The 135971-nt window shown below is 38.3% G+C and overlaps 2 protein-coding genes across 2 annotated transcripts; one reads left to right on the forward strand and one right to left on the reverse strand.

Annotated features, from left to right (window-relative positions):
- Positions 1 to 60088: 60088 nt before the first annotated feature.
- Positions 60089 to 77100, forward strand: grin3a (glutamate receptor, ionotropic, N-methyl-D-aspartate 3A). The gene is made up of 9 exons (XM_036595105.1): positions 60089 to 60841; positions 67878 to 68482; positions 69881 to 70931; positions 71045 to 71190; positions 73618 to 73733; positions 75119 to 75270; positions 75399 to 75563; positions 75740 to 75810; positions 76764 to 77100. The coding sequence occupies exons 1-9, from the start codon at positions 60089 to 60091 to the stop codon at positions 77098 to 77100; spliced, it is 3396 nt and encodes a 1131-aa protein (XP_036450998.1).
- Positions 77101 to 81076: 3976 nt separating this feature from the next.
- Positions 81077 to 121555, reverse strand: plppr1 (phospholipid phosphatase related 1). The gene is made up of 8 exons (XM_036595187.1): positions 121336 to 121555; positions 107217 to 107311; positions 91962 to 92150; positions 88699 to 88831; positions 87185 to 87435; positions 85078 to 85254; positions 83787 to 83918; positions 81077 to 81779 (listed from the first exon to the last, which is right to left on the reverse strand). The coding sequence occupies exons 2-8, from the start codon at positions 107274 to 107276 to the stop codon at positions 81747 to 81749; spliced, it is 975 nt and encodes a 324-aa protein (XP_036451080.1). The 5' UTR covers positions 107277 to 107311; positions 121336 to 121555; the 3' UTR covers positions 81077 to 81746.
- Between the last annotated feature and the right edge of the window lie 14416 nt (positions 121556 to 135971).

Genomic DNA, 135971 nt, shown 5'->3' on the forward strand with positions numbered 1-135971 from the left:
AGTGTCTAGTGTGTTATTATTCCTGGTGGGACAATTAATATGCTGCCTATATTTTGGTAGTCTAGTGTCTAGTGTGTTATTATTCCTGGTGGGACAATTAATATGCTGCCTATATTTTGGTAGTTCGTAACCTAATTCTGCTCTGTTAAAATCCCCAAGAATTTTAAAAAGTGAGTCTGTAAATTTTTGTTCCAGGTCAGTTTTCTGGTCAGACAGGGTTTGCAGTGCATTACTTGTTACACAATCCACTCGGTGTACATGGAAGCCCAGCAGATGTACAGTGCCATGAAAAAGTATTTGCCCCTCACCAAATTTCTTCTATTCTTGCTACTTTGTCACATTTAAATGTTTTGGATCATCCAACTCATTTTAATGTACGATAAAGACAACACAAGTAAACACAAAATGTAGCTTTTAAATGATCAATCCATTTATTGAAGATAGAGATTTATTCAAAACCCAATCTTACCCATGTGAAAAAATAATTGCCCCATTAAACCTAATAACTGGTTGTGCCACACTGGTTGCAGTCAAACATTTGTGATAACTTGTGATGAATCTTTTACTGTGAAGGAATTTTGGTCCACTTTTCTTTGCAGAATTGTTTTAATTAGGCCACACTGGAACACTTGACTATGTGCACTTGAGCTTTAGGTCACAAAATGACAGATGGACATTCTCCTTCAGGATTTTCCGATAGAAAGCAGAATTCATGGCTCCATCAATTATGAAAAGACGTCCAGGTCCTGCAGAAGCAAAGCAGCCCCAGACCATCAAACTACCACCACCATGTTTGACTGTTGGTATGATGTTCTTTTGGTGGAATGCAGTGTTAGCTTTACGCCAGATGTAACAGGACCCATGTCTTACAAAAAGTTCAACCTTTAACTCATCAGTCCACAGAATATCATCCCAAAAATCTTGGGGGTCATCTGGATGTTTTTTGCAAGATGAGCCTCTATATTCTTTTTGGTCAGCAGTGGTTTGCCCCTTGCAACTCTCTCTTGGATGCCATATTTGCACAGTGATTTTTTCTATTGTGGAATGAGTACATTGACCTTAACTGAGGCAAGTGAGGCCTGCAGTTCTTCAGATATTATCTGGGATCTTGTGTGCCCACCTGGATGAGTCATCAACGCGCTCTTGGTGACATTTTGGTCGGCCAGCCACTCCTGAGAATGTTTATCACTGTTCATAGTTTTTTCCATTTCTGGATAATGGCTCTCAATGTGGTTCCCAGAGCCTTAGCAATGGCTTTGTAACCCTTTCCAGACTGGTAGATTCCAATGACTTTGTTTCACATCTGTATTTGAATCTCTTTAAAAAGTGGCATCATGTGCTGTTTTTTTTTAAAAAATTCTAGTCTTCTTCAAATTGCAAGAGAGATTCTATTTAAGTGATATTTAGATTCGACAGGTCTGACAGTAATCATGCCTGGGTGTAGCTGGTGAAATTGAGCCCAGTGGTCAATTGAATTTGGGTAATTGGTTGATTCAGTAGCTAAGGGGCCAACTACTTTTTTTACATATGGCATTTTTCCTTTAATAAATAAAATCATCATTTAAAAACAGCGTTTTGCATTTACTTGGGTTATCTTTGTCTAACATTAAAAGTGGTTTGATGATCTGAAAACACTCAAAAAACAAGAAATTGGGAGGGGGCAAATACTTTTTTGCAGCACTGTAATCTGCGTCAGGAATGGATTCGCTAAGCCAGGTGGAAATCCCACTGTTGGAGCTTCACATCAATGTTTCCATTTGTGAAAACTGGCAAAAAAACTATCTAGAGTGAACTGCCTTATGTTAAGCAGTTCATCCCTGGTGTAACTAATCAGGTTTGAGTAACCAAACACACAGAAAAAAAATGTTGGAGTGGCTGTAATAGCAGATAACTTCTTTTTTTTCACAGTGTGGAGTTCACTTTCCAGTGTGCCAACTGCACATCTTAAAAACCTAATGCAGACTTTCAAAAAAATAAATAAATAAATACATTCTGTGCCACACCACTGACTCCTTTATGACAGGCAATCGACAGCTGTTGCTGTTGGTGCTGCTTCTTTCTGACAATATTAATAACCTAAAGAAAAGCCCAGCCCTTTCTCCTCATACCCTGCTGAGCAGAACAGTGTTCTAGCTCCCCTCCAAAGCCTTGTGATGAACACAGTACACACACAGACCAGCGCTTTTAACAAAGCAACAGCTCCAAATGGCCGTTACCCAACAGGTAGCACAGCAGGAGGCCTCCAGAGTGCCCACCAGTCTCCCACACAGCCACTATGTGTTCACACAGTCAGTATGACCCTGCATCAAAAAAGACCTTTGTAAATCACAAAGAAATACTGCCAAAATTGTGCTATGACCAGCTTCCTCGGTAAACCTATTGAAAGCTATTTGTGATATAGAATGGCAGAAGCGGCCAATAAAGGCATCTAGCTGTAGAAAAGATCTGGCATGTGTGCAGTAGGTTATTCTTTAGTGCATATTTTTTGAAAAAGAACTTGTTAGTGCACTTTCAAGGCTGTATTTTTAATGGCTAACAAATGTCTCATTCATATGTATGGATTCATTCAGCACGTATAGATGGTAATGTCAGGATTTCACTTAAGGAAAACACAAGTCCAATTTAGCTTCAAAGCACACGTCCATATGCCACGTCTGGCATGAGCCTAAATTATTGCACAGCGCGTTGATTAATTCAATTCTGAAGTTGCGGTTGAGTAACTTTGGCCATATGTTTTGGTTACAGCAAGACAACCAGATGTAAGTAAAGCTATTTTACAGACAGGAGTGAGATTGAAATGGACCGCTTATAATTATAGCGCTATGGACAGTGAAAAAACACAAACTGTGCAGATACTATTTGTTGTTGAAACATATGACAGCCTTGCTTCATGTCTAAGCTTGCATCGAACATGCCTTACTGAGGTAGCCCAGTAAAAAAGCTCACTTATGATATTTGTTTGAGTTTATTTTATATTTATTTTCCAACTTCTCCTGATCCCTTGGGCTTAAACAGGTTGTTTTTATTTCTGTGCCTTTAAGACTAATATGTGTATATGACCTCTGTTTTGATTGGCTCAACTGTATTATGCCTCATTCTAAAATTTCCTTATGACTTCACTATGAAGGGGCAGTTCTACACTGCTGTAAGCTGAAAAGGTGCATATACAATGGGTACAAAGTATTCAGACGCCTTGACTTTTGCACACTTTTTGTGATGCACTGCAAAAAATGGTATTTTGTCAAGTAAAATTATCTTAAATGTAGTCAATAAATCTAATATTTCTCCTGTTGAGATTGTTGTAAGCTTAATTTTAGATTATTTACCTTATTACTACACATTTTTACTTGTTTTAAGTGATTTTGTTATGTGCAATTATCTCACTATACTGGCAGGTAATTTTGCTTGTTTTAAGAAATGTGTTTGAAACCAGCAAAATTATCTGCCAGTATAGTGAGAAAATTTTACTTAATAAAATAACCAAAAACAAGTAAAAATGTCTAGAAATAAGTGAGATAATCTCATAAGTGAACAACCATCTCAAAATGGGAAATATTAGATATATTAACTAGATTTAAGATCATTTCACTTGACAAGATACCATTTTTTTTGCAGTGCTGCTATTTTTACCCAACAAACTTCACCAAATCACCCATAACGATGAAGCGTAAGCATATTTTAGAGTTTTTAAAAATGAATTATGCAATTGGGCATCTGGGCAAGAAGGGCCTTAGTCAAGGAGGTAGGAAAGAACACAACGGTCTCTCTAAAAAGCTCTAAAGGTCCTGTGCAGAGATGGGCTGAACTGTTGGATGGATAACTATCTCTGCAGCACTCCATTAATCAGGCCTTAATCATGGCAGAGTGGGAAGACCGAAGCCACTGTTGCATAAAAGGCACTGTTGAATGACAGCCTGTTTGATGAACAGCAGGTGAAGGGCTCTGGTAACATGTGAAAAAAGATCCTCTGTTCAAATGAGATGAAAATTAAACTCTTTGGACAGAACAGTAAGCACTGTGTCTGGCAAAAAACAGGCGCCGCACGTCACTTGGCTAATACCATCCCTATGGTGAAACATGGTGGTGGCAGCATCATGCTATAGGAGTGCTTCTCAGCAGCCAGACCAGGGAGACTCATAAAATGAGTGACAATTGAATGCAGCTAAATGCACAAAAATCTTTGAAGAAAACCTCTTCCAGATCACATGTAAACTCAGACTGCTGACCTGAAGCATACATCCAAAAGAACACTGGAGTGGCTTCAGGGCATGTCTCTGAATGTACTTGAGTGGCTCAGCCAAGGTCCAGACTTAAACCCCATCGAACGTCTGTGGAGAGACTTGAAGATGGCAGTTCACAGATGCTCACTATCCAATCTGACAGAGCTTGAGAGGATCTGCGTGTTCAATGCTTGTAGAGATGTATCCAAGAGGACTTGCAGCTGTACTTGCTGCCAAAAGGGCCTCTACAAAGTATTGAATAAAGGATCTGAATGCTTTTATGAACAAGATTTCAGTTGTTGATTTTTTATTCATTTTTCAACTCCAAAAACACGATTTCACTTCATTGTTATGTGTGATTAAGTGGAGAGTGATGGGTAAAAATGGCAACTATATCCATTTAAAATCAAATCCACAGTAAGTGTGTCTAGTGAGTCAAGGGGTCTGAAAACTTACTGAACCCACTGTATGTAAGTAGGTTATTTTTTTTGTGATATCACAAAATATTGAATGAACAACAGGTTGTGTTGGACAGCCATAGTATCCATATATGGACTGGGAAGTAAATGGCAAGTTTTGAAATCTTAACAATGTTCATGTATTTTCATTAAACTCTTGTGTATATATATTTTTTTTTTATGGAACATGTATATATATATATATATATATATATATATATATATACATGTTCCATAAAATGAGCTCTTGAACAACTGGCTAGCAGTGAAGAAGTATAACTGTTAGAGTTTTGTGAGGCAGCATAAAGTCCATTGTTAAATGGCGGAGAGAAGGTTCAAAGTGAGGGTTGCTGATGTAACACTGACCACTGTGCAAAGTCAAATTTGGCACAGCAAGCCCAGCTTGGTTCAAAGAGATCAACAGTTACGGTTATGTGACTTAAAAGAGAACAGCACCAAATGCTGGAGAGGCCAAAACAGCACCAGAACACAAAGCCCTTTCACACCCACAGCCCACACATCACATAAAATGAGAAAAAAGATGGGTTAAAATGTTAGTATAACGTGCTGAATGAATATTTTGGCGGATCACAGAAGGGGCTCTGGAAGTGTGGTACACCACATGCTCCGCCTCCCCCTCTTTAAGGGACATTTGTTGTTGTTTAATGTTGTTTATGTTGTTGTTCATTAGTTAAAGGTTTGTGCATGTGTTTATTGTGTTATTTTGTATTAAGCCGTGGGTTAGTTAGCATTGTGTTTGCCATAGAGTGAAGAGCTATGGCTAATAGTGACCTTGTTTGCTATGTCTGTCTGTGTATATGTGCCTTTACTGCTGGTGTTAATAAAGAGCACTTCTGTGAGCAGAAATCATGGCCTCTCCTGTTGCCTTCTGTGCGAAGATGCTACAATATATTGACTTATTCATGTATTCCCGCTTTAGTTCCTGTCCTCTCTTTTGAGTGAGTGGCACTATTGAGTGAGCAGTAAGCAGGGGTGCCAGTGGGAATTTTTTGGCCCCCTGAAAATTTCATGCATGGTCCCCTTGCCTCACTTCATTTCCCTTCGCAGAACCTGTCACAACACTGAGATGTGCCAAAATGTTTATAATTTTACTTATTTATTCTGTTAAAATTAATTATTCTCACTTTTTTTCAAAATATGAATTTGATGCAGTATAAACACTGTTTCAAATTGTGCTGTTCACTCCCCGTCCAGACAGTCAATACATTTAAACTAAGCTGCCTGTTTTGAATGCAATGCTACGTGATGTCACAAAAAACTACCCATTTACACATATCCACCTATTCAGCCTACAGCAGGTTAGCTCTGCCCATCCACACTGAAGTTTTAAGGATTGTTTCAACCTGATTGGTGTGCAACACAACGCAGCCAATCAAAACAAAGGACATTAGCATAATTAAACAGCACGTTTAATTCAAAGGGATAAGGAAAGGTTAGAAAATGGTCAGATATATAAAAATTAAGACTGTTTTTGATGCGTAAAGCAATGTAAACATTATAAGTGGACCTGGATACTTATTTTTAGGTTAATAATAATAATAATAATAATAATAATAATAATAATAATAATCTGTGCATTTATGGCCACAAACTAGTAGTGTACTTCATTTAAAGAAGAATTTTCATGCTGGTGGCAGCTCAGAGTGCTTTACAGACAGATGAAAAACTTAACAGTAATTGAAGAAACTGATCAAATTAAAAAGATACACACCAAAAGCTGTAGAATTTTAATTAAATGCTGGGTTATAGAGAGACGTTTTAAATGCTTTTTAAAAGTGTGCATTGCACTTGACTGTCTAAGGAAACAAAGGTTAAAAACGATACGTTTTTTTCACAGTGTCAAGTTTGCTTCCCGGTGTGCCAACTGCACAATTTAAAAACCTATTAAAGACTGTTCAAGAAATAAATAGATCAATTTTGCGCCATAACGCTGACCCTTTCATTAGAAGGCAATCGACTGATGCTGCCATAAGTGCTGCGAGTTAAAGTGCCATAATTCCAAATCTTACTCAAAATGCAATAAGAGTTAAATACATTAATATAAGCAACTTGACTGCATTTCAAGACTCTGTAGACGACATTTACATTTATGGCATTTGGCGGACACTCTTATCCAGAGAGACTTACAATTTGATCATTTTTACACAGGCAGGCGAAGGTAGTGTTAGGAGTCTTGCCCAAGAACTCTTATTGGTATATTGTAGGGTGCATACCCAGGCAGGGATTGAATCCCAGTCTACAGCGTAGAAGGCAGAGGTGTTACCCATTACACTACACCAACCACTACATTTGTATAGTTTTATAGCTCACAGTAAGTCATACTGTGCTCTAAACCACATCGGCAAATTTGGCAACTGGCCTAAATTGTAATGTTTGTTGTTTCTGAGGTGTTTTGCATCTTGGCTGTAGTGGCAAAACTCTAATGAACTGTTTTAATTAGCATAGATACACACAAATCTCTGCTATAGATGATGAGTATTAGATGTAGAATTATGAAGATATTCTGGTTTTGATTCATACTTTCCCCAGGCTGATGGATAGAAGGGGAGGCTAGAGAGTGTCCTTAGCATACATAACAAATACTGCACCACTTTGTGCTTGACCTTCACGTTAAACTTTTACATTTCAGTGGTCAAGTGAAACATGACATCTTAACAAAAACAGAGGGTAAGTTTGCACTATTGATTTATGAGGGAAAACTCAAAAATGCTATGAATTTGCATTTGTTTAGACAGCTCTGTCACACTGTTTCTATCTGATGACTGAAGTTACTCTAACATAAGCTTTCGTTCTATTCACAGCTCCAGGATACCTACCTACCCAACTGATAACCCATCTTTACCTCTGAAAAACTGGGTGGACCCTCTGTCTTCATCATTTTATTGCTTACAAAAAATATAATTATATTCAGGGACCCTTGTAATGATCCAGTAAAATAAAATAGCAGTAAAATAACACAGTTTTTGTATATTTTCCAATGTTACTGGCAGATTTCTTATCAAATCGCATCAGGGTTTCCAGAACCACAGGGGTGAGTGGGCACCTGACCCACCACTTTTTAAAGATGGCCTACTGGGGCGACAACCCACCTTTTTTTATTGAGTTCAGGACGTTTACAAGTAAAAAGAAAATCTCAGCTCTCCCCAAACCGCTAACCTATAGATACAGAGAGACAAACTCACTGGCAAAACCAATCAGAATCTTTATTTAAGCTGGGAGGGATAAAACCTTCATGAGTTTGTGCTTAATGGGAGGAACTGCAGCTCACTAATCTGGTAAAAACGGTAAAGGTTTTTTACTTTACGGTAGATTTGAGTGAAGCCTAAAGTGCCTTTCAAATTCATTTTAATAGCAGTACATGCAGAGTGTTGTAAGGAAAAATAGTACCTAAAGAAAATATTTTTGTCATTGTTATGTTTTTTTTTTTCTTTTTGATTTTCTTATATCGGTGGAATTCTCCTTCAACAGTGCAAATGTCAATGCTTTTACTGCTGCACTGATTTACTTGTGCAAATAAGACATTTTGACGTGCTCAGCTTGTAAACATAACATTAACTTTGGCACCATTTCAACCTGTTTACTTGGTTATGTTGGAGATCTTAACTGCACCCAGTTGTATGCTGAAAATAACAGGCCTTTTCCAGAGAACTGATTTGAATAGGAGTGTCCATTCTGCTCATTCTGCTACTTTGGGCCCATTCAGGTAAGGACAAGACAATTGCTAAGAGAAGTGGCAGGAGACATAAGGTCAGACAAGGTTGTCTCGGCTGCTCCATTACTGACTCTGTAATGGGGAAAGAGCACTGCAAATTAAGTGAGAGAAACTGATACGGAGAAGCTTTGTCTTGCTGTTTAGAATAAGGGTTACATGTCTTGCTCTTCAAAGTTGGACATCATTAATAACCATTTTAGTGGGGACATTACCATTTTTGTCACTGTACATGTACTATAACAATGGGCCTCATTCACCAATATCTTTCTAAGTCGTTTCTTGAAATTGTTCTTGAGAAAGGTCCTACAGAAACATCACATTCATGACGTGTTCTTAAACTGCAAAATTGTTTGTGCTTTTGTGCTCCTCAGTGTGTGTAGATTCTGTTCTTACCTTAAAACAAACCCCAAACAAGAAAACATTGGTGAATATCAGAATCTTTGTGAAAACTTCGTAAGTGAGTTTTAAGAAGATATTTCTTCTTCAGAACATTTAGTAAATGAGGTAAACGAGGCCCATTCAGTCACTTTTGATCTATCAAGACTCTAAAGGTTATAGATGATGTATTTTTTAAACATATGACTAAAAAGTGAGTTTGTTAAGTAGCGTCACTGAGCCAGAAGAAAAAAATCACAGAAAAAAAAGTGTCTGTTTTTTGAACCATGCTATACATCTTTACATATAACCATCATAGCACTGGCCTGGCTCAAGGTTTAGGTTCAAAAAGCAAAATTAACTTTATACTGATGAAGACATGATGATTATAGTACATAATTCACTTATATCCGCAGAAAATAATCCTTTGCCAAGTAGCCTGTGCGGGACTGTTTTTTTAGCCCTCCTCCCACAAGATTTCATCCCACTCCTTCCCGCTCCCATAGAGAATTGGAATTATTTGTCCCGCTCCCACCCGCAGCTGAAATGTTTTGGCCCGCTCCCGCCCATGCTTGACATAATTTGAAATGATTGTGGTGGGTCTTGCGGGTCTAGTGAAAATCCCTGGATGTTCCTATTACAGCTAAAGCATGATGGCATCATCTGTTGATATTGAACATGTCTCGATGTTCCAAGTGATAAATTGTTCCCGTTCCAACTTTTCCCATCAGTATGAGCATAGAAGAAGAATATAAGACAATATCTAAGGAAACTTATGGATAACATGCTGTATTTCATCATTATATCAATGAAGTGCCAAATACTTACTATTTCCCAGTGTAGTGTTCTGTAGGCACAATCCTACAATTACTGTAATTGGTTTTATATGAACAAGTAATTGAATAATGAGCCATTGTCGCCTCCCTAGCTTGTTTTAGTGAGGCGATTTGGCAATTCCCATTAAGACGCAATGGCTCCATTTGTCTGAGGCTAGTGCAAGGGTAGGCACTTCTTGACAATGAACACTGTATTTTCTGTACAGCATTAAACTAAGGCAATACCTTTTCCTATTGACAAAGTAATTGAGGATTTAAAAGCTTTAGTCTAACATTAAAGTAAATAACCACTAAATTGTGCTCATTTGGTAAACACCAGAATTGATGCAAATGTCCCTCTTAAATTCAAAGCTGAGAATATGTTCTAAACCAGCTGTTAAATATCTCCTCATTATTTTCATTGCAGCAGACCGAGACAATATTACACTCTGGTTAAATAGATCTTTAAATATAAGCACATTTTAAATGAAAAAAAGCACTTAAACCATCAGTCAGTGTAAGACGCTGGTGGACGATGTCCAAGATAACATCAAGTAGGTACAGTCTGTGAAGAGGAGACATTAATACAGTGTTGTCTAACAGACAGAACCATGGCACAGGAAGAAAATCAGATGTTTGAAAGGAAATAGAGATGATTTTTTTACTCTGTTAAATCATAATGTAATGCAATAAAGTCCTTTTTTTGCTACTTAATTAAGATAAGTCTTTGGTCATTTTCTTCAGTTTTACGGGGAATAGAACTCCCTCCCGTCTGTGGGATGTGGGCCAGATTCTAATCAGTTTAAAACTCCCACTCATGCAGAAATTGTGGACCCAGTTAAAGTTTATTGTGCATTGTATTTCAAATAATGAAATCAATAGCACCACGCCAGGAACTGGACGGCTGTAAAAACCCGCGAGTCGAGAGAGTTTCAAAATCAATACAACAGTGAGCTTTATAGCAACTGTAAAAATCAGCTTTTCAAATGCTGAATAAATCTCTTTTGTCTAAACAGACATCAGGGAATCTATAAAAAAGAAGAGAAAAGTGAAAAAAACACTGAGTAAGACATTTTGTAAGCATTCCAAATGGACAGTGGAAACTCCCTTGTACGTGTACCTCCTGGCAGTGTGGCTGTGTGTATGTCATCGTCTGAACATAAGTAACTTTAAAAGCCTTTCTTCCTAAACCGGGTTGCAGTCGTCCACAGAGAGACAGATAAGGAAAGCTGAAAGGCACTTCCCCCCCCCCTGGTTAACAATGGGGGCAGTTGGGAGAAAGCTTCTGCAGACTTTTCTTTCAATTGAAGCAGCCTTCACAATACTAACTGGATCTCTTGATACCTGCAGTGACCCTGGCGACCATTGGATTTTTTTGTCCCCAAAGACATCTGATCCAATTCCAGAGCATCAGCCTGGCAGCTCAGATTAATAAACCCCAACAGTTCTACCTGTCAACAAGACGTCTGCACTGCCAAGGTGGTCCGCAAGTACGTGCCTATGCTAGCCATGCTTAATTTATTAACCCCTAAATGCTGAGGATCATCCAGTGTAGTCAGGCTTCCATCATCGCTCTTATTCCTATAACTTTTGTATTTTCATTGTAATTACTAAATAATAAGCATGTAACAAGCCTGTGAATTTAGATTAGATTAGATTACATTACATTCAACTTTGTCAGTGTGCAGGGTAAAGGGACAGAGCCAATGAAATGCAGTTAGCATCTAACCAGAAGTGCAAAATACAGTATTATTTACATCTAAAGTGCAAGAAGTAACTGACAATTGACAATTACAATATGAACAAATAAGGATGGTAGAGTGGTAGACAAATATAGATGTTGCAAGTATAAATATAATGTACATATATACAGAGTGAGTGGAGAGAATGCAGATCGCTGTTGTCAGAACAAAAACTCGCATCTCCATTTTTGTTGTTTTTCAGTTTTTGACATAATTTCATGATGAATGGACCAAAAGAAATGGTCCAAAATTGCTTGGAAAAAATCAGGTTCCATTGACTTACATTTAAAGTAAAGTATGTTTTTTCCTTTGCCTGTAAAGTTACCATTTTGGGGATACAAGATTTTGTTCTGGCAACAGCGAAATGTACGTAGTACGTACACTGGAAAGACACTAAGCCTCGTGATGCGATCTTGGTCACTATTTATTTCTATGAAATTAAGAGGGTCATCTTCAAATTTATTTATTATGTTTTATCAAATTATTATTTTACTAAAACTACACAAGTATTGTAGATGACTATAAGACAACACTACATGGATAATATATGTAGGTGAAAATGTTGTATATTACAAATTATTATTATTATTATTATGTACCATAAAGTCAGTTCCAATCCCTGTCGACCATATGGATGGTGTTTCCCCAGAATGTCTTGTCTTTTCTTGGGTCTTCATAGCTTCTTAATGCCTTGTTCATGTTTCATCTGATTGTGTCCATCTATCTTGTTGCTGGCTGTCCTCTTCTTCTTTCTCTTCTTTTACCTTTAACTGTTCCAAGCATAATTGTCTTTTCCACTTAATTGGTTCTTCTCATAATAAGTCTGACATAAGAGCTTCAGTTTGGTTATCAGAGCTTTGAGTGAGAGGTGAGGGCTGATTTGGTCAAAGAACCATTTGTTTTCTTTGCAGTTCAAGGTCTTTGGCAAAAGCAAAGGCATCTATATTTTTCCTGTCACGCTTTTTCATTGTCCAGCTTTCACATCCATAAAGACCAGCTGAAAAGACTACAGCCTGCACAATTCTGATCTTTGTACACCCAAATCAGTGCATTACAGGCTTCTTCATTCTTGTTCTGTCGAATACTAATCTGTGTCATATTTCTCGACTGCTGGATCCATTGTTGTTAGTAAATGAACTAAGTAGGCAAAAACTACATCTGCACCATCAATGGTGAAGTTAGTGGTATGAATAAGATAAGGACAACATAGCAAAATGCATGTGTGTGTGTGTGTGTGTGTGTGTGTTTGTGTGTGTGTGTGTCTGTGTGTGTGTGTGTGTGTGTTTGTGTGTGTGTGTGTGTGTCTGTGTGTGTGTGTGTGTGTCTGTGTGTGTGTGTGTTTGTGTGTGTGTGTCTGTGTGTGTGTGTGTCTGTGTGTGTGTCTGTGTGTGTGTGTGTGTGTGTGTGTGTGTGTGTGTGTCTGTGTGTGTGTGTATGCTGTATAAAATGTGGCATGTTCCTGTGCTTTCAAAGTGAAACTGTTTTTCACATTTCACACCAGAGAAAAGCTGACTGTTTTATACCAAATAGAGGACTGTAGAATGGAAACAAATGCACTGTTGTGTTAAATTAAATATGTTTGTATTCTGTAGGCTGTAGTGTGAGATGTACAGTGTAGGGATGTAACCAAACATGAACAGGTTACATTCAGAATACATTATACAGAAACAATCTAATGCATTCTAAATACATACAGGCATTAATAGAGGGTACACCTTCTTTTAATGTTGTTCATTTGTTTTAACTTCACATCCACATTTTTTATATCTACGCCAATGACTTGCTTTTTATATTGAAATAATGTTAAAGTTACTAAGTTACTAAAAACACAAAAAGACATCATATTTTCACAGACTGCTTCCTGTTCAAGGATGTTGTTTATTTGATGTAGCTACCAGGTGCTACTGGTTATAAGGGGGCTGGTAGCCTAGTGGTAGGAGGGGTAAACCAACAACAGGAAGATAGTGGGTTAAAATCAGGACTCACTGTGTATTCCAGGTCAGACAGCAACATGGCAAATTTCACTCGTAAGATTAAAAATGCACCTAAGGCCTGGGTGTAAGGAAGAAAAAAATGCTATGGTCAGTCTGAAAATGGCTAATACTCATGGCAGCCCACTGCAAACATGCAAGATGCAATGTTAGATAAGCGTAATAGATTTTTAGCATTTTCAAGACAGCATCAATTAACAATTAATGAAAAAGACATTGCCCGTCAACTGAGGAAGAAGTTGAAGTTGTACCTGTGAAATACACTGTGGAGCACACACACACACACACATTTTCTAAGCCGCTTATCCTACCAGGTCGCTAGAGCCAGAGCCTATCCCAGCGGTCATTGGGCGGAAGGCAGGAAGTAAGTTTATACCTATGTGCATATCCACATCCATAAAAAGAGTTCATCAGTAATGTTTTGTGGAGGTTTCCTTTCTTGTCCATATTATTTAAAGGCATCCATTTCAATAATGACAAGCAAAAACAATGCAAAGTTATGCAAGCCTTGTGGGAGAAGAGGCCTGGAATTTCAGAAATCTCTAAAATTAGGCACCTTTGCATGATCCACTCAGATGTCAGTGGGCAGATCATCCAATTTTAGTAGGTTGCGGTTGCCCGGGGGGGGTGGCTATTTAGTCATTGCTGTAAATCTCATCTTGGTTTTCACTCTGATATTAGCAGTTAATCCTTAACTAGATTGTGCAAATGACTTAAAAATAGTACAGCAACGGGAATATTCATGACACTGATGGATATGGTGACTAAAGCTCAGTGTTAAAGGTGTTTTACTGCAATGTGACTCATCAGCGAGGCAGAGAAAGAAATCTTTCAAAAGGAGAGGGGTGACCGAGAGAGAATTTTAAAAAGAATGTGATCTGCGGGACAAGTGAGCGAGCGAGAGCGTGTGTGTGTGTGTGTGTGATGTACATGTGTGAGGGGAATGCAGCTGGCAGGGACAGGGCCGAGGGGAGAATCCATCAGTTTCAGTGGCGTGAAATGTGAAGAAGGGTAAGTGACCTCTATGATAACCCCATCATCAGGCTTCTGGCCCTGCCCGCTAACTATCACAGCGCTAAAGCCCAGCAGCCGTCTGCTTGCTACAGCTTCACGTATCTTTATGGGCCAGATGATATATAAGTCAGCTATAATACAGGTTCACCTTTTACTGCCTCAGAAACAATGGTTTAGCATTTATTGTACTCTGTATTTCTCTGTGTTTTCATCTTGTCTTGTGGTTGGGGTTCAGGTAGCTGGATATTTAGCCAGCCTTATGCTGTAAAATGTGGAAAAGCAAGGCAAAGGTTGAGTTGAAGTATTTTTGTGTCATTTTAATCAAGCAATCTGATTGAGACTGTGACAGTTTCCTCCCCTCTCCTTCTCTGCCCCAGCCCTCTCTCCTGTTGCCCATAGCTGCACCCTCTGGTTATCCTGTTCTCCTCTGTGTTGTGTGTAATCCTGTCTAGTAATTGTTCTCAGGTGTTTTTCTTGTTCATTCCTCCCAGTATTTATACTCTTTGTCTTTGGCCATATTTGAAATAGCCTACTACATACTGTACAAACTGATTGTGCCCAAATGATAGTAAGTAGTTTGCAGTATGTGATCTTATGAATTCCCCCACTATATCAAAGATACCTAGACATTGTACTACTCTGGCAAAATGTTCCAGTACATGCACAGAGCTTCATGATATGCTGCATCTCAAAATGCAACACAGTTATTTCAGGAGGATGTAACCACTGAAGTAATTGCCTGAATGTTTTTAATAGCCCTGGATTCAGCCTTTGGATACGTGAATGTCAGATTTTTCCAAATGCTGGTGCAACGCTGAAGCCACACTAGATTTCCCGGACTTTCTCTATTTAAAGCAGCACTTTGTAAAATACTTTGATTAAAACTAAAAGAAGTAGGATTAATAAGTCAGGAGAAATTAAGCTAAAATATAGTGTGGGTGCTGCTCAGATTTACCCTGAAAGCCTGAAGTAATCATTTAAAAAACAGAAACATAGTTTTTAAGGCTCTAAGTGACCTAGCTTACATCACAGAATGTCCATCTGTTTGTGTTCCAGTGTGTGATCTTTCATCTGCAGATCCTGGCCTTCTGTTAATGCCTTCCATTATATACAGAAAACATGCAGAGACCTCTTTCAGCTATTGTATTTCTAACCTGTAGAATTCAATTCCACCTTTTATTAGACAGTCAAGCTCAGTGCTCACTTTGAAGAACCAATAAAAAACATATTACTTTAACTTAGAGTTAAATAAAAAATCTGCATCTCTTAATATTTATCCTTTAAATTTGATCTGTTTTTTTTATGATTTTAAATGAGTTCTTATAATGTCTTATATTACTGTTAAGCATTTTCACCTGTCTGTAAAGCACTTTGTACTGTCCCCGGCATAAAGAGTGCTATATAAATAAAGATTATTATTATTATTATTATTATTATTATTATTATTATCAATGAGGACATCTGGTTGGATTTTGCGGGACGTCTTTATATAATAACATCGCACACAATGTTTAGGTCTCAAATGCAAAATCAACGTTATACTGATGAAGATATGATGACAATAATAAGTAAATACTTCACTCACATCCATGGAAGACAATCCCTTATCAAGTTTTGACTGAGTTCTCTTTCAATTCTTTCAAAACTTCACTTTCAACACAAATTTCAGATTCATCCTCTCGTTGGAGTCCAAAACACAACTGATGTTACAAAATGTTCTTCCACATGTTGCATGCAATTACATATTTCCACCACAGAGGTCTCCAAATCTCCAAATCTTACATACTGCAGCTTTAATGAAGATTACTCACTACATAGATAACATAACAGTAATTTACATAAGTTAGTCTCAACCAAACAAACCTACAGCATCAACTTTTTCACACTCACATGTGGAGTCACACTGTGTGTTATTCAGTCAAACCAACTAACTGTGAAAGCAGTGAAAATGAAATGACCCACCTTTGAAGGAACTTAAAGATAGGCATCTATGGAATTCACGTAGGTTGTCCACAGAGATGAATCCAAAGCTGGCAGTTTTTAAAGCTTATTTCTTTACTTTTGAGATAGAAAAGAACACTCTGAACTCTGCTATGGGGTGTCCTTTTAAAAGCCACACAGGCACATTTTTTGACCAAAGTACATCCGCTCACACTGCTAAAGAGCTGAAAATGGCAATGGTTGCTAAGTGGTGATTGAAGGGCTAAAGAAAATGAGAAGGGTCTTGAGATCTGTCTGATTGGCTCAGTCACTCCTTGTACAGTAGTCACACCCCTGCCTTGTAATATAGCCCACAGCTTTTGTCGTGTACCGGGTACTATACTGTGTACTACTTTGAAGAGTAGCATAAAGTACACAGTATATACTGGTTCAGTATGCAGAAAACTGTACACAGTATACTATTTTGAACACAGCCCTTGCAGTGTTTGCTCTGCATTGCTTGTTCCATAGCCCTGGTTTTATGTTGCCTTTTTCTATTTTGCTCTGGTCTGTTTAGCCTGGTTAAGTTCTAATTATATTTATATTACTTATATATTACTTATATACTTATATATTACTTGGTCAAGTCAAGCCAAGTGGTCTTTGTTGACATTACTCAATATAACTTGCATATATTGGAACACTGAAATGTGGTTCTACAGGCGCCATGGTGCAATACACAACATCAATACACAGAACTACGTAGAGTACAGATACACAACAATATTAAATATACAATAAATACACAAGACAATAAATATATAGAGCAATAAATACACACGACAACAAATACTATACAGGACAACAAAACAATATACATATGAATGGGCATCATATATATGTACCTATCAAGGCAGCATGTGAGTGATAAGGGAACTACTGTAGACACTGTCAACTGTAAACTGTACAGAAAAATTGAGGTCCCATAGCAGCATTCAAATAAATAAAGAAAAGAGGTGAGTAATCAGTCTATCGTGGATGTTGGAAAGGGTCTAGATTAGTCCAGGTGGATGTGGGAGGACATCAGTGTGTTCAATAGTCTGACCGCCTTGGGGAAGAAGCTGTTGCGGAGTCTGGAGGTGGTGAAACGGATGCTCTGGTACCTTCTGCCAGATGGCAGAAGGGTGAAGAGTGCACAAGATGGATGGGAGGGGTCATCCACAATGCTGGCAGCCTTGCAGATGCAGCCCTTGCGGTAGGAGGTGTCGATGGTGGGTAAAGATAGCCCGATGATCTTCTGAGCTATGCTCACAACCCGTAGGGTCCTGCGGACCGAGACAGTGTAGTTTCCATATGAGACAGTAAGACAGCTGGTCGGGATGCTCTCTAATGTCCCCCCCTGCAGAATGTAGCGAGGATTGAAGAGGGATGATTTTCTCTCTTCATCCTTCGCGGGAAGTAAAGTTTGCTTTGAAGTGGGCTTTCTTGGCCAGGCATGTGGTGTTGAGGGCCCAGGTGAGGTCATCAGTGATGTGCACACCAAGGAAACTGGAGCTTTTGACTCTCCACAGTTGAACCGCTGATGTGAAGAGGTGAGTGTTCTCTTGAATTTCACTGTTTGCAATATGGATCACAGTAAAACTAATAAAACTTGTGCTTGCATCTATAACTGGCATGGTGTCTTCATCCTTGTCATGTAGACTGATATATGTAAGACTCTATTTATAACTGGTCATGTCATGCATCTTGAGACTCTGTAATATATCCAGATAGAGATTATCCTCATAAAAAAAAGGTGTAAATGCACCAAAGAATTAACTTTAGTTTAAATCCAGTCACTCAAACCACCCCACTATTGTAAAAGAGCCACATTCTGCATATAGGTAAAGGGAACATATGAGTTTCTATTCTGAGTATAGTTTGGTAGCCTACTTCACTGGCCTGTTCATTTAGCTAGTGTCACGCTTCTGGGTTCTCCTCCCTTGCCTAACATGCTCCGGGACTCCATTTCCCAGAATCCCAATCCTCATGATGTCACCCCTTCCACCAATCACAAGCCTCTAACTCGTTCTGAGTCACCTGACTATTAATTCAACACACCTGTACCCGTTTGCCTTAGACTTTAAAGCGATCCTGGTTTGTTCTCCTCTTTGCGAGGTCTTGCCACACTACTGGTTTACTGAGCGTTTCTCTTCTGATTTCATGACCTGTGTACTTAACCCATTGCCTGTTTTTCGACTGTTACTCTTTTTTTACTTGGATTTGTCCTTTTGCTCTGGTTGCCTGTGTTTTTGTATCTTCTGGTTTTTTGACTTTTGCCTGTTTTTGGATACTGTTTTTTGATTTGCCCTGACTCTGTTCTCTCATTAAACCAACTTTCGTTTTTAAGATCCGCGAGCGTCTTTCTGTGCTCGTTCAGTATTACAGCTAGTTAGTAAAAAAAAAGGCCAGTTTAGTTCCTTTTTTCTGAAACAAATTGTTACGGAGGCTAATTACTTCTAAACAGCAGTCGTCTTGTATTGTTTGCCAGTATAAATAAATAAACAATACCATGCAAAATTGTGTTTTTCAAGGTGGTGACCATCTTTTGAATATACCAGGAAAAATGAGGAATAACACAGGCAATGTATTGCTGTATATCAGCTAATTTGCATTTTACATGCCATAAAGCAGTGAGATTTGAAGCTGAATAACCAGACGCACATTTGACTACATAGTGTGAATGTATATGGTCTAATCAGGTTACAATCCATATACAATGAAATGAGTCACTTAAACAGGGTCTAAATGATCTCTGTCCTGATTGGCTGCCTTGTATTGTAAAAGGGCGGGGCTAAAGTGCTGTAGGCAGACTAGGTGGATATATGTAAAAGGGTTGGGGTTTGTAACATCACAAAAAATGATTAATTCAAAACAGGCTGTTTTTGTAGGCTTGTTTTCATATAGAAACAGTGTGGACTGGGGAGTCATTGGTGCATTTGGGAACTTTAACAATGTTTACCTACTATGTCAAACTTTTATTTCAAAAAGGTGAGGAAATTGTGGTTTTCCAAAATGTCCACCCTAATCTGCTTATCATTTGAAGTGCACTCCGTTGAATCGGAAAATATTTATACAGTGTTGCTCTGCTTCTCTCTATATTCGGTTAGAAAGACTACAAAGACTGCCATTCACACAGCTAATGCGTTTACAGCCTGGCACGCTCCTGCAGACATTATTACCGAGCTCCTCGTTTGAAAGATGGACTCCAGTAAATCACACATCTGTTGACTAAACGGAGCTGCATGTGGACTACAAAGCCACTCATGCTGTTCAGATCTGTTGGCTAATTAACGTAGATGGAATTTGCCTTGTGAAATCACTGTTTATCGCTGTGCTGTTTATCGAGCCAGATTTACATGAAAAGGGAGATATTATATAGAACTAAACGTGTGCCATTGAGCCGTGTAAATACTATTAATGAAGAACGTGAACAAAACTGTGTACTATGCTATAATAATAATTGCAATTCAGCCAAAAATGGCTTTTTCGTAATCTAACACACTACACAGGTCCTTTAGGTTATCTATGTGGTTAGCCTAATAAATTAAACATAAGCCAATTTCCCTACTAATGTTCCTCAAATGCTAATTACTGTTTGTTCAGCACTCGAGTGAATGAAGGAGTGTTATATGTAGTTACAGCTGCCAGTGTGGGAGGTGTATTGGGATCGTGGCCTTCCATCTATTTAGCGAGTTCACTGTACGCTCTGTCACTCATGTTGAAACGCTTTTCAGGCGAATGCTTCCACAGAGAGCCTCCTGACCTTGGGTTAACACCACTAAGGCATCGCCTGATCCGATGGTGCCACGGATAATTGCACTCCTCTCTAAACCTGCTGCAGGTATTAGTCCAGCCCTCCAGATAATGAGGATTAATCACCTTTCTTTAAATCCCTTCCTGGGCCTGAGATGAAGCACTTTTGTGCCAAAGCAAGACCTTTGTGCAGAAAAAGAGGAACATCTGTAACTGCAACCCTGTGATCTAACACTGATAAATCTGGGCTGAATAGGAGGTGCATAGTTTAGAAGATTCTAGGCCTTTTTCTTTTATTTAAATCTGTAAAACTAAGCCTTAGAAGTGGACAGCCAACACTTTCACTTTGCTATAGCATTTGAATGTAATTACATGCTTATAGAAGTAATACGTATTGAATTACGCAATGAATTACATTTACATTTGATTAGCATTCGGTATGGACAGGTTGGAGTCTGCACTTCCATCATTTTCCATTTGATTCAATGTCAGGAAATAACAAAAATGTTGGAAAACGTTAAAGTTGTAATAACTTTTCATCAAATTCAGACCATTACAAAATGATCAGAGAGAAAAATGTTGTATGGACTGAAAGTATAACATCTGCACTTTCAACAGAATATCTTTACTGGTTTCAACGAGCTCTGAGCCAGAAATAATTACCATAAAATTATGCTGTGTGTTTGTTATTGCCAGCAATAACTGCAACATCTAAGGCCTAACCATTTAGTAATATAAATGTGGTTAATATAACTACACTTTCATGTGACTGATAAGCCAGCTACAAATCATTCCATGTTCTTGCTTATAATTATACCCAACAGGCTTTTAATGTGACATATTTTTCATGCTATTGTTTCTAAAAGCAGGTTTATGGAGAACGTCCATGCATACCAATTAATCTTGAAAAGCTGAGCCTTACCGATGTGATTTAGAACGAATCCTGTCATGGCTTAAATGTATTGACCCCTTCGCTCCTCATTTATGAAACGTGGGAAAGATCAAAGAACCTTAAGCACTTTATAAAGGCTTTGACACTTTTACAAATGAAGATGAATTGAGATTCTGTGGCAGTTAGAGCAAAGGCAAAAGTTAAGTTATGGAGTCTAGAAGTGAGTCAAAGGAAGTACTTCCCCCCTCAGTGGACACTGCGTGACATTTGTCAAGCGGTTTGAGACCAGTGTGTTGGCCATTGCCTTCTCACCTTCTAGACCCATCTATTAATCATGTAGGGGAAGAGCTTTAAGCTGTCAACTTGTCCCAAACATTCAAATCAGTCTGAAAACTGTGGGCAGGAGATTGATGTATTGTTTAATCAGAAGCAACGTGGCCTCTCTGAGCCTATGACGTCCTCTTTTATTTCAGACAGTGGCGTCACTAGCCCCAGTCGCTGTGCCCAGCTATAATCACAAGAAAGAAGTTAATATGTCAGCTAGAAAGTTTCCTGTTTCAGCCCTGATTGTTCAGCTAAAGTATACAACACAAACATCATGGGAGCGCAAATCTGCTGCAGATACATTTCCCACAATGCCCCAGCATCTTACTTTTGAATGCTTTCAGTTTGTATAGTCTGTAGAGAGGCTGTATGGCTACTGTCCTCAGTATGAAGCTAGTGGTAGATGGTCACGAACATACACAAGTATTTAACACCATATAAATGCATTTGTCTATGTATGTTTGACAGCAAGTTAACCAAAAACACACATTAGGTATTTTCTGAATGCAAACCCAACTCCAAAAAAGTTGTAAATGAAAAATGTAAATGAAAACAGACAGCAAAGATTTGCAAATCCTTTTTTGATCAAAATTGAGTTGAAAACAGTACAAACACTAGATAGTTTATGTCTGAATTAATGAACTATATATATATATTTACATACAGACTGTAGTCCATCTGTTTCTCTGCATACTTTGTTAGCCCCCTTTTACCCTGTTCTTCAGTGATCAGGACCCCCATCGACCCTCACAGAGCAGGTATTATTTGGGTGGTGGATCATTCTCAGCACTGCAGTAACACTGATGTGGTGGTGGTGTGTTAGTGTGTGTTGTGCTGGTCTGAGTGGATCAGACACAGCAGTGCTGTAGTGCAGTTAAAGTTGGTATAGGGACATGCTTACCAATGTGCTACATCACTTTTCCTTTTAATAGTGTTCAGTAATGAGTTTGGGAACTGAAGAGACCAATTGTTGTAGTTGTGAAAGTATCATTTTTTACCCATTATTGCTTGATATAATACTTCAGCTGCTCAACCATCTGCTGTCTCCATTATCAAATATTGAGCTTCATAATGCCCCACATGTTTGTAATTTGAGACAGGTCTGGACTAAAGGCAGGCCAGTCTAGCACCCACACTCTCTCACTATAAAGCCATACTGTTGGAACACATGTAGAATGTAGCTTGGCATTGTTTTGATTAAAAAAAGCAGGGACATCTCTGAAAAAGACATTGATGGCAGCTTATGTTGCTCCAAAATGTGTGTGTACTTCTCAGCATTAATAGTGGCTTCACAGATGTACAAGTTACTCATGCTGTTGACATTAACACATCCCCATACACTTGACAGATGCTGGCTTTTGAACTTTGCACTGGTAACAATTAGGATGGTCTTTTTCCTCTTTGGCCTGGAGGAAACGATGTCCATTATTTCCAAAAACAATTTTAAAAGACCAACTTATCGGACCACAGAACATGTTTCCACTTTTAATCAGTCCATTTCAGATGAGCTTTAGCCCAGAGAAGTCAGAGGTGTTTCTGGATGTTGTTGATATATAGATTCTGATTGCATAGTAGAGTTTTAACTTGCATTTGTACATGCAGCAACAAACCGTGTGTACTGACGAGGGCTTTCTGAAGTATCCCTGAGCCCATGTGTTTGTAGTCTTTACAGAAGCATGTCGGTTTTTAATGCAATGCTGTCTGGGGGATTAGAAGGTCATGGGCATTCACCTTTGGTGTTCAGCCTTGTCCTTCACACACAGTGATTTCTCCAGATTCTGTGAATGTTTCAATGATGTTATGGCCTGTAGATTCCTAAATTCACTGAAATCATGCATTCCTCTTAAACCGTTGGGACTATTTGCTCACATCGTCTTTCACAAAGTGGTGACTGAGCCATTCATGAATCTTCTTTTTATGCACAACCATGACAGCTTCACCTGTTATCTGTTCACCTGCTTACCTGTGGAGAGTTCCAAAACAGGTGTTTTTGATCATTTCACACACTTTCCTGTCTTTCATTTCCACCGTCCCAACTTTTTGGAACATGTTGCAAGCATCAAATTTGGAATTAGCATATTAATAAAGTTGATCATGTAAAATGTCATATATTTTTCTTTGTGCTATTTTCATTGTACACATGTAAAAGAGAGTTCACAAATCAATTCTTTCATTTTTTATTTGCATTGTACCTACTGTCCAGTGATTTTGGAATTGGGTTTGTAAGTACATTTAGAATGCATTAGTAATTTCAAATATTTTTAGATATGTAAAAAATTACACCTTTAATTTAAAATTAAAAAGTAAAATTACACAAAAAAATCACCTCTTTAACATCCCAGGCCTGTTACATCCTAAGACCTATTATTCAGTAGTTACATGGACTAAAATGCAAACTGGCTGAGTTATTATTTCTTATAGAAGGGTGTTGAAGTGTGCTAAAATTTTAAGCAGCCTATACATGACATGCATTCTAAATATATACGTGACATCATTCTAAATGCTATGGCCAATAATTTTTTCATTACACTAAAAGAAGTTTGGATGAAATTCTTTACTATTTGCTTATAAAAGGAAAAGAATATGTCTTGAGGAAACCACAACTATTGGATAGGCATTGATCACACTAAGGTATGATTGGAAATTACGTTTAAAAATGTAAATAATTTTCAAGGTAGAGGAATAGAAACAATATAGACAATATGAATATGAAAAATGAGCACATACTTTATTGAATAGTATGTAATGAGGAGAAGGAAAACCACACGTGCTAACAGCCAACTCTGTCAATTACAGTGATTAATGTGATTATGCTAATGCAGATTCTAAAAAATGAAAAAAACCAATACCAAAATACAAACTCCCCCTACAACAAGCATGCATGTGTCTTTACTATGCTCAAATACTGTATTTCTGTGAGTACTTTTTAATTTAAGGTTCTGTTTTTATTATTTGAATTCTTCACTATTATGAATAAGCATTTTCAGAGCATGTAAACAGTCTCTAAAGTAGGGGCTGCAGCACCCTCAGCACCTCCACTTCCAGCATATCTGGACACATTTTAATTCTTTTTTATCGCTTATTTTAATGTGGAAATGTATTACATGATTTTAAATGTAAAACTTATTGCCTCACGGTTATTAGCTGTCTGGACTGACATTTTAGCATAAAGCGGAACTCCTCTAGGCCAGGATTTGCTTAACCACCATGCTTTTCATCAAAGACCAGAGGGCCTGTTTCACAAAGCATTACATAACCGCAGTCATGCTCTGAGCTATCACACTTCCTTCACCGGCCTTTATCATATCACTGAAGGACAAAACTGACCCAGGAACAGCAAGTTAGTGGTAAATCTCTAACCTCAAGAGTTGATTCGATTTGGATTACTTAGGGAGCCATTCAGAGCATCCAGATTTCACCACAGCTGCAGTATTTTGGTACAACTGACAATTACTTTTAAAACTGTGAATTATGTGCATAATAAAGTAACATAGACAATATGCACAATATGAACTTTTGAAAGTCAAAGATGAGCACATACTTTATTAAGTATTATTTCAATTAATTATAAACAATTACACTGATCCAAAATCAATGCAGTTATATTGACACCTTCTCATTTCTCAATATTTATTTTAGTTCATTATCTTTTAATTGTATCACTGGTTTGTAAAGCATTTTGTGAAGTTACTTGTAAGAAACGCGCTCTACAAATAGAAATGATGATGATGATGATGATGATGATAATGATGAATTATTACTTATTATAGTACTAGATTTATTCATTTATTTTGTTTGTTTGTTTGTTTGTTTGTTTGTACACACCTGCTGCAAGTCTTTGTCGATGTAGACTAGATGATGATGAATGTTTATTTATTTATTTATTTTTGTGTGTTTGTTTGTTTATTTGTTTTTACACCCCTGCTGCAAGTATTTGTGGATGTAGACCAGATGATGATAAATGTTTGTTTATTTATTTATTTATTTATGTATGTATTTATTTGTGTGTGTTTGTTTGTTTATTTGTTTTTACACCTCTGCTGCACGTCTTTGTGGATGTAGACCAGATGATGATGAATTACTATTAGTAGTTTTATTTATTTATTAATTAATCAATTAATTAATTTATTTATTTATTTATTTATTTATTTATTTATTTATTTATTTATTTATACACCACTGCTGCAAGTCTTTGTGGATATAGACCCAGGTATTCTGAGAAAAGGATTATATGAAAGCACCAGAGATTCACTAAGGAATCCATGAATAAAGATTTTGAATACTAAAGATGTTAATACTAGCATTTTACATGCTAATACTGCTAATCTTCCATGAGAGCAGATTCTTTCCCAATAGCTACTAAAACCTGGGCAGTAAACCCAACTGTTTTATTCCTGAACTACAAAAATAGTTATACTGGAAAACAGCATGTTGCCAGATCTTAACTCAAATTTCCTCTGCATCTCCTTGACCCACTTCTTCACTCCTTATGATGTCTGAAATGTAGTTGTCAGTCATTTGACTGCTTTCCTCACACTATCTGCTGTAAACCTGCGCTGACTCTATTGAACAGCTCTATTTTTCATTCAGCGCACTCGCCTCTTTTCTGTAACTTCAACACTTAATACGCTGCATTATGCAAAGACAGCGTCGGCAGCCTGAGGCGAAGTGGAAGCACGTTATCTAAAATAGGTCCCAACATGTGCACTTAAACCTGCACTAAAAACAAAGAGCAATGATTAAAGAATCTTTTAAAAGATTTTTTTTCTTTTGATATGTTTATTTAAGCATCCCATATATATATACAGTGCAACTTGAAAGTTTGTGAACCCTTTATCATTTTGTGAATTTCTACATAAATGTGTCCTAAAATATGGTCAGATTTTCATTTAAGTCATAACAATGGGCATAGGGCATCCAATAAAACAAATAACACAAAACATTCTATAGATTTGAATCCATTTATTGAACAAAGTCATCCAACATTTAATATCTTTGTTGGCAAAAGTATGTGAACCTCTGGAATTATCAGTTTAGTATAGGCGGTAATCAGGGTCAGGAGGTTTATTTAATAGGATGACATTCAGTTGTGAGTGTGGCTGACCTGATTTAAAAACATCAATCTGAAATTTCACCATCAAAGTCTAGTCTTTACCACACACATTTGTTAGGGCATGGGATTTCTGAGGACCTCAGAAAAATATTTGCCAAAGCTCATTAGGCTGGAAGAGGTTCCAAAACTATTTCTAATGAGTTTGGTCTTCACTGATTCACTGTCAGTCAGGCAAATAGTGCAGAAATGGAGGGAATTCAACACCATTGCTACCCTTCTCAGGAGTGGTCATCCAACAAAAATAACTCCAAGACTAAGGTATAGAATATCTCCATCTGGATCTGCAGGCCTTTCTTTCATGGGCTAATGTGTTCATGAATCTATCATCAGGCAAACACTCAATATGGAATAGTGTGTATGAAATGATACAATGGAGAAATCAACTACTGTCCAGGAAGAACATTTCTGCCTGTTTGAAGTTTCCTAAAGACCACCTGGATGAGCCAGAAGACTACTGAAACATCGGTACGTGGGCAGATAAGGCAAAAATGGATCACTGTGGCTTAAATGAGAGATGTTATGTTTGGTAAACCTAAACATTGCATTCCAGCATAAGAACCTCATCCCAACTTTGAAACATGGTGGTGGCAGTATCACATTTTAGGGCAGTTTTACTGCTATTTGACTAGGACATCTAGCCATCATTTGATGGAGCTGTGAATTCTGGATTGCATCAAGAAATTCTACAGAATAATGTTGGGGCATCCACCATGACCTAAAGCTCAGCAGAAGGCGGGTCCTGCATTAGGACAATGATCTTAAAAACTTCAGTTAGTATACAAAAATGGTTAAAACAGAAGAAATATTTGTAATGGCTTAGTCAAAGTCCAGACCTTAATCTAATTCACATGTTGAAGCAGAACCAAAGCTATGACTTTCATGAAAGGAAGCCCACCAACATAACAAAGTTGAAGCAGTTCTATAAGGAGGAATGGGCAAAGATTCCTTCAAGTGAATGTGCAGCGCTGATCAGCAGTTATAGGAACTGTTGTCATTGCCACTCAATGAGGCCACACTGGTTTCAGCACAGGTTCACATACTTTTGCCATCAAAGACATTTAATGTTACATCACTTAGTTTGATAAATGAATGAAAAACTACATACTTTTATATGTTTTTATACCATTTATCTGTGTTTAATTGGGTTCTCTGCATCTATGGTTATGAGTTGAATGATGATCAGAGCATATTTCAGGTTGCTTTTATGTAGAAATTTTCAAAATGAAAAATGGAGTGGAGTGATGAATCACCTTCTACTATTTGGCAGTCTGATGGGCGAATCTGTGTTTGGTAGATGCCAGGAGAACACTACCTACTGCCTACCGGAACACTCTGTGCCAACATGAAAGTTTGGTGCGGGAGGGACAATGATCTGGGTTTTTTGGGGTTTTTTTGGGCACCTTAGGTCCAGTACAGGGTAATGTTACAACACACAAGAACATTTTAGACAATTATGTGCTTTCAACTTTATTAAGGCTCTTTACTGTTCCAGCGTGACTGTCATCCTGTGTACAAAGTAAGGTTCATAAAGACATGGTGTGACTAGTTTGAAGGGGGATGAACTGCATAACCACTGGCTTGCATAGATCCCTGACCACAACACCACTAAACATCTTTGGGATGAATGTGAATGTTTATTGCGAGGCAGGCCTTCTTATCCAACATCAATATCTGACCTCACAAATGCTCTTTTGATCGAATGGACAAAAAATCCCACAGACAGATTTCAAAATGCGGTGGAAAGCTTTCCAGAAGAGTGGGGGCTGTTATAGCCAAAAAAACCAACTCCATATTAATGCCCATGGTTATGGAATAGGATGTCCAACAGGTTCATATGGGTGTCACATATTCTTGTCCACATACTTTAGGCCATGTGTTTTTATGTAGTACCATGTGTTTATATGTAGTACTGTGCAAAAGTCAGATGAAAGAGGCAGAAAACACATATTTAACAGAAAATTACACAAAAGCATCAACAGCTAATTGTAATGTACATTTCATCTCCACCCTCTGCCTTTATTACAGCTTCCATTCTTTTCATGGGGTTTGTTTTCAGTTTTTCAATGGAGTCCGCAGGGACATTTTCCACACCTCCAAAGTTCAGTCTTAGAATTTGGTTGCATTTTCTGGATGGTCAGTCGAGTGTTCTGAGAGCAGCTTCTTTGTTTCATTTGCAGATTTTCTTCTTTTCTTCTCTCATTAATCCACCAAACCTTACTCCACATCTCAGATGTCTAGTTTCAGTGTTCTAGTGCAAATTTTCTTTTTTCTTGTTTCCTTGTTATTTCATTTTATCAGTAAGACCATCTTGACAGCTACACATTCTTTCAGACCCAGAGTGTTGAGGTGTCTTCTCACAGTGGAAAGGATGGACAGAAACAGGTCTGAAACAAGAACAGAGAGTGATTTTCTGAAGCTGAGGATGAAAGTGCAGTTTATTTGATGGTAAGCTTATTGTCCTTTGACTTTCCCCTTTCTTATATAAAGGGATCATCTTATATCAAGTCTTCCCAGAATTATCCAGAGTGGACACATTAAATCCTGACATATTTTAATGTATATTTAGTGTTGGAGGCTTTAGACATTAAATAATGATGTCCTCCACACTTTGTCTTATCCATTGTTACTTAAATAGACTCTTGTCACAATCAGAAATCTGTCTCATTAAGTTATTTTATTGCATACCTTAAAGCATGTATTGCTCTTTCCACTGTGCTCCCAAACTGATGTAACTCTGGGAGAAGACTGGCTTTAAATACCAGAGAGACTTAATTAAAAACAGAGATAATTTTACTGGCCCAATAAACACAAGCAAGGCAATTGCCTTCATCAGTTGGGAATTAGATTATTGTCAGCTCTGTATACTAATAACAACACACTCAGTTGTTATTAGTGTTCGACAGTGACAATTACTGGCCTAATTGTAAGAATATAACCTTATAAATGAAATATTTTGACTTGACTGTCAATGAGCTTGCTTAGCTCTTGAGCCTTTAACCCCTTAAAATCCCTGGCTTATTATCAAATTACTACAGGGACTTCAACACAAACTGGTTGAGTTATTCTTAGGCTATAGAGGTGTGTAATAAAACTTTGGCCCTGCCAGGGGGACCTGGCCATGTAGGGGGTTAACTGATTTTGTTTGCAAGGTTAGCAATAGCTCCAATGGGACTTGGATGCTACACTCAAATTAATACTTCACTCATATTTTATCAAATACATCATGAAAGCTCTGACGATCATAACTATTACTTTCCTAATAATAACATTACATTTATTCACCTTTGGCTACTTTTACTGTAACTAGCATGTTCTGTCATGCTTTAACAGTATTAGCATATACAGTGTACAAGCTGCAGTCAGCTACTATGAAGACGTCGCTACATTTGTTGTTGTGTCTCAATTAAGACCTGGCGCTTGTGGTGGGAGTTGGGAGTTCTACTCAGCAATGCACTGTCAGCTTGTTTACCAGCGCAGCACTGGAACCATGATTAACAGTCTCCAGCACGTCACTGGAACGCAAAGCTGACATTCTGTTCCACAAAGATGCTCACATACACTTTAACAGAAGTTGCCAATTTGGGAAAGTCAACAAGCAGCACAGTTAGCGTACCACAATTTTGCATTCAGGGCATTTGTGTCCACGTTTGCAGCCCGCTGATTAGAGGCTGATTCTAAGGTTAATAATGAAAGAGGCAGGGTTGGTCTTGGGTGGCCACTAAAACGAAGGAAAATCAGCTGTGCCATTTAAGTTCATCAGTGCTAGTGCGCCTTCCTGCATATTTTGGCAAGCAGGGGGAAAAATGAAAGATATTAAATGCAGCGAAGGTAGCAGCTGCACGGCAGAAAGCACTCCCCGAACAGTTATGAGCTCAGTATGAGTTCAGAGGAGGAAAAAAGAGTAAAACCCTAAATAATCTTCCTCTGACACACTTCTTATTTTTCACAGGCTTCCAATACAGATGCAAAAGACTTTCTTTCTGCCAGCGGTGTCACGACTCAAGGAGAGAACACACCCATCAGAAAGTGTGACATTGAACACTGTTGGCCCAAAGTCAGCAGTGGCCAGTGTTGGCTCAAAGTCAGCAGTGTCCAGTATATTTGTCATTTGTTTTGCTGTCTGTATATCATTTACATTCACTTTGTCTAGATTTTCTGATCATAATTTGCTTTTATGAGCCTGCACAGAAATAAAAATGCTAATCCTTGTTTTTTAGTATGTCTGTAGAGGTAAGGTTATCAGTGACCTCCAGCTGGAAGGTGTTCTAGGGGCACTAATCATTTGTACTCAATGGCTCAGTCCACTGCCAAATATGAAAATCTGCATAACCCTTGAACCTTTTTCACAGTAGCCATAAAATGCAACTTTGGTGGAATTTATTTTAAATGAAATATATATATGATTTAAAACTGGAACTAGTCAGCATTTTAAATGGTATATTATGTTTTTAAATGCTATTTTTGTGTAAGTGCTTTTTTTTGTACTAGATTGTTTTATATTAAGAAAGCTGCAGTTTTGCTGTCTGTTTTTCCCTGGCACTGTCGTCTTTACGTGTGAATGGAGTGATATGACATGTCTTCACAGCAGGGGGTTCTTACCGCCATCCCCCCTTTTGCCCCTCATTGCTCACTAGCAGTTCATTTCATACACAAAGAGCCAACAGTACCCAAAATAATCTGATAACAGAGCAAGACTGCTTTCTACAGAGTGTATTCTGCAAAAGATTTGTTTCTGAACTGCATGGAATCCACCTCTGACAAGTTTTGCAAGGTGGAAGAGGTGTGGAACTTTATAGGCAGTGTTTTAGGTGGGAAGTTCAACACTACATCACAATGAGTGAATAGAGTCAAGAAGGTCAAACTTATTGTGCTTCTTTTTAGTGGATATAGATGAGAGGAAAATGTCCACCAGGTTTAATTCTTCCTAAGCAGCCCATGTGAACATTAGTAACATTAGCAAAGGCCTTGAGCACCAACAAGCAAAGACCCACAACATTGTATGTCTAAGGTAAATTAATCTCACAGCTACTGTTTTAACTGTGGTGATAATGAATTAATATTTATCTTCCAGCTGAATGTGAGCTAAACTGCCCGACCATACAGCCTGTGTTCACTGTCCAGTTAAATTTTAACCACTCTCTTTTATGATTCATTAGAGTGAAGTTTTTTTTTTTTTTTAGATATTTAGTTGAAAGTGTACAGCATACTCATAAAATAAAGTGTTACTATCAACTGTCAGTGTGGACAAAAAATATAAAAGATATCAGATTAACAGTATACAAAGCCAAGATAGTCCAGGCATCTTCAGGATTTATGGTAACTTTGACGTTAGTTTTAAAATCATAGTTTTACTGTCTACATGACCGCTTAAATAATCGAGTAACTGCCAAAATTAGATAATGACTGTAGTATTAGCATGTAAACACACACTGACTAAGGCTGTGTTCAGACTGCAGGCAAATCAGATTTGTTTCTCAAATCAGACTTTTTGAGATGACTGTCCGCTCTGTTATTTGCAAGTGTTCAGACCAGATTTGTGTGTCCAGACATCACCAACCTATCTGTGTGGGCTGCTTTGTTAATGACGAGGCATTAGTAACTACATAGCTACACTGATGATGCAGATTTCAAATGCAAATGCAAGAGAGATGGACATCTCACTCTCCAAACTCTTCAAAACTCTCTGGCATAAGCTCCTTTTGAATCCCAGCACTTCCTCTGAATTTGACATTGTCATTGTTTGTCATGTTGCGAGTGACACAAAAGACCCTTTGAAATCTGATTTGAGTGTCCAGAGTGTCCAGACTGAGACGCGTCTGTAAAAATCTGATTCAAATCACATTTCAAACCACCTCCAAATAGGGTTTGAATCCGATTTGCAAAAATCAGATTTTATGTTTTTTTGCTGTCCAGACTGTCAAAATTCAATGTGGATACAATCTGGACATGCCAAAAATCTAATCTGGGCTGGTAGTCTGAACAGTGCCTAAAAAGTCCTCAGATTAATAATGTATGAAAAGCCTGCATGTCAATAAAGCGTCATTGTGACGTATACACTTAAGATGCTTCTTCAAGGGTTCCTTTGCAAAAGAAATGGTGCTATATAGAACCATAAACACTCAAAGAATCCTTTCTGTGTTTAAAGGGTTCTTTGCATGGTGAAATGGTTCTTCAGATTGATGGAGAATGTACTGTAGATGGTTCTATATAGGACTATACTGGCCCCCTGAAGGCAAAGCTGGCAGCCCACTAGCATTTTTCTCAGCTTTTTCCAGTCGCTCCACCGGTGGCAAAGCAGCATATTAGACAATTAGAAATTCAACTCATTGTCGCTTATTTTCCACTCACAGTCCAATTTACTTATTTGTCCTTCCTTCCTTTAATCTGGGACTTAAATTATTTGAATCTAGCACAGTGTCAGCATCAACATTTTCTAGAAAATCATTTTCTATTAGGCCTTGTAATGATTTTTTCTCTCAGTTGTTTGCAATATTTGTCTTGGTTTATTTTCTAAAATAAAAGGCTGTGTGCATTTAAAATTTGTTTGAGGAGACTAAGACCTAGTTAGAGCTTGTATGCAGGACAATAATCTGGGTGGTCTGGGGTGGACCAGCAGTGGCAAACAGTCAGCTGGGTGCTGACCTCATCAAGCCAGCGGACTGATACATGCTTGCTATCTGGGCAGATTTGTGTTGGTTAATGTCACGTTCTGCTCAGTTGAGTAGTTTTGATCATCTTTGTATAATATTTTGCTATTCATTATGTGTGGGGATTTTGGGGAACTTACCAGTGAATTAGCCAGTGTTTTGGTTCTATTAGTTTCATTTGTGTTTACCGCTATTTAAAAGTACCTGTATGCTTACAAACATTCTGAATACCCTTCTATTTAGTTTGATTTCTGCATATAGAGAAGCCTATAGTTCGAGATTCTGTTTGTGGGCCATGTTTGTATATTTTTTCTCTCTTTTTGTGTCTGTGTTGTTCATTTATGTGTTCTCCAATTTCAACAAGACAAATTCCTCATACATGCATATATATTTGTAATGCCAATTAAGTGATTCTATCTATGAATTTTTTTGAATGGTGCAAGTGAAACTACTTGACTTGCCAATTCAAAGCCTGCCTGCCTGGTGTTTATAGCTTGTCTTTATTTTGATGTATATTTGTGCATGTGTGTGTGTGTGTGTGTGTGTGTGTGTGTGTGTGTGTGTTCTTTGTAAATTACCCACCGCTCTGAGGATGTGAGCAGTGCATGGCTTAGTGGACTGTGCTTTCATGGATTTGCTTATATAAACACAGAAGCTGTCAGTATCTGCTCCTAAACACGGCACTGATACTCAAATGCTCTGAGTGTTTCATCCTCCGTTTATAACAAAGCTTGTCTGCGACCTGAAAATAAGGAGGCATCATAAAGGAAGGGAAGACAGCTTCCCTTCGAAGGACTGTTCACAGTGTTGAGAAGCTGAATCTACAAAATACATTGTCAGGCAATGTCAGGAACAGGAACATGGTTTTTATAACCTGATCATAAATGATAGATATCTCATACATGTCCCTGAAAAGGTGTAATTTTATTGTGTCATGGGAACTAAACCGTGCCACAAGCTCCATTCCCTTCAGCAGGATCTTGCACAATAACAGAAGCCACACTTTTTACAGTTAGCATACACACTGACCAGAAAGGCACTCATACAGTCAAGACCCCTCAGATGTCTATCTTTGTGCCTGTACATAGGCCTACCCTACTACATACATCTTCAGGTTGTAGTATAGAGACATCAGCCGTGCATGACAAACAGGAGTATTTTATGTTTCCAGTGTCATGTAGCTCATGGCAAGCAGCAAAAAATGGACTTAAAACTATGAGTGTGGCAACCTTGTATTACTTCTATCATCATTGCCATAACACTAGTACTAGTAAGTACACGTTACCAGTATAAGGCCACAGTGATAAAAAAGTAGTGTTTTTGAAGCAGCAGCGGTGCTTTGTCCCCTTTGTATTTATTCAGGAGAATAGAATTGTCTTTGTTGGATCTGACTGTTTATATTACTCACAAATAGAGCGACTTGACAGAGAGCATAGAGCCCTGACACTACAGGCACTGGATACCCTAGACATTCCTATTTAAGCAGGCTTTCAGCACTGAATGACTGCAGTGTATGGACCAGGGGTCAGCAACATGCGGCTCTTGTTGTGGGTCCACAGCAGAATTACGTCATTTTTAGGTACAAAAAAAATGAAATAAAGCTTTGCTGATCGTTCTAACTGGAGTTAAGGTACAATTGCTAATTCACCCTTTAACCCTGAAGACTGGTGCACAGGCTGCTGTCACATAGCAACACAGACTACAATATCGCCAAGCTAGTAGCTAATAAAAAGGCAAAGAAAAAGATTTAAGACAAACATCAATCATTTAGAGAGGTACAGACATTTTTGCATTTGTAATCACTCCAGCTGGTTTCCTAATATGTTTAATCTGCAGCAAGAAACTGTCAAACACTAAAAAGTTGCAAAGCCGAAGTCAGATTCTTGCTCCAATTTTCCCATTCCACCTAAAATGGTGCAGCTGTTACGTTCTGGCACCTCAGGCACCGTTTAAGGTGGAATGGGAACATTCGAACAAGAAGCTGGCGAAACAGAAGCTGACTTTGGTCTTGTAAAAAGTCAAACGTTGAGAGACATTACACAAGAAACTATTCTACTTTTGCGGTAAAGTTTCCTGCTGGAGATGTGAGAAAAGCGGCTAAAGCTTATAGAAGAGCAGAGTAAGTCTGTGTTTTCATTTACATTATGTTTTTTAGCCTATACTAGTACATTAGCACATACTGAGATGTATTTACTGCCAAGATGGTAAAACGTTATTTCAATAAATGGACAAAAAATGTGGATCCCAAGGTGGTTTGATTTTTCATGAAAAGACAAAATGGCTCTTCATAATATTTGGGTTACCGACCCCTGGTATGGATGGTGCTATATGCATAAACTTGCCTTGACTTGCCCTGCTAACTTTGATTACTGTTAATGTCCAAATCAAGAGAACACTATGCACACCCACCTCCCTCCTGTAAGCTACACCACTCAAACTGTTGTAGCCCAAAGTGCAGGTGTGTCAGAATCAGAAAAAAAGCTTTTGCTCTAAAAGGGACCCACTGTCAAGATAATTTGATGGCAGGCCAAACCTGGTAAGGCTGCCTCAGAAAAGAGGGATAGCAATGACATATCACTGACAGGTAGATGGACAGGTGCTAAAAACCACCAAACTTGCTTCTGAAAGGAACAAATGACCTTAAATGTATACCTTTTGGGAGCACTTGCTATCAAAACTGTTATTTTCACACAGCTGACAGAACAGCGTTGCCATTTGGAAACAACTTGTATCCAAGTCAATGCACCTGAAATAATGAGATTATGTAGGAGTGAGAGGAAGCAAAATGGTCTGATGAGTCATTTCTAAGTGCCATTATCTGGCATTTCTATTTTTTGTTCAACCCTGGCAGATAGTATGTTGACTCACTAGCTGTCTGTACAATCTGACACAGGTTCAGTGCTATGATGAACTCTGAATGACAGTAAACGTTGAATTGCAAAATATACAATTGGTGCATTTTCAATGTGTCATCCATATTCAGTGAAGTTAATAACACTGATATCTGGATGATGTGCTAATTTTTGTGATTTATATTATGATTTCAAAGTCATATCAAGAACACACAAGACCACACTTTGTACAAGTGCTGCTTCAAGTTGGCATTTCATCATTCACAACTGCAATGTGTGACCGACATCTACTGAAGACAAATCATAAGGAACGGTTAAGGTCAGCTTCCATTGCCAGAATAATGGATTGTCTTAAAGAGCTGATGTACTTCAGTGAGAAAGCACTGAAGTTTTACGGACCCCAACCCGAGAGGAGCCAAAAATTCAGCAGTGAGGGTATTACTGTAGAATGGCTGTCAGGTTTCTTGGACTGCAACGGAATGGAAAGGAGGTCAAAAAAGGGTCAACACTGCCTGGTAAATGCCCGTTTCATTTTATATCCACACTGACTTGCTCAAAATTTTATAAGACATCATCAGCTTATTTCAGAGGGAGAGAATTATTCATGAAGCAACTCAGTCAGAGACTGTAAAAAAGGGGCGATTGTGTAATATGACGATGCATTGTTGACACAAAAGCCAAGCTAAACACATCCCCCCAGGGAGGGGAGAAAAACTGAAAATGAAATTCTAATCGGTGTATACAGTATATATCCTCACTATTATTTATTAGAAACTGATATCTTGTACTTCCACTCACTGACCATTTTATTAGAAACAAATACTTTATACTTCCACTGGCTGACCATTTAAATAGAAACATCTACCTTACATTTCCATTGGCTGGCCACTTTACTAGAAACCCCTACCTTGTACTTTCACTCACTGGCCACTTTACTAGAAATACCTACCTTACAGTTCCACTTACTGGCCACTTTAATAGAAACATCTACCTTATATTTCCATTGGCTGGCCACTTCATTAGAAACCCTTACCATGTACTTCAATTCACTGGCCACTTTATTGGAAATACCTACCTTATAGTTCCACTTACTGGCCACTTCATTAGAAACACCTACCTTGTACTTCCACTCACTGGCCACTTTATTAGAAACACTTACCTTGTACTTCCATTAGCTGGCCACTTTATTAGAAACCCCTACCCTTTACTTAAACTCACTGGCCACTTCATTAGAAACACCTACCTTATATTTACATTGGCTGGCCACTTTATTAGAAACCCCTACCTTGTGTTTCCATTGGCTGGCCACTTCATTAGAAACCCTTACCTTGTACTTCAACTTACTGGCCACTTTATTAGAAAAAGCTACCTTGTATTTCCACTCACTGACAATTTTATTAGAAACCCCTACCTTATCCTTCCACTAAGTGGCCATTTTATTAGAAGTAACTACCTTGTATTCCATTTGCTGGCCACTTTATTAGAAACCCCTACCTTATACATCCACTAACTGGCCACTTTATTACAAACACCTACTTTAAAGGTCCACTATATTAGTGTACATTTACAGATCTTGCTAAAACTTGCCTTTATTTTGACCTTTGCAAGACTGTCTGCAAGACTTGTTTATATTTTTGCATGTTAACATCCAATAAATATGGCTCATGGCTCTAGTGGCTCACTGTAATATACACTCCATACCATGCCAGTGTGACTGCTAAACTGAAAATGGTCCAGCACTCAAGGAATATCCGGTCAGTGGTGGTCCTGTGATTGTCCCTTTTTAATGATGGACAGGGTAGAGGAGAGCTGATAAATTGTGCATCAGTAGATTGGCGGCAGTCAGTCATCGTAAACCTGCAAAGTGCACCTTCTGATAAAATGGCCAATGTAGGAGTGTAGGTAAAAGGTAGGTGTACCTAATAAAACTGGCATCGCAGTGTAGCTACAGTAATGACAAGTGCTGCCTTGTTTCATTAATCATTCAAAAACAAACCTCAACACATAATGCAAGTGACATATAGATTGATAACTAAACTATGAGGAGTCAGGCATGATTTCTCCATGCTTGGATCATACCTCTGCGGGGCAGGAGATGGATTTCATGTTTAATTCTCCACAGTGCTGTTACTGACAGGGATATCAGTGAAATGGTGAGAAGTCTATGTCAGATTATTGGTGACGTGCATGTCTCTCTGCTCTAAGGCACGCTCTGCTTTAACAAGCTGAACTGAGACTGAATACAGCACAGCGGCTGCAAATGTGAAAATAATCTGTACTTTAGATAATTAGGTGGGAAATATTAGAATATTTACATTTGGAGAAGGAAAGAATCTGAAATGCAAACACACTGATGCAGTGTCCTTTTAAGGTGCTGACAAAAGATGAAATCTAACATATCTGTCCTTCAAAAACTGCAAGACTGTCTGCAAGATAGAAGAGAATAAACATATTCTCATATTCAGTCTGTTTGATTTATGATTTGGCACTGATAACACTAAGTTGAGTAAAATACACCTTAAAGCATAGCTTTCTCACAGTCACTACCTGCACTTAATTTTTATAGAAGTGCTTTTGTAGCATTTAATAGGATAAAACTTGCATGCAACTAATTATTGGTTGCAAATTGCATGAAATATAATTTCCATGCAAACTGACAGTTTTACAAAATATTATCACATTATTTGCAGTTTGTGGCTGTATGTCGAAGTTTCAAGTGAGCTATAGTACACTCTTAAATTAAGATGGTTCTTCAAGGGTTCTTTAGTAAAGAAAATGGTTCTATATAGAACCATGAACACTCAAAGAACCCTTCGCATGATTAAAGGGTTCTTTGCATCGTGAAAGTGTTCTTCAGAAGGTGCTGTAGATGGTTCTATATAGACCCTTTTTGAAAAAGGTTGTATATAGCACTAAAAAGGTTCTTCTATTGTTACAATGTAAATATTGTAACAATAGCAGAGCCCTTTTGGGTGCTATACCAGCACAGGCACCTGAAAGTACTAGAATGATATCATTGCTGTCCAAAGAAAAACAATTATTTCCAACATAGTAATTTTACAGGAGAGAGCAAAAGCCTTCTTTACTTTCAGTGTAAATTAAAAGAGATTTTATTCTAAGCAATTTTAGAGCATTTCTATTTGTCCAATCATCACAAAATTTTCACACAAAGAAAAGGACACCTGCTGAGTTTTTGATGTATGGTATACGATGATATGTTGATGTATTGATTGCTATTTTTAGACTCACTACTTTGTAAAATGTTTGCTAAGGTAACATAAGCAAGTTCGGATGATAATGCTAATGCCATTAGCATATATGCTAGCTTATGCTGGCCTCTACAGAATGAGTACTTTTGCTTATCACCATCATCACGAAGAAATATGAGCTTTGCATGACTATATGTGATTCTAGGTCTTGCTGACTTGTGTGTTAATGTATGAGCAGAGAACACTGTAGTATATCATTTCATATCAGCCTGTATGTTCAGCTAACTAGCAGGTAGGGTAGCCAATGAACCAAATTAGACACTAAATGACCAAAAGAACTATTAAACAAATGATTCTGGTTATTATAATGGTTCTAGTTATCGCAAGCAGGTGGAAATTGGACTAGAACTAGAACTGTAAGCTCCACTGGTTCCTGTTTAGGTCTGTTCTTGTTTTTAAATATGCAGTTATAAAACAGCCATAGATACTTTATGACTTGACTATGTGTTGTTTTATAAGCACCTGGTAGTTCAATCAGCAAAGGTTGCACCATTTAAAGGCAGCTTTATGATAATTACCAAGAAACACACAGATTATGGAATTATGGGAAGCAAAGGAGGAATCTGAATTTTGACTTCTTGTACTTGTACTGTAGCTACACTATATGTCCAAAAGTTTGTAGACACTTGCGTATCCAAAGTTTCATCAGGAATCAAGAATATTTATAAAGAGTTTGTCCCCCCTTTGCTGAAGCATCAGCCTCTATTCTTCTAGGAAGGCTTTACACTAGATGTTAGAATATTGCTGTGAGGATTTGATGGCATTCAGCCACAAGAGCATTAGTGAGGTCAGATACTGATGTTGGATGATCAGTTCTAGATCACTCAAACTCATCCTAAAGGTATTGAATGGATCACTCTAGAGAATGCAGTTCCACTGCTCTACAGCCCAGTGCTGGGGGCTTCATAGCCCTCTAGCTGACCCTTGAGACTGGGCATAGTGACCTTAGGCTCATGTGTGGCTGCTCCAGAGTGTCCCATTCTATAAGCAGTGCTTTTTGATGGAGATTACACAAGCTGTCTATGTGCAATTTATTGCCTGTGTCAACAATGGGAGCACATTAAAGTATCTCATTTCACTAATTAGTGGGGGTGTCTGGATACTTTTGGACAAATAGTGTATGTGCACATTAAACTGATGATATGACCACAAAGTTATCATTGTTTCATTATTTTCTTGCCTTAGAGAAAGAGAGAGAGAGAGAGAGAGAGAGAGAGAGAGAGAGAGAGAGAGAGAGAGAGAGAGAGAGAAATGAACCTGGACCCATAACCTAAATTCTGCTCCCGCAGGTTATTCCTCATATTTTACAATGCGAAGTGTCCTGAGAGAGAGTGGATATATATTTATTGAGCTGAAATAGATTTGTTGGCTAAAGACTTGGTCTCTATGACACAGGGGGAGCTGCTCAAATTGTATTTTTGCACTATATAAGATCTCCTAGCATACAATACAATCACCCCAGGTGGAGCTGTATATTGGCATTTGAGGTACAGCTGGCAAACGGTAAAAGATTATGTCAAGGTGTTAAAATCAATTTCGGAGTGACATTTAAAATACAAGGTTTTGTTATTGTTGCAAGAGGAAAAACGAAAATGATATCAGCTAATTCAGAGAACGTGCTCAGCTTCCCCCGTGCAGAGAGCAGAGTCAGATGTTCAGTGAAAATGTAGAGTGATTTCTTGTTATTTCAACTGATGCCATGAATCCTAAAACTTTAAGCAGTAATGAGGTTTCAGATGGAGTTTCCATTTAGCCTCACCACTGCAGTGCCAAATGGAAAAAAAACGTGCTAAAATTAGACAGCTTTCTCCCTCCTATCAGCTAACCCATTCATGAACATGTCCTGAAGTGAAACACTATCTAAAATGCCACACCATGACTTTCCATTATCATTGTCATCTGCAGAAAGACCAGAAAAGAGCAGTATCATAGCTTGAGAACACCGTGAGGCAGACAGTTTTAAAAGAGAAAAGCCAGTGTGATTAGTGTGATTGCTTTGCTGGAAAAAGTGCCTTAATTAACCATTAACCCATGAAATTATGTACCTTGGATGAACATCTAATAGTGGCCATTGATTTTTTTGAACACAAGCTATTTTCATATTTTTATTCAGTCACTTTTTGATTTTCCACTGTTTTGTTGAAAATTAGTCGTCCCGAGTGACCAAAAGCGTACATTTTTGCCATAACGTGGACATTACGCATAATTCAGTTGGTGAGATGTAAACAGTCATTCAAAGTAGTTTGATGTGGAGAGGTTAATTGTAGTGAAACTAACTGACATTGTTTTCTTTACAGTGGTTGTGATAGATGCCAGGGGTCATGATGCCTACAACACAAGCCATTTTATTTACTATCCAAAAGCACCACAAGTCTTATGAGTTTTTATATGTCTCCTGGCAGAAAGTGTGACTATGGTGGACTGTGATGGAACATATAAACCAATCAGTCATAACTGATCCACTCAGACCAGCACAACACACACTAACACACCACTACCACATCAGTGTTACTGCAGTGCTAAATGATCCACCACCCAAATAGTACCTGCTCTGTGAGGGTTCATGGGGGTCCTGACCACTGAAGAACAGTGTAAAAGGGGGCTAACAAAGTATGCAGAGAAACAGATGAACTACAGTCTGTAACTGTAGAACTACAAAGTGCACCTATATAGTAAGTGGAGCTGATAAAATGGACAATGAGCGTAAAAACAAGGAGGTGGTCAGAATGTTATGCCTGATCGGTGTATATTGATGTACATTATTTTTCACTATATATTTTTGTAGAATTTTAGTTTTTCCACAAGTATTTCTAGACAGGAGTCTTTTAACGTCACATCTGTATCAATATAAGTGATTTGTACATATAAGGCTGCTGCACAAAAGACATGCCGTGTCACACAGATTGCAGCTTTAGTACCATTTTAAAAAATGGCTACCTTTATAAAGCGTTCATGAATGGTTTAAAATGAGTTTATTAACGGTTTTTAATTAGGTCATAAAGCCCTTAAAATCATTAATAAACATTTACAACACATAAGTAAAAAGGGCCACCGTGGTTTGTTGTTTGCCTAATAGTGAATGCTCAATCATTTATACTGTCAAACCTCATGTTTTGGACCTTTACTGATCTGACTTTGTCTTCATCATTCAGGATTAAATCTGTCAGCTTAATCACATTCATATTCATCAGACATAACAGCTCATTTTTGCCCTTTTTATTAATGTGTTATAAGGTGCTTATTACTGATTTTTAAAGTGTTTATGATCTAACTCATAACCGTAAAACGAACTAATGGTAAACCATTCATAAACCATTTATAAATGTAGTCTAATTTTAAAGTGGTACCGCAGTTTTCAATACAAGGGCGCCTACCAGTCCTGGTATTCAGTGTCGATGAGTGCCGGCTCTCTGTGACTCTCAGCACCGTTTAGTTTCTCCGTGTGCCACAGCACAATACTCATTAATGCATTACATTAAACCATAATGAGACTGCGGAAAACCACTTGTGGCTTGAAATGTACAATGAGAAAAAGTCTTTTAGATAAACAGACGAATACTAATGGTCTCTCTGTTACCTCATCCAACATTACAGCCTAGTCTGTTCCACCGAGTATCATTCAACTCAAAAACAGAAAGACTTAGTTAGCTGATACAAAATGTGATACATTCATACAGTATGTTAATAGTTTTATTCCATCAAATTTATACAAAACCAGTGTACGGGTGAACTTCAACTTACTGTTTATTGGTGCTGTCACTGAAATGCTTTCTATGTGGTATAGAAATACTTCCCCAATGTTGGTGAGTCTGTACTGACTCAATTCACAGTCTCAACTCTTCACATCATCTCCAGCTCATTTACCTTCGCAAAGGAGTTAAAAGCACCGTCCTCACTTGTGGAACCAGCCGGATGCAGTGAGGAGGGGGAGAGAGAGGGATTAAAAACATTTAGTGTTGCTGTTGATTTGCGGCTTTTTGATTGGCATTACACATTTGTCATCCCCAGAGTTTGAACTCAGCACTATGATTGGTCGAACTCTTCTTCTTCTTTTGTTTTTCAGAAGGCTACACTCTCAGTAAAAAGGTAGTAAACTGTCACTGGGGCAGTAACCCTCTTGTCACTGGGGTGGTACCCTCAAGGGTACATCTCAGTACCTTTAGTCAGGGAACATAATGGTACCATAATCCATTGAAATTATGTTTTCTAAGTTGTATTGACTCCACACACCCCGTCTCATCTCCAGGCAAGACAAGATGTACTCAATGTATCCTCAAAGGTACAAATACATACTTTTCACCTGGGAAAAAATGTATTTAAGGTACACAATTGAACCTTAAAACCATTGTTGTACCTTTGAGGGTACATTTACATTGTTTGTACCTTGATGAATGAAAAATTTACCTGCACAGTATCTTTATTTCTAATAGTATAGACACTGCTGCCTCTTGCTGTTCGATTTGAGTGCTGAATGCACAATTGAACTTATAGACGTCACCTGCATTTTCGGTAGTTTAGAGTGACAAAATACGTATCTGTTACGCAAAATGCGAGAAAGTTGGCAGTTGGCAGCTAATCTGTTGATATTTTATGTTCTATGGCACACGCCACATATTGCAAATGTAGGCACCCAAATATTGCTGCTATGTTGAGCTGAGCTTCATGCTTTCTGGTAACAAGTAAGTTGACACTGAGGTGAAAAAGGCTGAGAATCTGTACACTAGATTGTAGATTACGAAATTAGGCTGGGTGAGTTTACAGTGTATTCAGGGGGAGTACTTGAATGTTGAACACAAAAAAAACATAAAAAAGAAGATGGGATAAGACAAGATAAGGAAATAAGGGATCCTCCCAAGTTCATTTCTGTCTTTCTTATAGGGGCCCTTTTACTCTTATAGATGCTCCAGAACCCCTCAGCCCCCTAAATTTGAAAACTGATCTTCTTTTCTATTCACAAGCGTAAATGTGGCATTGATTGAAAGTGTAGAATCCACACTATGATCTCCAAGTGAGAAATAATATGAAATTACTACATGCTTTTGTAATGGATTACTACATCTTAAAAAAGAAATGATGTAAACTGCCTCAGTATCTTAAGCTTTTACCTCCTCTTCCTTTGGGGAATAAACTACATTTGTATTGATTGCGAGCAAAATCTTAAATTTCTTGGCAGTATAAGCTTACTGTAACGTTTTAGGCAAAGAAGCTTGGCCCTGAATGACAAGCAAACAACAACCGCCAATGCCAAGAATCGCATTTACAGTCTGGAATAAGCTCAGAAGGGCACAAGAGATCAAAAAAAAAAGTGTGAGTGCATATGAATCTAATGTATTTGCCCGATGTGTTTATCCAGAACACTGGAAGAAAATATATTGTTAGCATTCACAGCAACTGCTAGCAATGTCTCAGGTACAGTTTTTGCTCTGTATGTTTTTCACACCTTTTTTAAAGCCTCGGTCAGGAGGCACTGCAGTGGCTAGGCTGGTTTTTGGCACTGCAGTAACAGACGCTTTCAAGCTTTGGTGTCCAAATCCTGCAGGGTCGCAGGTCAATTTCCCTGAGGTCCAGCACACCTGATTCAGCTCATCAGCTAATTATCAAGCTCTTCATGAGCTGAATCAGGTGCGATTCAGGCAAGAGAAACATACTGCTGTGATACCAGGACTAGATGCATTGTTTGACTACAAAAGCACACGTTGTGCAGAATCTGTCTTTGATTAAGCAAATTGTGGCCTTGTGTAAGGTTTAAATACCTGAATTCGCAGTTATCAAAACAAAACTGGTGAAATAAAAGCATGATATAGTTTCTCTGCTTGCTCTAATAAGCTGTGAGTGAGAAATAATTATTACAAAATGATTCTCTAATAATAATTATTATTTTTTTCTTTGTAGCTTATTAAAACAGTAGGAGAAATCAGGTTAAAGTTAGGGTTAGGATTAGGGCCAGGGTTAGGATTAGGTTTTGGATAAGGTTGGGTAAGATTAGGTTTTGCGTAATGGAAGTAACATATTAACAATACATCTACTTAAGGTAAGAAATGTATCAACAGAACATCTACAAGATATTTACTTCAAAGTATTCAGATGCTTCACTACTGCTACTTCACTGATATGTTGTTGATGTGTTACTGATAATCTGTTAAGACTTTATTAATCATCTACAAAGGACCACTACATATAAAGTGTTTCCAAACATTTCTTACATTTTTGCCACGTTTTTGTCATTTTTAAAAGTCAAAAAAGCATGACGTATGCAAGAATAGTGATAATGAAGCTATTATTAAGGATGACCATTTAGGTTTAAAGAACCCTCCCATAATTAAAAGATTCTCTACCAGTTTAAGGATTCCTTCTATAATCTAAACTTTAAAAAGGTTCTTCAGACTCACAAATCTTAAGGTTCTGCAGACTGAAAAATCTCATTTATAAAAGTGGTTCTTCTCTGCCATTGTGCAAAGAACCCTTTGTGGAAAGGGGTAGCTCCACACTTTCAAAAGTGGTGGGGCAACAAACAAACAAACAAAAAACTGCAACAGCAACTAAAACTACCTGTCATGTCATGCTAATAGCATATATATAAACCTATTCATAAGAGTTTTTTATTGATCAGAACGTTTGTAGGGACACAATCACTCTCACACTTAGTTACTCTCCTGTTTACCACCATGAAAACATAAAAATATAAATAGGAAATCTAAAACACAAAACCACAAAACAAAGCGAATAGACTTTACTTGATATTTTTGTGATTGGTTTACCTATTTCAATTTAACCAATCAGGTTGCTAATGCTTGGCCAATAATGTGTCTTGAGATCCAAAAAAAGTGCATTGTTGATTTTATTTTATCACTTATCAGCCGTTATTTACAGCAGTTCATAATGCAGGAACTATGTGACAGTATGTGTAGAGTAACATGTAGAGTGTTAAAACAGGCAGAATATGCTGATGTGCTCTGAGAAAAGCAGCCTCAGGTGTTCAATTCTTTCATTTGATGTGCACCATCATAAAAATGTGTCTCCACCAGCATCAGACTGAAGCAGGGGTCGTCAGCCACCTGAATACCGATAGAATGTACACACATTAAAATTGACCGAACTTAAGAAAAAGTTTGATAGGTCGCACAGAACATGGAAAGTGTAAAAACAACCTTTGTATAGCGGAGTAGCAGCAAAAAATTAAAACAGATATATTATAATATAACATAATAAATTCACAGTGTAGTAACATAAACTGCGACTGAATGCATTAGCTGGTGTATCGTAGTAAAAGCAGTTTTACCAGATTAGTGAGCTGCAGCTCCTCTCACTGAGCACAAACTCACAAAGCCTTATTGTTTGTGAAATGTCCCACCTCCCAGCTGAAATGGAGATTTTGGTTGGATCTGCCAATGAATTTGACTCTCTTTCTGTTTGTGTTGGTCAACACTCCATGTGGTTTAGTTTCTATTTGTATATAACCATGAACTCAATCAGAAAGTGGAGGGTTGTCGCCCCAGTACTCTAAAAAGTGGGTCAAATGCCTGTTCACCCCTGTGGTCATGGTGGTACCTTTTTTTTAAGAATGTATATACTTAATTATACTAATTTAAGGGTTCTTCTTAGAACATTTAGATTAACTGGAGGTTCTTTAAATAAAATAATGTTCTTCAGATTCACACATCTCATTTACATAAAAGGATCTCTAAAGAACCATCCATTAAAAGATTCTTTGAGGAACCAATAGTGGTTTACCTATGAATACAATGAGCATTATACAACATTTAATATACTGCACTGTAGAAATGCTTGTTGTGACAAAAATGTAATATGGTGACTGTGGATTATATTTCCATGATATGCAATGCAAATCATTGTCATTTTCTGAAGTTTGATAAGTTGGTACAGAAAAAAATCCCTACTGTCACATTTAAATAATACTGTCAAAAAAGTATTTGTAGTTTTGTTTTACAGTGTTCTACAGTAAATCCACTTATGCTCTACTTAATGATAACCTATAAATACTTTAAATACTTACAGTATCTGTAATACCCTCAGAAAAGCATATTGTTATGTAATATATTGTGATAACTGTATAATATTATTGTATTGCCTACTCCTAAACAGTAACACCTCTAATCTTACAAGGCTTACATTCTGGAGAGTGATATTTCTTCTTTCAGTTCTCGTATGGTGAACTGATGCATGGCTATGATTTCAAACATTGGAAGCCCTCAAGCATGCGATTCTTTCAGGGACAGGCCAGATCCATTACATAAAAATCAACTGCCCTTGCTTTCACACAGAGGAAGGCCTTTTCATTTCTTATGTATATGAAACTATACAGCATGTGCAAGCAACATACAACATCCTATCATACTGCTTATACTACATACGTAAATGCACATCATTGTTCAATATACAATATATGGACAAAAGTATTGAGATACCTCTCCTATTTATTGAGTTCCAATGTTTCAGCCACACTTATTGCTAACAGTTGGATAAAATTAAGCATATAGCCTTGCAGTCTCAATAGACAAACACTGGCAGTAGAATGGGTCATATTGATAAGCTCAGTGACTTTAAACATGTCACTGTCATAGGATGCCACCTCTGCCACAAGTCAGTTTGTGAAACTTCTGTCCTAATAGATCTGCCCCTGTCAAGTGTAAGTGCCATCATTGTGAAATGGAAACACCTAGAAGCAACAACAGCTCAGCCACGAAGCGGTAGACTACACAAACTCACAGAGTGGGTCTGCCGAGTGCTGAAGCACACAGTGTCTATCCTCTGTTGAATCACTCACTGAAGAGTTTCAAATTGCCTCTGGATGCAACATCAGCAAAAGAACTGCACATTAGGAGCTTCACGATATGGTTTTCCGTAGCCGAGCAGCTACAAACACACATGCACAATGCCATGCATCAGGGGGGTGGGGGGGGGGTGGTGTAAAGTACTCTGGAGCAGTGAAAATGTATTCTGTGGTGTGACGAATCACGCTTCTCTATCTGGTAGTCTGATGGGCGAGTTTGGGTTTGGTGAATGCCAGGAGAACATTACCTGCCAACTGTGAAGTTTAGTGGAGGAGGGATAATGCTATAGGGTTTTTTTTTTTCAGGCGTTCTCCTAGGCTCCTTAGTTCCAAGGAAGGGAAATATTAATACTTCAGCATTCCAAGACATTTTGGACAGTTGTATGCTTCTAACTTTGTGGGAACAGTTTGGGGAAGGCCCTTTTCTGTTCCAGCATGTCTGTGCCCCAATGCACAAAGCAAGGTCCATGAAGGCATGGCTGGCTGAGTTTGACTGGCCCACACAGCGCCCTGACCTCAACCCTGTCGAACACCTTTGGGATGAACTAGAACAGAGATTGCGAGCCAGGCCCTCTCATCCAACATCAGTGTCATAAATGCTCTTCTGGATGAACGGGCAAAAAATTCCACAGACACCCTCCAAAATCTTGTAGAAAGTTTCCCAGAAGAGTAGAAGCTGTTAGAGCTGCAAAGGCAGACCAATTTCATATTAATGCCTATGGATTTAGAATGCGATGTCATAAAAGCTCCTGCAGGTGTAATGTGTAGGTGTCCCAATACTTTTGTCCATATAGTGTAGGTGTTGAGTTTGCATATGTCAGCTGGTAAAAGCCTACAGAACTCAGGCTTGTTTTCTCTATTAATCCCCTTTATAATCTATTATATCCTGCTTCACTTCACTTATCTGCTGTGGTTCAGAATGCCAGCAGAGCCAGGACAGATGCGCCAGGAGGGAAGATCGCACTTGATTAGCAATTCCATTCTGAGCTATGATTTGGAATGTCATCTGCATTTGAGAGTGGCATAAATCTATTGACGTGTGCCTGGCTGCCAAAAAATTCAATTTGGAAATATAGTGTAGCTGCGAGAAGCAATTTAGGGGGCCAAGCACCATGTGAAAATCCTTGCTATACTAAGAATGGTCTATGTGATGAATTAGGATGGCTGTACTATTGAAAACATAACATTTGCCAGCAAATGTGAACAAACTTTCCATTATTTTAAGTTCGTATTTGCTTGAAGCAGCACTTCGGTACTTAACCTTTATTCGAACAGCACTAATAGGTTCAGAAGTATGTAAGGCAATGATAGCACTCGTTCTTCTGAGCAAGAGGACAGGTAGTTAGCAATCTTTAAAGAGCCAAGCCCCGTGGGTGAAAATTTTAATGGCGTTTGGCTGATCTCCAGAAGTTCTAAAGGAAAACTGCTGAATATTTCAGGTGTGGTGTCAGCAAAAGTCGTGCTCAAGGGAAAGCAGAAAACTTTGAGTGTCTTTTTGGGACAGTGACTTAAAAAATGCTCTAACTGGCATGTTTTCATTCAGCAAAGCTTCCGTAATCAAAGATATCTTATAGCAGTGATTTCATATTTAAGAATGCATTTTTAAATCCCAATGGATAGTGTTTTATCCCCATTCATGTCTGACTTAGTGTCTCACAGAAATGCTTGAGTGCTTAGCAATAGAAAGCTGTTAACAACAAAAACACTGTATTTTTAATGCACAGCTTGCCTATTGAAAATTCCACAATGTAATACTCACAGTGAAATGCTATCAAGGTGTGAACGATGTTTTCCTCTGCTCTCCAAAGTCCTTGAATTGTGCATTCTGATCATGCAAGGCCACAGAGTTTCGCTTCTACTCGATTCTGTTCTCTCTAAAGACAAAAATGACGATATTACGCTGCTTGAATATGTTACAGTTCAAAGAGCACACTGAGATCACACTTCTGAGAAATTGGTATGTGCAAATTGGCAGATGTGTGTGTTGTGTGTGAGTCTGGCAAGAGTGCCTGGTGTGACGTATGTGACACATCTGTGTTGTTTGGAGGATATGCTTCCTCCGCTGTGGTTCTGCTGTTTGGTTATGCAGAGAATGCATCCGTTCCCCCCCAGACTCTGAGTTCTTGTTACCCTTCCTAAAATGACAGAAACGCTGTCAAAGGACATGAGAGCCTTGTTGTCCACCTTTGGGATTCATCTTGAAAGGGGGAAAAAAAGACACGTTGACAAGTCTAAGGGAAATAAAGAAGAAGATCTGATATGCATCAACGAGTACTGTTGCTTTAATTCCACAATTTCATCAGACACATTTTTAAGACAAGGCTCAAAAAATAAAACATAAAAAGACAATCTTCCATTCATGGACATACTACAGGTTACATTTTTGGAACAATACTAGAGGTGAATTTGGATGTGGCAGTTCAAAGGGTGGCTAGGCTTTAGGTTTGGCATTGTGACATATCATTTCTCAGCAGAATGAATCTCTTTGGACAAACCATTTTCAAACACAAGCCCAGTTGTGTTTGAAAATGTAATTTAGAATTAGAATTTTAGGAGATATACACATTTTTAAATTCTCTGCAGCAGTGGGGAACCCTCAGGGCCTTCTACGCCTTCAGAGAAGGGATAATGATTTCTGTAATCTAAAAATAAAATTGTAATTTTCAGTGCATTTTTATTTAATAGAATCATAATTCGTGTTGCATTTAAACAGTAAAAGTATTGCAGTAATGTTCCTATAGCATAAGAAATCCCATAATGGTGTTAGCAGTTTTTTCATTCTTTCAAACTGAAGGCCTAGCAGTAATATAAATGGTTCACCACTGCTTTATAGGCCTTCACATTAGTTTTGCTGAGGTTTTGATCAAATCTTGTTCCTGCTGTAAGGAATTCAAGGTAAGCATCACACCAATTACAAATGGACAAAAAATCTACAAGCTTTTTGTTAAGTGTTATTTGAGTTCTTCCTGCTCCTTTTGCAAATTGACATTAGAATATAAGCAGTTCAGAGGATTATAGGCAGATGCAAAAAAAGGAAGTTAAGTTTTCATGTCAAAGATCAGATGCTATGGCTCGAAAAAGACAGAATTAATAAATAAAATAATTTCAATCAGAAAACAGTCTTACAAGGAGAATTATTCAAATCTGCTCTCTAAAAAGGCAGATAACCCAGATGCCCTTGAAGCAGACTTAATAAATGATGAAAATCAGTTGATGTATGCAGTTCCCATCTTCATGTGTGTTAATCAAGCCTCATTCTTACCATTACAGTATAGACTCACACTTCCACCTTCATAAGTAGTGACAGTCTTTGATATGCAAATAAAAGCTTTTGCTAAAACCACACACACAACACCTTATAACCTTATGGCTTGCAGAGATCAGGAACTTTCCCTAAAAAGTTAACTTGCATGGCGAAATCTTTGTGTAGATTACAGAAAGTAAACTGAAAGTGATTACGTACTGCATGGTCTTCCTTTAGCAAGCTTGGCATATTAAAAATACCTGCATCAGTTTGCTACTGCCACTCATAACATCAAAATGCTGTCCAACTGCCACAGAGATTTGTTGAGTCACACTCAGTAGAGTTTACAGGTTACAGTAGATCCCCGTAAAATATTACGCTCAATATAGAATTGGCTGAGGCTCAGCTGTAGCTGCTGTATGCACAGATTAATGCACTGTTGACACTGTTGTATCATTATCTCCAGCGATGCTTCATAGACAGATAGATAGAGAGATAGAGAGATATCATTTCATGCTTAAAGGGTTCTTTCCATGGTGAAATTGTTCTTCAGATTGATGGAGAATGTGCTGTATTTGGTTCTATATAAAACCTTTTTAAAAATGGTTCTATACAGCACCAAAAATCATTTGTCTATTGTTACAATACACTGAAAAAGATGGTTCTTCCAGAGATTGTAGTAAAGAAAATTGTTCTACATAGAGCCATGAACACTCAAAGAACCCTTTGCAGTGGGTTCTTTGCATCATGAAAAAGTTCTTCAGACTGATGGATAATGTGTTGTAGATGGTTCTATATAGCACCTTTTTGAAAAGGGTTCTATTTAACACTAACAATGGTTCTTCTATTGTTACAAGCTTCATTGTAACAACAGCAGAACACTTTTTGGTGCTATATAGAACACTTTCCAAAAAGGTTCACTATTAGACCATATACAACACATTCTCCATCAATCTGAAGAACCATTTCACCATGCAAAGAACCCATTAAGCATGAAATAGTTCTATATACTCATGATTCTAATTAGAACCTTTGCCTTTTCTAAAGAACCCTTGAAGAACCATTTTTTTTCAGTGTGTTGTAACAATAGAAGAACAATTTTGGGAGCTATTTAGAACCATTTTTAAAAAGGTGCCAAAATAGAACCATCTAGAGCACATTCTCCATAAATCTGAAGAACACTTTTATGATGCAAAGAACCCTTTAAGCATGAAATGTTTCTATATACTCATGGATCTTATTAGAACCTTTGCCTTAACTAAAGGACTCTTGAAGAACCATTTTTAAGTGTGTTGTACAGAACCCTTTATAATGCTATACAGAATGCTTTTCAAAAAGGTGCTTTTCTTTTGCCTTTACTAAAGAACCATGAAGAACCATCTTTTTAACAGCATAGTTGGATAAAATGTTTGCCTGAATGTCTCAGTTGAACATTTAAGGGGTGTTTTGGCCTAAAACCAGAGTTTAATATATTATTTGTTTTGTAGTCGTCTGTAGCACAGATTTATATCCCTCAGCCTCATCAGTTGGACATGATTCACAATTTTGTAGGATTTACATGTTTTTGCTTGTCAGTGTTCTCTCACTACAAAACCCAGCATGCATTTCACAAATACATCATACAACCACTGGGAATCCCTATGGTGTCACCCAATCCTGACAGCTAACCAAGCCACCGATCTACAGGCTAATAAATACAAGCAAGAGTAACTTTTACCTCAGTTTTCAAATATACTTGTAATCTTTATTCAGCGCAAAATAGACTGTATAGATAGGTTATCCAAACCTTCAGTCAGAGAAAAGAAGCCAAACTTAGTTCTATGTAGACGGCCAAGTAGCTACCTTGATAACTTTAGCTTTTAGCTGGTCGTCCTCCTCATCTGATGAGTCATTTTTGTCCTTTGAGTTATCTGTTCTCTCCATTGTAATGATAACTTGAAGGCAGTTAGGCCTTCTACAGTTACACAGCTTCCTAGCAGTAGCATTAGTTACTTTTCTTACATTTACGGCATTTGGTAGACGCTCTTATCCAAAGCGACTTTCAATTGGATCATTTTACACAGGTAGGCAAAGGTAGTGCTAGGACTCTTGACCAAGGACTCTTATTGGTATAGTGGACTCTTTGTTATAGGACTGTTATTGGACTCTTATTGGTATTGCTTACCCAGGCAGGGGATTGAACCCCAGTGTTACCTATTACACTATAGCAACCACGTCTGCTTGTGCTAGTGAGAAAAAAAAACTTTCAAAAGCCTGTCCCCTACAGCCACCCCAAAGCAACTGCAGTTTTTGAGAAGCTCCCACCAGCTTCATGATACATCAGGAGTGGGTTTTCCATGTATTTAAACTGGGAAATCTCACTCCAGAAACTGTGGCACTGTTGTACAATGTCAGTAAGCATGTTTACGACAGATATAGAGATGGTTCCATTTTTCACTAGTGAAGAGCTCACTGAGCTTTTAGGGCCTCTTACTGTGTTTTAGGGCCGCTGTCTAAAGCAGAGCTTAGGTAAGCATTTTGTAATGCTATATTTTCACATAAACACATCACTGTTAAGGTCTCTCATTACGTGGACATAAAGCAATTTGGAACATTGCGTTATTAATGCTGTTGAATCTGAGTAATGATTTCAGCTATAATTCACGTCCATCGAGCTAAATGACTTTGCACTGTGAAAAGTCAATAACAGAAGCAAGAACAGGAAAAAGACGTCAAATATGAGCAGAGATTTCAAACCAAAATAGCCCTAATCCTCTCTGTCAATACATAATGCTATCACGTCTGCTAAATTAATGAGCAAATGACATTAGCCAAATAAACTGTAATATGGAGAAATATAATTTCCTCAAAAAGTAGGCACACAGGGTTGATTATCTAATGCTGATTAACAGTGTGTAATTAACTGCCTTATCGCCAGTCCTTGGGACTCACACTACGAAAAGATATTAATATATCAAAAATATGCTTAGCCATAATAAAGTTGTGTAGAAATTTATTTTAACTTGATGTGTTGAGCTCAAGCATTAGCATTCTTTTCAGCATCATTTGATTTGCAGTGTAGTTAAGCTGCTTCTGTGTGGGCAAACTATAAATCACAGTGGGATGTCTGTTTTTTAAACAACTTGAAAGCAGAAAACTATAAAGCCAAAGGGGCCCACACTGTACCACATAATATATACTCAAGTGACCCAAGCTGAGCAGATTTTTAGTCTGTATTTGAATGGGTACAGTACCCTGTGCACTGCTGTTCCATGCTGCGTTTAAGCTACCCGGTCATAGAAAGCCCTTCCGTCCTGTTTCTCCTTCTATCTCTCGGCTTTTCTGTTCCTTTGTTACATTAATACGGCTCCACGGTTTCCTTCCAAAGTCAAGGTTCTTTGAGCTAGCTGATTCCAGCAAACAGTTCAAGACTAGTTTGAGGAAAAGTAAGAAGAGTGAATCATTGTCAACTAAAGCCACAGAGCTTTCAAAGGTGCTGTGCATAACCGCTGAATAGGCCTGTTCTTCATGAAAGCAATGCCTTGACACACTTTTCACAAAACCTCCACAGATGAGGAAGACACTGGATCGCCAGGAAAACAACACATTCCTTCTTTTTTGATAACATAAAAATGCAAGTCTCACAAACTGTATGTGTATTTTGAATGTGTCCATTACTGTCACTATACACTATAGAATATGAGCGTCATACTGAGATCGGTGACCTGAATAAGTGATGGACACATTTTTATTGATCTGAACAAACCCATGACACTGCAGATCAACCTGAGCAGTTCTGAATGATAGCTTTTAAAGGAATACTGTCTCATTTTCCTAAACTCTATCTGCTGCTAGTCCTGGGTGATATCTCAAATTATACAACAGTTAGTTCCGGCCACGCAAGCAATCTTATTAAGAAGCGCTCTAACCGTGCTGTTATTTCACCATAACATCACGGTTTTTTGACAAACACTATATCACACCGCTGAGACGCCGTTGCTAAGCAACGACTTTGACAGCTCTAGGAGATGCTCAAGCCATTTGAACGTTTTTACTTCTTACTTTGTGCACAAACAGAAAATGGATACCTTTAACATCACATTTGACCTACAGCCGATTTGGTCAGACTCTAAAGATGAGACTACACTAGATTCCCAAACTATCAGTTGGTCTGTGTGGAGCTGAAGAACAAACTGCCGGCTGTGCAGCGAGTGAGTGGAGTTTGTTACTGTGACGTAGCAAAAAGCTGTTTGTTAAGGAACTATAATTTGGCGGATGTAACTGCTAATATTAAAACATATTAAATGCCACGTTCACAGCCCAATTTATTAATTTCTCACTTTATTTATTTAACTGTTGTATAAAAGCAACAGAACACTCGAGGTTGTGTGTTAAAAGCAAATAACATCACAGCTGTGATGAGCTACGGTGACCAAATCACAGCCGTGATGTTATTTCGCGATAACACACTCCCTCTTGTGTTCCATTGCTTAAATAATTGACATTACATTATCTTGCTACAAAAATGGAATTGTCAATTATATACTTTCTATATTATCTTTAGCTCATATGTTTTTTTACTATTAATTGTTGTAATAAAAATCTTTAATGAAAACCACATATTGAATCACGTGTCAGGCTCCAGTCTTCGCAGGCCAAAACATTGCAGACTTCAGCATGCTGCCTCATTAAACACACCTGATTCAGCTCATCAGCTAATTACCAAGGCCTTCATGAACTGAATTCAGAGCATTAGACTAGGGTAATCGCTAATATCTGCAACACTTTGGCCTGGAAGGTCCCCAGTTTGACACACCTGTATTAAATAATATGATACTGTGCACCTCAACACCTTTTGCTGACAAAATATTTGAAGTCTTGTTTTGAAAGTGACATGTACTGCAGACATGTGCCTTTGTGAGCTCCTGCTGGTGTGGGTTCATGGTTGTTTCTTCTCTTTGAATGACAAACACAAAATCAACTTGCATGCTAATAGCTTCAGACTGCTAAACAAGAGTGAGGTCCAAATACATGTCTACATGGCTTACAAATAAAAAAAGAGATGTCTTCTTTTGTTTTTGGAACCTGTGATCATCCGTGATAACAGACCATATGCAACAGAAAGGCAGACAGAGAGTAGGACAAATTTTAATGTTTGGATCATGAATTGCACTGTGCAACAGCCAGAGAGCACCCTTTATTTATTTTTTTTACATAAATGCCTTTATTACAGCTTTGAGGTGAGTTGCTTTTAGTTTTTTTAAGAAGTCTGCAGGGATATTTTCCCACACCTCCAAAGTTCAGTCTTAGAAGTTGGTTGCACTTTCTGCTTCTCAGAATCAAAGTAAAACCAAACTTGTTCAATGATGCTGAGGTCTGGACTCTGGAGTGGTCAGTGCATTGTTCTGAGAACAGTAGCAAGCTTCTTTGTTTTTGCTTTTTTGTTTTATTTGTCTTCTTTTCTCAGTAAGAGCTTCTTGACAGCTACACATCCTTTCAGTCTCATAACATTGAGCTGTCCTCTCACAGTAGACGGATGGACAGAAAGCTATGGACTTTTTCAGATCTGAGGCAAGAATGAATTTTGATTTTCTCTTCTTTCTCAAAGATAAGAGCTTTAAGCACTGTTTATCTGATAGGGACAGGTTTAGTGGTCTGCTAGGCCATGCCCTGTTGTTAGGAGTCCTATTCTATTTCTTTTGATCATTTTTTAACTATTGTTAAAAAACTCTTGTTTTTTCATGTATTTTCCTTTGACTTTTCCCGTCCATACACAAGTAGATTATTCATATCTATGTCTTCAGAAATATCTCCTAAAAATGAATAACTTGTATTTAATGGGCCTTTTGACTGGAAATTAAATGAATGAAAAGTGGTCTCTGACTTTTGCACAGTACAGTATGTGGCCCAAAATGTATCTGGCCCGCATTATTCATGCTACCCCAATATGTTACACATTTCATTATCAGCGTCATCATCTTCTTCGTCTGACTGGAACCATAAAACTTTCCATAAACAGCATCAATGTTCAGCACGACGTGTGCAGCTGAGCACATGGACATCATTCAATGCCATTTCTCTATTTCTTCCTATCACTCGGGCAAAGCTTGTTCCTTCAACAGCAAACATCACCAGAACATGCGCACAATATCAGCTGTGATAGCTGTAATAGGTGACTGCTGTTTGATGAGAACACAAGATTAATTGCAAGGGGCTGTCAATGGAGGCCAGGAGGTCAGTAATGGAGATTCCAGCACAGCACGGGTGAGGAACGGCATGATGGTAGACCAACACAGACTCTGCAGTGGCGGTGCATTCATTCTCTGCTGCTGTAATTATGGAGATAGTGCTTTATGTCATTTCATTCATATCTCAGATGAGAATGATCAATCTCAGTGAGTGAACGCAACGAACAAAGATTCCCATTTTGCCCAGCCCTATTAATGTTGCATGCACCAGTTTCACAGTATACACATTCTGTAAAGCAGAAATGGAAATCTTTATTAACCTTTACATTTAGCTTTAACATGAAGATACAGTAAACCACAGGCTTTGCATAAATGGCACATCAAGTAATGCACACTGTGCAACTAATCTGTTGAAAATGCAAATTTCCACTTTCAAGAATGTGTGGAGTTCTACTCCAATGAATATGTATATTTCTATGAATTTGTGAATGTAGTTTCATGAATATGTGGATTTCTACTGTTACGAATATGTGCAATTCATTACTATAGATTTCTGCTGTTATGAGCATAAAGATTTCTACTGAATATGAATTCTTTGAATGCGTGCATTCTTTGGTTATGAATGTGTAGCTTCTATTGTTATGAATATGTGAAATTTTATGAATGTTATGAATATGTATATTTCTACTGTTACGAGTATGCAGATTTCTACTATGATGAATATGTGTAATAATGTCTAAAGGTTTGAATACATAGGATTCTGTGTCTTCTATTGTTATAGAAATGTGTATGTCTACTGTTATGAATATGTGGAATTAAATGCATATGTAGACTGTACTGTTATGGTTTTGCATGTTTCTGTTCTTATAAGTATGTAGATTTCCACAGTTTTGAATATGTGGAATTCTGCTGTTATGAATAAGCCAATTTCTCTACTCTACTAGATGTGTATGTGGATCCCACTGTAGAAGGACTGTAGTTGCTGTAAATTGATCTGTTGGATTAAAGGGAAATGTGGAATTCTACCATTAGGAATATGAGGAATTCTAGTAATAAGTAGATTGTCACTGTTTTGAATATGCATATTTCTACTGTTATGAGTGTGGATTTCTACTGTTATGAATATGTGGAAATCTGCTGTTCTGAATATGTGGGATTCTATGTTATGAGTACACAGTCCTGCAGTCATGAATCTGAGGAATTCTATAAATGTGTGGATTCTACTGTTTTGAATAAATCAGCTTCTACTTTTATGTATACGTTGATCCTTCTGTATAAGGACTGAGGTTGGTGTAAATGGATCTGTTGGATTACATGGAAATGTGGAATTCTACCATTTGGGATATGTGGAATTCTTTATCTATGTCGATGCTCACTGTTATGAATAATTATATGAATGTGTGAATTCTAGTGTTGTAAACATGGATATTTCTACTGGTGGAATTCTACCATTAGGAAAATGTGGAATACTTTAACTGTGCGGATTTCTACTGTTATGAATCTGTGGAATTTTATGAATGTGTGTATTCTACTGTTAAGAATAAATAAATTTCCACTCTTATGTATACACTGATCCTCCTGTATAAGGACTGTAGTTGGTGTAAATGGATCTGTCAGATTAAACAGAAATGTGGAACTCTACCATTTGGGATATGTGGAATTCTATAACAATGTATATTCTCACTGTTATGAGGAAATATGAATGTGTGGATTCTAGTCTTATGAACATGTATATTTCTACTGGTGGAATTCTATCATTAGAAAAATGTGGAATACTTTACATATGTGGATTTCTGCTGTTATGAATCTGTGGGATTCTTTGAATGTGCAGACTCTCCTGTTATGAACATGTGAACTTCAGTTCTCCTGTGTTTGTGGATCCCACTGCAGAAGGACTGTAGTTGCTGTAAATAGATGTGATGGATTAAAGGGCAAAGCCTGGTCAGTCACGCCCTAACTCCACTGCATACTGATCTGTCCATGGGTGCTGAGCCCTCCCTCTCCATCTGAGGCTCAACTTCACTCATCATCTCCTGTAGCAAGGACAGGGTTAAGCGCGCTTCGCTTGCGCTGCCAAACGTCTGCACAGTGCAGGTGCCACCGCGGGAGTTTAGGACCGGAATGCCACTGCGGTCTTCCCTCAAGGAATTCCACAAGTCTCTGGATTACTCTTTGTCAGCTTCTCAATCTTCTTTTTTTTTCATCTCGTGCGTAAATGTGCTGCGTCGTGGTGGATGATGGAACGTGACGCGCAGCGACGGAGCTGAACCCGGAGCTCGGACACAGCTGCAGAGTTTGGCGTTGTTGTCTTTTTTCCTTTTCGTCGCTTTTGGGGTTGATTTCGGGGATGCAGGCGTCTCCTTTTGTGCGTTGCAGCGTCGTGCACGCGGCTGCTTCCCGCGCCTTTCGCACACGAGCGAAAATAATATTGAGCAAATGTTTAAAGCCTTTTTAAAATACAGGTAACCTGTTTTTTTTTTCTTCCTGCAAAGAGATGCAAAACGACGTTGTTTTTGCAACACGTGCACACGCGCGCGGAAACACTGTCTGTAACTTTGGAGTTTTTTGGGTTTTTTTCGCACAGAGCCACAAGGCGAAGGGAAGGTTGTTGGCGGTTGCGCTGCTCGCGCGGACACCCACCGTCGTCGTGGTGGTGTTTTTTCTTGTTTTTTCACCCCCCTCTTCTCCACGCTCGAGCTCTCCACACCTCGGGCTCGCGCTGAGCAATGACGGCTCGAGGGCTCGCGCTGCTGCCCCTGCCCCTGCTGCTGCTGCTCTTCTTACCCTTCCTCGTGCTCCTTCTCGCCCCCGCCGCGTGCCTCGCGCACCCGCAGCCGTGCCAGGTGCTGAAGCGCGTGGGCCACACGGTGCGAGTGGGAGCCCTGCACCTGCAGCCCCGCGCGGTCCGGCAGCAGCACGGCCTCAGGAGGAAAACTTTCGACCGCGAGTGGGAGTGGGAGTGGGAGCGGGAGCGGGAGCGAGACATGGGCCACACGGAGCTGGAAGTAACGGCCAAAAGCGGGAACGAGCTGGGCGCGAGGGCCGTCAGGACCAGAGGCTCGAGCGGCGGCAGCCAAAAAGGCGCGAAAAGTAAGAACGCGCTCAAACAAGTGGAGACGGAGAGCGCGTTTGTGCCCAGAGACTCCATCCTGCTGGCGACCGAGACGCTCAACCGCCTGCCGGGTCTGTTACCCTACAACCTGTCGCTGGAGATAGTAATGGCGGTCGAAGCTGGACTAGGGGAGCTACCGGCCTTCTCCTTCTCTTCCTCCTCCTCCTCTTCCTCCTCGACGCCGGTGTGCGCCGACCCGGTGTCTTTTCTTCACAGCGTTTGCCACACGGTCATCGTCCAAGGAGTCGCTGCCATCATGGCGTTCCCTCAAAACAGGGACGAGTTAGTCAAGTTGGAGTTTATTTCCTCGTCGCTTCAGATTCCGGTCGTGAGCGTCGTTCAGAAAGAGTTCAAACGACAGAGTCAGGTAGGGGCACCTGTTTTTGTCTCATGTTCCGGACCATGCTAGCACAAATTGTGTAAAACTGAGGTGTTTTCATGTGTGTTGCTATCAGTAAAGGGACTGTGTGTTGAGGCCTCGAGGGGCCATGACTGTAAGTCCGAGTGTACACAGCTTAAGGCTCGATACGATTTTCGATTCATTTTCGATATTTTATGTTTTGTGTCAGTGTCTCGGTTCTACAGAGCTGCGATTTTCGATTTGATTTATATACTACACAATTTTTCTCAGCTCAGAAAAATACACATTTTATTTAAGAATAAAAGATCTTTGTGCGTAATAGTGAACAGTGCAGGCGGGCTATAAACAATACAAAAACAGACAGGATGGACCCAGATGGTTGATTTTATTGTCAGTTGTTTCCACTAGAGAGGCACCGAATCAGGAATTGTGGGCTGATGCCAGTGTCCAGTATTGTTTGTGTAGCCAGCTGTTGATCTTAGGCCTGTTACAATTATTGCATAATTTCCTACTCGCAGTTTTTTTAATGATCACAATTATTTAAGCTGACTGAAGTAAAAGTCGTTAGATTGACTTAAGTAGATAGTCGTGAGCAAATAAATGTAAATAAAAAGTTGGTGCTCTAGCGTGTTGAGAGCAGCGTGAGTGATATTTATTTGTTAGCTATGTAGCAATACTATCATTTTTTCATGTATGAGAAAAGCTTTTTTTTTTGCTAATATTTTCACTCAAAAATGAGTTTTGCTTGACTCCACACAATTCTGTGTAAACGAACACACTTAAAAAAGATGCATCTTCAGGGTTTTTTAGTAAAGGGAATTGTTCTGTTTAGAATCATAAGTCCTGTATAGAACCTTTTGCATGCTTAATGGTTCTTTGCATAGTGAAATGGTTCTTCAGACTGATTGAGAATGTGTTGCATATGGTTCTATATAGAACCTTTTTGAAGATGGTTCTATACATCACCAAAATGGGTTCTTCTGTTCTTACAACACACTTTAAAAAGATGTCGCTTTCAAGAGTTCTTTAGTAAAGAACATGGTTCTATTTAGAAATCTTTTGCATGATTAAAGAGTTCTTAGCATGGTGAAATGTTCTTCAGATTGATATACAATGTGCTATAGATGGTTCTGTGTAGAACCGTTTTTGAAAAGGGTTCCATATAGCACCAAAAAGGGTTCTGCTGTTGTTAGGATGTTAAGCCCATAGCCATAGAAGAACCCTTTTGGTGATACATAGAACCATCTATAGCACATTCTCTGTCATTCTGAAGAACCATCTTTTTTTAAGTGTGTTGGCAAAAATATATTTTTCAGACAGTGCAACCAGTACTAGATACTAAATAAACACTGCTAGGAAGCAAGATGGCTAATCAGCCTGTTGGGCCACTTTAGGCTCGTACTTTAAGACAAGACAGTTAAATTGTTGATCGCAATTATTTGTCATAAATTATCGCCAGCTAAAAATTAATGACTGTGACAGCCCTAGATGATCCTGATACATTAATGACATAGAAATTTAGATCCACCTGGAATAAGATTAAGATCTGTTTGTATAGGATTATAAGTGTGGTAAAATCAATAAAATGCAGAGATTTTAGCGTGTTAAAAGTCCTTGCCTAAAAGTGTTCTTTCAGAGTACGATTAATGCTTCATCAAATATGTAGTGCTACAGATTTTTTTTGAGCAATGAACTACCAGTCTAATATATTTTTGACATCATCATGCTTTCCTGGGTTTAAAAAAAGACGGCTTTATTGGCAACACAGTTTTACATTTACAGTACACCTTGTACATTGTTTTATTTCTATTTTTTCCTTTTGTATTGAAATTAGGGATGTACAAAGATGTCAGAATCATATTTCCATCAGCAAATGTTTGATTAAAATATATATATATTCGTTAGGATCGATGTTTAACGATTTCACAAAGCTTCACAAATGTAATATCTTCTGATACTGGTGGTCGTCCAGATCCCTTTGCCCAGCACAGACAGCCTTCCTCTTTGAATGTTTTGTGCTATGTCCAAATCTGCTTTCCAGTTGGTGCATTTTTATTGAATTTTCTCGAAAATGCACGCTGCACACTCTTGTTTGACTGTGTTCGAGCATATTCTAACACACAAAATGCCTTTTCATTTCTAGTGAATGCCATTCTTTAACCTGAAAAAAAACATTAAAAATTAAACTTGGTTAGTTTTTACAAATTTTGTTAAAATTTGCGATCATTTGAGGGAGAATTGGCTATGTTATTAGACTACGAAATTATGTCAATTTCTTTGGGACACCCTGTATATCACCATTGACAGATATGTACATGGAACACTATCGGACATTGGACATTCCTGTAGCCATGCAGCTCTAATTGAAATCTTTACATGCTAAATTTGTATTATTTAGGTAATTTTTATAGTTAATTTTTCTGATTTTAATGAAACAGATGGCAACAGAAGAACTGTATTTATCATCAGCACAACGAATACAACGCAGGAGACTGCACCTCAAATGTAGTGGAGGTGTAGTTGGACTTACATCTGAGAAGTGATGCCTTGTGACCGGCATTTAAGTTCTCAAGTGGTTTTTCTGTTAGTTATTCTTGGATGCATGAATTGTGTATATGTATGAATCACAGAGGAGTATGATGGAGTGACCACTGATGTAGTGGTTAAGTTCTCATGTGGCTTTTCTGTCAGTTATTTTTGGGTGTGCATGAATTGTGTATATGAATGAATCAGAGAGGCACACGATGCATATGCATGAACAAGGGCCTCAACATCTGCTGCAGCATTCGCAGTAATACAACAGGTTGGGAGCCCCAGAGGCTGATTAAGAACGCATGCCACTTGGATTCACTAGTACATATTAGGCCACTCTATCAGTCTGAGCTCTGTATATACCTTTGTACACCTGCCCATAACTGAAAACCAGCTGAAATTAGCCCCATGTGAGCCTACGATCACTATGCCCAGTGCTAACTGTCAGCTAGGGAGGTAGAAGGCCCCCCAGCATTGCACTGCAGAGCAGTGGAACAATGTTCTCTGGAGTAATGGAGCTCAATCCAATATCTTTGTTTATTTATATAGCGCTTCTTACAGCAAGTGTTGTCACAAAGCAGCTTTACAGAAAAATCTGAATCTGCAAGCCCCCATGACCAAGAACCGATCCCCCTCTGGTCGACACCACATAGCAAAACAATAACACATGAAAAGGCACAATAATACAAACAACTTGTTTAATTCTACAAAATAAAAGGAAATGTCAGAGTAAAACATAATTCTGTTTTTTGAACATTAAACCACACAAATGTTATAAGTGGGTTTCAGTAGGATAAAAGAACTAAGAGAGCGTGTAGAAAATGGGCCCTTTAACCACCACATTTGCCTTGCTCAAGATTTCAATATTCAGTATGTCAAAGTTACGTTTCCTACCAGAGAATCGTTTAGAATGTATAAAGTTAAGTCATATTTTCCTAAAAGCACAAAATCTGTGCTCTTTTCTATGCCCTTTTAAACCTGACCTGTTATTTTTTGCACAATTCCCACAGGCCATGTTTCAGGCAGTCAGATTACTTGAAGTTAGCACCATCTTCTGGTCAGACAGGTCTTTGTTTACATGTGTCCAGGTGAAAGCTGGACCAACTTGAATTCCATAAAATATCTACGGGTTCGTCCATCAACACCAAATATGAATTGATGTCTGCGATTGTTGGACGAAAATTTTTCTTGACCTTTGACAGTCCCTGTTAAGATCCTTGTTTGCAGTGGTGACTTGTATTGACTGAAGACAGATAAAGCAGAGCACTAGGTGTCTGTACACCACTTTAATTTATTAACATATTTTTGCTGACTGTATCTGTTTGTTCTGTCTGTTTGTTCCCTTCAGACCCTTTTTCTCTTATCTTCACTCATTGATATAGCTCTCAGACAAGAGCTGTGTGGCTAATGTAGCTTAATTAGCGATGAAATCTGAGTAATCTGATGAAATCTGGGCACCCTTAGCACTATCAAAGCCAGTGAAAGCCATTAGCTCAAAAAGTTAACAGCATCCGCAACTGGTCTAGTATAGTGTGAATTGGCATGGTTTGGTCAGTAAGCTGGAGATACAGAATAGATTCCTATAACATGCTCATGTGTCATAGCATGGCATGTTACACAAATATAACATGACAGTTAAAAGCAATTTACCATTTATAAAAGCAACTTGGGGAGAATATAGCTGGAGAGGCAAGAGTCACTGTGTTGTAGTATATTAAAAATAACAAGGAGGATATTAGAGACATACAGTAATGCTAAAAACTGGTAATTAAGTCTTTTAATATTGAGCATCAGCCCATTTTGAGTCTGATTCAATATGTTTCATTAGGACTGGGGAATATAATAATATGTATGCTTATTGTGATAAATAATACCACAATGCAATATGCTTATCTGAACATATTGTGTATATTGTCATTACTTCAGTATGTATATTGTGTATATCGTGTATATTGTTCGTACATAAAAACAATGCTAATTTAGTCCCATTTTACTGGATTTAGTGCAACACAGTGTGGGAAATATTGAATAAAAATCATTGTGTTCAGTTTTTGATAGTATTTTTTTAATGTAGCACTACTGGCTCTTTTTTCTCTGTTTAAACTGATCAGATGTTTGAAAAAAATAAATGTCATCTATCAAGATATAATATTTTTGCCACCCACCTCTATTTTTTACAGCTAATATAGCTACAAAGTGCACTTTTTACACACAATAAACATAGTAAAATCCATCCAGTTTTTGTAAAAGATGTTGCTAATTATTTTTAAATGTCACAGAAAATCACTTCATTTTTAGTACATGATTAACCACAGTGGAAACCTCATTTTCATTTTAAATTGCTTCCATGTTGCAGACATTTAAACTGCTTGTTAACTTCTGAAAACATGCCTTGCTGTTGCAAGAAGTGGATAATATTTGTTTGTCACCCCTACAACAGTGGCATAAATAGAGCACAATGGAATAAAATAAGGATCAGAAGTGAATCAGGCTTAATATAGCCAGTATCCATTTATTAAACTATGCCTGGATCAGCTCTAATTCTAATTCTTAAAACTTTTGTTGCCGTTACCTCTGATTTTACATTAAGATGGCCATGAATACCTGTAGTCTTAATGCTGTACAGCCTTATTCTTTGGCTTAACGTGTTCAGGCACAGTGTTTATGATTTGGTCTGATTAAGCCTGTAACAAGTATGACATAATATCCTAAACACGTTTTTTTGAGATGAACGCAGTTATTTGGACTGATCACAGATTTTCCACAATCGTGTGTATGTGACAACAAACAGAATGAGAATTGTGTATATTTTTATTTGTTGAGGCAAGTGCATGTAAATAAAAGTAATGCATTTATTGAGACACTTCATGGGTCTTATGAAAGCAAAAGGTTAACCTTTTGACTATTTCTATAATGCGGTTGGTGGGCAATGGTGCATAATGTTTGTTTATTTGAGCTCAAGCTGTGTCTGTTGATGGCTAGGAAGCAAATTTGACCACTTTATAGTTGTACTTTGATAATTAACAATAAACAAAAAAAGACAAATTGTTAATTGTAATTATTTATAGTAAAATATAAATTTATATATTAAATAATCTTCAGCTAAAATTTTGTGACAGGCCTAGTCTTATTTGAGATGTTTTGTCTAGTATGTTGCATAGTAGAGCCAGAACACTGCATCTACTTATTCTTATTCTATATCCTTTGATTTATATTTGAGAAGCAGTTATGTGAGACCTGGTTTTTGAAGACCTTTTTGTAAAGAGTGTTATTTTAAATAATACAAACACCTCAGTGATGAAATATCAGGGAATTGTTATGACAGTTTCAGTGAGCAAGCAAGCTTAACTGGCTTGACGAATTAGCATATGTCAAACAGATGAAACCATCTTGGACCAAATTCATCATCATCAGAACTATAGCACATGTCAAACATGGCTTTTGTCCTTTGTGTGATGTAGATTGAATATTATTTATTCATTGCAAACATTTAGTAAGACAGGGACATCCACAGGTAAAATCTTATTCAGCATCAGATGGCTATTCAAAAAGACTGTCTATAAAGTGTTGCTGGTAATTGCACTTATCTGGCAGGCTAGGTCAATGGGGTAGTCTTCATAATAACTTGTAAAGTGAAAACAAATCTTCCTTTGTTTAGACTTCTTGAAATAAATCCATGGAAAACATTTCTTTAATCAGTTACCATTAGCCTGTTTTCAGCTGTCACTTAAACACAGCTCCCGAGGGAAATTAAACAGATCAGCTAAGCGTTTCATCCAGTCTCTGTGAAGGACTTGCTCTTCTAAGAAGGGCGATATGAGGTTATTGATTGAGTATTATTCTACTGATCTACTAGACCAATGTTGGGATCTCAAAACTGACTTTTGCTGTGGAAAAATGCAAAACTCTACCAAAACAATCTGAATCTGATGTCTGCAACAGTTGGAAATGAGCAGAAACTCCCTAGCAGGGTTTTGGAAGGTCAATTAAGATTATAACGCTTTGCTTTATTGGAGAGACCTTAACATCTTTCACCCCACCTGCAGAGTGTCGTCAGAATACCCAAAACACAACAAACAAATCATTTAGACCACTGAGTTGTATTAATTACTGATCCAAAATATGGCAAGCTATTACAGGTAATTGCTCACATTGTCTTTGAATACAGAAAGCAGCCTAATGCAATCAAATACAATTATACTGTCTCAAAGTTAATGAAAACACAGAGTAAAAGGATGAATACAAAACTGGTTGCTGTCTTCATCGGGCTAGTAAGTGTGTTTATGTTTATAGGGCTGCTCACTGATCTGTACAATACACCAGATGCCATTGCTAATCAAATACTGTATTATAATGCAAAAACTTTATGTCTACTGGAAAGAAAAAGTATATACTAGTTGTGAAAATATAAATATATCTGAACATGCAAGCAAATAGTCCACTGTTACCTAGAGGGTAAGCCACCTTCATTTTTTCGGTAATGATTTTCTCTCTCATTTCCACCCAACAGAACTTCCTTCATTTCCAGATGGCCATGCAGAATCCCCCAACTCCTCAGGCAGATCTAATCTTCTCTCTCCTGTCCATTAATAATTGGTATGATGTCAGCCTGTTGATGTGTCAGGAACTAAATGTTTCCAGATTTGTATTCCTGCTCCGCAACAACTCCAGATTTCACCTAGGATCTGTTGTAAACATTTCCATTACCAACAGCAGTAACAAAGGTGACTTTCAGACATTGCTGCAGGGTCATCTGGACTCCATCAAGGACTCTACGTCCACCATAGTGACCTTTGGATGTGATATCCGGGACATAAAAAGGATTTTTACAACTGTAGCAAAGTTTGGGTTAATGCTGCCTGACTACCACTGGATTTTAGGCGATTCCCAAAATGTGGAGGAGTTAAGGACAGAGGGGCTGCCGATGGGCCTTCTGGCACATGGGCGAATGGGGCAGCCCTCTCTGGACCACTACGTCCAGGATGCGTTGGAGCTTGTCACGAGGGCTGTTGGTTCGGCTGCAATGGTTTCTCCAGAGCTCGCGCTCATTCCTGGCATCACAAACTGCATGGCAATTGAGGAGAAAAATCTCACCTCAGGAAAATTTCTGTCCAGGTATTTTTTGTGCATGTCCTAACCTCTGGCTTACTTTCACTGTCTTAAATGTGAAGCTTCACTTGATGCATTTTGTAGTGAGAAATTATGGCAAAGTATTTTAAGCTTCGCACTATGCCATTTAACCACATAAACTGCTAATCTTTAAATTCTCAATATGTTGTAGTTGTTATTTTCATTTTCACCCAATTCAAATTTGTTAACTGCAGTTTGTAACTTGGAATTTAGTATGTTCCTCATGGTAAGTGTCTTCATAACAGTAGCATAGTAGATAGAATCTGTTGGAGATAAACCCACATACCTATTGATTGTGACCAAATTACATCACCAGTCCATACATTCATAAATATTCATTTTTATGTAATTTTATGTTTTAAATGTACTAAAAACTGATCAACCCTCAAACATTCCAGATTTATAAACACAGTCTTGTGTCAGCATTACTGCAAAATCTAAAGACATACAACAATTTCCTGAGCTCATAATTTGATAAAGCAACATCACACTATTGTGAAATGCCTAGGGCGATGCCTGGGGCCTGCCAGCATTTTTCCATACAGATCACAAACAACTTGGCAGAATATAAAATGGCTGACCATGTCCTGTCATGACTAAAGGTAAGATAAGTGCCACTCTGACACAAGGTTATCTCTGAAAGAGCACGCAGAATAACATTTTGGCCATGACCTTACTTCAGAAGTAGATTTTCAAATGCACACATCATAGTAGGGAAAAAAGGTGAATTTTGTTCTTTTTTATACAATGACAGCAAAACGTATTGATATGCTGGCAAAACACTGCATATGTTCCAACGAAATGTTAGATGTTTATGCCTTTTGGTTTGGTGGAAAAGCGAGTTACATCTGTAATACCATAAAGGTGTGTGACATTAGAGATGTAACGTTTCCCTACAATCTCTGAATGACAGGATGCTGCTGACTGTATGCCTATATATCTGCTAAAGATCATCCTTTACATCTAAAGGTAAAAAGTTGTGTGATGTGATGGAGGGCAAAATTTGCTCCTTCCGGATAAGCCCAGAGAAGAAGAAAAAGCACAACCTGGTAGATGGGAAGTATTATCATAGTGAGTAGACAGAAAGCTGACAGGGAAAAACACAAGGAGTTGTAGTGCATGACTTTATGCAGGTAGCTGACACAGTCAAAGAAGCAGCATATCATCTGCAGCCTCTCAAGATGCACAGTGTCAAGCAAGCCTCTGGCTCGTCCTGTCCAACTGCCACAGGGGCTTCATTATAGATACTCAACTCTGTTCTCATTGCAGATTTAACAAGTGTTACCTCTGCCTCCACTGCTGTGAAACGTAAAAACTGAAATACTGTGGAAAGAAAGAAGAGACAGGGGCATTGAAATTGTTTTGTGTTTTCTTTTGCTCCAGGTTCATGGCCAACATGTCGTTTGATGGGCTAAGTGGGTACGTTCATGTTCGAGAGGAATCTACCGTCATCTCAGAAAGCCATCACTTTATTTGGAACTTGCAGCACGACCCTATAGGAAATCCCATGTGGACTCGGCTTGGTAGCTGGAAGCAGGGGAAAGTAGTAATGGACTATGGAGCTTGGTCCAGCAAGAGGCAGTCTTACCCTGGGGGCGACTGGAGGCATTCCTCAAGGCTGCACTTGCGGGTAGTCACCCTGGTAGAACATCCTTTTGTGTTCACCCGTGAGGTGGATGAGGACGGCCAGTGCCCCGCAGGGCAGCTTTGCCTGGACCCACTAACGAACAGTACAGCTCTGCTGGAGAGCCTTTTTCAGGGCCTTCAGGGGGGCAATGACACTGTGCCCATGGAACTGAAAAAATGCTGTTACGGCTACTGCATTGACTTGCTGGAAAAGTTAGCTGAGGATATGGGCTTTGACTTTGACCTCTACATTGTGGGGGATGGAAAATATGGCGCCTACAAGAACGGCCGCTGGACAGGTCTAGTGGGGGACCTCATGAGTGGGGCGGCACACCTGGCAGTCACCTCCTTTAGCATCAACTCAGCTCGCAGTCAGGTGATCGACTTCACCAGCCCATTCTTCTCCACCAGCCTAGGTATCCTGGTCAGGACTAGAGATACAGCTGCACCAATCGGAGCCTTCATGTGGCCTCTGCATTGGAGTATGTGGCTTGGAATATTCGTGTCCCTACACGTGACGGCGGTGTTTCTTACTCTGTATGAGTGGAAGAGTCCTTTTGGGATGACCCCAAAGGGAAGGAACAGGGACAGAGTTTTTTCCTTTTCCTCAGCACTTAATGTTTGCTACGCCATCTTGTTCGGAAGGACAGCTGCCATTAAGCCGCCAAAGTGCTGGACGGGCCGATTTCTCATGAACCTTTGGGCCATTTTTTGTCTGTTTTGTCTGTCTACATACACAGCCAATCTAGCCGCCGTAATGGTTGGAGAAAAAACCTACGAGCAGCTCTCAGGTATACACGATCCGAAGGTAAGAGTTTTATTTTTCTTTTTTAAATGTCTCGAGGGTGGATACACTTTATTTTCTGAGGGTGAAGTGGTCATATGTTGTTGGTGCTAATGGTAATGGTTCTCTTTTTTAAGCTCCATCATCCATCACAGGGTTTCCGGTTTGGGACAGTGCGGGAGAGCAGTGCTGAGGATTATGTGAAGAAAAGCTTTCCGGAGATGCACGAATACATGAGGCGATATAATGTTCCTACAACCCCCGATGGAATAGACCACCTTAAGTGAGTCATAATCTTGAAAGCAAAGGAGAATAGATCACAGCTTCGGACATGCAATGTACTGAACGTTCTAAAGTTGTCCTCTACCATGTCCATTTAGTGTTATATATGACATATATGACATAGCTCTCGGATAGCTAAGGGTTACACCAGTACTTAAGAGAAGAAATTAATCATTGCACATTGCATTATAGTTAAGGCTTTGAGATAGTCAGCAACTTTATTAAACAATACCTGTCACAGAACAAGTGTCACAATATGATATGATACAATTACAAAACACTCCTGACTTACCTTAAACATTAGTCTTAAAAACTACAGAAATGTTGGGGAGCATGATAATGTTTACCATTTTGTTTAAGTTTAAAAAATACAGGAATAATAAATAAATAATGTGGAGGGGGTGTTGATCAGAGCACAAGGATGCAGAAGAGTGAACTTTCTGCACTTTTAATTACAAAAAACAGCAGCACAGGAAGCAGTAGTCAGTATTTGGGCAAATATGCGTGTGTTAGACAACAAAATGTTTTCTAAGATCAAATATATTTTCAGATCACTTCATGTCTCGAAAGTGGTTACTTTTCAAACACTGCAAAATGGTATCTTGTCAAGTGAAGTTTTTTTTCAAGCAATTTTAAAGCTTTTTTTTGTTCTGACAGCAATTGTGTATCACAGTAACATCATCTGTTTAGTTTTTAAGAGTGTTACAACACAAAGCAACTCTACAAACACATAACCTAAATGCTGACAGCTAAGCTCTAATTACAGGATTTACAAACTGTTACCTCACTACAACTGTAAACTAAAACAATGATGATTACATTAGATTACATTCAACTTTGTCAGTGTGCAGAGTATAGGTACAGAGCCAGTGAACAGGTACAGAAGTGCAAATACAGTATTATTTACATATAAAGTGCAAAGAGCCTAAACGACAATTGACAGCTACAGTATGTACAAATAAGGATGGTAGAGTGGTAAAAAAAAATATAAATGGTGCAAATATAAATATAATATACACATATATAGAGTGAGTGTAGAGAATGCAAATGTAGGTAGTATGTACTGTTAGAGCAGCATATCACTGCTGTCAAAACAAAACCTTGTATTTTCATTTTTGCAGTTTTTGACATAATTTGAAAAAACCTGTTGTCCTTTACATTGCGTGAAGATTTGAATGGACCAATAAAATGGACCAATAAAAGTCAAAATGTCTTGGAAAAAAGTCTGGTTCCATCCACTTACATTAAAAATACAGTATATTTTTTCCTTCTGCTGTAAAGTTACAATTTTGGAGATACAAGGTTTTGTTTCGACAGCAGCGATATGTAAAGCGATAAGTATGCAGAGTGCAGTAACTGTCTTTGCAAATATGAATGGTGCAGTCATAGACTGTGCAAATATTAATAGTGCAATAATACGAGGATGCTCTGTTGTTATACATTAGAACATAATACCTAATTAACAAAGATAATATAAGCCTTAACAGCCGTTTAATATACTGCATTCTTGCAAACACATGATGCACAGAAGGAACCAGAGTGAAACTGTGCAATGCAGTTGTTTATACAAATAATAATAATAAACAAAGGACTAAATCCTAACTATCAGAGCGTGCTTGCTATGAGCTGTGTGTTGTAAACGTCGCTCTCTGAATGCAGTATTAGTTTCACTCGGGCATTAAGCTTTGAGCTGTGCAAAAGTAAATTCATAAATATCAACAGAGCCACTGACTTATCCATGATATATTGCCATATTCATATTTTGAACATAGCCCTAATTATAATACACAGGGTGCCCAGACTGTACTTTGGAGCGCAGCATCCACAAGCAAAATGGATTTTTCCTGATTGCATCACCTGAATGCATGCCTTGCCACTCTTTAGTGTGCCCTTTTGATCTTTCACAACCTCTGCAGATGGATTTAGGCACTGTCCTCAAATCACACCTTGTGCTTCCAAAATATTGCTAGTGTGTATTTTATAAATCCCCCAAACAGCATAGCCATCATGGAGTTCTGTACAGTTCTTTGTTGTACATAAAATGCAGTGCAGGTCCTTCCTAAAATCCAACTGCAAACTGTGTTTCCAAGATAACATGCTTTTGGAATTGCACAGGATAAATTTGTGCATATCTGCTCCCTAGAAACTTGGTTTGTGACATGCTAATCCTTTTTACCATCTAGCCTTATAGGCATTTCATTGAATGGAAGTTTTGTCCTGTGGAACACATTAAAGTCAACACTATGTAATCTTGTCAAAGAGCAGTATGACGTTGCTTGTAATCAGAGATGGACATGTAAAAACAGCAGAATGTGCTTCTGCGATAGTGCACTCCTTTTGAGAGAACTGTCAATACGTAAATCAGCTGCATGAATCGAAAGCAGTAAATGGCTGCATGTAATAGGTATGTTCCATATGCTATTTACAGAGATGATCCTCAGAAACTTGATGCTTTTATCATGGACAAAGCCCTCTTAGACTATGAAGTGTCTATTGATGCTGACTGCAAAACACTCACAGTGGGGAAGCCATTTGCGATTGAAGGCAAGTAGATCAATGGTTTCTTTCTTAAGTTGTACCAAATCCTTACTTTCAGCTATAGATGAGCTACATAATTATGCCTCAAGCCCTTACAACAATGTAAATAACAAGTACAAGAGGCATATAATGTTTAGTGTTAACTAATCAGTTTTCCATTAGTTATTTGGTGAATATTTCTTATACTTGTAGTGCAGAGTTAACAAACAGAAAATGTATAGTATCCAATGTGCTACAAGTATAATGAGTAGTATTCAACAAATTATTGAGGTTTTCATTAAAATACGTCTGAGAATATAAAGCCTGCATGACATAGTGTTACCTTTCTAGTCTGAGTAACACAAAGATCACAGGAAAGATATGGATATAAGCTAGAGATTGCACAATACCAAAATGACACTGAAGTCGTGTGTATCGGCAGATACTGATACAGAAACAGTATTTGTTATTTTTTAATATTTCTAAGCTTTAAACTTAGCTATATTTAATATTTAATAGAATCTTTAACTGAAGTACATCGCCTGAGGGGAATTCCATTGTTTTTTAAAAATCATTAAGATGTAAACAAAGTCATTTGACATGAATGCTCAGTTCTAGAGAAACTTACAGATCAGAATTGTTCACAGTGGTGGTGATAGGAACCAAATGTCTGAAGAGTTTAATGCCGTTAAAGCTTACTACACAAAATGGTTATGAATACACTGTCTGATGTCTGAGTGGTACATGCAGGGTGTTCTAAAACGAAATAATATCCAAAGAAAACCAATTTACCACTGTTTTACCATGATCAGCATTACATATGAAACTCAAAAGACATCATTGCGGTCCCTGGTTCCTATCACCATTGTAAAAATATCTGAGAAGGTCAGTTTCTCTGCAATTAGCCATTTCACACCAACACAGTCTGAATGACTTTGTTTACATTTCAACTGTTAAATTCCACAGAAATTTAGAAAAATCTGTGGACTCCCAAGCAGCTTAATTAAACTGTACTACCCAAGAGGAAACAAATAGCCCGCAACACAGCTTATATTAAAACTGCAGATGTTTATTATTCAGTCAAACTCATCTCTTCAAGAAACACCCATAAATATGTTACATTAATTATAATGTTATACTTAGCTAACTACTTATGCTTATGTTACTGGTAAGCTATATTTGGCTACTGTTGCTATCACATGACCATGTTACTTTGCCTTACGTTGCACTGCACTACAGGTAAATGTGTGATATTTCAGTTTGAAACAGATTTGTTCTTTTTCCCTCTTATATCTGATCCAACATGTAACTGGTATACATGTCTACATACTCTAGCTAAAAGTTACATCTACTTCAGATTCTTTGTGCATTATTTATATAACCCAAGACCTTTCCTATAATTTAATTCACAGGCTATGGCATTGGTCTCAAACAGAATTCTCCTCTGACTTCAAACATCTCTGAGTTGGTCAGTCAGTACAAGTCAGATGGATTTATGGACATGCTTCATGATAAGTGGTACAAAGTGGTCCCCTGTGGAAAAAGAAGTTTTGCTGTCACAGAGGTAAGAGAAATCAGTAGTGCTTTTAATTGTACATTCTATCATATCAACTGAAGTGATGCTGGGTTTGGAGCTCTAAGGGGCTGTGTTTATCTTTGAACATATTCTAATGTGTATTTTGTGATATCCAGACTTTACAGATGGGGATCAAACACTTCTCAGGGTTATTTGTAATGCTCTGCGTGGGTGTTGCCTTGTCTCTCCTCACCACTATTGCTGAACACATTGTCCATCGCTGGGTGATACCCAGAATGCAGAACAAGCCACAGTACCAGTACTGGCTTCACACAAGTCAAGTGAGTCCATTTGTCTTCTTTCACATTGACTACATTAACTATAATCGAATAACATAACAGTGATGTATTAGAGCTATAAAGGAGTACTGTGTAGATAAAAGGTAACAGTATTTGCATATTCTCAATTGGCGTTTCCTCATTTTCTTTTATTACATTTAATATGATTGTCTTGTCAGAGATTACATCGAGCACTTAACCCGACCTTCAATGAAGACAAATTAGCAACTGTTGCAAAACCAGAAAAAAGGTAAGGAGTTAATTATTGCACAGCATGTACTGAGATCTGTTTCTCTGCCCACTAATTAACACAGAAACAAACACAGCAAGTGGTTTAGACTTTATGCTGGAAGTATATGTCGCTGACTTTTTTCTTTATACAAGCAGAGGAAAACAAATGTTATGCTTGCTCGTTAACAATAGGAATGTCAGCAGCAAACAGATTGTACAATTCTATGTGGCAATTTGAACTAATAGATGTTGAGTTTGAGCCAAAATAAACTTTAAAATTCTGCCTCTTTGGGCTCAGTGTGCTGCTGAACCAGAAGGTTATGAAGAGATATATACATGACACTGTGAACCCTTAGAATCTGCAGAGAATTTGCCATGCTTATGTATTTTCCTCCCATTAAAAAAAAATCTGAAAAAAGTTTAAATTGATTCAGACCTGTTGATACAGCATGTAAACCAAATGAGCCTTTTGTTCATTAAGGAATTCATTCTGTACACAAAATTAAATGCATAATTATGATTACATTAGTATAGCAAAACAAAAACAATAACTTGACAAAAACAATAGGGATTAAAGGGGAATTCCACTTATTTGTCTTTTTTTCATAAACAAAGTAATTCAGAGTGGTTTATATATATATATGTGTGTGTGTGTGTGTGTGTGTGTGTGTGTGTGTGCGTGTGTTTGTATCGCTGCTGTCGGAAGAAAACCCTTTAGTTGTTTTTCAGTTTTTGACATAATTTTAAAATCGCTGTTGCTCTTTACATTGTGTGTAAATTTCATTAAGAATGGACCAAATAAAACGGCCCAGAATGACTTGGAAAAAGTCTGGTTCCATTGACTTACATTAAAAGTATGTTTTTTGCTTCTCCTGTAAAGTTATCATTTTGGAGATCTGTGGAATTCCTCTTCAAATATGCAGACATGGGGACAGACTATTAAAACCTTTTATTTCTTGACTCTACAAATAGGTGTAACATTGGAAATAACCAACAACCTCTGTGGAATACCTCTGAGAATTCCATATGCACTCGGCAGCACCTGTCCAATCAGGAGGGGCAGCAGAACGACTTGGAGTGTTTACAGTGCAAAGAGCTCCCTCCCCCGCAAGTGAAAAGACAGCTTCCCCTACAGGCCACCTCCAACGGGAAAACAGACTTGCTGGGCCTGGCACGCAACCCCATCGTGCAGGAGCTGACGGACTTGGAGTCACAGATCCAGATCATCAAACAGCAGCTGCAGCTAGCCATGAAGAAAAAAAAGGAACTGGAGCAGTATCAGCAAACAAAAATGGCAAGTGAGCCCTAGAGCTTTTGGAGCTCTTTTTGTGGCTCGACTCTTGTGCACTTGCAGCATTCAAACACTCGGACCTAATGGTGGATTAATTCAATTCTGCTTCCTAAGGGGCAAGGCTGTCTCAGTGTTCCTCTGCACATGTGTTTTTAAAAAAAAAGCAGTGTTATTTTTCTCTATTTATTTACTTTGACTATCACACTGGACCAACTGCTCCAATGTGAAAAAGGATGCTGATGAGAGACAAAAGGATCAAGAAATTTGGATACAGCAAGCATTTTCCTAGAGCTTTGCTTTCACTGGTACTGTAGCGTATGTTTGTGTGGGACTGCTCTGAAGACAGTTTGACTGTCCAAGGGGAAAGCGTTCTGTGTATCAAAGCGACAGCCATTTATTTAAGGTGTCAAAGTGTGATGTATGGTAGCCCCTCCTGCATATTGATATAAAGCGCTAAACCGTTTTACAGAGGAAAGCATGATTGCTGTCACTTGGTTTGCAATGGGGGAGTCTCAACTGTGAACTGTTAAAGGGTTTACAGTCAATTAAAAAGAAGCTTTGACATACCTTTACATTTGAGATGGTGAAAGCCCATCATTCATTTACACTGAAATTGGTTTGGTGGATTTATGGTACTCAATTTTTTCTGCGAAGAAACAAACCTCATTTACAAACCTCATAACAAAGGGTGGATAAATATTTCAGTACCTGATTTTAAGGCAACGTTTGCATCACAGTGGTCTAACAGTCCCACCTCATCTCAAGCTTTGTGCTGCTTCAGCACATGTGTATAGACTGTATGCATCTTAATCCCTGTGGATATGCAGGCTTCAGAGCAAACCCTTCATATTCAGTGTGGTATAATGAGCCAAGCTTGAAGGCAGAGCATGAGCAGTAAAAACTCCTTCAAGTACTATAACCAGTAAGATCATACTTTGACAGAATAGTGCTTGTTCTACAAACAACAGTGAAACCCTTCGTTATAGTATTCAAACTGAATCTCCTACACAGGTTTCCAAGGTAGATGTTTCATTTTCATAACTCAAACTCTCACAATGCTAAAAAGGACAGTTTGCAATCCGACTAAGTTTCAAAATCAGCAGCCATTTGGCAAAACTATCAATACTGAAGTGTACGAAACAAGACTGTACTTTGTGTAACTGACCTTGGCCTATCCATGTTCTATCCATAAATGCATTCTTTCATAGCAATAGTTGCAAGGCTGGACAAGCTCTATAGAATGTTGGCAAAAATTCTGTTCAACCTAAAGAAAGCGCATAAAAGACACATACTCAGTAATAAAGTATAACTCAAATTTCAATACAGTTGTTTTCAGGGACACTTTAAAGTACTGTCACTGTACTTTAGTGTAACAATTTGTAGTTTCATCAGAGATTTTTTTTTACATACACAGAACAGCTTGGGTTCCTTAAGGTCCAACTACACTATTATATTTGTGATTCTTGCATTTCTTTTTTAAAATCTGTCTTTGTGTAAAAGTATTTTTTATCAACCAGTAGTTTTAAAATATTTGTTATAAATAAATCTAGGCATATGGCGATAGGTGAAATATTAGGCTATTTTAATCATTTAACATCTGTAATTTCTTGAAACACTTCTTATTTTTTAAAGAAAAAAGTATCACAGTAATAGGTCGATGAGTAACACATACAAACTTAGACTTTCACAAAGACTTTCAAATAAAATTGTACTTATGTCCATGTACCATTAGTCAGTGTAAAGGAAAAAAACACACATAACGTTGTCTCCTTTTTATGCGCACAAGAAGACTTTTAAAAGACTTTCAAAACTCAGCAAGTGGTGCAACTGGAATAATTTAGGTGTTTTGGCCAAAGTTGAAAAGCTTGTCCAAACCAGCAAACAGTAGCTGTGAAAGAATGTGGCGCACAGACTGGTCAGATTGATTAGACTATTGGTGTTTTGTACTGTTCCATACTTGATCTCCTACCTCTAGTCCTGCAGAGTTTCTTGTTTCTGCATCTCTAACATGTCTCTAGGACTTAATCATTAGCTAATGATGGGACTCAGGTGCAGAAAAACATGAACCTGCGCAGAGCTGAAAAACACTGGCGTAGCTGAAACTGTGTGAAACAGGGTTTGTGTTTATTGCTGAGCAGTTTGTGCTCATTAGTAAGCCTGCAAGGCCTTGAAATAGAGGACTGCAAAAGGACACGCAGCCCATTAGGCCTTTAGCTCATAGGCTCTTGTGACACATAAAAAGCCTTTCAAAACGCTGCACAGCACGGCAAGCAGAAGCACACAAAGGCATAAAAATCGTATCCACAGCTAACAAGACGCCCTTTCAAGCAGAAGCATTTGAGTTCAGTTCATCAGGTGACCAAACTCACTCTCTGGAAGTGACCACAGAGAAATGTCTATGTCACAAATCACTTTTAACACCGCAATACTCAGACTCAGAGGCAAACTGGAGAAACCTTTAGTGAAATGCCAAACATCCATCTAATGTTAGCATTAGCTGGCTTACTGCTTGCAGACCACACTGTGTTAAGAAATAATCCAGAACACTGATTCTGTTTTTTGAACCCTCAGGTAAGAAAACACTGCATCTTACTTGCCACATCAGGAACCTCCCTTTTGAAATAGATATGGAAATAGTTGTGGAATTCATTAAATTCAAGTTGATTAGGATTTAGGAAAAGACAAAATTTAATTTTGTGCTGAATCATTCAGATCAATGGGCCTCATTCACCAAACAGTCTTAAGAAGAAATTTCTTCGTTACGTCTGCAAACACAGTTTTCACAAAGATTCTGACATTCACCAGTGTTTTCTTATTTTGGATTTGTTCTTAGGTAAGAATAGAATCTACACACACTCAAGAGCACAAGGGTGTGAACAGTTCTGCAGTTCAAGAGCTCATCATGAATCTGACAGACTTTTTCTTAGGACATTTCCCAAGAACAAATATAACAAAAAGCTTATGAAGATGGTGAATGAAGCCCAATGTAAGTTGGCACTGTGTCTCACCTTTGAAGGTGCTTTCATCTAACAGACTGCCTTTTTTTAGAATAAACTAACCAAATATCTAATCCAAAGTTTCTGTTAAAGAGGAATTCCACAAATTTTTCAATGTTCAATGTTTAATGTAAACAGTAATTCAGTGATTTGATGTAAAATGGTTCAATTTGTAGAGAAACTTATTCTGATTTCTTTACAGTGGTGGTGATAAGAACCAGAGGTCACCATGTCTACAGTGCAAATAAAGCCAGTTTATTTACTATTCAAAACCACCGGTGAGCCAACACAAGCCTTTTGAGTTTTTATATGTAATGTTGATGAAGGTAAAATATTGGGAAATCTGAAAAAATAAGTTTTCTTTAGGGAGTATTTTGCCTTAAAACACCCTTCTTGTATTCTTCCACTAAGAGCTCAAATAAAATAAATTATTAAAATACATTTTAGACAAACACAATCACGGAACGACCATAAAAGGTGTTAAAACTCTTCAGACGTCTGGTTCCTGTCACTACCACTGTGAATATTTATGACTCAAACTTCTCTAGAACAAAGCATTTTACACCAAGCCACTTAGTGATTTATTGACACATTAACTATTTAATTGGGCAGAAATTTTGAAAAATTGGTGGGGTTTCCCTGCAAAATCCAATAATGGTGGAGGTGTACTTGCAGGGCATTGTAAGGCCAAACAAAATATATTTAAGATTTCCTACTATTTTACCATTATTACACTTGAAAACATAAGACACATCTAGGTTCACTAGTAATTCTGGGTAGTAAATCAAAGGGCAACGTTTGCACGGTTGCATTGTTGATACTGTGGCCTTCAGTTTCTGTCACCACCACTGAAAAGAAAATCAGTGTTGGCTACGTTTCTCTATGATTAATTCAATAATTTCACATGTTTTTGTTGTTTACATCTCATCCCTGTAAATGAATGCAGATATTTTGAAAAGAAGGGTGGAATTGTTATGAATGAGAGCCTCACCAGGTGCAGGAGTTCAGCTACAGACTATTTATTTGACAGACAAATCAAAAATATATGCAGCATTTCAAATGAAATGCAAACCTCAAAGAAAAACGATATACAGTTCAGAAATAATGGAACAGTTTGTCAAACAGTTCTGTGTACTTTCATGCTGAGTTAATGGCAATTCAAAGATGCCATTGGAAAAAAAAAAAATCTATGTGCCACAATTCAATGTGTATTCATTTATCTTACATCAAAAAATAGGAATACCAAAAACATTCCTGGAAAAACAGCAGGCAAAGTTGATCAAAATGTTTTATACAGATAACAAAAATAATACAAAAACATGATCTTTGTCCAAAAATTTACAGGAAAGAAAAATCAGAATAAAATAATCCTTTATACAAATACCACATAACAACATCGATATTTCAGTAACATCATATAGAGACTGTATTTTACTGTGTGATGTAAAACATGACGAGGAAGGCCGAACTCCTGACATGTAAACGATCGGAGATAACAGAAGGGTAAGCTACAGCACTGTCTTTTACAAAATGTACAAAACATCTGCCTCTAACTGGGAACAACATAATACTTTTATTTCTTTTTTTTACATTATGCGACAGTACAAAAACATCTTGTGCCTAGAAGTGTTGAGGTGAAGCGAAGGTGACTCTGTGCTGGCCCCTTAGTCAAGTGACTTCGGTCATTGACGCCGAATGGTTCTGAAAGGCAGAAGAGATTGGGTTCAGAGTGATGCGCATCAAGGCTGCTGTTTCTTTCAGAGGGAAACATCTCTCTAAACAGATGCTGCCCCAACTCTGATTATACTTCAATCAAGACCAAACAAAAAGAGGCCAAATGCAGAGAATTGGGAGAGCTGAGGAGCGAGATGTCAACCCATTTCCTCCTGAATCAACCACTTCGCCCCTCTTGCTCATCCTAATAAAAACTTTTGACGGGATGCTTGATCCCCATCCCGCTTACCACATGCGTTGAGTTTCATTGTTTAGGGCATTGTCCTTAACAACCCATCCCAAACGGCAACGGACTGATGAGTTTGTGTCTTTCACATTTGTCAAAATTGCGAGGCGAATTTCTCCGGCCCACTCTGGAGCAGAGCCTGTTGAAGCAGAAGGGCTGTTTTCGCTGGCTCAATGTCAACAGAGCTGTCTGGCTAGATTTTCCCTACTGCACAAGATGTCAAAATCAATTTGGAAAAGAACCATTGTATTTCCCTGCTGTATATGATAAAAACGCAGGCACCCCCTCCGCCCAGCTTTAAGAGGAATAAATGGCAACCTGCTGGTGCTCTAGCAGATGGAACCTTGGTGCAATTGCAGCGCATCACTGACAGCTTTAGGGCAAAGTGACTATTACAGGCATAGCATGAAATTTCAGTAAAGGTTACGAAATTAAAAGCAAAACTCAAGGCAATTCAGGGAAATGAACTGAAATATATCCATTCAGACTAAATATAATAGCTCCTGCATAAATATGATAGGAGCACAACATGTGGTGGAAACAGTAAATGTGAAGGAAGTTTCCAAATACCTTCAAGGCGGAGCCTTTCACAACACGACATATGACAAATAGTCTCTTTAAAGTATAAGCAGCCCATATCCACCCACCACATGCCACGCTATGAACCTGAACCCCGTTTTGGACATCACGATACACGTCTAAGAGATCACTTTGATACATGATTCATCCACACAGACAACCTTGATAGACCATTATTAGAGTATGAGCCATATATCATTATGAGAACATGTGTACACTCTTAAAAGTAAAGCAAAGCCACAGAAAAGAATCCCTAAAGAACCTTTCAGTAGATGGTTCTTTACAGATTCATTTCTGTAAACAAAGATTGGAGAGTGTGAAGAAAGTTCTATACCCAATAAAGATTCTTTGTAGAACCAGTGCTGTGTGAGAGTCAGAGACCACCCTTGGTTTTTTAATTTCCAGTCAAGTACGTTATTGACGATACATTTCTAAGTAGATATTTCTGAGGAGATAAGGGAAAATAAGTAGTGGAGAAACTGGGACTCCTGACAGCTAAACCTGGTAGACCACCAAAACTGTCCTCATCAACTGAACAGCATTTAAAGCTTTGATCTTTGAGAGAGAGGAGAAAATCGAGCTGCACTCTTGCTTCAGATCTTGAAAAATCCACGTGTTTCTGTCCATCCTTCCACTGTGAGAGGACACTCAACACCAGGAGTCTGAAAAGATGTGTAGCTGTCAAGAAGCTCTTACGGAGCAAAAAGAAAGAAAAAAAAACAATTTGGAAAATCAAAGAAATGCTGGCATTCTCCGAACAATGGACTGACCACCCCAAGTCCAGACCTCACTGAATGTGTTACTTGGATTGTGAGAAACAGAAAAGGCAACCAACTTTTAACTTTGAAGGTGTGGAAAAATATCCCTGTAGATTTCTCTGAAAAATTGAAAGCAAGTCTCCTGAAAAGAATGGAAGCTGTAATAAAACACTTAATACTAAACAGTATGATATCTAGTTGTTAAGGCTTCTGTGTAAATTTTAAAACGTTTCTTTCCCTGATGCTGACAAAACGAGTGACTTGTACATACAGGCCGTTTTGACTGGACTTTAATGATTTAATCAATAAAAGCTTTCTGATTTTTGCACAATACTGTATGTGTAGACATTTAGGAACCTTTTTAGGAACCTTTGTTTTTAAGAGCGTAGGTGAATGTGCTGATGAATCTACCTGTGCACTGAGGGTCTCGAGAGGGCTCTCCACACGAGGAAACGTCATCAGCGGGAGGCCACGGTAATCCTCCGTCTTCTGTTTGGCAGGAGTCGAGTGAGCCCCTTTGAAGTTGTTCACCACACACAGACCCTGTATAGCAGAAGACACATCAAGCCAATAAAGTGATTTGGTAAACGCTAAGCTCCAGACAAGTACTGAACACAGGGCTATGAGGAGTGGGGTTGGTTTATGTACTGGAACTAAGGACACTGTGGCAGTACCTGACAACCAGCAACAGAGAAACTACTCCTCAGTACTGACTTATGTAAACAGAAAAAGACGCAAGCTAAAAGTTAATATGCCTCCCTACAAAAACATTATCTTTTACTCTGAAAAGTAATGATATATATATATATATATATATATATATATATATATATATATATATATATATATATATCGCTGTTGTCGGAAAAAAACCTTGTATCTCCAAAATGGTAATTTTACAGGAAAAGGAAAAAAACCTACTTTACTTTTAATGTAAGTCAAGGGAACCAGACTTTTTTTTCATGATATTTACACACAATGTAAAGAGCAACAAGCATTTTCAAATTATGTCAAAGACTGAAAAACGACAAAAAAGGAGATATGAGGTTTTCTTCTGACAACAGCGATATACAGCTGTATACTGATTCAAAAAGAAAGCAAAAAAGTACAAGCTAAAGATCCACAATGTAATGTAATGCAGTAAACATTACTGGGAACACCAGTAGCTTCTTTGATTGATTTACAAAATTTCTTATTTTTTGTGCTTTTCTCAGTTTTCTCACTTCTTGACAGCCATAGAGTTTATCTGACTTCTCCCAGTGGAAGGACAGACAAAAAACCTGTGGATTTCATCAGATCTGAAGTAAGAGTGAAGCTGGATTTCCTCCTCTCTCTAAAAGATGAAAGTATCTGATGATCATCATTGTGGTCGTCTACTAGGTCTTCTATAGCTGTTAGGAGTCCTGTTTTCTTTGTTTTGTTTTTTTTAATCCAGTTTTGGAAATTAGATATTAATTTCCTCAAAAACGTCTCTTGAAAAAATGAATAACTTGTAGTTAATGGTTGTTTTGACTGGCAATTAAAGAGTGGTCTCTGACTTGAAGTGCTATAATTATAGATCACTGCTACTGGTCCAATCATCATGACATGGTCACATAATATAAAGAGCAACTGCTGTTTTAAAATGATGTACAAAAAAAACAAAACAAAAAAATAAATTCAATTTGCTCTGAAAAATTTCAAAAAAAGTAATTAAGCTGACCAGAAAGAGAGCCACAGAGCTTCCCAGGATGAAGCCGGCGATGACGTCTGAGCAGTGGTTGCGGTATTCCGACACACGGTTGAGGCCGGTGAGGAAAGCTGCACACAGGGTCCCCAAACACAGCACGGGCTTAGCCAGGCGGCTGCTCTTCGTCTTGATGGTGCTCGTGATGTACATCTGAAAAGAGGCAAGCGGGCATAGGCACATACACAAACAAAAACACAGACACACACCACAGAAAGAGGCAGGATGATTTATTTCACACAGAGAGCGATGCCCGCCAGGTGACCGAAGAAAGGGGCTTAAGTAAATACACACAGCTTGGAACAACCTTGAGGAGATTAAGGCCAATTATGGAGGAAGTGATGGGAGTAAATAACAAAACTTAAGTTGCTCAAGGAGACCAGGCTGCACCGAGGCTCGCCACAGCACTTTAATCCAAGGACATTTTGCAGACTCACTTATTCTTTGAACATGCTGATGCGGAGCTGGTGAATTAACATGACTGGGGTTGCCTCGGCTATTTCCAGAACTGGCTCATCTGTAAAATGGAATATGCCCAATACTGTGACGGCAGCTTACACACACCCAGAAGTGCTAATCCATCGGACCCCCCAAACCTCACACACCCACTCTTCACTGTAAACAACTGTGAACCACATTGATGTAAACCACATATATTGATTTAATCCATTCCATTCTATCCTATCATTACATTTTCTGTCCGACAAGGTCATTCAACCCTTCAAAGTCTGATGTTATTACTGTCTTTTTGCTACTATATTTAAATGCAGGCACACAATAAATGACAGTTCCATAATTAATTAGATTTATTTTTGATTTAGTTTGTGGACAGGTTTGAGTCGTTAAGCTCATTTTTTTCTTTTTAAAATGTTTTGTAATGTAGGACCCCTTCCCCAAGTGGATGAGTCTGATGACTGCGTGTTGAAAGAGTATTCAAAGATGCAGTCAAAACCCTGTGAAGGACATGTCTTCAGAGGATGAAAGTGAATTATCTACTACCTTCATCAATATAATGTTTACTTTGCATTTAAGACCTAAACATTAAGCCGGACCTTTTTTTTTAGCCTGTGTGTTAATATGCCAATAGTATGACGTGGTCCAAAAACTCCCACGAAATCCAACTCGATGACTTAAAGCATTTTTACACTCGAATTGTTTTCCAGACCCAGGACCACTTACTCTGCAAGTGTAGTACATTTGGTTAAGTGCAGAATTCTTGTGTGTGAAACTAATGAGCTCCTCCCACAAACAAGCCCAGAATCGATCCTGGGTGTGGACCCAAGTATTTGATGAGTCCAAGTTCATTCATACAGAACATACATTCAATGTTTCAATGAGCTACACACAAGGGTTAACAGACACCTGACAGCTGATACGGCCCCTTTCACTTGTCATTTCTTCATATGGAATTCCAAAAGGCATGCCTTTCTGTACTATGAACAGTGTTTTTGAAATCGGAGAAAAGTTTTAACCTTGTCCATGTGACTAAACAGTAATATAGTAAAATTTGAAGATATCACCAATCCGACTGGATTTCAGGAAAAAAAAGGAATGAATCTGATCCAACCCTGTAACAAATCTCTCCGGAAGCATCCCTGCTTACACTGTGTGATGTCATGTTGTTAGCTGTGAATTTTCTCCTGTGGGGCAGTAGTCATGCAGGGCCAGATGGGGTCTTTGAACAATAATAAACATCTGGGGACAACTTGCTAAGCTTCTGGTGCTGGACAGCTGCAAAATCCACCGCTAACGAGGGTACACCCTCTCTAAAATCCAAATCTGAAATTCCTCTAGTCCACGTTCTTTTATTTATTTATTTTTTTACTTACTTCTATTTTTCCATTGCAAGAGGTAATATTTATTTTTGCCACATAAAATGTGTTCTCCACAGGCTCTTCAGGCTTATCTGGGATTCTTTGGGGGGCATTTCTATCATGCTAATTTATGTTGCATAAATTCTGAACTTGGCTGATTCCAATCATGCACCCCTAAATGAAACCCATCCACAAGTGAAAGAAAGTAACATTACTTCTTTCTGTTAAAAAGAAGAAGAAAAAAAAGAAAATTCTGTGTAGATTCTTACAGTGACATAGACCGCAGAGTAGACACTGAGTGACGCGTCTTTGGAAGGGAAGGACCTCCTGGCTCTCTCCACCACCACCTGGTTCCCTGTGCAGATGTTGCCATGGGAGATGAACTGGTGGTTGAAGCGGCATTCCATGCCTGTGTAATTTGGCTTGCAGACGGTGAGGAAGTAGGGCGCCAGATTGCCCGTCACCACCTGACCGGCATTCACGAAGATGTCTGTCGCAAACAGACCAAACGCGAAGACACCTACAGTGGGACATGCCAACACGTTTCAATTCGGCTCACTGCTCCCAATCAGGGCACAGACAACACAGGCAATCTGATCAGAGATTCTAGGAAGCACAGACACGAATGCAGCTTTGGCAGAACATCTTTTTCACATTTCCAGATTCAACAGACAATATAATTAGCATGTCCTACTGTGCAGATAAACCAAATGTAGCAGAATTCTGGTATTTATATATTCATGTACACAAATCAAATATGGACTTCCCAAACTACTTTAGAAGAGGTTTGCTCCTTTCCCCAATTCATTATTGCCATCTTGTGATGTACACAGTGATACTATCTGACCTGCTTCAGCATGAAATTGCACATCGTTGAAAGAAATGTGTTATAATTCATGGAGCCTCTCGTTGTTTGAAAGGTGCCCATGAGCAATGAGCTTGACAAGAGAAAACTACCACCACCAGAGACAGGGAGAGAGAAAGAGAGAGCAAGAGACACAGACTGAGAAAGAGACAAAAGAAAGAAGAAATGCTTGCCTGTTCTGAGTGTTGGAGATTGTCTACGAGCTCAGAGTGAAAAGTATTCAATACAATGGCCCATATCATTGCAATACCAGGCCTCAAAGGACACCATTACTGGAGTCTCTCCTGAATTATGCATCGGGGTCAAGTAATGCTGTAGGAGTTAGCGCTCTTCACAGCAGACCTGAGATGGATTTCAGAGGTGAAAGTACACTGAAAACTCACCATCAATATTCGGGACATAAAAGACCGAAAGAGAGGAAAAAAACTGACTGATATGGAAAACTTTATTATTATAAACTAATAATGGACCCAAGTATTTATTAATAATAATAATAATAATAATAATAATAATAATTATAATTATTATTATTATTATTATTATTATTATTATTATTTATAATATATATTATTACTATTATTATTTCTACTATATATTGATTGCTATATGTCATAAAATTAATCTGGATACTCTGGAAACTCCAGTTTGTTTGTTTGTTGTGGTTTTGTTGCTTCATTAGTAAACATATGAACAGCCAGGGGTGCACCAGAATTCATTTTTGCATGCATGCTGTATACCTACTTCAAAAACCCTCCCTGAACTTATCAGTCCAGCTCCATGTTAAAAATCAGAACAGAACGGAAGGTCGTTGCTTCTCGCATCTTTCACCTCAAGCTGTTTGGAAATCCTGTGCTAGAGCTTGGATTAAAAAGATATGGTGCTCGTAAAATGAACTCTAAACCAAAAAAAAAGACTCACCGATAAACCTGATGATCCTGCGAATGAGTGGATTCAGGTAGCAGCATTCCCCAGTAACAATGGTCTTCTCTTGGGCAATGAGGGCCTCTCTAGTAGACTTCATTACGTACATGGAGATCTCCCCAATAAAGACCTATGTAATATCAAAAACAATGATATACCAAATTGCATAGGCAAAAATAAACGCACCTGAACAGACACACAGAATTTTCAGTTTATTAGGTACACCTACCTTGAACCTACACTCATCAGCCACTTTATCAGAAAAACCTATCATCCAAGTGCACTTTGTAGGACCACCCTAGGAGCACCACTGACCACGTGTTATTGGGGTGGTGGACCATTCTCACCACAGCAATGACATGGACATGGTAGTGGGTTTTGTAAACACTGTACACTTGCAGGCTGCTATTAGACACGCCTACCTTATTGGCACATCTTTCTTGTGTACAGTTAAAGACTGTGTTCATAGCAGTGAAATTCATGAGCACTGAAAAAGGTAAGAAGTTTAGAAACCAATTAACTGTAGTGAGGTCCAGTGGCATCACTGTGAGAAGAACATTTTAGTGATTTTAACAATTTTCAGGACAATACAAAGAGACTACAGTACAAGGAGAATTGCTGTGGGATTATTTAGTTAAGTGAGTCCCACAATTATGTAAATACAAGTCAATTTTTTTGTACAAAATTTGGCAGGTATTTCTTGATACCTCACATATATTATAAACAGAGGTCAAATTTCCTGTAACTTGTGTTCTGTGTACTGGCTCCAAAATGGCAGGTCATGCTTGGACTCCAATTTCAGATGGTCTCGATGCACTTACAGCAGTCTCTTTTTAACTTCTTGGTAACATTAGATATGTAAGTTCTGACTGGCTGATAAAAATTAAAATACTATGTGGGTCGGCCGAATAATGACCGAGAACTCCTCCTGTGCTGTGGGGCAAAGGAGGGATTCTCCTTCAGAATTTTTTGCAGGAATGAATAATATCCATAGGTAATATGAAAATTTACCTATTAAACTACTCAGTGTACATTCTTAATGTTTTCTCTTTAGCCTGCTTTGAGTTGATTCAAATGCTAGATGTGCCAGTAGTGCAAGTATAAAATACGAATAGCTGATTAAACAGAACATTTCCCACGTCGGCGGCGGAAAAAAACACAATCTCTCACTGAATAACAGTTTACTTAACACATCAACTGAAATGCAACCGTTACTCAGCATCTAGTGAAAAGCTGGGTTTTTATGGCCATCCCAGGGACCATGAAGGGAGGAAAAAGGCTACCACGTAAGTGCATTTTATGCCAGAGGGATGGCAACAGTGCTGTTTTTTACTCCACTAGCTAAGATTTTCTCTCCGCAGTGTCTGTCCAGCTTTAATGCATTTCCTTACTCCAGAGGGCAGAGCATTGTGCTCCTGTTAAAAGCTTGTTTTATCAGCTCTGCTAGGCTTACAGCAGTAAAATAGGACTGTCAATATCTCATGATTTTATTTTTTGTGACCAAAATGACAGTAACCCTCAGCTCACCAAATAGCGCAGATGGCTATTCAATTTAACCTTTCAGCCATGAAGTTATGGTCACCATTGTGTAGACAATGTGATCTTGTAATTATACCACAATATTTTCTTATTTGTTAATAAAACTGCTGCTTATTTGCCTGAGGGAATCACTGCTAAGACAAGGCAAATAGCTTTATATACATCGACTGGCCACTTCATTAAGAACAGGAGCAGGTATTATTTAGATGGTGGATTATTCTCAGCACTGCAGTGACACTGACGTGGTGGTACTGTGTTAGTGTGTGTTGTGCTGGTATGAGTTAATCAGACACAGCAATGCTGAAGTTTTTTGTGGGCGGAATCCTTTGACCACTGATGAAGGAAGGACTAAAGAGGACGACTTACACAAACTGTGCAACAACAGATGAGCTACTGTCTCTTTGAGCTGCTGTACTTTACTTTTAGGTGGACCAACAATGTAGGTACATCTAACAGAGCAGACAGTGACTGGATACAGTGTTTAAAACCTCCAGCAACATGGCTATGTCTGAAGTGGCTGGTCAGTGTACACACACACACACACACACACACACACACACACACACACACACACATACACATACATATATATATATATATATATATATATATATATATATATATATATATATATATATATATATATATCAGACTTCATGTCAAATACATTAAAACACTTAAAAATGACAGAGGATGAAAACTAACTGACTTACAAGACAAGCTTTAGTCCTTATTCTTTATTTCTTTCAATCCATTTTCATTAAAACTGCTACTTAAAAAGAGCAATCTTAATATTACATGACCCAGCATTATATGATGCAAAGAACTGTAACTATGCCTTCTTACACCCTTAAAAGAGCTGAAAGAGCTTTTGACTAAAATCCTAAGAGAGACAGATAAGTGGGCACTATCTTTCTACTGATCATATTCGAGACCATATGGGGGGAATGTGCTGTCATCGCTCATTAGTGCTAGGTGCTTTATGGCCTATATGGGTCGCAAGACGCCATGGGTCACTGTGTGGCGCATAAAATACTGTACGGATTGCTCCAATGCCAAGCCACCCAATTTAATTTTCCATTCATTTAGTTCAGCTCGTTCCTTGATTCATAAAGGCACTAAAGCAAGGTTAAAGTGTAAGTCATCATTGCCCTTTTGGCCAAAAAGCAAAACCACCACGTGACACTGCAGATTGCCTTTTAGTCCAAAGCTCCTCTCATGTTCAGAACAGTATTGTTTCATTCTTTGAACTGCAAAGACTGAAGACACGGTGCCCTCTTGTGTTCAAGTCCGGTATACAAGGGAGGACATGTGCCTGAAGGATTCTAAGAGTGGCCAAGGTAAACCAAATCTTTTTTTCATTCTAACCTCACAGTCAAAAATACAAAATAATGGTGCCAAAAAAGGTCCTCTGGAGCAGTTCCACAGAAGAATGACTTTTCAATGAACCTTTCAATAGAGAGTTTTTTTTTGTTTTTTTAAAGAGAGAACCATCCCCCGAAAGGTTCTTCAGGCCACCACAAGTAGTTCTATGGCATCACTCCAAAGAACTCTGTTTAAGCACCTTATTTTTTAAGAGCATAACAGCCCTCGGTCAAGCTTAAGTTGCACTCAGGATGCTCCAGGCTCAACTGCACACTATTTTGACTTGTTTATTAAGTCATTAAGTCATTAAATGAAATGCCTAAAGTCAAGAATTCTATTCCAGAAGTTTTACTCACAACAGCAGTGGGAACTGCAGCCACCACGCAATAAAGCACAAGTGGAGGGATGAAGCTGTTCTCTTCAGCCCCAGGATACGGCTTCATCAGGTCAGCATCGTTGCAGAAGAAGCCCTGGATGTGGATCCCGAAGGTGTCGGTGCACTCAAAGTAGTAAGCCAGCAGCACCGTGCCAGCCATGATAACCAACTGTAAGAGAAATACAGCCTCTAATATTCATCATCTACACATTATCATAATAAACATCATTGCTGATGTAAAAACCTTGTATCTCTTAAATGGTAACTTTATAGGAGGAAGAAAAACCCGTCCTAACTTTTATTGTGACGCAACTTGCAAGTGTAACAATAAAAAAAATACATAAAAATTGGTTACAAAGATTTTTATATGCCTGTGACAATATATGTTTTCAGTATCTGATTTTCCTTCGAACGTCAGACAATTTGGACACATCCACAGTAATTCACCAAACTCAAAACAAACACAGTCACGACCACCTCCATCTGCTTTTTCATTTTTTTTTTCCACTGTCAAACTCATTCTCTCACTCCTTCACCCTCACCTCCCCCCACTCTCTCTCTCTAAAACACTGCTTCAAGGCTTACATAAACCCTTTCTCTGTGCTCCGCTAATGAACGGCTCCTGTAGAAAGGGCCACAGGCATGCTTTTTTTTAAAAAGTAATATGTTATATAACGGCTCACAATGTGGAGAAACAGGGCTGCTCTACTTCATGGCTGATTAATGACACTGTACGCATTTTCCAGGCAGGAAAAGAACATGCCTTCATTTTGGACCTCATGGCAAATAGATGAGACACATTTAATACTTTCATGAGTGAGACCGCGGAAAATGTTTCTGCAGAGTTGATGCACCCTGCTACCCGTAAAAAATAAATACGGTGTATGGCAATGAAACAGAACAGCCTGAGATACAGTGCATTTTATCTCTAATGTTGAAAGAAAAGAAATCTCTTATCACCTTCCTCACTATTTTTTTCTTTTTTTGAAACAGAAGTTGAAAGCAGACACATTTAAATCATCTGAACAGTTCAGAACTGGGGCAGATTTGGACTTGGACTGAATTTGACGTGCCACTATCAACAGGGAACACCATTAAAAATTACTTTTGGTCCCTCAGATGTCTGCGCCCAGAACAAATCAGCACTAAACACACTGAAGACCCGTGGACAGGATAAAATAAAGGTGAGCAATGGGGCAAAAAATTAACACCATAATAGTCGCCTGAAAATATTGTTCACCCAAAAGTTGAACAAGTAAAGGGCTGACATGTAATCAGCTATTAGTTACTATGCAGTTTAAGCACTTATTATGCATTAGTTGTTGTTTTCAGGCCTTATTAAACATGCAGAGGCTCAAAGTTCCAGAACTACTGACAATACCCACAAAATATGTACTCCAACATATTTTATCATGATAATGATGATGTCATCACACTGCCCATCTCTAGTACAACACTCCACTTGTTTTCTCTTATTGAAACTTGTACATGGGATCGAATGACGCTTTGTGCATTTATTAGTGGTATCAAGGCTATCAAGATAATAATGCATTAAGGTAACAAATTACTAACAGCACTCATTTTTAACTCTGTTAATGCATTTTCCTAGTTTGACCCTTGAAACCACCCATAGGTCCAGCTTGAAATCTTGCTACTTGTGCGCTGTTGTTATGATGCTGTGGCTGTAGATGGGCTTGGCATACACATCTTGACAGTAAGTGCATTTGTGCTTGTAAAGGTGTCACAAGTCATTAGAATTACTGCTCTAAATAAACAAACAGTAGTTTTCTTGTGACCTAGTCAAACAAAGTTTGGTTCCAGATTTCCCAGCCAAAACAAACACTGTTGCAGTGCCATTCACCTTAAGTGTAAACAATACTGGTCTTAAAGAATCTCTCTTGTTACAGGAAAAATGCCAATTACTATACTGGCCAACAAGCATTTGGATCGATTCCTGACACCGCTGAGCAGCGGTCAACAGGTCAGACGTTTCTTCTACGAGGCAGTTTACAGCACTTCTAGTGAAGAGAACATCACAGGAGGCTGAATTCAGCTTCCTGCTTACTCGCACTTCTCATAGAACTAAATTACAAAGTTGTCAAAACGAAACAGCAAAAAAATAGTTTTCTTAATGCACAGAGGTATTAGATCTCCAACATCTGTCTGGCTCATTAGAACTGCATGGTGCATATCTGCTTTTTCCACTGGACTGTTTGTTGAACAGCTTACTACCTGTTTACAACTAGCCATAGACACCAACATAAACAGGCCAACCACACATCTTTCGACAAGATAAGAAAACCAAGTAAATTGCCATCCACTAATACAGCACTTTGTGTTGAAAGGGGCGGAAAACCTCAAGCCTTTGCCAAGACAAAATATAATTTCATCAATGCAATTTATTTTATGAATTTAATTTAGAAGTTTCACATGGTACAGGCTGAGCTTTGCCTCTATTACTAAGGCTGCACAAAATGTAGAAAATGCCATACTGCTATAACATTGCTCCATATTGCAATTACGATATGAATTATATGAACTGCACTATACTAAAAACACACTGGTGAACCCTTGATATGCCATGTAATATTCTGACCAAACTGGTATACATCTATTGGACTGCATGAGTGCCTTGATTTGTCAAAACACAGATATTAAAACACCTGAGCTGGGCCATGGTGACCCAACAGCAAACTCTCAAACTCTCAAATTCTCAAATAGCAGAGTGTTATTATAGCAAAAAGCCAACACTGCAATAACATACTAAAAATGACCTGTTCAGTTTAAATGTAACTTTAAATGTAATTAAATTGGATTAGTATAGCCCTTTATACATTAAATACGATGCAGCTCTGAGTGTTGGGTACGAAAGCGTGAGTTTGAAGTACTCTCTGTGGTCATGTCAGGTGAATCCACCTCGTATAACGGTCATTATAACCAATATAAGCTTCACTATCTATGCCACTTCAAACAGTTAAACTTCAATCAGAATTCAATTATTTATAATCTGCTGTGACCAAGTAATCCAAGCCTATGGCACCGAGATTAAATTCAGGTGAACAGAATTCCAGCACCTTTCCCCAGTCGTCAAACCAGTGCACTAAAAATGATTTCACTTTGCCTTAATCCGTGCGAGATAGTGAGCAGAACTAATGCATTCTAAAGGGATATTCTGGCTTGGACAAAGGCGACAGAACTAAAAAGTGCTGAGCACATTTATCACCTGCGATCTGTCTGCATAAGCGCAGCTGATGAAATCGCCTGCAAAAAGGTGTTCCCTCATTTGTGTGTAGATGACCATGGAGAGATTTCATGCCTTGCCAACAAATCTGTAGTTGAGAGGAAAAAATGTATTGTAGAACTGTGCTGCTATTCCTGAACATTAACTTCAGCACTCAGTCTGGAGAACGCTGTGTTAAAGCTGCGATGCAGTACGATCAAATTCAATAAGATTTAAACAGAGAAAATCAGATTTTTTTATAGAACTTCTTGGTTTAGCTGGATTAGCACTAAACAGAAATGTAGCACTTATTTCTGTAAATAAATAAAATGCAGACATTTTAGCGCAGTAGCCCAGCGATGCATACACAAACACACATATACACATCTATGCAATGCAGAATATGTATCAAAATGATTCCAATATGTCATCATTCATCTTTAATAAAATGCGTTACAACACGCTTTTCTTAGTATATCGTGGTATTGTCTAGGGATGCACTGATATGGGAGTTCTGATAAGGAAATCAAATATTTTTAAATTATAAATATGCCACTGCTGGTACACTGGTACTAGATTGGCACAAGGTAAAATTGGAACTAGATCCATCGAAATTAGCAATACAGAGAAATAACATTTATTTGTAGAGGGTTAAAAATGTAGTAAGATGAATAAAACACAAAAATTTTAGCAATTTCAAGTGAAATTTCAGCAATATTCTGCTGTTCCACAGTATAATCAATCAACAAAAATAATTTTGAATTAATCAAATCTAAACATCTGTCTGTTAAAATTTTTTTTAAAGCAAATATCTGCCAATACTGATATGATTCCGATGTCATCATGCACCCCTAGTGTAGTCAGTACTTCTAAAACACTGAACAACTGCACGTATCACAAAAAACTATTGCAAAAAACGAAAAACAACAAAAAAGGTTTCTTAACGTCTTATATTTACGTTTTGCAATATGCAAAAATATAAGGAAAAACTGAATATCAACAAAATCAACAAAACCTGTAATTTGACTGGTGGTGTTAAAACTTTTGCATGTAAGTGCTGTGACATAATTTTTTGCTACCTCACCCAACTCTATATCCTGATGAGATAATAAACAAGCTAAACAACACAGACCAACTGTATCTAATGCTAACACACCCAAAAGTAGGCTAATCTAGACCTAGCTGCACTATAAAGGTAAATAATGTGTGTAAAAAAAGCCTAGAAAATGCAAAACCATACAATTTAAAATACCAGACATTAAGGAGAGCACTGCTAGTCTTCACACATCCTATCCTGCTATTAACCGCTGGACGACTGTTCCATGGGTGAACATAGACATACATTAGTCATAAAACTGCATTATTAAGAACTAGTTAAGAACATGCTGACGCCTCAGGGAGCTTACAAAGCACAGTCTAATCAAGCAGACGTCCTCTCCACAGCAGAGAACTTGAGTGAAACACGGTATTGAAGCACTGGGACCATTTTACTGTTGGAAGATGGCTTTGAATGGAGACTCAAGCGCTTCTGAAACATTAAAGTATTCCAAATGTCCAAAGTGCAAGCGTGAATAAAAGAGATTTTTGTCAATAGCCTGGAGGTGTTGACTCAGCCCAGACCCTTTCCCACAGCAGTCCTGTACATCTGAAACCTAACGTTCAAGCACAGCAAACAAACCTCAATAACCAACTTGCACCACTTGGTTTGGTTTCGATTTAGATGGAGATTTAATCAGGAAAAAAGAATGCTTGCTTATTAGTCATAAATATTTCTTCATGATGACATTCGGTAAGTATTAATAGTCTAATTGTTAATCACAGTCCGCCCATTTTTAGTCTCCAAAGGATTTTCTCATAATGTTGTGGCAGACAGTGTAATGACCCAGCACAGGGTATGCAATTAACACAGTGCCTTCAACAAAGCAGCAGGGGGGCTTAATGGCAGAGAATTACGACCCCATCCAGAGCCTTAACTGATTAATGTGGGACTCACTCAGATGTCTGTCAAGCCTCACGACAATAAGCAGCCTGATACTAAACAAGTGTGACGATACTGGGGCACAGAAAGAACGAGAGGGAGGAGTTAGTGTGTAGCACATGTTCTTCCAGCAGGGGTCAGTGTTTCATTTAAATACAAAGGCAAAAAATGTGAGAGGGTGGGGGCAGAAATGTGTATAGAGAAAGAGAGTCAGGACCTGACACTCAGCATTCATCACTAGGGGAATCAACTGGACACTGGACAGTCTCACATTACACAGTTACACTTTCATTTCAATGGCAGGGTCTAAACGTGGTCGACTACACTGCACATCCTGTCTTAGGGCAAAGAAAATGTTACATACTAGGGGTGTGAATCTGCAACCTCACAGCAATTCTATTCAGTTCAATGTGTTGTGCAAACTCCACCACAAATTGGTTGGATTATTTTAAAAAAATTCAGAAATATTTTTTAAAATACACTGAATACAAAACAGAAGAATACTTAACAAGACTGAAGGAACTATTAACAGAGGAGTGAAGGAAAAACAATAAAACGAATCCACCATGCTGTATAAATTATTCTTAGATTTGAAAAAACTCTTTTTAAATTTTATTTATTTTGGCCAGTTTTACTGACTAGCTAGCATTAGTTTTAAACGCTAGCTGCAGCGATCATTATTAGCAATCTTTTTGGAGACAAGTTTGTATGAGAGTTCTGCAGCTTAGCAGAATTACTTTCACACCGATTTGTTGTTTGATATGCAACAATCCTTTGCAATTACCAGTGAAAAGAATGCTACTGCTGAGTTTGGCACTGTTAAGAAGAAGAAGAAGAAGAAGACGGAGAAGACTGAGGAGGAGAAGGAACTAAGAAGAAAGAAGGAACAAGAAGGAATAAGAAGAATGAAGAACAGGAAGAACAAAGAAAACAATCGCTAAATGTACACAATATTATTTTGTAATTCATACAATGACAATAACTAGTTAATGAACAAAATTGGTCATATTTCTATTTTAATGTCATTTATCTTCTGCCACAGCTTATTAAAATGAAGATGAATCTTTAAGACTTATTGATAGAGGTCTCAATTTTATTTTAAAACATATATTTTAAAACAAAGACTAAAAATGATTTGACACAAAAATTAAACATCCATGCAACTTAGATGAGAAACTGATGCAAGATTCACCAGAGGAGCTTCTTAGCCCAGGTGCTGGAGCATCTTGCCCCAATAGAGGGGCAGGATGTCCCTTTTAAAGATGTTCTTTTTTTGTGCTGTTAAAACAAAACCGTCTGCTCTTCCAGTTTATTTCATCTTTCTGCACATAGGTTTACCATTAATACCCTGTACATACAATACTTTTGCACTCAGCTTTATAGTAAACTAACATTGTTCATTCTCCCATATTTCCCTCATAACAGACTGTAGCACTGCAGTTGAATCGTCACCAACAGATCGATGCATTGCAATGCACTTCTGCATTCTTATGCCCCTATTACAGACCCAAGCCACGTCACATCTTAATTTCATCCCGCAGCACTAATCGGTCTCTCTGTTCCTGTTTCTCTGTCGTACACACCCCTCACATCTGCCTGAGGCTTGTGGAAGCTAAACAGCAGAGCTGAGGGGCCTGTGGGTTTGGTGAGCAGGTTTTGGGGATAAATAATTCACTCTGTGCACTGGAGCGCAGCTGTTCTGAGGGAAATGGCTGAACTGTAGCGAGCGCTGAAGAGAGCCAAGGCAGAATGAAGCCGCGTGAGCAGAAGACACCCTGCTTCGCACCTTACAGGGACAACAGGAACAGGGCTGCACTCATGCAGCAGAGAAACAACGTTAAAATGGACTCGCTGAACCTAAAGAGGACAATATCAGGCCACACAAACTGCAGTCCTTAAAGGAGTCCTCCGATGGTTTACAACCTAATTTTCATCTTCCCTCTGTAGCATTTAGTCAATTCTCACAGATTCTGAAGCATCTGCTGGCTTTTCAGCAGAAAAATCACTGACTCAAAACGCAGTTGAGAGTCAATGGGAATATGCAGATCCAAATTAGATTGAGTGTTCCTTTAAGGAGCAGGGTCTCAGTCTCTGTTCCAGGTTTGTACACTTGATATAAAATCTAACAAGGTTTTCTTGTAGTTTGAATGTGGAATGATGTAGTGTACAATTAATTACTGTACACAGAAAACCATGCAAATTAGATTCCTCGCCAAAACATCCTTTTAAAAACACTATTTACCTGATATATCACTGACATTTCATTTGGTTAATACTAAACAGGTCTAGTACACACTAGGTTCTATTTATGGCTACAACAATTGGCAATCAACTTTTAAAAAATTGTCAATGTGGATTTTTTGTCCACTTATGTTGTTAAAAATAAATCAAATATAAATGTTAATCACAACAGATTTTAATACACTGTATACTCAAAAACACAGGGGTGATATGGCTTCTGTTGTTTCGTTCCATCACAAGAGGAAATAGTTTGTGGCACAGACAGAGCTTTGAACAATAGCAGAGGCAGAGAGAACTGAAGAAAGCAAAACCCACAAAAGTCAAAAGGTGATGCACGACATGCAAATGCAGAGGTAGTTTTTCACAGCAGCACAGAAATAATGCCCAAGCATTTAAAATGAAAGCACCAGAGGTAAAAACACACTTCTTGCCACTGTTGAAATTAACTACAGTAAGCAGCTAATGTCAGTCCAGTAAACGTAACGTTAAGCTACACATTAGAAAACAGAATGACTTGGGGAAGAGATGAACGGTTCAGTGATGTTAAGTACAGCGTAGTAAAACTAATGCCACATTCAAACAGCATATCAATAATAGATTTTCAACCATTTTAGACTATCGCCATCATGTCGTGTAGCCGAGGATAAAACAGTGTGCTGTGGTGGCGTCTGATGCAGCTGACCAACTGAGGCAGCAACGCAGTCAGTGCAAGAGAACATGGACGTGTGCTAGGCTAACGACTAGACTGGCCTTGCCTTTCATGTTATTACTTATGTTTGTTCTCGCAAACAAACTGATCAGACTGTAGATTGTGACTTAAACATCTCTGACTTAGCCATTCTGCTAAACGGGCTAACATTAGCAAGTTTTGCAATGCGCTGTGCTGTGTGTTGCCTTATCAGCTCTTATTTGTAGCAGTACCAGTATAAAGGTTTTACAAAATATCTTAGGATGAACCGTTATACTGCCCACTACTATATCCAACCATATTTACTCATGGCTTTCCCATAGATCTAAATGCAGATGTCACTTTTTGTCAATGTTCATATTAAAACTAGCCAACTCAGCAAACTTCATGACTGAGGATTTTTTCTGCTTGCCTCTTGATCTAAAGTCAAAGTGGACCTGCTGAGCATTTTTATTAATGCCAAAGAGCATGTTTAATTGTTTTCATGCAGTAAACTTGTATGAAAGCATCTGCATTTGTTATGATTCCATTCATTTATTCATATTTTCCTTTGTCATTTGTCTATACATCAATCCTTATAGTGCAACTAAAATTTTGTCTTGGTTATATAGCGCTTTGGAAAGAATAGAACAGTTCTGCCAGTATGATTTTAAAACATGATTTATTGTGAAATGAAGTGGGAATGTAAAATCTGATTGACGTATGTACTGAAAGGAATCTCACTGCATTGTATTGTCGTAACATCTGAAATTTTCACTGCCTTATAAATGAAAGTTTATATTATACTACTGTACATTTTGCAGCATTTACTGAGGTTGTACAACCACAGTGAGCCCAAAAATGGAATCTTTACAAATATCAATAATTTAACTTGACCCTTTTTCAACCACTGGTCAGACAATGCTACACTTATTGTTTTGTTTTGTTTTCTTAAAGAACAGAGAAGCAGAAAACTGGCTGGTACTGTAGACACATGGCAGTTCAAAAGAAATGTCTCCAAAGTAAAAATTTACTCAGTACCATGTGCTGCAGTGTTGCTTCACTCCAAGCTCCCCCTCCCACCCCAACCTGCTCGTCCATTTGAAATGCAGTTGGTAACAGATGGTACGGGTGTAGTGGTGTTCTCCAGGTAGTGAGGCCATCAGTATTTACGAAAGTACACCTCAGCAGTTTGCCATGCATTACCCATCTTTTTTGTCTTTATTTATGCATGTAAGGGCACAGAGTATTCCCTGCTCTTTTTCAACGCTGTCATGCTGAGATTAGGAGCAGAGAAGGCAAGAGTATCATGGCACAGCACCTCCAATGGAATCAAAGGGCCATTAGCGAGTCTACAAGTTTGATGATTTGGACAGTCTGAGCGCTACAAAGTGTGCTGTCTACAGCTTTCAGGTGCATCAAAGTAAATTATACTAGTTGCAATCTGCATTTTCCTTTACTTTGTATTTCATGCACCCTTTTTCATCTCTAGTAATTTGTCTCCAGAACAGGACAACAAAACGTCATTCTAAAGCTCCACAAGACATTATTGTGGTTGGGTTTGCAAAACCCATCTTGTACACAAAAAAAACATCTTCCTTTGCAAAAATGAACCTGTGCTTAAATCAGTCTGAAGTTGCTTAATATAAAGCCTCTTTGGAGGACATAATAGAACACAACCCAGCCTATTAACCAAATAATAATTAAAGGCTACAATAACAGCAGCTAACAGGCTTAGACTCAACATAATAAGAAGCCTGTATGTGTAGGTGATTCATTAAAGTGATTTATAGGCTATTAAAGTGTGATTTATTAAAACTTACAATAAGAACTACCGAATCATACCACAAAGTTAAGCTAGAATAGAGGGCATGTTTATTTTCTATGGCTGAAGCAGTGTTTTTCTACATCATCTGCCAAGGGTTGCTGCTCAAGTTTTAAACTGCATTCAATGCTTTTTTAACACCTTTTCAAGACATCAACAAAGAATAAAAATAATGCATCTACAATGCACACAAATAGAAATATGGCATGTATGTGTGTCTATTATTCAAATGGTTTGGTTAAAAATAAAACACTAATATATGCTTGGAAATGCATGACATTGTTTGACTTTCTCAGTTCTGCTGTTCTCTCTCTTCATCAGTTGGTTTCTACCCAAAGATCTGCTGTCGACTGGATATTTATGGTGGGTGGCTTGTGCACAACATCTGCAGCTGTTCATTTTTTCCACAAACACGTCATACAATTTGTCAAAGCCAGGCACACATCTCCACAAGAAATATATCAAGGCCTTAAAGGGGAATTATACAGTGGTGGTAATAAGAACCAGGGGCAAAGATGTCATCAATACAAATATAGTCATTTTATTTACTATCCAAAAGCACCAATATCTTCTGAGTTTTCATACGTAGTTGTAGATGGTGAAATAGTAAATAAGAAACAAACTAGTTTTCTTTGGTGATATCTTTATAACGCCCTGCATATATCCCTCTGCCAAAAATTAATTTTACCCAATCATAAAACAATGTCTCAGGCTTTGTATTCATAACCATTTCATACAATATCTTTCTATGAGGTATCTTTTGAGGCATTAAATGCTTCAGACGTCTGGTTCCTATAACCACCAAATTAAACTATAAGACAGCAACACAGAATGGCATCTGAACAGATGTGCAGGTGTATAAGCATGGTGTGGCAGAGAGAGAGAGAGATTATGAATTTCAGTAAAAACTTCATTGCAAAGTATATACAGGGAGATTCACTGTATAATAGGACCTGCTGTAAAACGGCAGAGCTGGCAACAATGTAATTGTTTCCCCAGCCAGGAACTGCAAACTTACTTTCTATGCTGCTTAAAATGTTTTATTTTCGAGACAAAACATCACCACTATTATACCCAAGAATTTTGAGTGTCCCTACATTTTGTCAGAAACAGAAGGCACAAGCAGAATGTCACCACTTTCTTGCATCGCACACCCATCACCAGCAAATCTGTATCATACAGTCTGACCTGCATCATAACTGAAGTTGCATACAGAATTTGCCAAAGAAGTTTTTTTTTTTTAGCATCTTGTGCAGTGTGACATGCAATAAATGTATGAGACCACTGTTACTGCACAGTCTACAGTGAGCTTAAAAAAAATTTAAGGATTTGTGGGAACTCTCAGTGTCGCCACACGTTCAGGTGGTGTACTGTGGCACACAATTCCTGACAACATTAACCATTATGGGGAATTCAGCTCTCAATTGTCTTTGACCGTGTCTAATAATCCCACCCATACAATACTATCTTCAATCAGCCGTGGGTTGGGAGCACAACAGAACATCAATGCATTTGACACAATCTCCTGAGTCTACATTTGATCCAGTAACCTCCAAGACTAAGTCTGCATCCCTGCTGTACACTGCAACACAGTAATCAGCACCTTAGAGCACTAATCCACAGAACTGCTGTTCCTCTAACAAAAAATCTCAGACGTAAAACACTGCCTGGAAACTGCCCATCTTTCTGGATCATCGGAAAAGCATGCATGCTCTCAGATGGTCTGTTCATTTTTATGGTAAACTGGCACAGCCGATGACCACAGGAAGAGGAAGAACAGGCCCAGGGATGGACAGCCTCCAGCCTTCTGCACAGTAAGTCACTGGAGGGGAAGGTAACTAACATATGTCACCATATTTAGCAGGGTTTTCAGTTATGAAGCCATTTCATGGGAAAGGTTCTTCTACAGCAAAAAAGAAAAAGCATCTAAATAAAACTGACACTGTAATGTTGAGCCACAGACTATATAATCTCTGTTTTCGGTCTTGGCATTGCATTGCATCATAGTGTCCCAAATTGCACCACTGTGTTAGGCAGGTCTTTGCTTTGTTCATCATTAGCAAGTGAGTGACGAGCATACTAATGACTCAAAGATCAGACTAACAATATTCACAGTATGAATGAATCAGTGATATTCTAGTACAAGGGTATTCAGCTCCAGTCCTGAAGGGACAGTCTGATGATTTTTTATGCTCAAAAATATCTAAATTCAACTCATCAGTTAATTACCAGCTTTAGTGGGTGTGTCTGAGTAGGGCAATCACCAAACTGTGGTGGACTGGTATTTTCTAGGGCTGCAATTACTAATTATTGCATTTAACTGTAAATATTCTATTAAATATTATTTTGAATATCTAAATACCCCACATCAGCTTTAAGTTAGTGCCCAGTGCAGTCTCAATCACTTTCCTACAGTTCAAAAGTAGCTAGTTTGCAGGTGTTTGTTTGTTCTCTGTAATAAACTGAGAATTTGCTAGCTGAAAAAACAATTCAGAGAACTAGGAGACTTACTTGGACGACACCTGGAGTTAAAGGCAATGCAGTCTCCTGAAACTGAGGTATGCAGACCTGGCAACCGCGTGCTACTGGTGGGCAGGGTTTCATAAAAGTGGTAAACATGCTGCTTATTTGCATGGCTTCCTGTTTTCAAGCAGCTTAATTATGGAACTTACTGAATATTAGCAAATATTTGTAGCAGCCCTAGGATTCTCCAAATCTTTTCAAGGCACTATCTATAAAATAATGCTAAAAAATTGTTTTTTTTGCTGGAGTCCAGGTGAAAAAAAAAATCAGGTGTTATAAAAATGTGTTATGAAATGAATATGGTTATAGGCCGCATTGCTCACCTCTAATTAGGCCTTGAAGATGAATCTTTTTTACACTGAAACAGTAATTTGAAAGCATGCAATTTTTAATTCACAGCCTACACAAATTTTAAGTGGAGAAATTTAACCTAATAACACAGAACCAGTGAACCACCTGTTGATGAGTTGGAACCATCAGAAGCTCTTTTTGGCCAAAAACAACAGACCTTGACCTCCATTTATATAAAATCATTACGGACAGAGAAAACATCGCTGTTGTCGGAACCTTGTACCTCCAAAATGGTAACTTTACAGGAGAAGGAAAAAAAACATGCTTTACTTTTAATGTAAGTCAATGGAACCAGACTTTTTTCCCCCCAAGTCATTTTGGGCCATTTCATTTGACCCATTCATCATGAAATTTTGATACAATGTAAAGGCCAACAGGCATTTTCATATGTCAAAAACTGAAAAACAACGAAAATAAAGATAGGAGGGTATGAGATACGATATATAAGACAACAATACAGTGAAGCACAAACGTTTTTTGCATTTTTGCGACTAAGTATGTTAGGTCATACTTTGCTACTCCAAAACTTGAGTATGTTGCCAAGGACGTGTTGTTAAAGACATGGCTGAGAAGACAGAGACAGTATAACTGTATCTTGAACTAGGCTAACTATTCTAACTGACCTTCGCTAGGACCAGAAACACTGGAAATATAGTTCTGTGACAGAACACATTGGCGCATCGTCCACTAAGGACAAAATAATGTGAAACTGGTTAGCTAAGTTAGTTCATTAGCTTATCTGAAGTGGAGGCCACCGATACTAATCTAATATGAAAACCTGCTGATTTCCCTTGACTGTTCTTGAGGAATATTACATGATTCTACTGTAATTCTCTGTGTGCTGCTATTTTTTTCATGCGACACCAGTGGTATCACCTAAAAAGGTGAGCCTTGAGCCCTACATTATTTTTTATTGAACCAGATATCCGATCAACTTTTACACATACTATAATATCAAAACTAGTCAGAATGCACATCCCTAAAAATCACCCAAACCTGTCAGCCCTACCTCTAATGCACCAATTCTTTATTTCAGCAGCAACATGTTTTTATTAACAGTGTTCTGCTTTCATAAATGCAAGAGGATAAAGATGAAGACGAGCGGAGATACAAACGCACGGCCGTTTTGTTAAAGCCTGTGAAAGTAAAACACGATTCACTGTCACTGAGTAAGGGGCGCTTTTGACAATTCCTTATATAACCCCCATGAGCAGCAACACATATACATACACACTACACCAATTTGTTTTTTACTCATACTCTTCTGCTGCGAGTCTGGCAGTAGGGCAGTCCTGCCACATCCTGCCAGTGTGAAATGGCTCAATTTTCCTCTGGGTGATAAAAGGACAAGACCACTGGCATCTGACAGCTGGCGAGTTAGTTGGCTGTCAACAATCCGGGACAAAAATGATGAGCTAAAAAGTCAAAGGGGAACTGTAGCGTGTGTGTCCGTGTGTCTGTCTGGTATGTGTGTGTGTGTGTGTGTGTGTCTGAGGACATTCAAAGGTCTGCCAAATGCCAATATGTCCATCTTACTTATAATCCACCTCTGTAGCTCAAGATCACTTAAACACTGCACTAGCAGAAGGCTAAGCTAGTCAAGCTTGGCTCTGTATCAGCGTTATACAGCTTTGAGTATTTGGCATGCAGTATTCATGGCTTTCCCAACACAGTAAAGGCTGCGTATTGTGCAGGACAACCAGTTAGAAGTGAGCAGGCAATACCGACGTCTCTCAGTGAAAAAAAGCCTTTGAAGCGTCGTCAGACGGTTCTCAATGATTAAGGGGATTTGACGGAAATTTTAATTAAATACTCAGCCAGTGCTGTGAACAATGTCTCAGAAATACAGAGGATGTCTTCAACCCATTTTTCAATGTGCAGAGAATAAAGGAGTGGGGAGCTACAGAAGCAGCCCAAAAACAGCAACTAACCACTGAAAATGCAAACTACCACTGTTAATTTCTCTCTCATCATCAGGGGTCAACACTGCCTACTGCCCGGTGCGCTGGCCGCAACATTTTCCATTTCCATTAAAAAAAGCAGACCCTGTGGCTTGTGTGACCGCTTGCTATGCTAACAACAAAAATAAGTGGATAACTATGATGAACACAAAAAAGGAATTAGAAAATATAAAAATGTATTCATTAAGTATGATTTTGAGAAAGATCTGATGTTCCATCAAGCATTTTGTCAGTTTTCATAACAATCATATACCACAAATTCATTCTTTATAGAAACTAAAATAGAAAGCAAAATATTCAAAATCACGGCCTAAATTTCAACACAAGCGCTGTTCTAGCGCAATGATCTGCAGCAATCCCAATAACAAACCCACAAAATAAAATCAAAGCCTGGTGAAGGTGGAGGTGGGTATCTATTGATATAAAGGAAAAAAAAAATTAACTCACACAAAAGCAACACCTGACTTACCTCCACAAATATGAAGCATGGTATAATGGAGTAGCTACGTTGTGTGTTGTCTGATGCCATTTCCACAACTCGGTCACAGTCCCGTCGTTGACAGTCTGAAGAACAGAAAAGTAAAAAGTAGTTAAACTAGAGCTGAGGGTAGTGATAAATATTTCAGTATCTTCCAAATCTAGCATGCACTTTATGTCTAGAAGCATCCAGACACTCTTTCTAATTAGGTAATTCAGCTACTTTAAAGTGCAGGCATTCAGTTACACCCACACAGTTTGTATAATCTCCTTAGAAAAGCACTGCCAATTGAATGGGAAGTGTATAAACCACCCAGCACTGGGCTGTGGAGCAGTAGAACGAAGTTTACTGGACTTTCAGGACTTTGGAGTAGTTTGTTGTAGCACTTATTATCCAGAACTAATCATCATTTTGTTCTGCTTTGGGTAAAATTACACCAGAGAGAACCTGAATCAGTATTGTAAATATTGCTCAGCCAGAAAGCAGATTTCCAGAAAGGACACATCCTTTTAGTTTTGTGTAATTTAAACAGATTTTTAAAAAAAAAAACAATCGCAAGCAGCCAGCAAATAATACAAACTGTCATTTATGTTTTCATTATTAACCAGTACTAAAACTAAAACTTAATGAGTGAAAGTCAGTCAACGTGTTAATGTGACAGACTATTAACTTTACTAGTTTGACCCTACGTTCCAGTCTTTATGTTGCTATGACTTCACGACTGTAGCTCTCCATTGTGTTTCCTGCTACTGTCATGCCGTGAATTTGTCTATCACAAAAGTACATTGAGTTCAAAATATCATTTATAGGCAAAACATACCACTGATGCAGACAATACCAGTAATGGTAGTAACATTAAAAACGGAGGACTCCTTTGGCAGACTGGACAGTGCTCCCAGGAGAACCATGTATAAATCAAAGAAAAGCAACATTAAAGTCAAAAGCTATGGTTCCCCAAAAAACAAGACAGAACATGCGGGATGAAAGCAACAGAGCTACGATCACGAAGGAGTTGCAACATACAGCCACTGTTGCTCTCACCAGAAGTTGGTGACAATAATTTAAAACTGTGTTCTCTCTATTTTCATGTTCGTCCCGCGTGCATGTGATTTTATGTACAGTATCAAGTTGAATTACATAAGGTAATGAATACCAAATTATGATTACATCTATTTTGTCAACTCGTATCGCTGTAACAAAACATGCTGTATTTTAAAGGGAAAACACTCTTTAGAGTTGAATTTGAGCAAATAGGACAAATAATATTGACTGTGATAAACTACAAAATAATTACAACAACTTATTTTAATTGTTTGACAGCTCTACTAAAAACAAAAATGTATAGAGGATATTTAGTGCAGCACAAAGCCAAGCTAATGTAAAAACTGGATGATTTTATAATAAGATTGCCCATTACAGATGAGATCCAGTGAGGGGAAGAAAAACTACTCAAACCCAGGAATGCAGTAATAGGAATTTGTTAATGAAAAATACTGCTTAACAGTATTAACAGGGCATTTAATCATTCACTATGAAGGAGATCGATATGGAGGGTTTAGAGGGTTGCTATAAGGTTGTAGAGAGGATAGAGGAGGTGGAAATAATAAACCAAAATAAAGGCCTAATACACAGTGAGACACCTTGTCCTCTCCTTGCTGGAAATAAAGAGCATCAGTAAAAGCAAATGGCCCCGGCCTACGTGTTGCGAGTAGAACACTGGCCATTATGGTGCCATAAAAACAAACTGCAGTCTCCAAAACCCAGCAGTGGACTAGTCCGGTTGGTGCTTGAGATGATTTAGTTTGGACACATCATGTCGAGCTGCACCGCTGCCTCGCTAAACGCCCTTTCATTCGGGATCTGTCCTGTGTGACGCTGATCCACGATTTTGCTATCTGCCTCAAAGTGACAGCCAGTCATTCTCTGCCGCAGGTCCAGCACTTCAGTGTGACGAGTCTGACAGCTTAAACCAGCCGGAGCCTCAGCTCAACAACGCACAGGCCATTCCTGCAATCTCATTCTCACACTGAACTAGGGGTGGGCAATGTGGTATCATCACTGTGATAAATTATGCCACATATGCTTTCTTGAATACATCAAGGTCAGTACTTCTTGATTACAGAACAAGCGGATCAAAAAAGGAAAGGTTTAGACCAATTAGAGAGAGACGATGACGACAATAACAACAACAAATAATTAACTGTATAAACTGCATGGTAACAAGTAGCTGACTGGATCTTAGTCCATTCTGCCATCATCTTAATTTACTCATTTAATTTTGCCAAAGGTTACATCTTTCCTCCTTTATATGGTCAAACACTGAAAAAAAAAAAAAACATCTGTCCATTCTAACTGGTTTGCAAAAGTCAGAAATTCTGAATCTCACGACACATATAATGTGTCTGATGTCCTACAGCGTAACTGAATACTCTATTAACCTTTCCTGTACTACTGAAACCACTATCTGAGTGTCTATTGCATCATGGAAAACCAGGAAGAACCAGAAAGGACTGCAAAGTTTTGCTTGCATTTCCTGCTGCTACTATGAACTTACCAGTTGTTGCTGTATCTTAACAACAGAACGTTATCACGAACACGCTACCAAGGACCTGCTGTTGAGGACACGACTGACAAGCCCAAAGTAGTGCTAACTAGGTTAACCACTCTTGCTGGCATAAACTAGAACCAAACACAACTTAAAGACATTGCTCTGTTCTCGACAGCCCTATACGGATGGGATTTAATTAACATGGGGTTTTGATGCAAATTCCTCTTTTGTAACTGCTCCTCAGTGATTTTACTGCCATCCGGGTCGGCCAGCTTGGTGTTTTTCTTTCTCCTCCCATGAGAAAATTACAGGCCGAATTACCTACTGTTTTTCGTCAAACTCGGCACCGTTCTGATAATTTTAATCTCGTCTGGATACACATCTCTGTGTTTTTCCAGGTAGATGTTACCTCATGCAGGAAAAATTACATTTTTGACGGCCGCTACTTACAGTATTTGGTCTCTTGAAGGCTTTCTAAATTGCAAAAAAGAAAATTGCTTTTGAAGAAACCATTTTCTTGGTCTGAGTGGTAAAACTTCGACTCCATGTGCTGGGAGAGCACTATTAGGAGGAGAAAGAAAAACATCTGAGAGAAAAGCTCCTGCAGCTTCGTTAAAAGGGAACATTTACTGGCAGCTGCAGGTATAAAGCACAACTTTATATTCACATATGCAAAATATTTTTTTGTAAAGTTGTTTTAAATGTTCTCTAGAAATAATGACTAGTAGCATCACTGTCAGTTAGACCTAGGCTAAATGTTAAACTCTGATAAACTAAAATACAACCCACTAGAAACTGGTCATTTTATTGCTGTCCAGATCCAAGAGTTTTATGACTGATAAAATATGTAAAAACTTTTATACATCCCACTATTAAATTAATCCAATCTGAATAGGGTTAATGTTTCCTTGATAAACTAACAAATGAGTACATCATCCACTGTGGAGAAAAAAACCTATGTTGAAGCCCACAAGTGATCTCTGGTTAGCTCTAGTGTTAATGGCAGCTTATCTTAAGGGGCTGCCTCCGTTACTCAAGCCTGACACAAAAACCTACTAGTTTAACCTGCAGTGACCAAAAGCACATATCTGCCTGCTGCTAAATGTTCCAATGTACTACTGACTGTACTGGCCTGCTAGCAGCAGTGCGCCAGTTTAACCTGTCTGTGTATTATGATGTTAATATCAGCTGACGAATGACAACAAGCCTGGACATTCAGTCAAGTTCTCAACTTTTACTGAGGAAGCGGTGGAAGAAGCATGTTCTTCCAGAAACACAAGCACTGAATGCTCATTTATGCTAATTCACGTACAACACAAACCAAACTTCAAAATTACCCCATTAGAGTGTTAATTTGTGTTCAAAACACATTTCGCAATAAAATAGTATTTAAAACCATCACCAGGCAAAAACTCTACAGCAGTGGCATGACTTGGGACATTTCTGACATACTTACACTGCACTCAATGGAAAATACAACAACAACAAAGTGTTGTGCAGTTTAACAGAGCCTCCTCATTACCATTAAGAACCACAGGCTGAAATGATTTATTTGACTAATGGTGCAAGTCACTTCAGGCAGTTCAATGAGAAAAAAACTGTAAAATCAATAGGTACTGTAATCTAATATATGAAACTCTTTTGCATATGCTCTCAAACAACAATGACAAAAGCCGTCTGACAGCATTTAACTCGGCAGACAAAATGTATGTGATACGTAATGCTTTACTCAGCCTAGGGGAACCTCCTTGGGGGGAGGATTATAGTTTTCTTCTACTGCATGGTGAACTTTGTTATGGCCATGCAAAAAGTCTTTTTTTAGGTTGCTGTAAACTAAAAACCATTACCATTAGCATTGCACACTACTGGCAAATTCTACCATTAGAATTTGATGCACAATACACTTTAAATATTCATTATATGCTGCACTCTGTAGGGATTACAAAATGCTACAACAGAAACTTTCCTTATAATGAGAACAGCTCTTGCATTTTACAGTGAATTTTCAGGCTTAGGCTACATAGTATGAGCTGTATAACTCAAGGTGTTTAACTGTTTGGTCTCCAACGAGCCTGACTTTATGGGTTTTGGCAGAAGAAACATTAAACATTTAGGGTCCCAGACAGGATTTAAGCCTAGTCCTAAATTACACAGCATCACAAAGACCAACAACTCATTTGTTAGAAATCCATGGACTGATCAATACACAGATGCCAAAAGTTTACAGTCAAGAGAATAATTTTGGTACTAGTGAGACAGATGTATGTTAGAATATACATGCAGGTCTCATACCGCTCTTACTCTTCAAGTCTCCTTCACTTACTTTAATAATCAGTCCAGAACCAGACAAGCAAGTAAACAAGTCACCTAGAAATGTACCAAAAAGCTCAGCACTTTTTCTTTTCCAATACTGAAACACTGAAATCCTTAAAAGTGGCTGTTTTTAATTAAAGTAATTCAAGAAGCTCATCTACAAGTGCTATGTTCAACCTGCACAAGCAAACACTCTACAAATTTGCAGGAATGAATCTACAGACAGACAATGAGCAATAAAAAATATTATATATTGTACAAAATGTATGCTATTATATATCATTATCTTAACTGTGACACAACACAATATAATATGCTTTTCTGAATATCATCAGTACTACAACACTGACCAACTGCATGCTTTATCATAAAGGGAGCAAAATTAGTTCATTTTAACTAAATTTAACATGAAACAGTATGCCAAGTACTGAATAAAACTCACTGTATTCACAGATTTTGATAGTAGTTTTTAAAATGTAGCACTACTGGTTCTTTTTTATCTGTTCCAACTGATCAGATGTCTCAAAACATTATTATCATGACATATCATGTATTGTCAAAATTTACTGAAGTATTTTATTGCTGCTGCTTTACACATCCTTGATTTTAATTTTTGACAGGAAAATACATGGTTTTATTTATCTTTTGTATTAGCAAGAAAGTTCATTAAAACTGTTTTTTAAATAAGGAATTCATGTTCATTGTCTTCATTGTTAGTTAGCAAATGCATAAAACAACCTCAATCTAAATTTAAATGCTGACAGCTACATAACAGTTGTTTGGTAATTGAGCGATTCTTTAACCGAATAATTAATTATTCATTTCAATAACCGATAAATTATTTGACTATCAAAAAGTCATTTGTTGCAGTCCCTATACATCACCCACTAAATTACTGTTAGTTTCCATTAGACACTGCCGTTACTGATACTGCCATAAGCATTTTTACTGCTGCTTGTAATCCCACACTAGTACGAGGAGAGACTCATTAAAGGGAGGGGAGAGAACTCAGAATTAAACAGAACTGAAAATTTTGCACACTTTTTGTCTTTTGGTTCATCAGTGCTCTCTCACTACAATACCGAGAATACATTACACAAACACATCAATCACAGGGAACCTTCCCCTAGGACGATAAAGAAATTTGCTGATATATCACTTATGTAGAGGCTAATAAACACAGGCATGACATTCAGCTTCCAAGCAGTAACATTATCAGGCTGCCTTATATATTAGTTAGCCAGCAGGTGGGGGGAAAACAAACAAACAAACAAACAAACAAACAAATAAACAAAAGACAGCCCACCTCAATCGCTTTTCCAAAAGTTCAGCCCACTTTCAAAAAACATCATCTGAAAAAAGTCTTTAAACCAGAGAAGCTCACTGCAGAAGGGGAGCAGGCATGATTACAACTCATCTAGAAAATACAACACTTTTCATTTTGGCTGGAATATCCCTTTAATTTCTTCTGATTTACAACCTAGCATTTTGTGCTGGTATCATACTGATACCAACACTGAGTACAGGACTGGTGCCATCTGTGTTAATTACACAAGCAGCCGAACACTAGAAATCTGTTGCAGTGTTAGAAAATGAACTACGGACCAAGTGGTCAGTGTACTTGTGCAGAGTAAAAGCTATTTTAAAAAAAAAACCAAAAAAAAAAAACCAACACTGTCAGAGCATTCATTTGGCAAGCCATTGTTTTTTGTAATTAGATAGCCTCAATTCCCAGCCGCCAGGACAGATAGAGCTAAGGAAATGGAATCGACCCTACTATTTGGGGCAAAGGGAGTGTACTTCAAATTCAAACCAGTCAATTTCTACTACTAAATAAAATAACCAAAAAGATATAACGAAGCAAAATTCACAGAATTTCCCTTCACGCATGATGCACACCACCAAGCTGACTGGCTCTTTGGAAATACACAGTAAACGTGTACACAATTCAGGCATTATTACAAAACTCACAATGCATTTGGTGAGTACAGTAACTACACTGTGATGCTGCAGCCATACTAAGAGCACTGCATTAACCCTCGCTTTTTAATGAACTGTTAGATGTAAATCAGAATTTTGTACATATGATCTCTTGTGCAACGCTTCTAATCCAAATGTCAGCATAACGATTTCTTTACATTTTCCAGCCACATGGAAGCTTTTGACCTCTTACGTGAATTTAAAATCTGCATGTCAGCTCAGATCCACGCTTAGATCAAATGTGTAACAGTGTGGGGGAATTCATTCCCACCCTTTAGCTCTTCATCTTAAATGAATGGCATGCTACCATCTACACTCTCTTTCAGGGGATTCAGCTTTATCAGGCTAAGGATTGCATCAGGAAGTTTTCAGAAAAGTCCAAAATACTATCTTCAGAAAACACTTGGCTTCATTTGATTAAAATAGAAAAAAAAAGCACTGGCACTCCAGATTTAGATCAAATAAGCCATCATTTTGTATTCTGTCACTTGAGAGGACAACCCGCAGCTGTTTGAGACAGATTTAGTAGCTACTTCTGCAAAAGGAACGGCATAGACTTCCTTTATTGTCACATAAACAAGATGCACCATGGATCAATGAGCATACGCGCAATAACAACGAGAAAGATTCGGGATTAGCGGCCAGGGAATAGTGTACATTCCACATTTAAGTTCAGATTTACTCCAAGTCTCCAATATGGCTTGAGGGGAGATAAGTCACCTTTTGGCCCTGATCAATCCCTGGCGATGCAGCATATCTCAACCCTCGTCTCTAGAGAATATCTCTCTCTCTCTCTCTCTCTCTCTCTCTCTCTCTCTCTCTGATCCAAGCTTTCTCCCGAGGGACTGGCCGTGACACATCTCCAGTCTTGGCCTGCATCAGAAAGGCTCTCTGACTACCATGGGAGTAATGCAATACCAGTTAGCAGACAATAATGGGCTAGGAGGTCTATGAGCCTTCCTCTGGGACAGCTGGCATGGAAACCATGTGGTGTGGACACTTGTTTCATTGCTAAAATGGAAGGGGGGGGCAACAGTGGGGCTTCACTGTAGCTTTAACTGTCATAACAGAAACAATTTAACAGAGAAAATCTTTTTAAGGGGCAATTCCTTACTGGAATTCATTAGCTTTTTGTATAAAAATGGGGGCAGTGAGATTACATACAGAATACAATAAGGTGATTTCACCTCACTGTATCTAATGTACAAGCTACCTAATGTACAAGCAGTTTATAGTGGAGCCTAACTGATAAATCAGTGTGCTGATGTTATCAGCTGATGTGAGCAAACTGCAGATAAATTGGTATCAGCATCCATAATGACCGATAAATGACTATTAAAAAAAGAAATGGGGAGGTGGAAGATAGATCCTTCAACCATTTTATGAGTGTTGTTGATAAATGACAAGAGGGCGCTCTGCAGGTTCCCTGTTGCCAACACACGATATGTTTGGAATGGCACAAATCACAATCAACTGACCCAAACAGAGTAATCCACGAAAGAGGCCATCAGTGTTCATGGTAAGCTGACATTTCTGAAATGTATTACTTAAATAATCATATAAAAATATCCCCATCTCTTCTCCGCTTAGCCTAAAACAACCTGGCAACATTCATGTCAGCCATGCCTGCTTTTGTTGCAGCAAGTAAAAGCCGTTACTGCAAACATCAAAATTAGCCTGAGATTAACGTTACCGTAGTTGACTGGTGTAGGCCAAGCTGTAGAAAAACTTGATTGTAGATTTATTTACGCAACAGTGTGGCAGTTCTAGCGAATAAACAAACAACGGTCCTTTCTTTTCTCCCTACCTCATCCCTTCTAGAAATTCTCTGAAAACATCGCTTACAGCAGCTTGCAAGTGCTCATTGCTAAAATAGGTTACCTGCAAAACTAAGTGCTACATTTATCAGTGGAAAACAACTAACAATAATAAGCAGTTAAACTACAGCATTTAACTTATTCTGCCCAGATGACGAAGCTGAAGTCAGCTTCTTATATACCAGCTTCTTGTTCAAATTTTCCCGTTCCACCTTAAATGGTGCAGCAGTTACAGCAGTAACCTCAGGCGCCAGAATGTAACTGCTGCATCATTTGAGGTGGAACAGGAAAATTCGAACAAGAATCTGCCGAATAGGAAGACTTGTACCTAAGTAAAGCAATGGTTAAAATTTCTTTGCTGTAGGTATTGTAGTCATTTAAAATTATTAAACCAAAGAGGACACACAAATAAACATGAGCTGAAGAAGTATCCAACATGGCTTGGTAGCCAAAGAAAGTTATCTAGCTTCTCATTTTGAAACGCGTAGTGTGTGTATATTGTAATGGCACTGTTTTGTCAGAGCGCAGAGGTCACTGATATGCAGGGAGTTCTGGTATAGTTATGAGTAGCACGCCATGTTCAGATACTCCCACATGTAATCCATTTAATCATTAAATTCTTTAAACGATAATACCCCAGATGTTTATTTATGTTCGTAACACTAAAGTGTGAAGTTGCAACTGCATTATGTCATGTTATCCTGGTGTGGACTCAATAACTACACATAACAAATGCTGGGGAAATCGTTATTTGTTATGTATTTCTGAAGGAGAATATCATCAATCATCATTTAAATCTTTAAATATCGAAATCAGTATCAGTCTTAAAAATCCCATATCAGTCGGGCTCAGTTATAAAGGTTCAAACCTTTCTATTTGTAACATCAGACTGTATGTGTCAATTAAGAGTACGGCTGGTTATTCTATTAAATTTTTTGATACCGATACAGATGCCAATGCAACACCAACAACAAGGCAAAACTTTTTTGCGATACCTTTTTTTCCCCAAATGTGACAAACAAGGCACGTAAGAAAAAATACTGTTCTTTAATAGTAATAATCATTATTTCACTGATCCGTATTCCTGGCCCCCCACGTGAATCACTTGACCTGGATGCTGCAGTCTTCCCTGCTGATATCTCGTTGCTGAAAACAGTGTCTGGTTGTGGCAAGTTTAACAACAAATATATCGCCCACCCTGATGTTATTTTGGGGGCATGTGTTGCATCATAAGGGGTGGAAATGTTGAATGTGGAGCTGTTTCTGCTCTTTGCCCCTGGTAATTTCTGAAACTTAAACAAGCCAACTGAGAGCAGACAAAGCAATCACTGACACTGCTGGCAAAAAACGTCCTATTGACTCTCCACAATTAGTCAGCCACGACACTTCTCATTACCAAACAAGATAATGAGTAATCTCTGAGGTAATGTTTGATGTCATCAGAAGGGTAATAAGGACGCACTCACCAGCTGTATGTCACTCACTATGACCATCACTATTACCACATGATCACTTGCCTTCTTTCATTTTTACACAGAATTCTTGCCTTGAAAACTGCTGCACTATAGCACAAAGTGAAGTGTCAGGTGTGTTCAAACTGGCACAGTATTATCCTGTATAGTGCAGGAATCAGGACTAGGAAACATATGATTAGGTCTACTTTAAGCAAAGGATGATAAAATTCTTTATCTGACATATTTTATGAATAAATCATCTCTGAATCACTGAACCAATATTTCGAAAACACTAAGTATCCATTTGACCCGTTTAAGAAATAAAGCCATACTTACTAATGAGGAGCTGGTGTGGTGGAGCAGAATTCTGCATAAATCTCTTTGGCTGACGTGAATCTTAAGCTCCACACACAGATAAAAAGCCCTGAGAACTCTGTATGTCAATTCCTATTCCCATTCGCCAGCAATTAACAATAGGAGAAAATCCATTACAGGCACATGAGGAAGTCAGCATGTGCCCGGTAAAAAATCAGTCACTCTTCAGGGAGAGGCTGCATCTCTTATGCAGTTCAAGTGCTGGGTAATTAAAATCTTGACTGAGTGGTGTTTCAGATTAGCTGCCTTAGAGAATTAGTTAGAGAGACGAGTAAAAAAGACAAAGGAGAGAGAGAGAGAGAGAGAGAGAGAGAGAGAGAGAGAGAGAGAGAGAGAGAGAGAGAGAGAGAGTTCACTCTCTGTCATTAATCATCCAGTGTCTAGTCTATGTTGCACTGGACTTCACACCTGACGAACATCACATTTTGCACGCTTTATCACATTTCCAATACGGCTGGGGTTTTCATTACAGCTGAAATGCTGAACCACCAGGGATCTGCCAATACATAAACATGTTCTACCACTGACAGTGCATTTTGTCGGTGTAGTGTCAATTCTGACAAGGGAAACAGCCACCAGCCCATAATACTGCCACAGTAGGTATTAGCTGTAGGCAGTTTACTGTGTAACAAGGCAAACAGCACAAGGAAGCCAATGAGAAAATCAAAAATGTGAGATATTAATATAACAATAGGTTCCTTCTACAGTATGCCACGTGTCTGTGATTAGTAATAAATGACGAAGTCTACTGTAAACGCCCCTTTACACTTCAAATTCACCATTACTGCCATCAGGTTCAAGGCCAACAAGCCAAACAAGCCTACCTGAAACACGTCTCAAGATCAGGTTACTATGAAAACACAATTACTTAATCTTTAATAAAGCGTACTTTATCTTCTCAATGAATCAGCAATGATAGTCCACCAATCATGCATTTTAACCTCTCAAACTGATGTCCCGCATGATAACAGTACAGTTTGTCTTCTTCCACTAAATTACTTTGGAATCTTTGAAAGGCTAAACATAGTTTGTTATTGTTTGGCCAAGACCATTTTTTCTGGCCTTTATTTAAATCTCTGATAACTTAATTGTTTAATTGACTGGTAGATACTCAGTATTACTAATATAACCAATAGTGACAACCCTAGGTTAGTGCTGATACTGGTGAGGACTAACATCCCAGACATGGGCTATGCCTAGCTTTGGGCTAAACTGCAGTGCGAGTCCACCACAGCTACACGAATAAACTGGACATTCAATAGCCAACTGTAGAGTTTAATATGTGAAATTTGTGAGAGTACAGGTTAAAAATCTCTTCTTGCTTTCAGTTCCCTTTTCATCTGCTGTTTCACAATGAAAAAGAATAATTAATTTGGGTTCAGTCTCAATTTTGCAATTTGCAACCTCCTAATAATTAGTTAAAGCGTAAGTGATACTCACAGAGCCCTGACCTAACATTAAGTATGCAAATAATACAGCCAGCGAAAATGAAAGTGCTTTGATTTAAAATGAAATTCCTATTTCACAGTCCACTCAGAAGGGTTTGCTACTGAAACAGGTTTTGTCCCAAGTAACCATTTTCCTAATTTAGCAGAAACATTCAGTACTGGAATTCTCTGTCCTTGCCAGACAAGCTGTATCTTCAGCTGCATGTTTCTCCAAAAAAGAACCTAAAGCTTCACGTAATCAAATGTTTCGGCAAAACTAAGGACCATGAGAAATAGCATTTCAAGCATGTGGCAGTTTGAAAAAGAAAAAAAAAACAAAAAAAAAAAAAAAAAAACAATCTTTGCTTTATATCCATCATTGCCCCCAACTGCACACCATACTGACACAATTCAGGACAGAACACAAACAAGAACCTCACGAAAGAGCAGATTCTAAAAATCAATCAGTTCTGCAATGGACAGTGTCAAGTATGACAAAAAGATTGCACAGATACCACAGGTTCAGATTTCACCCCTAAGTGTCCACTTAATCCTCCCCTTACTTTTCACAAAAAAGAATGGGAAATTTATAACACAGTTTTAAAAGCAAATCAGCTGTCAATAAATCACAGCTCCCCATCCTAAATATAGCTCAAACACAGCTCCATCTTGTTTCAAACTCTTTGTCTTTTGGTTATGTCCTCCTTAAATGATGTGACTTTCTATTGGTGTGATGGGCAATTTAGAGAATGATAGTTAGAGTAGTACAGTTTTTTGAATACAACCAAAAAATCTGCTACATGCTTGACAAACTATGGATGTCCAGATGCTAGAGGTGGGAAATATGGCAAAATGTAATATCACAATATTTTAGGAAGTTCTGTTTTTCAATATATGAAGTGTCACAATATTTATTTTTCTGACAACTGATTAAAAATACTATTAAAAACTATGAATCAAATCACTTATATTCAACATTTTACACCCTGTGCTTAACTAAACCCAATTAAATATGACTAATTATGCTCTCTTTCTAATCAGACATGTAGTCAGTGTTCTTTAAGTACTGATCATATCCACGATACGCTCAGAAAAGGATATTGTAATATCATTTATCACAATAACGATAAATATTGTCATATCGCCCAGCTCTACCTGATACTCTTCGCAATGAAAGACTACCCTCTCTTTCCCAGTCCTGCTCTGCTCATTTTCGGTTTTAGTGCTCTTACACACCCACTCTAACCTCATGAAGGGTGTATTAATGAGCTGATGAGGAGGGGAAACACTAAAAATGTGCAGGACAGGGGAAGTCCAGCACCAGGACTGGGAACCACTGTCCTAAACAGGGCTGTGTGCTTTAAGGTTCACCAATCGCATATTTTTCACGTCTCCGTGGTTTCAAGGCACCACTCACACTGCCACGCTTCTGGCTTCTCGTAAATATCCTGAGGATGGTGCTTATAATGCAGTAACCAGCACCCCGTGGCCATCATGTGGGCTGTAACGTTAGGTTACAATGGCAAAAGCAGGAACCTGCACTGCTCTGTAGAGGGTGAATTTCAAGGATCAAGCAGTGTGAGCAAACTAGCTAGAGCCATGTGGAGCAAATTCAGGATAAAACACTTTACAAGAGTCTAGAGTGCTTTTAGAGAAAGACGGACAAAGTGCTTCTAACCAAGGTTACCAAAACTGCTAGAAGCTAAAAGCTCTAGTTAATGTTAACCTAGCTAGCTTAACTATGTATCTCTCCACCACGCTGGGCTGTTTAACGTCTTTATCACTTAAAAAATACTGAGAAAACGCATGAGACTAGCTAAACGTGACTTTACATGTGATTTTAGACTTTAACCATCACTGGAGAGAGCTGTGAGGACAGGTGTCCCTGTGTGTGAGTACAACAGTCTAACGGTTCTCCCTGAGAGAAGCACACTTGTCCCCAAACTACACGCAGGGCTTCACTTCTCGCCTGTCCAGTCGAAGCTTTCACATTTTTCAACGACCCGTTTAAAGGTCTAATGACATTCTCGTGTGACTCGAGCTTATTCAAACTTCTCCCCCGTCTTAAAACGCAAACTGGACACAGCTAGCAACCACACACACAATGGCAGGCAGGCAGGTTGTAACATCATCACGTTAACTAGCAACGACGCTCGCACCATTTCTCCCCTCAGCCTCATCTCCTTCACAACTTACCGCTGCAGTTGACGGAGGCTACACGCCGATAAAAGGTGAAAACCCATCGAAGAAACCCGAGGAGAATGAGAAAGATGTGTCGGCTAGGCTAGTCCATCAACCGTCTGTTCTCCCTCTCCACTCCGTTAAGGCGCCACAGTGCTCGGTGCTCGCGTGTTAGAGATCTCCGTGATTAACGTTAGCGGCTATCGCCAATGCTAAAGGAGTTGATACAGGCTGGCGTTTAGGAGGGGGCGGGGTTCGCACGCGTTGTTTTTTTTCCTACCCGTATTCAGAAAATACCCGCCTCCCTATCCTGCAGTAGCCAGTAATTGGCTAGTGCTGTCGCGCCTCGCGCACTCTGATTGGCTAGTATTTCGTACTCACCAATGGTTGATTAGAATTTACAAGCCAATCTTAAAAAGGGTGGGATTTTCTCTCGAATATAGGTGGGGAAAATTAACGCCTTACGCACACACATATAGAGTTCGTATACCTATCCCTGTGGGGACATTTACTACTGTAGGCAAATAATATTAATAATCTGTAATATTGAATATGAAAACCCCCAAAGCGTGTCCTCAGGAACCAAAGTGAAAAACTGACTGCTTTATTTAAAATGTGCTTTTGTCCTAGACAAATGTGTAAATGTCCTATTAGCATTTCGGTCTCCACAAAGAGAGAAATACAAACGAGCACACGAACAGTGCGTGAGTGCGCAAGCACCCGCTCGCAAACACACACACACACACACACACACACACACACGCACGCTCAAGCAGTGTTCACTCAAGCGTGAAAGGGGATACAAAAACAATCAGAGCAAGCCCCTGTAACGGCTTGGGAAAGCTAGGAAAGCGGGGCACGGAGGGCGACTGGTCGCCTCCCAGCCCACCGTCCACCACGTCGCGTGCGTCTGCAGTAGAGTAAGGAAGCTGATGCTTAGGAAAGGATCCACCAGCGACCCAGCACGTGCGTATGGGGGCGCACTTTCGTGCAATTTGTGCACGATCTGGACTGGAAATGAACCCTCACTCGTCATTACAGCATAATCTGGTGTGGCAAGCGATGCTCACACGTCTTTTTCCCGAGAGTGTGCGCTGTCAGCCGCGTTGATTCGCGCTGTTTGTCTGCGGATATGAGGACAAAGAGAGTGAAGGAATGCAGAATAACGCGTGTTGCACTCGCAGCATGCCAACCCCCTCCTACAGCCCCCTCCTACGGCTCTCATTGGCTCTTAAAAGGGACTCTCCTCCTTTGTGTTTAACCCCTAGCCAAGCCCGTCGCCTCCATCTGTCCTAATCCTATCCTTATATAAGGGGACACTCTGGAGCAGCTGCATGTGCGCCTAAGAGCACTTTGCCCAATGCTAAGCGTCGGCTAGAGGGGTATAAAGACCCCCGGCATTGTGGAGCAGTGGAACTGCGTTCTTTGGAATGATGCAGCTTCATCCAGTAGCTTAGTACGGATGAGTTAGTCACGTTTGTGATCCAGACCTGGGTTTGGCACGTGACAATATGACAGTATTTTCATTATCATTATGAATTACTTCTCATTATCTCACAACATGCTTTTCTGAGTATATTGTGGATATCGTCACTACTTAAAGAACTGAACAACTACATGTTTTATTACAAAGAGCGCATAATCAGACCTGTTTGACTGGATTTGGTGCTCCGTATTTATCAATATTCCAAAACTTCTTTTGATGTATATCATGTATTTTTGCCAAATCGCCCATCCCTATCCAGAACGTCCAACATCTGTTAGTGACATCAGTAATGCTCTTGTGGCTGAATGCAATCCAATGCTCACTGCAATGTTCCAACATCTAGAGAGCAGAGAGGTTTTTTTTGCAGCAAAGGAGGGACAAACTCTCTATCAATACCCTTGATTTCAGAAGAACTGTTGGATAAGCAGGTGTCAACAGGCTTTTGGGCATACAGTGTACTGTACTGTGCAAAAGTCAGAGACCCTTTTTTATTTCATTTCCAGTCAAAAGTGTCATTAAGTACAAGTTATTAATTTTGCAGGGGATGTTTCTCAGGAGGTTAGATGTAAGATAATCCACTTGCATAAGGAAGAAAAGTCAAAGGAAAATAAGTAGAGTTTCTAAAACTGGAGTTCAAAAAATTGTTAAAAGATACAGAGAAAAAAAGGACCCCCAACAACCCTGTGGGACCTGGTAGACCACCAAAACTGTCCCCATCAGATAAACAGATACACATCTTTGAGAGAGAGGAGAAAATCAAGCTGCTTCAGATCTGAAAAAATCCACAGGTGTTTCTGTCCATCCTTCTTCTCATCCTGTGAGAAGACAACTCAACACCATGATTCTGAAAGGATGTGTAGCTGACTAGAAGCCCTTACTGAGAAAGAGAAGAACATTCTAAGCAGCTGGCGTTCTCAGAATATTAAACGTGTTTGAGATTCTAATTGGTTCACGAGAAGCAGAAAACACAACCAACTTCTAAGACTGAACTTGGGAAGCATGTAAAAACATCCCTCCAGATTAAAACTGAAAGCAAGTCTTCTGAAAAGAATAGAAGCTGCGATAAAAGCAAAGAGTGGACACTAAATACCGAAACATTTAAAATGATGTGTAGTTGTTGAGGCTTTTGTGTAATTTTCTGTTAAATATATTGCTGCTTCGGAAGAAAACCTCATATATCCATTTTTGTCATTTTTCAGTTTCTGACATAATTTGAAAATGTCGGTTGCTCTTTACATTGTATGTAAATTTAATGAAGAATAGATCAAAAGAAACATCCCAAAATTACTTGGAAAAAATTCCGGTTCCATTGACTTACATGAAAAGTAAAGTAGGTTTTTTTCTTCTCCTGTAAAGTTACCATTTTGGAGATACAAGGTTTTCTTCTGACAACAGCAACATGATTTCTGTTTTTTTCCATGATACTTACAAATGAATAACTTGTACTCAATAGTCATTTTCACTGGAAACGATATACATGTAGGATTACATTAGGTACATGAAGATTGCACAGTACTGTAGTATATCCATAATGTGAAAAGAGGTGCTTGTTAAGGCTCCACAATGAGGTCAAGGGTTTGTAGATGTAACTTTATTTAGGGGTAAAAATGTTTGAACTAAAGCCAACAGGCCAACAGGTCAAAGTACCTTTATAAAACTGTGAAAAAACAGTCGGTCAGCAATTATGTGTAGCTTCAGCATAGCCCTTTGGCTAAGAAATGTACCATTCATTTTGAAGATGAATAGTCCCACTGCTGATTATTAAATGCAAGCAGAATACAAAAGAAAAGTCATTAATTTTTATAGGGCATGTTTGCAGTCACAGGAACTCTGCTGGGGAAAAAAACAAAGATGCAAGGAGTTTTATCTTTTGCCAAGCACACTGTTGTAGGACATGACTCTCCTTACGACAGGGATTTGTACGTTTTAATCATCCTGCTGCGTTATGTGTATGCTATTGCATGGGATAGATATAAATGATATGTCATTTGAAGCTAACTCAATTCAGTGAACGGTATCATTACTCACTATGTCCAATGCACTTTGCCAAGGTCAGGGCCAGCACAGCTAAAATGGCTCAGTTGTTGGCTAATGGAATAACCTTAGCTGAAAAAAAAAAAGATAAATGATACATTTCAAAAGATTTTACTATAGTAAATGCTCAGTTTGATATGTTGGAAATTGATTTGCTCTTGGTAAGAAAAAAACCCTTTCAAATATGAAACATTTTTTTCTTTAAATTTTCATTGTATCATTTTGTAAAGAACGTAATGTGCACAGAAGCTTTGCAGTTCCACTGGACAGAGATTATGGTGTAGAAATGATGGCATTTTACATGCAAATCCAAGCAAATACGTTCTAATCCAAATAAATTTATGTCTCATTAAAGTGAGCAACTGACGTACAGTAGACTGAAGCATGGCGAATGTTATGCTTTGTATTCTATGAGCATCTTCAGTGTTTGCTGACAAATACAAATTAGTAAATTCTGTTGAAACGAGGAAGCTGAGGAATTCAATGCTGCACTACAGAATATTACATATTAAAGCATTAATTCACGAGAGGCTGTGCGTTATGGCCATTTCATTACGTGAAGGGCATTTATAGGCATGACGTGAAGCGGAGTGCCTAAAACTCCCTTCCCTGTGATAAAATCGCAGTAACACAAGCCCTGCTTTTATAAAACGGCGGCCAACATAAAATATGATATTCATATTTGGCGACTTAATAAATAGTAATTTCGGACATTTCGTCACATCCATACTCAATAAATGATGCACTGTTTGGCTGTAGAAGCTAGAATTTCTAAACTTTATGGCTAGCACACTATTTAGGGAGTACAGAGCCACTTGGGATTCAGCCTCGGTTTGATGCGACTTCTGACTGAAGCCTGTGATATTAGTGATGGAGTTGTTTAGGCTGTTAGCTATCTTTTAGCCTATTAGCTAGCTGACCAGCCTAGTTCTAGTTAAGAACACAAGTTGCCAGCCACTCAGTTTAAACAAAAAACAGGTTCTTACTTCATTAATGTACTCAGTGGTCCATGTGAGCATGAGAGTCAACGATTATTTAGTTGACAGCACAAGGGTTTTTTCGTGCCATGGTGCAGTGATATACAGTTCAGTTGTTGTGAGGCAGTCATGCTGTGTGTATATCATGGATTTTATGGCCGATCAGATTTTAGGACCAGAACTATTCGATTTATAATAGAGCAATTAACATATTAAACAATTGTTTTAAGCTGGAGTGTGTCTTTAAATATACCCGAACACTACATAAGGACACACATATATATTTGAAAATAACTCATATCCCCCAAAACCACATGCTCAGGTTGACTCAGGTCCAAGTCAAGTTTCAAGTCAATGTAGCTGTTATTGTAAACAAAAACATTTCACCCCAATACAAAAACAGTAAATACTTCAAAAACATTAAAAACTGTGCTAATATTTAATGATATGAATGTTGCTATTTCTTACTTTGATCATCTAAGCCATAGACATGACCCCTTGTATGCAAATTCTTAAGTGGAGAATTGATAAATATAAACGCTTCTATTAGCCAGTCTGTGAAATCCATTTGTATAATGATATGAAGTATAGCTGTGCATTCACTGACACTCAGAGATGATGACTGAAGTCAGAAACTTGAGTCACAAAGAAACAGAGTGGAAACTCATACTACTTTGTCATGCCCTCAGTTAACTTCAGACTTGACTCATGCTCTGGATGAACGCATGGACAACAAAATAAGCATGCTAGGAGAAAGACCTTCTGTGCACCCTGTTGGTAATATTGATTTTTCCTATTTTTCGGTTTCCTATGCTGGTGCTACAATAGGCTGAACCTGCTTATTCTCTTTATAGCACTGCAGGAATTTTTGATAAGATTAGCCTCCTGCTCAGATAGTAAGCTACTTTGTGCAAAGACATTTCAGCTGACATGCTTTTTGTGATGACCTTTGGCAAAAGAAAACACTGAAAGAGCCACAGAAGCAGCGGTTTGTGAAGCAACTGAGAGACAACATTCATGTTTATATATAGCACATTGTCTTAGTGCAGTCATTCATGTTGCAGTGGAGCGCAGCGTTCGGAAGTGATCACTGCTTTCATCTTTTTTATGTAATCACTGCTTTCATCTTTTTATGTCATCACTGCTTTCATCTCTTTGATCTGACCCTTTATTTAAGTCAAACAGGTAATCAGCACTCAGTTTTGTGCTAATACATAATGCAGACTTGAAACTTAAAGTGACAATTCAGCCAAAAATCTACTTTACACAAATTTCCCACAACTATCACATACTTGCTTTAAACTGTGTCAAGTAATATAATATAGACTTGTGGTTCCTGGCATGCATGGCACTATAAAAATTTTAAAAAAGTACATTTCTCTATTTTTATAGATTATATATTTTTATAGATTATATCATGCAATTTATAGACAGTATATCATGCAATTTCACATATCTTTGTGAAAATTTGGAAATGCAGTTTGTACAATTGCTAAATTAACACCTATAATATACGTATACGTATACATTATATGTCAGCTACATTTGCTTAATAGCTCCAGAGCAAAACTAAAGAAGTGGCATTCAGACACCAAACATACACTAAGTATTGGGACACCCACACATTACACCTACAGGAGCTTTTATGAGATCCAATTCCAAATCCATTGGCATTAATATGGAGTTGGTCCCCCTTTACAGCTATAACAGCTTCTACTCTTCTGGGAAGCTTTCTACAAGATTTTGGAGTTTGTCTGTGAGAATTTTTGCCCATTCATCCAGAAGAACATTTGTGAGGTCAGACATTGATGCTGGACGAGAGGGCCTGGCTCATGATCTCCATTCTAGTTCATCCCAAAGGTGTTTGATCGAGTTGAGGTGAGGGATCTGTGAGGGCCATTCAGGTTCTTTCACACCAAACTCAGCCAGCCATGCCTTTACGGACCTTGGTGGTTGTTGCAACAGTGGCATCTCATTACAGTACCACACTCGAATTTCTAGCACTTTAGAACAACCCATTCTTTCACAAATGTTTGTAAAGGCAGACTGCATGGTTAGGTGCTTGATTTTATACACCTGTGGCAATGAGACTGAATGAAACACCTGAATTCAATGATTAAGAGGTGTGTCCCAATACTTTTGTCTATATAGTGTATCTTTGCTGATTCGCTGCTTGAAATTGATTTGTGTTCATAATATCTCTTTAAAGGGTCAATCCCATACATAAACAAACATTTGTATATTTATTAAAAAGTATTTGGTTATAAATTTCCCAAAATATATTTTTGATTAATGTACTCTTGTACTGTAATGTACTGTTTAAAATATATGCCCGCATATTTCTTTTCCAAATGGAATATAGTCTTTTTTTTGGATTAAATTTTTTTCCCCTAAAGTCCACTTTTTATGTTTGTGTTACTATGTCTTTAATAGTGATATATGCAAACAACCTCTGTTCTGATTGGCTGCCCTGTATTTATTCTTTCAAAAAGCAGTCCAGGATGAAACACTCCTTATAGCCTTAGCATGAATGGGCAGGGCTAAACTGCTGTAGGCTGAGTATGTGAATATATGTAGAAGTTTATGTTTTTTGTGACATTACAAAAACTAATAAATTCTAATAAAAACTAATAAATTTGAAATAAATAAATAAATAATAAAAAGCTGTTTTTGCAGCTTCGTTTCCACCTATGGACTGTATGGAGTGTGGAGTGAAGGGTACATTTTAAAACTTTAACAGTGTTTGCACAATTTATCAAACAAAAAGCAAGGAAATGATGTGAATTATAGGACCTTAAACTCAGACTCTGGCTCAGAGAAAGTTGTTTCAAGTTTTCTTTCTCTAATTTTGGGTAAAAATGGTCAGATGGTGATGATATCCTTAGTAATTGATCACAAACTCAGGACACATCTAATCATATCCAACAAAAACTTATAATTATTCTCAAGTATTATACAAAATAGCTCAGTTTATCATTCAGCTTTGCACCAGCTGCTCTACCCCTGAAAGAACGAGAAGCTTGGCAGAAAAACAGAGTTTCAATCAAATCCAAAAATATCAAGTGCAACAAAAGAGTTTGCAAAGCTGTGCAAAGCTGGTTATTTACACATATTTACTGTGGACTCTCTTAAACTGTGACTGTCTTTTCTCTCATTAAAAAAAACACACTGCCCTGAGAAACTGGCCAGGAACAACAGAATACTGCTTGGGTCAATCAGGGCTTGGGGCTTTCCCAGAGCAATCCATTTCATTCTATGTCTATCCACATATCCTTCCTTCACTCATTTAGATGCAGGTTGGCATTGTGCACAGTATTAATACAGTCTCATTAATGCTGTTAATGAAGTCTCATTAAGACTAGACTCTTAGCAAAAAGTGTTCAATATGGTACCAAAAAGAGGTTCTTTGGCTTGTAACAATAGTTGAACCGTTTTTGGTGCTACACAGAACCCTTTTCAAAAAGCGTTCTATGTAGAACCATCTACAACACATTCTCCATCAATCTGAAGAACCCTTTCATCATGCAATGAATCCTTTAATAATGCAAAGGTTTCTTTGAGTGTTCAATGTTCTATATAGAACCATTTTCTTTACTAAAGAACCCTTGAAGAATCTTTTTTTTAGAGTTGGCTCGTAAGTATTTTACGATTTAAAATAGTAGACATAGATATAAGAGTGCTGAGTGATGATCATTCTTTGCTCAATCCAACTACTATTGATTTAGATCTTCAGTTTCTACAGCAAGGAACTCGGTAGTTCTAGCGCTGAGGGGGTTGCCATGGCAATGCAAGCTGGCATGGACAGAGGTATCGCAGGCCCCAGTTCTAAATCAATGTGTCGACAGTTTTGGCTGAGCCAATATTTTGCAAATGAGGCTCTGGAGAGACAGGCCCGGCCGGGACAATAGGGATTGTTTCACATACACTTTCTCCTTCTTTCTACATCTATATTTAGGATTTTGTCCTGATGCTTTGTTTATTCAGATCTTTCTTTCTTATACTGCTTTCTTTTCTGAGAGTTCTTCTGCATCAGTCTGCTCAAATTCTCTCCTGCCTAAAGCAATAGCAACAAAATATATTCTGTTTATATTAACAATATATTTTTTTCATACATGTAATTGCTGCAATATCTAATACATTCACAAACAATCTTATACATACAATTGACTTACAGTACTAATTTACTTTCAAATCAAAGTTGCTATTGAGTACAGTTTATACATTTTTCAACATCAGGAAAAATCAGAAAATATATATACAGAAAACAGAAAATCACACAAAAGCTACTAAATATAATCAAGCCTGGATAATCAAGTTATTGAGGTACAGTTATCAAGGACACAAATATTTGATGGGCCCCTATGGTGGGCCCCTATCCCCTATCATCCCCTATCTTCTTAGGGTGGTCAGTGAATTTTTTTATGTTATTACAGTAGGCCTGTTACACAAGGCCTGTTCAACATCATGATGATAGCATCATCATGATAGCATCATGATGATAACCACAGTTTCGGTCAGTGTAACAGTTGCTAAGCAGTGATTGGAGGAGAAAATAACACACTTAGGAAACACATAGAGAGCATCAGGATTGTGATTGGCCATAACACAATAACAAATGAATGATGTTCAGCAAGTAATGTTCCCACCGTGAGTCAGAACAGCCATAGAGATTTTCTCATGATTGCTTGTGTGGCCCCCTAAGGCTTATGCCCTTAAAACCCAGTGGATGACTTGGGCCTGAATGTAAAAACAAAACTTTTTTTTTCACTGTGTCCACTCTTTGCCTTTACTGCAGCTTCCATTCTTTTCAGGAGACTTGCTTTCAGTTTTTCAAAGAAATCTGCAGGGATATTTTTCCACACCTTCAAAGTTCAGTCTTAGAAGTTGGTTTCATTTTTTGCTTCTTACAACCGAGGTATTCTTAAACCTACTGTTGTTGAGATCTGGACTCTGGGGTGGTCAGTCCATTGTTCTGAGAACATCAGTAATTTCATTGTTTGATTTGAAAGTTTTACTCTTTTTTGGTTCTATATAGGACCAAACTGTGAGAAGACAACTCACTGAGGGCTACTTCATAGTTACACATCCTTTCAGACTCATAGCGCTGAGTGGTCTTCTCACAGTGGAAGGATGGACAGAAACACCTGTGGATTTTTTCTGATTTGAAGCAAGAGTGGAGCTTGATTTTCTCCTCTCTCTCAAAGATGAAAGCTTTCAGTACTGTTTATCTGATGGGGACAGTTTTGGTGGTCTACCAGATCTTGCATGGTTGCTAGGAGTCACATTTTCTCTATAATTTTTAATACTAAAACTCTTGTTAAAACTGGAAACTTTCTCCCTTATTATACTCATGCATTATCTAGTATTTACTCACTGCAGAAATGTCTCTTTAATTTATTCTGACTTTTGCACAGTACATATTTAGTTTCTATACTAATACAGGAACAAATGCTAAAGCATGTTTTTAAGAATAGTATCATTCCGAAACTAAGTGTAAGTCTGACGATCAGATAAACAGCCTAACAGTATAAGTGGGGTCACACCAAGAAAGATCACCAAGACATGGTTTCCCACATGGGAAAGCAAACATGTCATGGAAATAAATGACCTTTCCCATGATGAGTTAACAAACAAAGCCCTGTGTGTCTAAAATAGAGTTTCCTGAATCTGAAATGGGCAGATCGTGCGAAAAGAGGAGAAAAACAAATACCAAGTGAGGGAGAGTGGAGGCTGTACTTTTCTCACAGCTTCATTTAGTTATTTTGTAGGAAGTCATATAGTGTGAACATAATGGCATACAACTAAAATCATTCAACCAAATGTATACAGTTTACACAATTCTAATCTTACCCCAAACATAGTAAATCATTTGATTTGTTTGGTGTCAAAAGATTTGTTCTTTAATTTCGCACTGCAAAGTTAATATAAAAGGCAATGCAAGCTTCCCTGCTCAACAAGCCAACATAGGCCTAAAACCAGCATATGTTGTGTTTTAAATACTGGTATGCTGGTCAACAGCACTGGAAGTTGATATGCTGGTCACCAGCAAAAACAGCAGATGTTGTGTTTTGGACGCTGGCATGCTGGTCAATCAATATGAATATGCTGGGTGACCAGCTAATTTAGCACCAGCACAAAACAGCATAAACCAGCTTAGAATTCATGCTGGTCTGTGCTATTTTTTCCAGCAGAATTTTGGCTGCAAATTAAGCATTGTGCAAAATGGCCTTCTGAAGCCATCATGGATTAAAGCTTTTCTTGTCTAAAACCATGTCGAGTTGTTAAGTAATCTTGAATAGACTTGATTATGTGTTTCCTTACTGTATGAAAGACTGTTATCTATAAAAAATGACAAAGTATTTTGCATTGCTAACAGTAGTCACCATATTGAAGATAATAGTAAGTTATACAGTGTTGGAGACTGCATAAGTCTATTTTATATTACATGACATAGTTTGAAGCCAGCGAGATGATTTAGGAGTGCAGTTTTCATGATGTTAAGTTAATACCTATTAGCTTCCATTACTTTTAAGCTATATTAGCCTTTTAGCCACCAAGACAAAATTAAAGCAAATTTGGAGTCCATAATTTTGTCTGATTTTATAGATAAGAGCATCAGAAATTACATGTGCACACAAGTAGAAAATTGTGCAAATGTGTTTGCTGAACCATCATATAAAGCACTAATGTAGAACGTTGCCCCTGATTGACCTCTAATGGCTGTATGGTACACTTTTAAAAAAGATGGTTCTTCAAGGGTTTGTTAGTAAACACAACATATAGAACCATGAACACTCAAAGGACCATTTGCATGCTTAAGTGGTTCTTTGCATGGTGAGAACATTCTTCAGATTGATGGAGAATGTGTTGTATATGGTCCTATTTAGAACCTTTTTGAAAGTGGTTCTAATTAGCACCAAAAAGAGTTCTGCTACTGTTACGATGTCAAGCTTGTAACAATAGAAAAACGCTTTTCGGTGCTATATAGCTATATACCATTTGCAAAAAGGTTCTATACTGAGTCATACATATAAAACACATTCTCCGTCAATCTGAAGAACCATTTCACCATGCAGACAATCATTTAAACATGAGATAGTTCTATATAGAACTCATGGTTCTAAATTGAGCCATTCCATTTACTAAAGAGCACTTGAAGAACCATCTTTTTAAAAAGGGAACCAGTGAACTGGAATCAGTCTTCCTATTTCATGAAATACAGTTTTTAAATAAAAAAACAATGGTTTTCACAATGCGGTTACAAAATAACCATGGGAATGTGACGAGGCAGGATTTATTGCTTTAATCCATCATGAATGATGTCTGCAGCCAGTCCGATTCACTCCATTCAGCTCCACAATGAGTCTGTCCCAGATTAAGACATCATCTCATGACCGCTGGGAAGGAGATCACTTCACCACTCGCTCAAAGCATTGTTGTTTGAAGCCTTCTTTTGTTTGAATACTGATCATACAATTCCTTTTCACTCTAAATCTACAGTCATGTGCAAAGGTTTGGCATATCAATACTGTTACTTGATCTCCATATCGGTGCATCCCCAGAAGATAGTACTATATTGCACTATTTCAGTACAGCCTTAAATGACAGCACATGACAGAATGGTGTTTGTACCCATATGCACACCAGACTTTCCACAAGCACTAGCATAAACCTCATTAGCGCAAAACAATACAGTCCTCCTCATGCCTGATTCTTCATTTCCTCCATTTTTTGGCTGCCATTTTGGCACGAGTATTCCTCTTCGAGCACAGGAACATATCTGCCTGTGGTGAATACTCGGAGATGCTATAAATAACCTGGGCCGAGAGAAGGTAGCCATGGTAACGTCACAACGGATACAACGGCTAGGGGGCTCTTCAGAAAGCATGACTGAATTGGAGAATGGAAATTGTAAAGCTCAGTCTCACGCAAACACACACACACACACACACACACACGCACGGATCTCCCCTCGTCACTGTGCAGCCCACCATTATATCCTAGGTGTATCATATCAGTGAGCACAGAGGCCGTACAAGCGTGTAGATAAACAGATAGCCTCGTCATTTCACCTCTAAAAGGACCTCAGTGAGCATGAGCAGATTTTGTAAAATGTGTCAGCAGCTTGAATATTAATGTGTAATATTAGTGTGTCTAGTTAGCGTTTTTAGTGATGATTTATGATTGTATGGATGTATATTGTAATCTGGCTTGGTCTTCCTGAAGATGAAGGTCACTCACAACAGGCCGTTCCATGCTATGTGTACTTTAGTAGCAACTGTTGTGAGGTTGGACAAGCTTTATAGAAGATTAGCAAAAATCCCATTCAGTATAATGAGAAATTAGTGTGGGGTATGAGTGTTAAGGTCTAAGTACCCTGGTGCAATATGGCTGCCATCTTACATCAGTTTTTTGTTTGTTTTGTATTGTTTGTGTGTATGTCTTGATGTTTCCCAGTTGTCTGAGGTTTGTCCCAGTTTGTCATCGCATCCACTGAAAGTGATTTTCCTTGGTTCAGTGGCTTCTGGCCGCTCGAGCAATGCAATACCACAGCTGCATAGCTGCCTGGGCCATCCGCTTGTTCACCACTACATCACAACAATATTGTTGCCTGGGCTGGCTATGTGAGCAAGACTACATTATAGTTACGTGGTTATTTGAACCAGCTGCATGAGCAATGCTACAGCACAGCTGTTTGGATCTGCTTGAAGCTGCTTGGATCGGTTGCTTAAGTAGCACTACTCCCCTCATGGCTAAGAACTTTTTCCAGGCAATGATGCTTCCCAGGCTGGCGACCTGTGTGACACTACACGATAGATGCAAGGCCCCTTGGGCAGAGAGGGACCCTCTTCCATGGTTATAGACTCTTTCCTGGCCAACTAAATGGCTTTAATATTGTGGTCTGGTGTATTTGTGTGTTGTTTTATTTATTGTTGATATAATGCAATTTAATGTAATACTTGATTATGGAAAAAAAATTAGTAATTTATTAAACCCTTTTCTCAGTAGCCATTAAGTACATTTTCAGCCTGTTTTAGAGGTCAGTCAGCTGAACTATGCATTTTATGCACTGTAATAATTTTGCTGGAATATAGTTAGTATAATGGAAATGCATATGATTTACAAAACTGGAAGCAAACTAACTTTTTGAATTTGTTAGTAAGCAAGTCAATAAAAGTATTTTAAGCATCTTTAAATGCTATTTGTTTGTTGGGGTACTTTTACAGAACTTTTTACATCAAGAAAGCTGCAGCTGTGCTGTCTGTTTTATCTCAGCGCAACCGTTTTTGTGTTCTTACACCCTGCATTGCTCACTAGCAGCTCAATGCAGAAACATAACATTTAACACAAAGAGAGCCAACAGTGTCCTAACTAATCTGATAACAGAGTTAGGGTATTTTTTTTTATTTGATTAGAATAATTGAAATTTTGAATCATTTAGTCATTTTCCATTCCTCCAGTGAAATGGGCACAAGGGGCCCAGCAGAATGAGGCGAAGTTTAATGATATTTATTTTGTTTGCTTGTGAAAGGTAATTTTCTGTCATACAATAAAGCTAATGTTAGCACAGTGGTGTAGCATTTTAAACTGAAAAGTAGTCCTGGGTGATATGTGAAAATAATTAGCATGATATTTTCTTGTTAATACCTCCCCCTTGTGGTCACACCTCAAACTGCTGAATGTACATGAGTGAGTGAGTTCCGAAGTCATGTACACATGCTTTACATATTACAAAAAAGGAAGAAAAACGTTTCAGTTATGTGTACTTCAGTAATAGTTGCCTGTGGAAAACACTGAAATATTATATTTTGATAAGCTTACAACTTATCTGAACCAACAGAATACTTAACATGTATGGAAAATGCTGGCAATTCTCATAAGACTTTGTATCACACTTTGTATCATGGAAAATCCCAGCAGAGACAGTGAGGAATCTTCTGTACCATAACCTAACAACTTATTAATGCCCTGAATGATCCAATATTTTAACAGTAAAGGGAGTAAACATTACATGTACATGCTAATTTAATATTATTTAGCTAAATTTGTGCTCTCTAGTTCTCTATCAGTTCTCTTTCTCAACACAGCAATTATTAATTGTTAGTCTTTAAAGCATTGTCACTGGATTACTTGTCAGTCATCATTGATATTTC

The sequence above is a fragment of the Colossoma macropomum genome, unplaced genomic scaffold (assembly GCF_904425465.1).
Source record: "Colossoma macropomum unplaced genomic scaffold, Colossoma_macropomum, whole genome shotgun sequence".
Lineage (NCBI taxonomy): Eukaryota > Metazoa > Chordata > Actinopteri > Characiformes > Serrasalmidae > Colossoma > Colossoma macropomum.

Excerpts from the sequence above, each read along its gene's own strand:
- grin3a (XM_036595105.1), top strand. The coding sequence starts at position 60,089 with ATGACGGCTCGAGGGCTCGCGCTGCTGCCCCTGCCCCTGCTGCTGCTG. Across the intron at positions 73,734-75,118 it reads GAAGCCATTTGCGATTGAAG|GCTATGGCATTGGTCTCAAA; the intron begins GCAAGTAGATCA and ends TTTAATTCACAG. Across the intron at positions 75,271-75,398 it reads GAAGTTTTGCTGTCACAGAG|ACTTTACAGATGGGGATCAA; the intron begins GTAAGAGAAATC and ends TGTGATATCCAG.
- plppr1 (XM_036595187.1), bottom strand. The coding sequence starts at position 107,276 with ATGGCATCAGACAACACACAACGTAGCTACTCCATTATACCATGCTTC. Across the intron at positions 92,151-107,216 it reads CATGCTTCATATTTGTGGAG|TTGGTTATCATGGCTGGCAC; the intron begins GTAAGTCAGGTG and ends TTTCTCTTACAG. Across the intron at positions 81,780-83,786 it reads TCGAGACCCTCAGTGCACAG|AACCATTCGGCGTCAATGAC; the intron begins GTAGATTCATCA and ends TCTGCCTTTCAG.